Genomic DNA, 125,362 nt, shown 5'->3' with positions numbered 1-125,362 from the left:
AAATTAATTTAATATTTGATATTAAATTAATTAGAATTATTTAAATTATTTAAATAATTATTTATTAATTTTATTAGAAAAATTAATTTTTGAAATTAATTTTTGAAATTAATTTTGTAAAATTAATAATATTTTCAATTTTAGAAAATAAATTGATTTATGAAATCAATTTGAAAAAGTTGAAAAGTTAGATAAACACACAATGGATATTTGGTTTAACCCATTATCACCTTCAAGTTGCTCACACAAAACCCATTTCTTTGGCTTCAATAACTGATGCGTTATGAATATGATGAAATAATGGTGTATATTGCGATGGTGGTGTATGCGTTGCACATGCAAGTTTTCCTAGTAAAATCCAAGGCTAAATCCTACTAGGTTACCTAGTAAGCCCAGGGTCGAACACAGGGTCTACTTGAGACGATATGCGACGGCAGGTTTGATTCCTTTGTGGTGACAAACAAAACTATAAGTTGGTTGGAATGTTTGTTTAAAGTATAAATCCTATGCAGCGGAATTGAGAAAAGAGTTAATAACAGCGAAAGTTACAATGAGTATGCGGAGAACGGATTGAGAAGGGATTTACCTAACACTTCCTAAGATTGCATTCAAGTTATGCGATCATACTACACACATTCAACAGCTTATCATCTCTCAATGCAAATGCTATAGTTCCTAATTTTAGGACTCATGCGATGTATATGATAGCAACTAGAACTTATCTCTAAGTTTCTATCTTTTGCTTATGCGGTTCTAATCTGACTTTCTCAAGCCTAGATTCTAACCTAACTCTCTCAAGTCTAGGTTCTTTCTTTAGACTACTCTATCAAAGTATCTCTAAAGGGTGATGGACGCATACATAAGACAAGATGATCGCATAAAATGAAGATCTTAGGTCATGCTAGTTAAGTGCCTCTAAACCCATTCGAAAGTTTAGTTACTCATGCGCATTGTGAAGAGATTAAACAAATGTAGAGGTGCAAATTCTATTTTATAATTAAAATCAGAATACATAACAAAAATGAAAAGTAGGGATAGTGAGCCTGGTAGCAATGTCTTGCTTCCCGAGGCTATTACACTGTGTTTTACTCTACTCTGCCCAAAATAATGTTCTTGCTTTTGCAAGAGTCGGCCCTCTCTTTGTTCCCAATGCTTCCCGACAGTCTCTCGAGCTGACCAGGAACGATTTTTCAGCATCTTCTCTCTTCGCTCACCTCCGCCTCCTAAGTATAAGAATTATAGACTAATAGCTATCTATGAACTATCTCTATGTATATGGCAGATGGGAACTTCAAAATTCTGAACTCTTTTAACGAAGGTGGCCTTTGGTATTTATAGAGCTTCAGGGTGAAGAGCTTTTCTCTCAAATGATTGCAATGATGGAAAGTCATTAAATCTCTGTCTGATACATCGATTAATGGTCACCGAAAAGTTGAGTGTACTTGCTATAATGTGTCGTTAATGGCTTGTCAACTAAATTCGGATTCGACCGTCATCAACTTTCTGTTCCATCATGATTTATTAAGCTTTCACCTTAATGCGCCGTCTTTATGCAGCCGCTTTCTTGAGCAGATCTTTGCTTGCATACGATCGTATAACTTTGCGGTCGCAATCTTCTAATACACTCAGGCACTTCATTCCTTGGATCGAATTTTGCTTTGCGCCAACGCATTTTCCTGCACAAAAATACGTAAATTAGCTGCTTTAATGCGATGGGCGCATGCGATCGCAACGTTCTCAACTTAATGCTTTTGGACACGATTTTACATATTTTTACCGTCGCAATCCTACATTGTTTTATATCTTTGCATTGTAATAACGTGCATTTCTGCCTGTTATCAATAACTCCAAGCATGAGCTGCATCTCATGCATCCATCTTCATTGCATGATAGTTTGCAATATATTGAGAAGATTGGAGTGAAATTAAGGTAATTCAATCGATAGAATTTTTGCTGAAAAATTCGTGTGAAGAAGATGTTCTTCAAGTGGGTTGCTGCTGTGAGCTCTTCTCCAAATTCCCTTTTTTCAAGCTTATTTTGAGTCTCATAACTCAATCTAGAGTACCAAGAGAATAGTGGAGAAGATCTTGAGGTGGTTTACAACAAGATTTGGAGAAGTTTGCAGCTGAAAATCTTAATTTCAACTCTAATGACTCCAAATAAATTATAGACTCTTGAGAACACATAAAAGCTCATCAAACAAGAGCCAATTACAAATTTAATTGAGAAATCAAAGAGAAATAAAATGCCAAAACACAGAAAACCATATCACTACACCCGTTTCATATATATCATGAAAAACACCCACTAGCACCAAAATTAAACCGAATTGAATGCTTAAATGATGCTCTGATTCCAATTGTTGGATTGTATCAGCAAGCAGCGGATGTAACAAGCATTAATAAACACTCTAATTCATTAATTTTGGCAGAAACTAAAGCATGCTATTGCAGAAATAAATGGGTTTCAAGTCACCTTTATAGAACTCTTGAAATCTCTGAAAATGTCTCATTTCAGTGAAAGGGTACTTGACCACCCTACGGTGACATTTGTCCTGCCTCACTTAAACATCATTGCAAAATAGATGTCACTAAGGGTACATTAGACTATTTTGCTAAAAATTGATTGGTTGTCTTAGTGGTTTAGTGCAAATAGACTAATATAAATAATTTGTATGTTTTCAAAAAATTTATTTCAATGGCTACCGCTACTTTGAATCTGCTCGCTGCTGATAAATTAACGGGCGAAAATTATGCTTCTTGAAAAAACATGATCAACAATTCTAATCATTGATGACCTTCGTTTTGTCCTTATGGAGGATTATCCTCCCATTCCAACTCCAAATGCTGCTCGAAATGTTCGAGAAGCATACGAGCATTAGACATAGGCAAACAAAAAGGCCCGAGCGTATATCTTGGCTAGTCTTATTGAAGTCTTGACCAAGAAGCATGAGTCCATGCTCACGCACTACAAGAATTCTGGGCTTTAATGTCGGTTAACTGACATTAAAAGGCTTTAATGTCGGTTGACAACCAACATTGAAGATCGTGTTATAAAAGGTCTTCAATGTTGATTGTATTTAATGTCGGTTTAAAGCTGACATTATAGATGACCAAGATTTTAATGCCAATTATCTTCAATGTCAGTTGCAATTGTCTGATATTAAATGTCTGTCATCTTTTTGTTATATATATATATATATATATATTCTACTTACTTGCAAATCAATATACCTTTACATGCACAAAATAAAATCGTAATCGCTTCAATCATTCACTATTACATTATCTATTCACCTTGTTTGATGATACAATACAACAATACAAGAAGAAATGAATTTTTTCCCTACTTATTTCCGCTTAAGCCTCCACTTGTCAAACTCACTACTCTCTACTTAATCAGACTCATCCAAAGCTTGCACTCTTTGAAATTCTGTCTTAGCCTTAGCTGACAGGAACTATTGAGCCCTCTTCATTTTACCATTTTTTATGATGCATAAGCTTGTGATTGTTTATTAGCTTATGATGTTGATTCAGCCTGCTCACACAAGTCTAGAAGATCCAATGTCTGCACCACCAACAAAAAAAAAAAAAAAAAACTTATAAAGAATATTTTAAACTTACCAAGCATGTTTGTAATTAGCAAGGGAGGAGTAACAAAAATCTAAAAGTGAGTCAGTAAAAATTGAACCAATATTAATCTAAATTACTTTCTTCAACCAATTTGTAGTCAAATGGATTTAACCATGAAAAAATTTCATAAATAGCTAGGGGAAAAAAAAATTCCCCTAGGACTATTTCTTGTAATCCAGTGCTAGCTACCAAAATAATTGTATTTAACTGGATTTAACCCTTAAGGGCATTTTTGCTATTTAAAATATAAAAGTATTTTCTATAATTAACCCGAAAGAAAAATATGTTTTAAGATAATAATATAGAAATCCTAAATTGGGCACCTCTATAAACTACAAAACAATATACAATATACTATTTATACTTTAAACAAAATGGGCTATAAGAGGGATGGTTTATGTCCTCATTTTATCCTTACAATTTTTCATAATTTCTATTTTATCATTCGTCACAACTATCTAGGCTGAGGTAGTTATACTTGAAGTGGTGTATTCTTTAATATATGGACGTGATCTAAACTATAAATGTGAAACTTCACGATCTAATAGTAGAGATTTGTTTGAAAAAACAATCACGTCTTACAACTATTCGAGTTAAAATAGTATATCTTTTCATGTAGGAGCATGATGTAGACCATAGATATGAAGAATCACGAGCTAATTATAAAGATATGTTTAAACAAATAGTCATGTCAAGTGTAACCTTCGGTTGAAGGAGTATAAGTGTGTAATATATATGAAACATCAGTATCTACTGTGGAGATATGCTTAAACAAATAATCACGTATTTTGTATTTAAAAATTTTATTTTATTTTTTATTTTCAAGTAGTTACCTAAAACCATATGAGTAAATAGTGTTAAAAAAAAAACTTGATAAATTAATTATAATTTTTGTTAAAAAAAAAAAAAAAAATTATGATCTTTTTAATCTTTTTTTTTTTTTTTTACTAAAATAAACTATACATTTCAGTTTATATATAAAGATGGAAATTCAAAGAGTAAAAATAATGGTTTCTCAGCTCTCGCAACCAACAAAAAAGTCACCTCCGTCCCTCATTTTCTTCGCTTCATCTTTCTTCTTCCCATCAGTCTCCCAGAAGCAGAAGACTCGACAGCAAGCATCGACCATGTTTCTCACTCGAGGAGGAGGGATGGCCTCTCGTTTGCGTTTCTCAATTTCCATTTTACTGTTACAGGCGAGCTTGTTTTTCCTTCTCTTGCGTCTTTGATGGTTTTTTTGGCTCTTGAATTTGACTTCATGTTCGGGGATTAGGTTTAAAGTGATTAAATCTTTCAAATTCCATCTCATCTTGATTCTAATGGTTTCAAATCAGTATCCGAGTGCTTATTTCCGAATTGTACTTTAGTGATCTCTTACTTCACTTGATGATCATTTCTCCTCAAGTATCAATGGATCAAGTAAACTTGACTTGGAAGTGAAAATGGATTATGGGAGTGTGTGTTTATGGGGGAATTAGAGGCCACGTGTGCTTTATGATCTTTGAAATAATTGATCGCATTCTTCTCTCGGTTATGGTGCATATTATTTGGTGATGCTTCACCTGGTTGGTGTGTGTATGTGCGTGCTTTCAAGTCGTTAAAGTGGATATAATTCTTTTGTTGGTGTAGATGATCTTCCTTGCATCTATGCTGATAGGAGGGGAGGCTGATTTATCTGTCCATGCGCGTTCCGGTTTTACTTCCGGGTAAGGTCATCATTATCAGGCCACCGACTATATTACAAGTCAATAGGGTACCCGTGTAGAATGTGGATTTCTGTTTTATTTTGTAAATTTCCCTTTATGCTCTTTTTAGTTTTTGAGATCCAAGGTTTAGTTGATGTCTACTGTTGATACTAATTTCCTAACAACAGAGTTGGTATGGGATGAATTTGACTTTATGTATTGGCAAATTGTTTCTGCCAGGGAGAGACATGCAGCAGAGTACTGTGCTATGTATGATATATGTGGAGCACGCAGTGATGGGAAGGTTCTGAACTGCCCTTATGGTTCGCCATCCGTGAAGGTCTTTATCTTTAAGCTTATTTAGGATATCCGTGCAGAACTGTTCTTAAATGACCCCTGTATTCTTTTCTCTGCAGCCTGATGAGCTGTTCTCAGCAAAAATTCAAAGCTTGTGTCCTACAATAAGTGGAAATGTTTGTTGTACTGAGGCTCAATTTGAGACATTACGGTCACAGGTTCAACAAGTAGGGCTCATCTCCCATATTTGAAATTTGATGATACATTGCTGCATTTAATGATCATTTCTTAATGAAATTGAGATACAGAATTGTATGGACGGATCAAAAAAGGTGTGGTGAAGGAATTGATTATTTTTTAGCATCAGAATTTTTTGGGCATGATTATCTCCTGTTCCTTGATAGTTTAGGAGCACGAGGCATATATATGAATATGATACTATCTTCAAGCTTTTCTTAATTAAGCGACTATCCATCTCTTTGAATGTACTGTTTCTTGTCATGTTGTACTCTTGTGTGCAAAATGCTAGCTGCTTTATAGCTTGTAGATGCTTGCCACCTGATATAGAATGGGTTTGCTAAGTGTGTGGCTTCTGTTTTTTCCCCCCTCTCTTTCATAAACACAATTGTTTCCATTAACTGCAGGCTATTCCACTTTTTGTGGGCTGTCCAGCATGCTTGAGGAATTTCCTAAATCTTTTTTGTGAGCTTTCCTGCTCTTCAAGGCAGAGTTTATTTATTAATGTGACGTCCATTGCTGAGGTAAAGCATGCTGGTTAGCTTTTACTGTAGTGCTAGCAATTGTTCAATAGTATCATTACTGATAGGACAATATAATTCTGAAATAAGAGCATTGATGAATGAATGTTTTCCATGGCTAGATGGGCAGTTTCACTTTTATACTAGTGTGTTATCATTATGAAAACTCAAAAGTCAGTCATGAACCATAAAACTTTCTTCAGGTTTATACATTATGAATTGAGATATTTCTAGCTGCCTTCCTTTGAATTATGATGCAATTAGTAACTAGGTAATGAGCTATCTTCACAAATGATGACTATGCATAGGTTGGTGGAAGTATGACTGTGGACGGCATTGACTACTATGTAACTGAGAAGTTTGGAAAAGGTCTTTACGATTCCTGCAAGGATGTTAAATTTGGTACAATGAATACGCGGGCCTTAGATTTTGTCGGTGGTGGTGCTAAAAGTTTTGAAGGTAATATTTCTTGTTTTGAGATCATCATCATAAAATGTGTTCTTTATATATTGATGCGTCTGTTATCTATTTAAAAAATTGCTCACCTATATTTGTTTTACATTGTTTGATATTATTTTTTCCTTTGTAAAGGGAAACAATTTCATGAATGAAATGGGGAGAATAAAAACTCCTAAAAGCACAAAGAGGTACATTAAAATAAAGCTTTCCAATTGGAAATTACAATAGTAAGACTAATCATCAAAAAGACAGAAACTTGTGCACCAGTAAAGAGCATGAAATACAAGTCCAACGAACCATCAAAATTTGATGAAGAGTCCTTGAAATCTCCCATTGCTTTCACATCAAAGTGTGCAAGAAAAAACCATGTTGAAAGCCAACCACAACATTTTCTTCACACCATGGAAAGGATGACCCACAAAGATGGAAGCAACAACATCTATTACTGGACAGTCATTGACCAAAAGCATCCAAAATTATAAACCAATAACGAGAAGCAAAAGAGCAGGGGGCAAAAAGATGGCATGGATATTCATCACTAGGAAGACACATCACATACCAAGAAGGAAAAAGGAAAATATAAGACATTCTCCTTTGTATGCGATTGGCGGTGTTGGTACTTCCATGACTAAGTTCTCATAAGAAAATTTTAATTTTCTTTGTATAAGGTTCCCTCCAAATCATCAAATAAAGGTTATAAAGAGATGTATCTTTAGCATGTTTTAAGTCCTCCATCAATGAAAAAACTGTTAAAGGTTTTATAGGATCTGGAGGACATATCTATGAATCATTAATATTCCTTAGATTAACTAAGGAGAGAAGATGAGGAGGGAGACTGGCCCATTCATCAACTACATTGTCATTTAGGTTTCGATGAAAACTCAAGTTCCAAAATGAGTCATTACTCCTACAACAATTTGATATTATTAATTTACTTTATCAATTCATTTTTCATAATAAACCAAGCTTTGTTGATTGTGTTATAATTCTATAGTTTGGGTTTTCCATTCTTGTAAATATTTTGTGATATTTTCCTTTTCTATGCTTTGTACACTTGTATATATTCATATCTTTGGTGAATGAATAATGCATTCTGATTCTTTCTCAAACCTAAGAGTTTTACATGGTATCAGAGCTTTCTAAATAAACTTAGGGTTTTGTGAACCTTAGGGTTTGAGAATTTAGAACCTGTTTGTGATACGTCTAGGGTTTTATGGAGAGGTGAGTTTACACTTTTGCTCACAGTTGTCGTCGTTAGTTGCCGCTGCCGAAAAAAAAGCTGTTTTTTTCGACACCGCCCAGTCCAACGAGGAGCCCAACCGCCGATCTACAAAACCCCAAAGTCCGGTTGCCATCTGACGCGCTGTTGTTCCATCTTGCCGTCCGTTCACGCGCCGGCGCGTGTAGGCGCGTGCGCCGTTGTTTTTCGTCTGTCTTTTGTGGGTTTCCTCAGTGTTGTTGGCTCTTCTTGGTGGTGTGTTTGTTTGGGATATATAAATATACTCACTATTTGTAAAGACATCTCTTCGGTAAATTAGGGTTTGATCCTCTGCTGTCCGGTGTCTATTTTTTGAGGTAATGGCTGATAAGAAACCAGTAATGTCTGAAATTGTTCCAATGGTGTCAAAAGTAACTGAACACAAGTTGAATGGATCCAACTACTATTCATGGAGATCAAATCCAGGAGGTGTTGTTTGCTATTATTGTCATAAACCTGGCCATACGAAATGTGAATGCAGAAGATTGTTGAATAAGGGTCAGAGGATGTCATCACCCTCTGCATATGTCGCCTCTACTCCTGATAATCTTGACAAGTCAATTACGATTTCTGCAGAGGAGTTTGCTAAATTTCAGCAATATCAAGAGTCATTGAGGGCATCATTTTTTACTCCCATTACGACCATCGCAGAGACAGGTAACATTTCTAAATGTCTTCTTTCCTCCACGTCAAAATGGGTCATTGATTCTGGCACTATAGACCATATGACAGGTAACCCCAGTTTATTTTCTAACCTTTGTACATCTACCTCTTCACCTAATGTCACTATAGTCGATGGAACTTCCACTCCTGTTTTAGGATCAGGAACCGTCCATCTCACTGAATCAATTTCTTTGTCATCAGTTTTAAATTTACCAAATTTCTCGTTTAATATGATTTCGGTTAGTAAACTCACTCGTGATCTTCATTGTTGTGTCTCATTTTTTCCTTGTTATTGCTTATTTCAGGATCTTACGACAAAACAGACTATTGGTAAAGGGCGGGAATTTGGAGGTCTTTACATCTTTGAACCACAAACACCTACGGCCATCACATGCTCTAGCGTGTCGTCTCCCTTTGAAGAGCATTGTCGTTTGGGTCATCCATCTATCTCTGTGTTGAAGAGTCTTCGTCCACAACTGCAACATTTGTCTTCTTATTGTGAGTCATGGTCAGTTGGCTAGATTCATCGTTTGAGTCGTTCCCGAGTCCCAATAAACGAGCTAGTGCTCCTTTTGAATTAGTCCATTATGATCTTTGGGGTCCATGTCCTGTTGAGTCCAAAGGGGGGTTTAGGTATTTTGTTACATTTGTCGATGACTATTCTCGTGTTACGTGGTTATATTTAATGAAAAGTCATTATGAGTTACTTTCTCATTTTCGTAACTCCCATGCGGAAATTCAAACTCAGTTTAGTGGTACTCTTAAAATCCTACGGAGTGATAATGCTAAGGAATATTTCTCTCATACACTCAAGTCTTATTAGATGCCCATGACATTCTTCATCACTCTTCTTGTGTTGATATTCCATCTCAAAATGGGGTTGCAGAACGAAAGAATCGTCATCTCCTTGAGACAGCCAGAGCTTTGATGTTTCAGATGCATGTTCCAAAATCCTTTTGGGCTGATGCTGTTTCCACAGCTTGTTTCTTAATAAATCACATGCCCTCTTCTATTCTTAAGGGTGAGATACCTTTTCGTACTTTATGCCCCAAGCAACATTTGTTTCCCATTCCACCCAAAATATTTGGTTGTACCTGCTTTGTTCGGGATGTTTGACCTTAGCATACCAAGTTGGATCCAAAGTCCTTAAAATGTATTTTCCTTGGTTATTCCCGTGTTCGAAAGGTGTATCGGTGTTATTGTCCTAGTCTAAATAAATATTTAGGCTCTCCTGATATCACGTTTTTTGAACATACCTCATTTTTTTCACCACCGTCTTTCTCTTCGAATAAGAGTCATGGGGAGCATAAGGAATTAGAGGATGATTTCCTTGTCTACACAGTTATTTCTCTTTCCGATCCTCTTTCTGATTCATTTCTACTTGTGGCTACCTCTACTCTTCCTCCCATTGTTAAGGTCTATACTCGACGACAACCTCCTCCAGTTCCATGCCTTGTACCAGAGTCTTCTTCGTCATTGGATCTAGAAACGGGTGATGATCTTCCTATTGCTCCTTGTAAAGGTAATCGTACATGTGCTCATCCTATTTCCTCTTTTGTTTCATATAACCATTTGTCGCCTTCCACATGTTCATTCATTACATCCTTAGAGTCTATATCCATCCCGAAAATTGTTCACGAGGCTTTGTCTCATCTTGGTTGGTGTGCCACAATGGTGGAGGAGATGACTGACTGCCTTAGATGATAATTGTACGTGGGATTTAGTTTCTCTCCTTGCAGGAAAGAAGGCTATCGGTTGCAAATGGGTGTTTGCAGTTAAAGTCAATATTGATGGTTCTGTTGCTCGGTTAAAAGCGCGCCTCGTAGCGAAAGGCTACGCACAACTTATGGTGTTGACTATGCTGATACTTTTTCTCCTGTAGCAAAAATGGCATCTGTGAAGTTGTTTATTTCATTAGCTTCAATCAATCATTAGCTAGCCTTTACACCAATTGATATTAAAAAGCATTTCTTCATGGTAATCTTCAAGAAGAGGTGTATATGGAGCAACCACCAGGGTTTGTTGCTCAGGGGGAGAATGGAACGGTGTGTCGCCTTCTGAAATCCTTGTATGGATTAAAGCAGAGCCCACGAGCTTGTTTGGTAAATTTAGTCAGGTGATTGAAAGCTTTGGAATGCGGAAAGAGCAGGTCAGATCATTTAGTCTTTTTTAAGAGATCTGAGGGTGGTGTCATCTTGTTAGTTCTATATGTTGGATGATATTTGTGATTACTGGTGATGAGCTTTAGGTACTCAGTCTCTAAAGAACCTTTCTTCATAGTCAATTCCATAAAAAAGATTTGGGCACTGTTGAAATACTTCTAGGAATTGAGGTAATAAAGAAGCAAGAAAGGACTTCTAATTATCACAGAGAAAATATGTACTTGACTTATTGATTGAAACAGAAAGCTAGGGGCTAAGCCATGTAGTAACCCTAATGATGCCCAACTTACAGCTCACAAAAGATGGAGAATTGCTTAAGATCCTGAATGAATATAGGAAGGTTAGTGGGAAAACTTAATTACCTTACAGTGACTCGACCCGACATAGCCTATTCAGTAAGTATTGTGAGTCAGTACAATGTCATGCCCTACAGTTGATCAATTGGGTTGCATTGGAACAGATTCTTTGTTTATTTGAAGGTTGCTCCAGGCGTGGTTATTTATATAAGGATTATGGGATCATACGAATATTGAATGTTCTCAGATACTGATTGGGCAGGATCTAAGAAGACAGAAAGATCAACCTTAGGGTATTGTGTTTTTGTTGGTGGTAATTTGATTTCTGGAAAGAGTAAGAAGCAAAATGTGGTGTCACGTTCAAGTGCAGAATCAGAATAGAGCAATGGCACAATCTGTGTGTGAATTGATTTGGATATATGAACTTCTTGTTGAGGTTTGGGATTTGAAATCACCACCAGACAAAGTTGTGGTGTGAATAATCAAGCACAACTTCATATCGCGTCTAATCCAGTATTTCATGAAAGGACTAAAGACATAATTGAAAGTTGAATTGCATTGTGTACGTGAGAAAATTCAGCAAGGGTTGGTATCTACAGGATATGTGAAGACTGGAGAACAATTAGGAGATATTTTCACGAAAGCATTGGATGGAAGACGTATAGATTATCTATGTAACAAGTTGGGCATGATTAACATATATGCTCCAACTTGAGAGGGAGTGTTATAATTCTATAGTTAGAGTTTTTCATTCTTGTAAATATTTTGTGATATTTTCCTTTTCTATGCTTTGTACACTTGTATATATTCATATCTTTGGTGAATGAATAATGCATTCTGATTCTTTCTCAAACCTAAGAGTTTTATAGATTGAATTGAGAAAAAACAGAAAGGAGAAAAACCACAACTTTAAGAGTTTACGAAAAACTGCTGCAGGAGGAATTAACTACAAAATGAGTAATTTCAGGAAGAGCTGGCTAGCGAACGGACCAGGGAGCTGATATGAATTAAGTTAGTGCATAAGTTTTCTCCCATTCTCTTGTTTGTCCTCAAACAGTTCTATTGTTCGTTCTAGCCATACTTTTCAGTTTTCACATCAAAGCTTTGGTTGCATTCATCCAAATATTGTGGGTTCTTCCTGTGATTGGGCCACCCAAAGACCCCTCTAAATTCTCCTTAATGTTGCTATGAACAACCCTGGTGAATCCAAATTCATGTAGCATACCCGTTCAGCATGTAAAATTTAGTCAACTGTGGAAGATGTCGTGCTGATGATCTCCCAAGCTGTCTAACATGTAGAGTTGACATATTGACATTGGCAATACTAAGATTTATGTATGAAGAATTCTTTTTTGGATAAGAATTTATATATGAAGAATCAAAGGCCAAGTTGAGTTTAACTAACGTCTCTAACCCCATCTTGAGGAGTGTTGATGATCGGCTTGTCTCATCTATATGAGCACAGGTGATGTCTTACGGATTTCTCACTGTTTTTCCTTCTTCATTGTTTAGTATACATTATATTTTCTCAGATTCTTTTAACCTTTTGTACCACTGTTCCAAAGACTGATTACTCATGTTATTGTTGAGTGTGATAGTGGATTATCTGCCAATGTTACTCTTGGTTAATTATTTCTATGTATAAAAAGTGATGTTACTGTTATTAGTGAGTGCTATGTTTCTAATGTAAGGCAATCAAGAAAGACAGTATTCCAAGTTTCCAACTGTTATTTGCTGGTTATCAAATTTAAATATTTGTATCATGCCACCAATAGGCCGTCCAAGTCACCCGTACATTTTATATACATGCTAGGAGGGGTAGGAGAAAGATCACTGATGGTTAGTTGAGGAAGGATGGGAATGTAATCCTAATTATGTTAGCGTAAGATTGAGTTGGGATCAGTTTCAATTGGTTTAGACGATTAGGACACAGAAGTGATGGGCAGAAAAGAGAAGGAACGAGAATTAGAAAGGTTTAAATTTGGTGTCTGAGAAGGCTCATAGACTTTTGGATATCCTGTAAGATAGTACCCAATAGCTGAATCAGTATCATGTTAAGTATCCATAGGCTCGTAATCAATTCGACTGAATAGATTTCTGCTGGTTATTTTTCTGATGCAGAATGTAGAATATTTTTCTTTGTTTCTGCTTGATAATGAAGTCTTAAACTCTTATTAACATTTTGTATGCATTTTTTGTCAGAATTTTTTGCATTTCTTGGTCAGAAAGTAGCCCCTGGTTTTCCTGGATCACCTTATGCCATAAATTTTAAAGTGAACCCTTCAAAGTCATCTCAAATGGAGCTTATGAACGTGTCTGTTTATTCATGTGGTGACACTTCACTGGGCTGCTCCTGTGGTGATTGCCCTTCGTCTCCTGTGTGCTCTGGCTTAGAACCTCCTCCACCAAAAAGCAATGCCTGCACCATCAATATTTGGTCTCTTAAGGTTGGATTCAAGTTTTGATATCCTAACTTTATGTTCACATATCCTAAATTCATTGGACAATAAACTCAGATACTTGGGCACTAAAATTATTGCAGCTTTTGGAACTTTGGAGTATGGACAGCAACTGTACCATATAAATTATTTCTGCTTAGTGTACTAACTTCTAGCATATTGTTATGAATTTAAGTATCACGTTGATTTGTGCAGATCAGCTGCATTGACTTCTCAATCACAATACTTTATGTTATATTTATTTCCTCATTCCTTGGATGGGCTTTGTTTCATCCTACAAGAGAGAGTAGGAGGTCTTCAGCTAGGGGAGAACCCTTATTAAACATTGGAGACGATGGTGAGATCCAGTCTGTTAACTTGGAAGAGAATGAGAATGGTGCAACAAAGGCAAGTTTCACTGTCATGTTTAATTTAATTTCTTTTATTTTCCATTTCACCTTGGGCATTAGATTTTATTTGTGGTTTCGGTTTGCACAATTACACCACGTTGTTTCATCTTTCTGAATCTTTTCCAAAATATCGTATGTGCGCTGTATGTTTGATAAAACTCCACCCTCCCAAACCCCCAAAAAATAAATTGCTTTAACAATTTTCTTTCGTGGAAAAAACTCCCCATACCTTGGGTGTTATGACACCAGTCAGAATTTTGTTCCAATATTTGAAGATCTTTTGTTCTTTAGGGTCACTATAACATTTGAATTATTTTTAGCATATATTCATTAAAACATTTAGTTGAACGCTTTTGGTTTCCTTAGCAGTGCTCTTATTGTGAATTTTCAGTATTTAATTATTCTAGGCAACAGAGAACCTAGCTTGTGATCTCCTTCTCACAGTTTCTTCACAAGATGGTTGTTCATAGTTTTCGGTGTGGTGTTTTTCATGAATGGAAAGGTCTGTTGCCAATGTTCTATGTTCTAATTTGCCCTTATTCATTTTTTACTTGTATCTTCAGGAGCATGGGGTGCATCTTACATTGAGGAATGGTGTTCAACTTTCCACTATTCAAGGATACATTTCTAACTTTTATAGGTGAATGTCTTGTCCTCAGCTAGATGGTGAAGCATAAAACTATTCTACTCTCTTATATCCAATCTTATATTTTTAGGGAATACGGAGCTTGGGTTGCTCGGAACCCTATCCTAGTGCTGTGTACCTCTTTATCAATTGTTCTTATTCTCTGCATGGGTCTGGTTTGTTTTAAAGTTGAAACCCGGCCAGAGAAGGTATCATATTTTTTTTTGGCACATTGTTAGGGGATGTTGAAGTATCTAGCTTTAGATATTTACTAAATTCATATAATTGTGGGATTTCTTCCAGTTTGCTGTATTTTATTATGGTCTTGTTATGGTAGCAAGTACACGTCCAATCTATATGTATTTGTTTGTTATACAACTATATTTTTTGTCTTGAACTTTACATAATTGTTCTATATGGTCTCTTAAACTCCAAAATTTGATAAATTATCATTGAACTTTTGATTTAAATTATCATTTAAATTTGTCAAAGATGTGAAAAACCTCACTACCGATTTCATCTATAAAGGAACTTGTCTTTGACTTTGGTAGCCATTTTGTCAACTGGAAGTGGACTTCGCTTCCCCTCCTCTTGATGGCCTCAGCATAGTTGCTTTCAAAAGAGGAACAATGGCCTCCTCCTAGAATGATTGCGGAGGCTTCTATTCTCAGATCAAGCTCAAACTCAGGCTTCCTTATGAAATGCCTAATCACAATAAAATTTGCTAGCTAGTGCCTTGTTTCCTCTCTTCCTTTATGTCTTTGCATGTGCGTGTATAATTTAGCATTCTAAATTTGATGTAGACATAACTGATTTGAGATTGCAGTTATGGGTAGGTCATGGGAGTAAAGCGGCAGCAGAGAAGCAATTTTTTGACAGCCATCTTGCACCTTTCTACAGAATTGAACAGGTAACGGGGTTGTTTATTCTATAGTTTTTCTAACTCTTAAATATTTAGCCATTTGATGTCCAGTGTCCACTGAGATATCTCAACCTAAGATAAAAGGAAACTAAAAAGTAAACTCGATCATGTTATAAAGAGACGTTGATTATAATTCTGTATATGACCCAACTTACTCAGAGGACGTCGTACAATTGACAAGTAAAAGGGACTAAAATTTCAATCTAAGTGAACAAAAGATTTCCTTTGATAACAATAATAGCACGAGTATAGTGACAACATTTGAAGTTAAACTTCTGTGAGTGTTTGGTTTTTCCATGGGTGAACTTGAAGGCAAGGATGCAGACATCTCGATTTGCAGTGCAATGCCTTGGGTGTGATATTGGGTAGAGTGAAACTGTTAATTTTTAAGGATCAAAAGGTTTTTGTGATATTCTTGAAAGTGTTGACATGAAAATCTTAGGCCTGTTTGGTAGAGTTCAGCAAATATGTGTTTGACAGACAACCAGATTTTGTTTCTGAAAAGTGTTTCAGATTTTGTGATCCAAACAGTGCAAATTCAGAAAACAACACTATATGTTCTCATTGTATTCAGATTTTGAATTCTAAAATTTAAAATGTAGAATTATATTAAATAAAGATTAAAATATTTAGAAATACAATATGTCATGTTATAAACTCAATTATTTTCTTAAAACTACAATATATATTATGTAATGTATTATAAATTTATAATATTACAAAATAAAAATTATATAAATTTTTTTAACATAAACCATATTCATAAATAAATTAATTAACAATAATTTATTGTAAACTCAATATTAGTGGGTAACTACAACTTGTTTTATGTAGGATCAAACAAATTATTTAAAATTTGTTAAAATTAGAATTCAATTTCTGAATCTGCTATTAAACACATATCTGCAAACATGAAATACAACTTTGTTTTCATTAAATCCCTTGTTTTCAATTTCTCATTTTCAAATTTTCTACCAAATAGGCCCTTATAAATTCGTTTCCAGAAGAAAAAGTTCTGAAATCGTCCTACTTTATTCATTTATTATCTTTAGTATGTAGTAGTTTTTTATGATTATGGCCACATTTTCTTCCCAGTCTCTTTCCCTCTCAAATAATAGTTAAAGTTCTGTGTTATCCACTATTGATAGTTAATGGCAACGTGTGTGGTGCTCGGATGTGTTTCAGTTGATAATAGCAACCAAGCCCGGAGGAAGGCATGGCAGGGCACCACGTATAGTTACGGAGGATAATATTCTATTACTCTTTGATATACAGAATAAGGTCTTTTGAGCACTTGGTGCTTCTTCCGTCTATTTGTTCCTGTTTTCTCACTTATTTAGTCTGAATTGACGTCTAAGTTCTTTTCAAATTTATTTCTTGCTACAATTTCAATAGGTCAATGAACTTGTTGCAAACTATTCTGGCTCAGTTGTATCCCTAAATGATATATGCTTGAAGCCACTCGGTGAGGATTGTGCCACACAAAGTATTCTACAGGTTTTATGCTATTTCAGTTCAAATTGGATAAAGTTTGTTTCACTTTTCTTCATGCTATGGTGCGATGAAATTGACTGTCCATTGACGTTTTACATTTCCAATTGGCATCTTGGTTAACATATGCTAGATGCCATTTTCAATTGGGCATTATTCTTGTAATTCATTTCCAATTGGAGTTTACTCTCTTTGGCACATGTCCAATTGGGCATCATTCTCGTAATTCGCCAATGAAGTGTTTGGAGTTTTACTCCTTGATTTCATTTATCAATGGAATTGTTTCATTAAACGAAAAGGAAAAAAACGACCGTCCATTGACGTTTGACATTTCCTTTTTTTCCATACCATCTTCATTTTGGAAGTGAATGTTTTATCATACTCAGTTTGTCAAATGAATTTAAATCTTCTTTGTTTGTTTATTCGTTTTCCACATGTTCTGTATTGAAGAATCTTTCTTATCTTATTTCATTTTATGCATTAAATTTGTTTTATGATTAGCTGCAATGGCATAATTTGAATAAAATATTAAAAATAATAGCTGAACAGAACGATTTTCAAATATAGCAAAAATCTGAATACATGTAACTTAGGCCCTATTTAATATTTTGTTTTCGGTTTTTGAAAACTATGCTTATAAATACGAGTTCCACGTATGAGCTTCTTTGTTTTTTTATCTACTTCTCCTCAGTGTTTTCAAAATCCAAGTGAAGTTTTGGAAACTAAAAATGAAATGGTTGTTAAACAAGGCCTTAATGATTATTATAAATAATATTAATTGCTGTAATTATAATTCATTAATATCTATGTTAATTATTGATTTATGCAAATTAATCACTACCATATAAAAGTAAAACTACATTGGTTGTCCTTATTAAAGTTGGTCAGTGATTAAAAGCTTAAATAATATGTTTGAAGTTATTATTTAAAAAAGAAATGCTAAAATTAAAATAATTTCTATAAAATACATGTTCATGAATATTTTAGAAAATAAATTTACGCATCCATTTCCCTTTGTCTTATAGTACTTTAAAATGAACCCTGAAAATTTTGATGACTATGGAGGAGTGGAACATGCTGAGTATTGCTTCCAGGTAAACTTTTATCGTCGTCATAATACTTATTTTTCTTATTCTAGTTTCACCGCCTACAAAGTGTCTAGTTGATATTTTAAAATTGGGTTTCTTTGTTTACACTTTTTAACTGTAAACATTTTAACCTTGAGCCTGTAAAATGTTGTTTTCAGCATTATACCTCCACAGAGACATGTTTCAGTGCTTTCAAGGCTCCGCTTGATCCCAGCACATCCTTGGGTGGATTTGTTGGGAACAATTATTCTGAGGTTGTATTTGCTCCCATACATTTAGATGTTTTTACTGCGTTTTCCTAATATTGTCTTGATTCTTTAATGTCAGGCCTCTGCATTTGTTGTTACATATCCTGTCAATAATGCAATGGATTCTGTTGGCAATGAGAATGGGAAAGCAATAGCGTGGGAAAAAGCTTTTGTCAAATTAGCTAAGGTTTGTAACTTTGAACAGTTTGCTTTCTTAGTTTCATAGTTGCTAGAAACGCTGGATCAGTATTCTAGATTGACGCATCACCTCACATTTTTTACTCCTGTAAAATATGTAGTTGTTGCACTCTAAGGCTGTTCTGTTATTAGGTTCCATGCTATTGCATTCTAACTTATGGTGCTTCCTTTTTCTTTTATATTTATGCAAAATGCACAACTGGAAAATAAATTTTTCTACATGAACAGATATATTATTTTTGTTATAATTCTATAGTTAGGGTTTTCCATTCTTGTGAATATTTTGTGATATTTTCCTTTTCTATGCTTTGTACACTTGTATATATTCATATCTTTGGTGAATGAATAGAGTATTCCGATTCTTTCTCAAACCTAAGAGTTTTACATGGTATCAGAGCTCTCTAAACAAACTTAGGGTTTTGTGAACATCAGGGTTTGAGAATTTAGAACCCGTTTGTGATATGTTTAGGGTTTTGTGGAGAGGTGAATTTACACTTTTGCTCACAGTCGCCGTCTTCGGTTTGTTCGCTGTCGTTAGCCGCCGCCGCCGCGGGAAAAAAAAAAAGAAGCTATTTTTTCGACACTGCCCAGTCCAACGAGGAGCCCAGCTGCCGATCTATAAAACCCCAAAGTCCGGTTGCCATCTAACCAGTGCGTGAGGTTCACGCGCTGCTTGTTCCAACCTGTTGTCCGTCCACGTGCCGGCACGTGTAGGCGCGTGCGCCATCATTTTTCGTCCGTCTTCTGTGGGTTTCCTCAGTGTTGTTAGCTCTTCTTGGTGGTGTGTTTGTTTGGGATATATAGATTTACTCACTGCTTGTAAAGACATCTCTTCGGTAAATTAGGGTTTGATTCTCTGCTGTCCGGTGTCTATTTTTTTGAGGTAATGGTTGATAAGAAACCAGTAATGTTTGAGATTATTCCTATGGTGTCAAAAGTAACTGAACACAAGTTAAATGGATCCAACTACTATTCATGGAGATCAAATCTAGGAGGTGTTATTTGCTATTATTGTCATAAACATGGCCATACGAAACGTGAATGCAGAAGATTGCTGAATAAGGGTCAGAGGATGCCATCACCCTCTGCACATGTCGCCTCTATTCCTGATAATCTTGACAAGTCAATTACGATTTCTGCAGAGGAGTTTGCTAAATTTCAGCAGTATCAAGAGTCATTGAGGGCATCATCTTCTACTCCCATTACAACCATCGTAGAGACAAGTAACATTTCTAAATGTCTTCTTTCTTCCACGTCAAAATAGGTTATTGACTCTAGCGCTACAGACCATATGACAGGTAACCCCAATTTATTCTCTAACCTTTGTGCATCTACCTACCTCTTCACCTAATGTCACTATAGCTAATGGAACCTCCACTCCTGTCTTAGGATCAGGAACCGTCCATCTCACTGAATCAATTTCTTTGTCGTCAATTTTAAATTTACCAAATTTCTCGTTTAATTTGATTTCGGTCAGTAAACTCACTCGTGATCTTCATTGTTGTGTCTCCTTTGTTCCTGGTTATTGCTTATTTCAGGATTTTACGACGAAACAGACTATTGGTAAAGGGCGGGAAGTTGGAGGTCTTTACATCTTTAAACCACAAACACCTACGGCCATCACATGCTCTAGCGTGTCCTCTCCCTTTGAAGAGCATTGTCGTTTGGGTCATCCGTCTATCTCTGTGTTGAAGATTCTTCGTCCACAACTTCAACATTTGTCTTCTTTCGATTGTGAGTCATGTCAGTTTGCTAAATTTCATCGTTTGAGTTCGTATCCTCGAGTCAATAAACGAGCTAGTGCTCCTTTTGAATTAGTCCATTATGATGTTTGGCGTCCCTGTCTTGTTGAGTCTAAAGGAGGGTTTAGGTATTTTGTTACATTTGTCGATGACTATTCTCATGTTACGTGGTTATATTTAATGAAAAGTTGTTCTGAGTTACTTTCTCATTTTTGTAACTTCCATGCTGAAATTCAAACTTAGTTTAGTGGTGCTCTTAAAATCTTATAGAGTGATAATGCTAAGGAATATTTCTCTCATACACTCAAGTCTTATTTAGATGCCCATGGCATTCTTCATCAATCTTCTTGTGTTGATACTCCATCTCAAAATGGGGTTGTAGAACGAAAGAATCGTCATCTCCTTGAGACAGCCAGAGCTTTGATGTTTCAGATGCATGTTCCAAAATCCTTTTGGGCTGATGTTGTTTCCATAGCTTGTTTCTTAATAAATCGCATGCCCTCTTCCATTCTTAAGGGTGAGATACCTTTTTGTACTTTATGCCCCAAGCAACATTTGTTTCCCATTCCACCCAAAATATTTGGTTGTACCTGCTTTGTTCGGGATGTTCGGCCTCAGCATACCAAGTTGGATCCAAAGTCCTTAAAATGTATTTTCCTTGGTTATTCTCGTGTCCAAAAGGGGTATCGGTGTTATTGTCCTAGTCTAAATAAATATTTCGTCTCTCCTGATATCACGTTTTTGGAACATACCCCATTTTTTCCATCACCGTCTTTCTCTTCGAATAAGAGTCAGGGGGGGCATAATGAATTAGAGGATGATTTCCTTGTCTACACAGTTATTTCTCCTTCCGATCCTCTTCCTGATTCATCTCTACCCGTGGCTGTCTATACTCTTCCACCCACCGTTAAGGTCTATACTCGATGACAACCTCCTCCAGTTCCATACCCTGTGCCAGAGTCTACTTTGTCATTGGATCTAGAAACGAGTGATGATCTTCCTATTGCTCTTCGTAAAGTTAAACGTACATGTGCTCATCCTATTTCTTCTTTTGTTTCATATAACCATTTGTCGCTTTCCACATGTTCATTCATTGCATCCTTAGAGTCTGTATCCATCCTGAAAACTGTTCATCTCATCCTGGTTGGTGTGCCACAATGGTGGAGGAGATGACTGACTGCCTTAGATGATAATTGTACTTGGGATTTAGTTTCTCTCCTTGCAGGAAAGAAAGCTATCAGTTGCAAATGGGTGTTTGCAGTTAAAGTCAATATTGATGGTTCTGTTGCTCGGTTAAAAGCGCGCCTCGTAGCGAAAGGCTACGCACAAACTTATGGTGTTGACTATGCTGATACTTTTTCTCCTGTAGCAAAAATGGCATCTGTGAAGTTGTTTATTTCATTAGCTTCAATCAATCATTAGCTAGCCTTTACACCAACTTGATATTAAAAATGCATTTCTTCATGGTAATCTTCAAGAAGAGGTGTATATGGAGCAACCACCAGGGTTTGTTGCTCAGGGGGAGAATGGAACGGTGTGTTGCCTTCGTAAATCCTTGTATGGATTAAAGCAGAGCCCACGAGCTTGGTTTGGTAAATTTAGTCAGGTGATTGAAAGCTTTGGAATGCGGAAGAGCAGGTCAGATCATTTAGTCTTTTTTAAGAGATCTGAGGGTGGTGTCATCTTGTTAGTTCTATATGTGGATGATATTGTGATTACTGGTGATGATGCTTTAGGTATCCAGTCTCTAAAGACCTTTCTTCATAGTCAATTCCATAAAAAAGATTTGGGCATGTTGAAATACTTCTTAGGAATTGAGGTAATAAGAAGCAAGAAAGGAATTCTATTATCACAGAGAAAATATGTACTTGACTTATTGATTGAAACAAGAAAGCTAGGGGCTAAGCCATGTAGTACCCCAATGATGTCCAACTTACAGCTCACAAAAGATGGATAATTGCTAAAAGATCTTGAAAGATATAGGAGGTTAGTGGGAAAATTTAATTACCTTACAGTGACTCAATCCGACATAGCCTATTCAGTAAGTATTGTGAGTCAGTACATGTCATGCCCTACAGTTGATCATTGGACTGCATTGGAACAGATTCTTTGTTATTTGAAAGCTGCTCCCGGGCGTGGTTTATTATATAAGGATTATGGTCATACTAATATTGAATGTTTCTCAGACGCCGATTGGGCAGAATCTAAAGAAGACAGAAGATCAACCTCAGAGTATTGTATTTTTGTTGATGGTAATTTGATTTCTTGGAAGAGTAGGAAGCAAAATGTGGTGTCACGTTCAAGTGCAAAATCAGAATATAGAGCACTGGCACAATCTGTGTGTGAATTGATTTGGATATATGAACTTCTTGTTGAGTTGGGATTTGAAATCACCACACCGACAAAGTTGTGGTGTGATAATCAAGCAACACTTCATATTGCGTCTAATCCAGTATTTCATGAAAGGACTAAACATATTGAAGTTGATTGCCATTTTGTACGTGAGAAAATTCAGCAAGGGTTGGTATCTCTAGGATATGTGAAGACTGGAGAACAATTAGGAGATATCTTCACGAAAGTATTGGATGGAAGATGTATAGATTATCTATCTAACAAGTTGGGCATGATTAACATATATGCTCTAACTTGAGGGGCAGTGTTATAATTCTATAGTTAGGGTTTTTCATTCTTGTAAATATTTTGTGATATTTTCCTTTTCTATGCTTTGTACACTTGTATATATTCATGTCTTTGGTGAATGAATAGAGTATTCTGATTCTTTCTCAAACCTAAGAGTTTTACAAATTTGAAATATTATAAGATAATGAACTAGAGCTTCATTAGGGGATTGTTAAGAGGAATGGGGAATTTTAGTATATCTATGCATAACACACTTTAAATACTGAGGCATGCTGGAGTGCGTCCCTTAGTGATGGTGCCTTGCTAAGCTTTTCTCTGAAGCAAGCTTACAGCGTTTTTGAGATCACTGGTCTGATGCATGTTTCAAGTCTTGATCATTTGCATGTTCACATGGTTTATTGTTTGTTAGAATATGTTTTAGGAATGATCTTATGGTGGTTAAGGATATTATTTGAGCATCAAGGGTAGTACATTAAGAACTAGTTAGGGAAGTTGCTATCAGTATTGAAGTTATAAGTAGAGTAAAGTGTGTGGGAAGTAGGGTAAAATGTGTGGGAAAGTGTGAAGATTAATGAGTTTAGTGCCATTTAGGCTTGAGTAAGAATACTCAAGAGGGGGAGGGTTCTAGTATCTAGAATTACTTGGAAGTTATTGTGTTCTTTCATCTTTATCTTTCAATATTGTTTGAGCTATTTGGATTATATCAACATGATATCATTTTCAGGTGTAATTAATTTTCTTAGAGCATTGTAGATTACCAACACAATAACTGCTACCAAATATACAATATAATATCTAAAAACTGTCTTTGGATGTGCTATTTCAGAAAAGTGAAGGGGATGTGGGATTCCCGGCAATATAAGAGGGATAGTTTTTCCTTTATGGTTAATATTTCTTTTTTAGATATTATTTTGTATATTTGGGAATCAGATGTATTACTTTTGTTCCAAGCTTATTCTTTCTTAAGGCTATGATATTCTCCTTTTATCTGGCAGTTGTAACGATATATATTACCCTTCCTTAATAATAATTTTACTCTAGCTCATCTTACGGCTTCAATTCAGTGAATGATAAAACATGTTTCTCCCATACTTAAACAGATGCAAAAATGAAGAAAGGATCATAAAAGAGCTTTAAATTTTTCCGTACTTTGTTCTGTGTTTTTATTTTATTTATTTATTTTTTTCACTAAAAAAGATAGAACCCTTATAAGTTCATAACTAAGGGAACATATCTACAATAACTGAAGAGGAGATTTACAAATGAAGAACAGATTTATATTATTTGGTTCTTTCGTTCGAGGAGGGTTTAGCATTATGTGGATTGTTATTTAGTCCCTTTGTATTCCTTCTTAGTTCTTTTATTTCCTGTTTGAACATTAGTCTCTCTTCATTATATCAATAAAATTTTCATGGTTCTTGTTTTTTTGTTTTTGTTTTTTTAAATGATAATGAATTTTATACTTGAATCATGTAAGAAGATGGGTTAAAACATCTGAAATTTTAATTTTGGTCATTGAACTATTATCCACTTTCTATGTTGGGTCTTGGGATAATTGAATGCACATTGCTCCAACTTACATTGACAGGAGGAACTGCTGCCACTAGTGCAGTCCAGGAATCTTACTCTTTCTTTTTCATCTGAGAGCTCAATTGAGGAGGAACTGAAAAGAGAAAGCACTGCAGATATCCTGACAATTGCTGTAAGTCAGTGAAGAGTGGTATCTTTTTGGTTTAATTTTAGGCAAGATATGATATTAAGTAATGCAGTTTTGTCTTATTTCTCAACCTGTTGTATTTTAAGCATTTATTTAATTGAATCACCATGTTTAATTTAAGCCTTTTTCTCTAAAATTTATCAGGTAAGCTATCTCGTTATGTTTGCCTATATATCAGTGGCTTTGGGAGATTCAAATATTTCGTCTTCTTTCTACCTCTCATCCAAGGTGGGTATCATATTAATGTTTGATTGTTTTGTCTCTTAAAAGTGTGGCTGACTTGTGGTTTACTTTCACTTGTGCAACTTGCTTCTGTTTATGGAACCTGGTAACTAACTGGTCATTATTCTATGTCTTTAATAATTACCAAGATCTTTGCCTCTAAGGGGGTAACAAAGGTAGCTTGAGACGTTAGAAGTCCTCCGAGAAGGAGAGAGATGTTATTTACTCAGTAATTAAAAAATTTATAAAAGAAGAAACATATGAAATTGAATGATAGTAAAATTATTAAAAAAAGAAAAAGGAACAAAGAGAATCCACCATCTCTTCAGGAGAGGGGTCAGTCCAACATAATATACAAATAAAAAAAGTGAAAAACCCTAAAGACATGGAAGAAACTAAAGAAGGGAGAATGAAGAATTTGAAGCACAAAGTTGTTTTTGATTGTCTTCATTCCACACTCCATTCTCTCATGCCTGCTGCTTAAAATGAAACTGGAGAATTTTTTTTTTTCTTTGAATTTATATTTTGAATGGGAGGGGGACTGAATTTCTCCTCATCACCTTGCCAAGCCCTTTGGTCGTTCCAATTCTAGCTGTGTCTATACTTGGCTTACGTTTGTGGAATTGATGCACACTTTCTAATTAATGATCCATTAGCTTTATAATTGCATGAGTCTGCTAGCTTTTAAATCTATATTTTCAGGTTTAAATCCTATGTTGGTCTTGGAACTTTGAATCTTGTTTTATTTTTGTCTCTAAACTTTTAAAAAAGTTTGCTTTAGTCCTTGAATTTTTAAAAAGTGAGTGTTTATTTTGGTTCCTACTATTAAGATTATGTTAACTCTTTAGAGGTAAAATCTATTTAAGGATGAAATTTCATCTAGCATGGGTTGAGCAAGATGAAGGTGAAGTAAAATGTCAACAACTAACATGACTGTTATTCTATAATTAGGATTTTCCATTCTTGTAAATATTTTGTGATATTTTCCTTTTGTGATATTTTCCTTTTCTATGTTTTGTACATTTGTATATATTCATATATTTGGTGAATGAATAAAGCATTCTGATTCTTACTCAAACCTAAGAGTTTTACATGGTATCAGAGCTCTCTAAATAAACTTAGGGTTTTTGTGAACCTTAGGGTTTGAGAATTTAGAACCTATTTGTGATACGTTTAGGGTTTTGTGGAGAGGTGAGTTTACTCACAGTCGCCGTCTTCGGTTCGTTCGCTGTCGTTAGTCGCTGCCGCCGCAGTCATCAGCCGTCGCTGCCGCCCGAAAAAAAAGGGGCTGTTTTTTCGACACCGCCCATTCCAAAGAGAAGCCCAGCTGCCGATCTACAAAACCCCCAAAGTCCGGTTGCCATTTGACCAGCGCGTGAGGCTCACGCATCGCCTGTTCCAGCTTGCTGTCCGTCCACGCGCCGGCGCGTGCGCTGCCGTTTTTCGTCCGTCTTCAGTGAGGTTTCCTCAGTATTGTTGGCTCTTCTTGGTGGTGTGTGTGTTTGGGGTATATAGATATACCCATTGCTTGTGTAGACATATTTTCGGTAAATTAGGGTTTGATTCTTTGCTGTCCGGTGTCTACTTTTTGAGGTAATGGTTGATAAGAAACTAGTAATGTCTGAGATTGTTCCTATGGTGTCAAAAGTAACTGAACACAAGTTGAATGGATCCAACTACTATTCATGGAGATCAAATCCAGGAGATGTTGTTTGCTATTATTGTCATAAACCTGGCCATACGAAACGTGAATGCAGAAGATTGAATAAGTGTCAGAGGATGCCATCACCTCTGCACATGTCGCCTCTACTCCTGATAATCTTGACAAGTCAATTATGATTTCTGCAGGGGAGTTTGCTAAATTTCAGTAGTATCAAGTGTCATTGAGGGCATCATCTTCTCCTCCCATTACGACCATCGCAGAGACAGGTAACATTTCTAAATGCCTTCTTTCCTCCACGTCAAAATGGGTAATTGACTCTAGCGCTACAAACCATATGTCAGGTAACCCCAGTTTATTCTCTACCCTTTGTACATCTACCTCGTCACCTAATGTCACTATAGCTGATAGAACCGCCACTCCTGTTTTAGGATCAGGAACCAGCCATCTCACTGAATCAATTTCTTTGTCATCAGTTTTAAATTTATCAAATTTCTCATTTAATTTGATTTCGATCAGTAAACTCACTCGTTATCTTCATTGTTGTGTCTCCTTTTTTCCTGGTTATTGCTTATTTCAGGATTTTACGACGAAACAGACTATTGGTAAAGGGCGTGAAGTTGGAGGTCTTTACATCTTTGAACCACAAACACCTACGGCCATCACATGCTCTAGCGTGTCCTTTCCCTTTGAAGAGCATTGTCGTTTGGGTCATCCGTCTATCTCTGTGTTGAAGATTCTTCGTCCACAACTTCAACATTTGTCTTCTTTCGATTGTGAGTCATGTCAGTTTGTTAAATTTCATCGTTTGAGTTCGTATCCTCGAGTCAATAAACGAGCTAGTGCTCCTTTTGAATTAGTCCATTATGATGTTTGGCGTCCTTGTCTTGTTGAGTCCAAAGGAGGGTTTAGGTATTTTGTTACATTTGTCGATGACTATTCTCATGTTATGTGGTTATATTTAATGAAAAGTCGTTCTGAGTTACTTTCTCATTTTCATAACTTCCATGCCAATATTCAAACTCAGTTTAGTGGTATTCTTAAAATCCTACGGAGTGATAATGCTAAGGAATATTTCTCTCATACACTCAAGTCTTATTTAGATGCCCATGGCATTCTTCATCAATCTTCTTGTGTTGATACTCCATCTCAAAATGGGGTTGTAGAACGAAAGAATCGTCATCTCCTTGAGACAGCCAGAGCTTTGATGTTTCAGATGCATGTTCCAAAATCCTTTTGGCTGATGCTGTTTCCACAGCTTGTTTCTTAATAAATCGCATGCCCTCTTCCATTCTTAAGGGTGAGATACCTTTTCGTACTTTATGCCCCAAGCAACATTTGTTTCCCATTCAACCCAGAATATTTGGTTGTACCTGTTTTGTTCGTGATGTTCGGCCTCAGCATACCAAGCTGGATCCAAAGTCCTTAAAATGTATTTTCCTTGGTTATTCCCGTGTCCAAAAGGGGTATCGATGTTATTGTCCTCGTTTTAATAAATATTTAGTCTCTCCTAATATCACGTTTTTTGAACATACACCATTTTTCTCATCACCGTCTTTCTCTTCGAATAAGAGTCAGGGGGAGCATAAGGAATTAGAGGATGATTTCGTTGTCTACACGGTTATTTCTCCTTCCGATCCTCTTCCTGTGGCTACCTCAGATCATTTAGTCTTTTTTAAGAGATCTGAGGGTGGTGTCATCTTGTTAGTCCTATATGTGGATGATATTGTGATTACTGGTGATGATGCTTTAGGTATCCAGTCTCTAAAGACCTTTCTTCATAGTCAATTCCATAAAAAAGATTTGGGCATGTTGAAATACTTCTTAGGAATTGAGGTAATAAGAAGCAAGAAAGGAATTCTATTATCACAGAGAAAATATGTACTTGACTTATTGATTGAAACAAGAAAGCTAGGGGCTAAGCCATGTAGTAACCCAATGATGCCCAACTTACAGCTCACAAAAGATGGATAATTGCTAAAAGATCCTGAAAGATATAGGAGGTTAGTGGGAAAATTTAATTACCTTACAGTGACTCCATCCGACATAGCCTATTCAGTAAGTATTGTGAGTCAGTACATGTCATGCCCTACAGTTGATCATTGGGTTGCATTTGAACAGATTCTTTGTTATTTGAAGGCTGCTCCCAGGCGTGGTTTATTATATAAGGATTATGGTCATACGAATATTGAATGTTTCTCATATACTGATTGGGCAGGATCTAAAGAAGACAGAAGATCAACCTTAGGGTATTGTGTTTTTGTTGGTGGTAATTTGATTTCTTGGAAGAGTAAGAAGCAAAATGTGGTGTCACGTTCAACTGCAGAATTAGAATATAGAGCAATGGCACAATCTTTGTGTGAATTGATTTGGATATATGAACTTCTTGTTGAGTTGGGATTTGAAATCACCACACTGACAAAGTTGTGATGTGATAATCAAGCAACACTTCAGATTGCGTCTAATCCAGTATTTCATGAAAGGACTAAACATATTGAAGTTGATTGCCATTTTGTACGTGAGAAAATTCAGCAAGGGTTGGTATCTACAGGATATGTGAAGACTGGAGAACAATTAGGAGATATCTTCACGAAAGTATTGNTGTCTGGCCTTCTACTGGAGGTCACAAGGTTATCCAAGTTTAAGGATTTTTTCGGTTGGGTTTTGAGATTTGTTGTCTGGCCTTCTACTGGAGGTTGCTTTTATATTCATGTTCCAGAAGGTCCTAAGCAGAAAGGATGGCCTTCATTCATTGAAATGCTTAAAAGTTTTTTTAAAAAAAGTGAGGAGGTACGTCAGTTATCAAAGGAGCCTTTAACAACCCTTGCTCATTCCACCAAAGTTATACTTGAGCCAAATTCCCAAAGAAAACAAGGAACAAGTTTTGCGGACGTGGTAAAAGGAAAAGGAGGTATCAAGTTCTTTGCCCCAAAGTCATCAATTAAGAGCAATAACAAGCAGATGCAGTCCCAGTTCCGCAGATGATAAAACAGAGCAAGAAAACCTTTTGGGTTCAGAAGAATTATGATGTTCTCAAGGAGGATTTCAATAACTTATGGATCATTTTGAGGCTTTTTGTGTTCAACGAATGGAAGGAGATAGCAAGGGTATTGAAAGAGGCCTTTCATTCTATTGTCATTATCAATCCCCTATTTGCAGATGAAGTCTTAATCAAAGTTGACCAAGGAAATTTGGAAGAGCTGATCGAAGATCTGGGTAAATGGCAGTTAATTGGTCCTTGCCACTTACTATTTGAAGAATAGAATAAGACAAGACACGGTAGACCTTCGATTATGAAAGGTTTTGGGGGCTGGGTATCAATAAAAAAATCTTCCATTGGATTATTGGTATAGAAGCACGTTTGAAGCAATTGGAGCTTACTTTGGAGGTCTCGAATCCATAGCAGCTGAAAGTCTTAATCTCACAAATTGTGCTGAAGCAAAAAACCTAGTTAGAAGAAACCTATGTGGTTTCATGCCGGTAACCATAGAAATAAAGGATGAAACTCGCGGCAATATGTTTTTGAATTTTGGTGATATAGAGTGTGTGGATATTCCAAAATAACTCATGCTGATTTAATTGTTAATAATGCTTCCAATCCAATTGATTTATTTCATCTGAATCAAGTTATGAAGGATGAAGGTACTGGAGTACTCAAGAAACCCTTATGCCTTCTTGAAGAAGGCTCTTCTACAGATGCTGCAGAAGACGAAGCATCCTTCATCAACGGTTGGCGCGAACTCATCAGAGGAAAGTGAAGAGTCACTTTTAATGATGAAGGAGATAAAAGCAGGCATTCCGGTTTTCAATAGTCTTCCTTCATTGGTACTCGAAAACTCTAAGAAGGTAGAAACTACTTCAGCACAAAACGTTTGGAATTCCCACTCTTCTCAAGACAATGTCGCATTAAATAACAATTTGGATGCTGGAAGTTGAAAAGTCTTTATCCTTTCAAAAGATTTTGCAAACCTGAAAACCTCCCTGTCAACTCAGAAGTCCTTGGAAAGTAGAGATTTTGAAGCTCCCTCAATTGCTAAGAGGTGTTTGCATCTTTTCAAGCCATTCCCCAAGAACTTTGCACGAAGGCGAAGATCTCATATCAAATCGTGGTCCTTTATCGCAAACTGGGATCTTCTCGAGGATTGTTGTGTTAGACTTCAACTCCCATTTAGCAATCCAGAAAGGTCAGTAAATCATAATTCTAAATGTTATTCTTATGTTCATTTAGTTAACATGAATTCGATGAAGAGTCAGTTGCAAGTGTGAGCAGTGAGGAATTTGAGAAAGATTAGGAAGATGAATACAAGGCAATTGAAGATCTAGTTGGGGATGAATACAAGACAATTGAAGATCTAGTTGGGGTTGATTTGGCATTGGATCTTCTATTTCAAGAAGAAGAACAGGGGTTAGAAAAGTTTAAAGATTCTACTCCTGCCCCTCTTAACAATACAGACATTCCTCAGAAACTGCACTCATTTTTGGTAGATTGTGACATTACCCAGATAAGCAGAGGTCTTACGTTGGTTGCTCCAGTAAAGTCCTTCGAAGTACGTGGATCACATGAAGATTATCTCGTGGAATATCAGGGGGCTTGGTGATAAAACAAAAAGATTAGCAATTAAAAGATTCTTGAAAAGAATTAATCCGGATCATGTACTAATTCAAGAAACAAAGAGAGATGGGTTTGATTTACCATTCATAAAAAGTATCTGGAGTTCAAAGGACGTGAGGTGGGCCTTTGTGGAGGCTTTGGGCGGGTCAGGAGGCATTCTGACAATGTGGGACGAAGGTAAAATCTCAGTCTCAAAGGTATTTAAAGCTGAATTCTCTTTAACAATAAAATGTCAAACAGTTTGTAAGAAAGTGTGTTGGATAACAAACGTGTACGATCCAAATAACTATAGAGAAAGAGAAAGACTTTGGACTGAATTGTCTTCCTTAGTTGAACGTTGTGAAGATCCATAGAGCCTTGGTGGGGATTTTAATTGCATCAGACGAAGGCATGAGAGATTTCCAATGGGAAGAGCAACAAGGGAAACCAGACAGTTTAACAACTTCATCAGTGAATCTAATTTGCTTGAACTTCCTTTGTCCAATGGTAGATATACATGGTCAAGAGAAGGTGAAGTGGTGTCAAGATCTCTCATTGATAGATTCTTTATTTCTAATAATTGGGATGAGATCTTTGAGGATTCAATCAAGGCAAATACGTATAATTTCAGATCACTTCCCCCTTTTGTTTGAAGCTGGGGCTTTTGAATGGGGGCCATCTCCATTTAGATTTTATAATAGCTGGCTGATTAATAAGGAGTGTTGTCGGGTGATTGAAAGATCTTTGGAAGTAGTGGGACAGCAAGGGTAGGTTGGGTTTATTTTCTCTGCCAGACTAAGAAGACTAAAACAATCCCTAAAAAGATGGATAGCAGATTAGGAGAAAAACCAGAAAATTAAGGAAGATTCTTTATTGAAAGAAATTAAAAGAAGAGACCTACAAGCTGAATGTTATGAGGATTTCTCAGTGGAAGATGTAAGAATTTCTCTGAAGGTAGATCTGATGACTCTATATCAATCAGAGGAAAGAAATCTCATGCAAAAGAGCAAGTTGAAGTGACTAAATTTGGGAGATGAGAATACAACATTTTTTCACCGTTTCCTTGCAGCCAAAAAGAGAAAAAGTTTAATTGCAGAACTAATTAATGAATAAGGAATTCCAACCAAGTCCTTCAGAGAAATAGAAGAAATTATTTTGGGGTATTAGTCCAATCTCTTCCCAAAATGTTTTGGTACTCGCTCTATACCCTTGAATTTGGACTGGCCAAGAGTTTCTATCGAGCAAAATAGTCAGTTGGTGACCAGATTTAGTCCACCAGAAATTAAAAGTGCAATCAATGCACTGGGAAAGAATAAAGCACTAGGTCCGGATGGCTTTACCATTGAATTCATCCTTAAATTCTGGAATTTGCTAAAGGACAGTCTTATGGACATATTTGAAGAGTTTTATCGCAATGAAAAGCTTAATTCATGTGTCAAAGAGAACTTCTTTGTAAAGGATTTCAGACTCATCAGCTTAACCACTTTTGTCTATAAGATAATAGCCAAAGTTCTTGCGGAAAGGCTTAAAAAGATCATGCCAAGTTTAATAGGCCCTACACAAAGTGCATTCATTGAAGGTAGACAAATTCTTGACCCGGTTCTTATAGCAAATGAGGCAATGGAGGAGTATAGAGCCAAGAAGAAGAAAGGTTGGATTTTAAAACTTGGCCTCGAAAAAGCCTTTGATAGAGTAGACTGGGAGTTTTTTGAAAAAGTTCTTCAGGGAAAAAGCTTCCACCCCGATGGATTACTTGGATTATGGGTTGTATTTCTAACCCAAGATTCTCCATATTCATTAATGGAAGACCAAAAGGGAGAATAATAAGGGGAATTAGGGAAGGGGACCCCTTTCTCCTTTTCTATTTCTTTTAGTTAGTGAAGTTTTAAGCACTTTGATTGCCCGAATCCACGAAAAAGGAAAGTATGAAGGTTTTGTGGTAGGAAAAGATAATATTCTTGTTTCCATTCTTCAATTTGTAGATGACACTTTGTTGTTTTGCAAATATAACGATGAAATGCTTGATAACCTTAGAAAAACTCTTGCACTTTTCGAGTGGTGCTCCGGTCAGAAAATTACTTGGGAAAAATCTGCCCTTTGTGGAATTAATATTGAAGAAGACAAGCTGTGGACAGAGCACCTCTCTTTTTCATACCTCGGCCTTCCTTTGGGCGGCTGCCCTTAAAAAATAGAGTTTTGGCAGCCGGTAATTGATAAATTGCAAAACAAATTGGACAAATGGAGAAGGTATAACCTGTCAAGAGGAGGAAGAGCAATACTTTGTAAATCAGTTCTCTCTAATTTTCCAACTTACTATATGTCTTCCTTTTTTATGCCAGAAAAGGTGGTCTCAACTCTAGAGAGAATCAAAGCCACCAAAAGTCATAATAAATTTGGCAGTTTATATTCATTTAGATATTTAATACTAGATGTATCAATTTATAACAATGTATTTATGATGAAAAGTAAAAAGAGAAGGAAGAAGAAAAGCATACACAGGTATACGTGGAAAACCTTAATACAGGGAGAAAAAACCACGATACAGAGTTTTTCTTATTATAATTTGATACACCAGATACACAGAGACTACATGCTTAAATAGAAAAAAGAGAAACCCTAGGGTATAGTGAAAAGACAAAATTGCCCCTAGAGCTAACACCCTAATTTCAACATTCCCCCTCAAGTTGGGGCATAGATATCAATGAGGCCCAACTTGCTAATACATGAGTCGAAATATTGTCTGGGAAGCCCTTTTGTAAGAACATTTGCAATCTACTGACTGGAAGGAATATAGGGTACACATATGTTGCCACTGTCAAGTCTTTCCTTGATGACCTATCAATCTCCACATGTTTTGTTATGTCATGTTGTACATGGTTATTTGCGATACTTATTGTGGCTTTGTTATCACGGTAGAGTTTCATCGATCCATCATGACCTTGATCGAGATCACTTAAGACCTTTTCCAGCCAAATTTTCTCAAATATCCCTAGACTCATGGCCCTATATTCAACTTCGGTCCTACTTCTGGCAATAACCCATTGTTTCTTACTCCTTCACGTCACAAGGTTACCCCACATGAAGGTATAGTATCCCGATGTCGACTTTCTATCTACTACAGAACTTGCCCAGTCGGCATCTGTGTATGCCTCGATGCATCGTGTGTTAGATTTTCTAAACATCAACCCTCTGCCCGAAGAGGTTTTCAAATACCTCAGAATGCGCTCTACTGCTCTCATATGTTTTTCATAAGGAGATTGCATGAACTGACTAACTACACTGACTTCATACGCAATATCTGGTCTGGTATGGGAGAGATAGATTAGTTTCCCAACAAGTCGCTGATATCTCTCCTTGTCAACCGGAGCACTGTTACTCAAGTTACTGAGTCTAGCATTAGCTTCCCTAAGAGTGTTTATTGGTTTACAGCCCGTCATACCTGTCTCCTTAAGTAAATCCAGAGTGTATTTTCGCTGAGACACCGAAATGCCTTCTTTCGATCTAGCCACTTCCATTTCGAGAAAGTATCTCAACTTCTCGAAATCTTTGATTTTAAATTCCTCAGCCATTTTCCTCTTCAATCTGTCAATTTTTGGAGCATCATTACTTGAAATAACAATGTCATCCACATACACAATCAAAATTGAGCAAGAACCTCTCTGAGAGTGGTTCTTGCTCAATTAGAGGTAGCCCTAAGAACCTCTCTGAGAGTGGCCATCTGTTGCTGAACGGACTCATTCTGCTGTTTGATCTATAGTTGAAGTTGAGCAAACTGTTCCTGAATATAATCAAATTTTTGTTTCGGATATGAGAATGATCCACCCATCTCCAATCTGCCACCAATGGGAGGTCTTTGGCTGAAATCACTTTTCGGCTGGAAAGAGGATATGGTTGGAATTGAAGTATTTGCAGGCGTGGCTGGGAAGACAAGTTGGCTCGGGTCTAAAGCAGTTTGGCTGGTTGGGATGGTAGAGCTGGAGCCGACTGCCTTGGTGGCTTGCGCGTGGATCTCTGCGCTGGAGCCGAGCGGCGGTTGGGGTTGAATGGGTTGCTGCACTCGGCTGGAATCAACCTAGAATACGCCGACTAGTTGGGTTTCGTTGATCGGGTGGCCGCCGCTCGTGGAGGGATCGACGCAAACGAACTGGTGGCTGTTGCTCGCAAAATGATCGACGCGAACCCATCTGATTTCCGGCTAGCTTCCGATCGGTGCTGTTTGGTGGTCGATCCAATTAGTCGGCTGGGTTGGTTGATTTTTACCCAGTCGGCTACTTGTCCTCCGGGTTGGGCTGCTCCAATCGACTGATGAAGGTGTGGTAACATGGTCTGAAAGTATCGTTCTATGGTTGTTTGTACGATAGTTACAATGTTCGTAGTGCCAGATGGCACTTGTGATTCTCCTGTTTGATTTTCCTTGATCGTGGTCAGGGTTTCATCTCCTTGCTTTGATACCATGATGAAAAGTAAAAAGAGGAGGAAGAAAAGCATAGTGGAAAACCCTAATACAGGGAGAAAAAACCACGATACAGAGTTTTTCTTATTATAATTTGATACACCAGATACACAGGGACTACATGCTTAAATAGAAAAAGGGAAACCTTAGGGCATAGTGAAAAGACAAAACTGCCCCTAAGGCTAACACCCTAATTTCAACAATTTACATTTATGGAGGTACATGTATGTAGTTGAAGGGTTTTTGTTGAACCTAGTCAATTAGGTGAAAGGTTGTGCCCTTTCAAGTTGTCTTTTCAATTAGTATAAATACCTATGTACTTTTGTCATTTGAGAACAACACTTTGAATTTGAATGAAATTTCCTTAGAGTTTATTCTCTCAAGTTTTATGCTTTTTCTTCGTATTCTTGTGTTTAAAATGCATGTTTTACGACTTTCAATCTAGTTTGATCAATTAGATTGTGGAAAGTTCGAAATCTCAAAGTTAGGAACAAGTTCTTCTTTCTTCTTGATCATCGATCAATTTTCCAAGTCAAATATGTTTAGCTTTCTTGGGGTTGCTTACTAAATAGTTAATCGGGGTTATTCTTATTACTGTTGTGGGGGTTCACTTTGTTTAGGGGGGAGTTCTCAAACGTGATTGAGGTGGTTCCCTTTATCAGTTTGACTTCTAGTTTACCTGTCTCAGACAATAAATCAAGTACGTATTTCCGTTGGGATAGTAAATACCTTTCTTGCTTCTCATTGCTTCAATACCTAAGAAATACTTCAATGACCCCAAATTTTTAGTATGAAATTGACCCTAGAGTTGTCTTGAGAGAGGATATATTTGATACATCATTTCTAGTGATAACGATATCGTCAACATATACAACAAGCAAAGTAATACCATTGTCAGATCGTCGATGGAATACAAAATGATCAGACATACTTTTCTTCATACCAAACATTCTAGTGCTGGACTAAACTTAGCAAACCATGCACGAGGACTTTGTTTCAGTGCATACAACGATTTTTGAAGTCGACATACCTTATCATTCTCCCCCTGAGCAACAAACCCAGGTGGTTGCTCCATATAGATCTCCTCTTGAAGACCACCATGAAGAAAAACATTCTTAATGTCAAGTTGATGCAAAGGCCAATTGTGAGTAGCAGCCATCGATATAAATAGTCGAATGGAAGTCAATTTAACAACAGGAGAAAATGTGTCAGAATAATCAGTCCTATAAATTTGGGCGTAACCTTTGGCAACAAGACGAGCTTTGAATCGAGCTACTGTTCCATCAGGATTAACCTTTATAGCGAACACCTATTTACACCCAATAGCCTTCTTTCCAGTTGGACGCGAAACGAGATCCCAAGTACCATTATCATCCAAAGCAGTCATCTCCTCAATCATTGTACTATGCCACCCGGAATGAGATAAAGCTTCACTGACAGAGTTAGGGATGGAGGTGGAATCAAGAGATGTAATAAAGGAATAAGTGGGAGAACACAACTGGTTATACAAAACAAACGAAGAAATATGGTAAGTACAAGACGTTTACCTTTTCGAAGGGCAATGGGAAGATCATCACTCGGTCTCGGATTAGATGTCGAAGAAGCCAGTGGTAGAGGACATAGGTTTGAAGGTGGCTATGGAGGACGCCTGGAGTAGACTCGAGTAATTGGAGGGTCATAAGTAAGAGACACAGAGGAAGGTGAAGGAGAGGATGATGTAGAAGATGTAATCTCACAGACAAAAAGATCTTCATCTGTCCTCTGACACGGACTCAATTGTGATGGACTAAAGGGTATATCTTCAAAGAATGTAACATCAGGAGATACGAGATACCTATTCAGAGTAGGACAATAACAACGATAACCCTTTTGAACATGCGAATAGCCTAAGAAAATGCATTTCAAAGATTTCGGATCTAATTTGGTACGATTTGGACGAATATCCTGAATAAAACAAACATAGCCAAAGATCTTAGGAGCAACAGGAAATAAAGATTTCGTAGGAAAAAGAGTACGATAAGGAATCTCTCCATTTAGGATAGAGGAAGATATAAAACCTCCTATAGTATACACCTATAAAAGGAGGGGTAAAAAGGGAAGTTCACAAATGAATTCGGTTAAGGGAATAGTTGAACGGGGTGAAATGGTTTCAACAGAAATAAGAAGAAAGGAATTCGTTGGAGTAGGGACCACGGGAGAGTGAACAAAAAGGGAAGGAGGACGTCGTTGAGAAGGGGAAGAAATATTCTGAATTAGGAAGAGGCCTTCTTCATGGAGGGATTTCCCCAGCATCTCTCGAAAACCAGCGGGGTTGTTTGATTTCTTTTTATTTCCGAAGTCTTACTCTGTTTTTCTTCTTTTCTTGCTGAAGGTGAACCAATGTATTGTAGTTATCTGAACGTTGGGAGATTAATAAGAAGTTTGGAATATATTTTGTCTATCGATTCTTCTTTTATCTTCGTTATTCTCTAGCCTATTGCCTGTGTGGATTGATCGAAAGGGAGGACCAGTTGCAGGAACCTAACACAGTGGTATCAGAGCTGCAATCCTGGAGAAAACTCGCGCGATGACACAGAAACAATTGAAGGAGAGGATGGACACCACAGAGAAGGAGATGGCGGGTTTGAGAAATTTGTTGAGTGGTTTATGCAAGAACCTCGAAAAACTTACTGCGGAAGTGCGGGAGAGCAATGCTATTCGAAGGAAGGAAGAGACGACGATCGCCGAGGGAAGTATGATCAAGGCGAAGGGGAGAGTCGATGAAGCTGAATCATCTCAATCCTTGGGAGCAGGAAGCACGGATAAAGGTAAGTACAAACGACTTGAAATACCTCTTTTTACAGGGGAAAATCCGGAATCGTGGGTCTACCGCGCGGAGCATTATTTTGAGATACACAAACTCTCTGATGCCGAGAAGGTTAAGGTGGTAGTGATCAGCTTCGCACCCGATGAAGTCGACTGGTTCTGCTGGAGCAATAACTGACGGGCTATCACCACCTGGGACGAACTTAAGAGGAGGCTGTTTGAACATTATCGGAATGTGGGAGAGGGAAGCCTCTGTGCACGATTACACAAAATCCGACAGGAGGGGACTTACCCGGAGTATGTGAAGAAGTTTGTCACTTATTCGGCACCTTTACCGAACCTATCTGAGGAGGTGTTGAAGGATGCTTTTATGAACGGGTTGGAACTAGTGCTGCAAGCTGAAGTTATTAGCCGAAATCTCAAATCCATAGACGAATGTATGAAGGAGGCTCAGCTTGTCAACGATAGAAACCTCGCTTTGAAGTTGGCGTTAAAGGAAATGGGCATTAGTGGGCTGAACCACAGAATGGGCCCGCACGAGAAGAAAGAATTGGGCGATAAATCCCAAAGTCAAATCCAAGAGAGCCCCCCATGAAGCAGGTCGCGATACCGGTAAAGTCGATTTCCCCATGAAAAAAGAAGCTCCCCTGAAATGATTGACTGATGCAGAGTTCAGAGACCGGTTGGATAAGGGACTATGTTTTCGTTGTAGTGAGAAGTATGCGCTCGGGCATCAATGTAAATTCAGCGAGAATAGGCAGCTGATGCTTTTCATTACCAATGAAGAGGATGATTCGGGGGTCGAGGAGATTGCAGAAGAAGAAGAAGCACTCGAAATGAAGAACACCAAGGTGAGGAAGAAGGCATAGCTAGCCTTGAATTCACTACTTGGATTCTCGGCGAAGGATACCATGAATCTAAAAGGAGAAATAAGAGGTAAAGAAGTGTTAGTGCTCTTAGATTCCGGTGCGACGCATGATTTTATACACCACGACACAGTGAGGGAACTAGAGATACCGGTAGAACATCATAAGAAATTTGGAGTGGTCATAGGAAATGGAAGTGAGATAGAAGGTAAGGGAATATGTAAGGGGGTAGAACTTAAGCTGCCGAATTTGACACTGAAGGTTGACTTTTTGGCAATGGAATTGGGGAGAATGAATGTGGTTCTGGGAATGCCATGGCCATGCACGACTGGGTTTACGGGTATTCATTGGCCATCTTTAACAATGGATTTCTGGTCAGGGGAGGCTTATGTCACGTTGAAGGGGGATCCGTCTCTCACTAAAGCTGAAGTGTCATTCAAGACCTTGAGTAAGCAATGGGAAGAAGAAGATTTGGGGTTCTTGGTGGATTTCTAGCATCTAGAGATAGAGTGTGAAGAAGGAACAGAAGGACGAAGAGAAGGCTAAGACCGAGACCGGTTGCCAATTATGATTCAGGCTCTTCTGGATCAAAACCAAGACATCTTTACCATGCCAGCAACCTTCCCACCTAGGAGAGCAGTAGATCATCGGATCACCATCAAGGAGGGCCAAAATCCAATCAACGTTAGGCCATATAAGTATGGCTATGCACAGAAAGAAGAGATAGAGAAGTTGGTCCAAGAAATGTTGCAAGCAGGGTTCATACGGCCAAGTCGAAGTCCTTATTCAAGTCCGGTACTAGTGAAAAAGAAAGACGGAGGTTGGCGTTTTTGTGTAGACTACCGAAAGCTAAACCAAGCTACAGTCGCTGACAAATTCCCAATTCTTGTAATCGAAGAATTACTTGATGAGTTGCACGAGACTGTGGTCTTTTCTAAGCTCGATTTGAAGTATGGTTACCACCAAATCAGAATGAGGGAGGAAGACATTGAAAAGACGACATTCAGGACCCATGAAGGACACTATGAGTTCTTGGTAATGCCTTTTGGGCTCACCAATGCACCCATGACATTCTAGTCCCTCATGAATTAGGTTTTCAGACCTTTCTTACGTCGTTTTATACTTGTGTTTTTTTTGATGATATTTTGGTTTACAGTCCAGATATCTCAACCCACGAAACTCACTTGGGAGCAGTATTAAATGTACTAAGGGACAACCAACTATTTGCCAATCAGAAGAAGTGTCTTTTGTCAAGAAAGGATCCAATACTTGGGCCACTGGATCTCACAGCAAGGGGTTGAGGCAGATGGAGAGAAGATTCAAGCGATGGTGAAGTGGCCTTGTCCCACAAATGTTATCGAATTGAGAGGGTTCTTGGGGCTGACAGGTTATTACCATCGATTTGTTAAAGGGTATAGCACTAGAGCAGCTCCTTTAACGAGACTACTCAAGAAGAATGGCTTCAGTTGAGATGAAGAAGCAACCTGAGCCTTTGAGGACTTGAAACAACAAATGATATCGTGTCCTGTACTAGCATTGCCGGACTTCAACCAACCTTTCATTATAGAAACTGATGTATCAGGTATAGGGGTGGGTGCTGTGCTAACTTAAGGGGACAAGCCAATCTCTTACTTCAGCCAAAAACTTTCACACCGGGCTCAAAACAAATCTATATATGAGAGGGAATTGATGGCAGTAGTATTGGTAGTCCAGAAGTGGAGACATTATCTTCTGGGAGGGAAATTCATGGTCATTTCAGACTAAAAGGCATTGAAGTTCCTAATAGAGCAGCGAGAAGTACAACCACAGTTCCAGCGTTGGCTCACCAAGCTCTTGGGACGACTTTGAAATCCTCTATCAGCTTGGGCTGTTGAATAAGGCCGCTGATGCCCTTTCACGTGTGCCTCTGTCAATCGAACTACTTAGCTTGTATTCCTCGGCGGTGGTAGATTTGGAGCTCATCCTTAGAGAGGTAGATCAGGATGAAGAGTTACAATAGATCATTTCCTTGTTAAAGGAAAATCCGGATGGCAAACCCAATTATCAGTTGTCGAAGGGCAGGCTGCTCTATAAAGGGAGGTTAGTGATTCCGAGGCACTCAACTTTAATACCAGCCCTTCTACATACATTCCATGATTCGATACTTGGGGGTCACTTGGGCTTCTTGAGAACATACAAACGGATGAGTGGGGAGTTATATTGGCCAGGGATGAAAACCAATATAAAGAAATATGTGGAAGGCTATGACACTTGCCAGAGGAACAAATCGGAAGCACTAACACCCGCAGGACTGCTACAGCCTTTCCCCATCCCCGAGCTAACCTTGGAAGAGTGGACGATGGACTTCATTGAAGGGCTACCGAGAGCGGGGGGTTCGATTCCATACTAGTGGTGGTTGACAGGTTAAGCAAGTATGGACATTTTATCCCATTGAAACACCCGTTTTCAGCTAAACAGGTAGCAGAAATCTTCATACAGAAAGTTATCAAGCTTCATGGCATGCCTAAGTCGATTACCACGGATAGGGACAAAATATTCTTGAGTAACTTTTGGAGGGAGATATTCACAGCATTGGGAATCAAGTTGAAGAGAAGCATGGCATTCCACCTTCAAACAGACGGCCAAACTGAGTGTGTAAATCACTGCCTTGAGACATATTTGAGGTGTTTCTGCAATGAACAACCAACCAACAAGGTGGAACAAGTGGTTGGCCTCGGCAGAGTATTGGTACAACACTACTTTCCATGTGTCCATAAGAACCACACCTTTCCAAGCAGTCTACGGACGCACCCCCCCACCTCTAATGCACTATGGAGAAGCAAAGTCCACTAATGATAGTGTTGATAGACTCTTGAAGGATCGGGACCTGGCTTTAAATGCGCTAAAGGAGAACTTGGTAATAGCGCAAAACAGGATGAAGAAACAAGCCGATCAGCATAGGAGGGAGTTGCAATTTGAGATAGGGGAAGAAGTATTCCTTAAGCTAAGACCTTATTGACAACGTTCGTTGGCAAAAAGGAGTGAGAAGCTGTCTCCTAGATTCTTTGGGCCTTATCAAGTATTCGAGAAGATTGGGGAAGTAGCATACCGTTTGAATTTGCCGCCCGAAGCAGCCATTCATGATGTGTTCCACATTTCTCAGCTCAAAAGAAAATTAGGCAAAACTCAACAAGTACAACACCTACCTCCGATGCTCACCGAAGAGTTTGAACTCCAAGTTGCCCCTGAAGTAGTGTTAGAAGTGAGGTGGAATGGAGAATCGAGCACACAAGAATGGTTGGTGAAGTGGAAGGGTTTACCTGAGAGTGAGGCCACTTGGGAATCAACACCGAACATGAGACAACAGTTTCCATCGTTTCACCTTGAGGACAAGGTGCACTTTGAGAGGAGCGGTAATGTAAAACCTCCTCTAGTATACACCTTATAAAAGGAGGGGTAAAAAGGGAAGTTCACAAATGAATTCGGTTAAGTGAATATTTGAAGGGGATGAAATGGTTTCAACAGAAATAAGAAGAAAGGAATTTGTTGGAGTAGGGACCACGGGAGAGTGAACAAAAAGGGAAGGAGGACGTCGTCGAGAAGGGGAAGAAATATTTTGAATTAGGAAGAGGCACTCTTCATGGAAGGATTTCCCCAGCATCTCTCGAAAACCAGCGGGGTTGTTTGATTTCTTTTTATTTCCGAAGTCTTACTTTGTTTTTCTTCTTTTCTTGCTGAAGGTGAACCAGTGTATTGTGGTTGTTTGAATGTTGGGAGATTAATAAGAAGTTTGGAATATATTTTGTCTATCGATTCTTCTTTTATCTTCGTTATTCTCTAGCCTATTGTCTGTGTGGATTGATCGAAAGGGAGGACCAGTTGCAGGAACCTAACAGAAGACATTCTATTAATAAAAAACAAGCAGTAGACACAACAACAACCCAAAAATGCTTTGGAACATGCATTTGAAAGGATAAGGCGCGGGCTGTTTCAAGGAGGTGTCTGTTCTTTCTTTCAGCAACTCCATTTTGAGATGAAGTGTCTGCACAAGAGGATTTATAAATAATGCCATGACCACATAAGTAAGATCCAAGTACATGAGAGAAATATTCACCAGCATTATCAGTTCGCAAGGTTTTGATAGAGACATTAAATTGATTTCGAATCTCGGCATGAAAAGCACAAAAATGGGACAATAACTCAGAATGATTTTTCATTAAGTATAATCAAGTTACACGAGAATAATCATCAACAAAAGTAACAAAGTAATGAAAACGTGTTTGGGATACGACTGGACAAGGACCCCAAATATCAAAATGGACTAACTCAAAAAGAGTACTAGCTCGTTTATGAACCCCCTAGGACTAGAACCTAAATGATGAAATTTAGAAAACTGACATGAATCACAATTGAAAAACGACAAGGAATGAAATTCTAGATAAAGTTGTTTCAACACAAACAACGATGGATGATCCAAACGACAATGAACTTCTAACGGGGATTAACTCCAAAACAAGCCACAACTTCCGGTATCTGATGGTAAAAAATGTAAAGACCCTCCCGACTCATGTCCTCCACCAATAATCTTCTTCGTCATACGATCCTGAAACAAGCAATAACTAGGAAAAAAAAACGAGACAAAACAATTAAGGTCACGAGTAAGTTGGCTAATAGAAATTAAATTAAAAGACAATTGAGACAAATGTAAGACAGAGGACAAAAAAAATGGAGTGAGAGAAATGATGCTGGATCCAAGAACAGAGGAGGTTGATCCATCTGTCAAAGTGACAGATGGAGATGAGACAGGAGATAGAGGCATAGAAAATAGGTTAGAATTACCTGTCATATGAGTGGTGGCACCAGAATCTATGACCCATTTGGTAAATGATGTAAGAAGACATAACATTTGAGAATAAGGAACATTGTTAGGTTGATTGATCTGGATTAGTATTAAGTGCTTCAGAGTGGTTTTCTTTATCTAAGAATTGTTAATTTCTCTATCCAAGATATTTGTTTAAGTTTGGATATATATATTCCCATTTAATTTACTCTGCTTTTTTCTTTCTTTTCCTTTTTCTACTCTCGTTCAGAGTTTTAATCTTTGAACGTTTGTTTCTTTTCGGTATTTGAATGGAAAAAAGATACTTTTCTGGTAAAAAAAAAAAAAGTTTATTTAAAAATTATAAATCAAATTTAAAACTTCTTTTATTTTAAGATATTTTATTAAAATTTGTAGATATAATTTTCATGAGGTCATTAATTATCATTTAAAAAATAAGGTTTATTTTAGCTTTAGAAATGTTATGACCGGTATAAATGAAAATTAAAAGTTTCTCTTTTTAAGCTTTTTAGTGTAAGGTATGCATGGCCATAATTTAAGTTGAACTTCAGACTAATTGGTGCAATTTAACTTCTCATCATATTTTTGTAGTTTTCTTTTAATTTTATAGTTTTTTTTTGGGACGATTTTATAGTTGTTACGTTAGGACGTATAATATGATCTCTCCTTGTTACAGATTTGATCTTAAACTACCAACTGCATGTTGCTGTTTTGTTTGATTGTGCTTCCTCCAGTCTCAGACCGAGTACTCTATTTTGAAATCTCAGGTGTTGCTTGGCCTCTCAGGAGTTATACTTGTTCTGCTGTCTGTTCTAGGATCTGTTGGATTCTTCAGTGCCATTGGAGTAAAATCAACATTAATAATTATGGAGGTTATTCCATTCCTGGTCTTAGCGGTAGGTAATTGCAATGCTTTGAAGTTTCTACTTTTCTGTTGATTTTCTTGAGGTCAGTCTTTTGTACATAAAATGGCATAAAAGTACTATTATAACCATTTTGTTTTTGTTTTGAGTTTTCCCATTGTCAGAAAGATGGGATGATGGCGTCCTGTATTTGAGATTAAGATCAATGGTTATAATCAATGTGGAGTATACAAAATTTGTGCCCCGAGATAATTCTCTTATGAAATACATATTTTGGATTAATAATGTGAAACACAAACATTTAAAGGGAAAAGGACTGATGCTTGCCAAAGGAGCTCTGGTGGTCTGAGTGGTCAAGTCAAAGGGATGGTTAAACTAAAGATAGTGGAAAATTTAGAAACGCTGCTAGGGAAATATATCTATAAAGAATATTACAGCATGTGTAGGGTTTCAGTTTTTCACTAAAGGGATTGCATGAATTTTTATTATGTAAACAATGTCCCCTTTAGTTTTAGAGAGTTACAGGAGTCCTTATGAGTTATGGCTGGTGACAATGCATTTCCATTGGGCCTTGTCTCCGGTTGATTATCAGACTGATTAACTAAATGATTATTTTTGTTGCAACTAGAGACACGCGAGTAGTTGCATGTGGGCCTCTGAGAACCATGTCGTGTCAAGTGTGGATCACATTGGATGAGTTAACCTTTGACCCTGATAGGTGTTTACATGGTGGGAATCGTGGGTATCTAGATTTTTATATTTTATTGTTATTATTTAAATTTTTGTGGGGAGTAGATGGGTAGGCATCCAAGAGGCTTTTTATCCCCTCTAGAATGGTGGGTTGTCTTGAATTCTTAGGGCATTGGCATCATACTTGACTTAGTTAACTCTTGTCTGTTAATTTATATACAGATCATTTAATGTAATAACTAATTAGTGTCACTTTGCAAGAAAAAAGTTCTTATTAATATCCTTGTACAAATGTACAACTCTAGGTTTGACGTGAAAGAATTGGCCAAATATGATAAGACAACAACGGTAACAAGAATAAGTGAGAGAGGTTATATGACGGGGAAAGAAACAAACAAAAATAATAGGGACACAGATTTACAAAGAGGGGATAAAGAGAAGCGAGGGGAACTTTTCCATTTTCAATAAGTAGCATAAAATATCAACTGAAAAAATTGACTTAGTATTTTTTTTAGGGAAAATCACGCTTCTGGTCCCCAAGGTTTGATTTAGGTTACATTTGGGTCCCTAGGTTTTCAAACTTAAAATTTTACTTTTGAGGTTTGCATTTGGTTGCGTTCTTTATCTCTATGTCTATTTTTCCGGTAATTACAAATGGAAAGCTGATGTGGCACTTATTTTTTATTAAAAAATATTTTTCTAATTTTTTAATTATTAAACCTTAAAGAACATTATTAATTAATTAATTAATTTTTATTTTTTCTCTCTCTTTATTTTTCTTCCCTCTTCTTTTTCCTTTCTCTATTTGAGCAGCTCGGCCATTATTGTGGATAACTGCAATTTTTTTCTTTTTCTCCTGCCTTTCCCCATTCCATTTTCAAAAACAAAAAAATCCAACCAAGGGAGGTTTCTCCCTCGTTCCACATCTGAAACGAAGGAGAAACCCCATTTCATTATCTTTTTGTCGAAAACGGCGAAGAAGAAGAAAGGAAGAGAAAGGAAAGAAAAAACTGCAAGGAAACAGTGATAGGTGGTGGTGGATGCTCTGATTGGAGAAGAAGTTTGATAGAGGAGAGGGAAGAGAGAGAGAGAAAGGAGAGAAAAAAAAGAAAGAAAAATAAATGTTATTTTAAGTTTAGTAACTAAAATATTTGAAAAATTATTTTTTAAAAATAAAAAGTAGGTGTCACGTCAATTTTCCATTAGTAATTAATGGAGGGATCCAAACCAAGGATGCTACCAAATGCAAATGATGTAGCCTAGGATAATAGGAGATAAATCTCCAAGAACAAAACCAAAATTTTTATTATGAATAAAAAGTTATCAACACTAGAAGAAAATTTTTCTATTTATAGTAAATAGAGAATCAGGAAGCAAACGAATTCTAATCCTAATAAACCAAGGAAACTAATCCTAACCTTAATCGATCAACGAAACTACCAAGATACCTTAATTTATTTTAATCTTAGTACATCAGTAAACCTCTCAGAAACCCAAATACAACTTAAACGAAACGTTGGAGACCAAAGGTGTAACATAGTCTTCTTGAATTTTTTGTTAGTACCAACAGAGGGGTGCACTATATCCAATGCATGTTCATTTCACGCTTTATAAACTAATGGAGTAATTTTGATTTCTTCTTTCCTTGTAATATTTGTTTACTAGGGGAAGTCATTACCTCAAATTCGCTCTTTGTTGCCTTAATCAGGTAGGAGTTGATAACATGTGTATATTAGTACATGCTGTGAAACGACAACCATATGAGTTGACTTTAGAAGAGCGCATAAGCAGTGCGCTGGTTGAAGTTGGTCCTTCCATAACGTTAGCTAGTTTGTCAGAGATCTTGGCTTTTGCTGTTGGAGCTTTCGTTCCCATGCCAGCATGTCGTGTTTTTTCCATGTTTGCTGGTGAGAAGATTTTTTCCCATCTTTGCCAAGAAATACTTGTTGTCTTCGTCATCCCAGCTAACTGCCTTCTTTCTTTCTCTCTCTCTTTCCTTTTTATTTAGCTTTGGCAGTGTTGCTCGACTTCATTCTTCAACTGTCAGCATTTGTAGCTCTTATTGTGTTTGATATTTTGAGAGCTGAGGATCACAGAGTCGACTGTTTTCCATGCATAAAAGTTCCTCCACATTCTGATGAACCTAACCAAGGTTCTCGTGAAAATTTTCTGAAACTGCTTCATTCTACAAGTTCTCAGTTATATTATAATCTATGGTTGCTTGTCTAAGTTAGATCTACTTTGGTTACCACCTGCGAGTCTTTTTTAGTACTGATTAAACAAATGGAATAAATTTTAGGCTTCAATCAGGGGAGACCTGGGCTTCTTTCTCGGTACATGAAGGTACATTTGTGGGGTGTATTTTTTTTTTCTAATTTAATTTTTAGGCAAAAGTACGTTTTTAGGTTGTATCAGAAATCATTTTACGGTAGAATATTCATTTTAAGATTTGAGCAAATAAATATTTGTTATTTATTCTGCCATAGATTTGGAACACTGATGCATTTTCACTTGTGACATTCCCTAACTAAACATTAAATTGTTATTCTGTTGTAGGACGTTCATGCACCCCTTCTTGGACTTTGGGGAGTTAAGATTGTTGTTGTTGTCATCTTTGTTGGCTTAACTTTAGGAAGCATTGTAAGTTTCTCGTTTCCCATTGGCTTTGCTTATGATTGGCCATATAGTGAACGTGACATTGGAATAGTTTTTGTTAATTCATGCGTGCTGATGCAAGAAGAGTTAATGCATGTTTGTGTATTAGTTCATCAATGTAAACTGTTTGTGATTAAATGCTATACCTGGCATGATTTAACTGCTTTTACTCAAGTATTTTGCGTACTTTGTTTAATCATTATAGGCATTATCTACAAAGATTGAGGTTGGATTGGAACAAAAGATTGTCCTCCCACGAGATTCTTACCTTCAGGTTTGAGCTTCATGTTTGGTTTTCAGAATCTTACGAGTAGTTTTCTTTCATTTCTTTCATGGTTGTTCCTTATCATCTTATTTTTCTTCTTTTGTTATATCAGGATTATTTTGATGAGCTTGCGGAATATCTAAGGATTGGGCCACCAGTATATTTTGTTGTGAAGGATTACAATTATAGGTATCTATCTAGGATTTTCCGTGTACCTGTTTCAATTTTATGTATCTGTGTTCTTGTGTGCATAGAAGTGAGAATATACAATTAAAGAAATTTATAGAACAAACGGGGAGAGCGCACAAATAGAGACGTAATAGTTGTCTTCAAACCATCCATAATTCACCACCTAAGAAACTGCGAGAGAGCATTTGGGGGAAGTGGAACAGAAAATAAAAACTGTTATCCAAGTGAAAAATACTCCTACAAAAAATTTGATGTTGCAGATATGTCAAGTATTTTGAAGAATCAATATAGTATTTGAAGAAACATTTCGTTGATAAATGAAAGTGGAAAATCCCAGAAGAAGATTACATTTGGAACGCCAATTACTGACTAAAAAAGATAAGCTGAAATGACTAAAAGGGTGGTTAGTTTTGCACTAAGAAAAAGTAGTAAACAAAACCGATTCCATAAAACGATTGAAAGGGGAAGATGTTCCTTTCGCCCCACAACCTCCAGAAAAAAGCATGCACAAGAGCCAACCAAACTGTCTTTTTAGTACTACCAAAAGGATGACCAACCAATAAGGAAGCCAAAGCATTAGAGATGGAATTAGGGCAAATGAAAGACCACCCAAATGAATATCCCAAAATTTTGCAGCAAACAGACATTGTAAAAACAAATGAACTAATGATTCAACATGTTGATGACACATGAGGCACCAAGAGGGAGAAATACACAAGGAAATTGGTGCTGCAAACAATCAGCAGTATTGATGGCACTCCAGCTAAGCTCCCAAAGAAAAATTTTAATCTTCTTAGGGTAACGGTCTTTCCAAATCATCGAATAAAGATCAAAAAGGTGGAATTCCTAACACCCACCAAATCAATCATAAGAGATTTAACAGTAAAGATCATAGATGAATTTGTAGGTCATATCCAAGAATCGAGGGAGGAGCACAATCTGACAGAAGCCAAGTGATGCGATAAAGTGGCCCATTTCGCAATTTCCAACTCAGTAAGTTTACGCCGAAGATTTAAGTCCCAAGCTCCCGAGGATGGAATCCACACGTTAGCCACAGTAGCCTCCGACTGCTGAGTAAGGTGATAAAGTTGGGGAAACGCTATTGAAAGGACAGCATAGCTAAGCCAAGAGTCATTCCAAAAAGAAGTATTAATGCCATAACTAAGTCGCCGACGGATATGAGCAGCAACCAGACCAATAAATTGGCAAATAAACCTCCAAGGTGCTTTATAAGAAGCACAAGAGATAGGAGTAGGCGAAATATGATCAATAGAATAGTACTTAGCCACAATAAAAGTTCTTCATAATACATCATGCTCAAATAGAAACTGGCAAGTCCATTTTACAAGAAGGGTGGAGTTTCGATGCTTAAAGTTTTCAATATCAAGACCCCGATAATGAAGGGCACTGAGATATCCCCCAATTCACATTATGCATGCCACCATCACCATGAGAACCCTTCCAAAAGAAATCACGAACCGTCTTGTCAAGGCAATTAATGACAGAGGAGGGAGCCCTGAACAAAGATAAGTAATACGTAGGGAGATTAGAAAAGGTAGCCTCAATGAGAGTGTGTTTGCCACCTTTCGAAATATAAGCATATTTCCAACTATGAAGCTTTATCACCTGAACATATGAGCATATTTGCCACCTGAACATGCTTTCACTAAATGTTTGTTCTTTCTTTGACAAGAAACGAACTTTTGCATTAAAATAATGAAAAGATATTTGTTGGAGTTTCTATGTGTACAAATATTATTTGTTAAATATTTTCCTTTATTGTCTTTATTATTTTCCATAATTGTAAGAGGTCTTTCTCCTATATAAGAAGACCTAAGATTGCACATATCTAAAGAGAGAATTTTATTCCCTAAAATTTGACTTGGTATCAAAGCCAAACCCTAAAATTCACCATAATTTGTAAAAGACCCTAAAATTAATTGTAACCTTAGATCTGTCTACGGCCACCGTTGCCTTCTCTGTCCTCTGCCATTGCGTCTGTATTGCAGCTGCCTGCTTGTCGCCAATGCCATCTTGTTTGTTGCCGTGGATCCTCTGTTCGTGAGTTCGTGCGCTGCCGGTTTCGTCTCTTTTGGGTTTGGGTTCTATTGCTTTCCGGAGTTTGATCGTTGCGGGTTTTGGAGGCTTTTTCCAGTGCCTTCCACCACTGTCCATCGCTGGTAGATCTTGCTCGACGTGTGTTACACCTAGAGTTACATCCGTGTTTGTCGCCGTCGTTGTACCACTGCCGGTCACTTCGCCCGTCGTTCCTGTCGCCGCAAACGGGTTTCACCATCACCAACCAGCTTTCTATTTGTGCTTTCTCATGATTGTGGTCAAGGGAGTTGGATTTTTTATGTTTTGGGTCTGGTTCACAATTAAATCCGGTTCGGTTTACTATCCGGTTCGATTTGGTCCAAATCAGAATCTTGCCCAAAATCTAGTATCGGAACAGGTTGCTTTAGGATGGCCTGGGATCAAGTCCTTGTAATGTTATTTCCTCCCCACTTAATATTCATTTTCATTTGCTTGGCTCTTCCTCATATTTCAAGCTCACAAGTGAGGGAGGGTGTTAGATATTATAATTAAATTTACCTTCATCCATCAGCTTAAACTTTTGGATCAATTGGTGATTTAAGAATATTAATGCTTAAAAGAAACAAACTTGAAACGAGCATTTTCATTGAAGTAATGCAAAGATATTAATGCTTAAAAGATACAAACTTTACGGAAGAGTCAGAAAAACTATAAAAAGACAGCAAAAACTAACCATTACAAAGGAAAAATAAATGGCTGTTCTTATAAAACTGATCTTGAAAGTTAAAGACAACTACCGAACAGCCCTTGAAAGCCGTAAAGCAAAATTTATTTCTGATTTCATATTACAGTAAATTTAGTTATATTGCTCTGCTTTCAACAAATTGAGTAGTTTCAATGATTTAAGTTGAATGCTCATCAATCTGATGTTCAATAATTCTATCAGCTCAAAATCTAGACATACAAACCAGCTGTGCTCCATCAGCCAGTGTGATTCAAACTCCCTGTTGAATGAGGTATACTAAATCTGTGGGGTAGTTTACAATTATGAATATTAATTGCATAAAATTATTTTTCCTTTATTTCACCTTTTAATTGGCCGAAAAGCACATTTCAAATGTTGACTTTTGTGTTTCTTATCTTGCTTAATGGTATGACATGCTTCTTTTTCTCTTTTTAAGTATTCATGTATTCACTCTATTACATTCTCCTTTTAGATATCAAGAGCGTCATTGACACCAGAGTTGAGCTACATTGCTAAACCTGCAGCATCATGGCTCGATGATTTTCTTGTATGGTTGTCGCCAGAGGCATTTGGTTGCTGCCGGAAATTTACAAATGGTTCCTATTGTCCACCAGATGACCAGGTGAGAGCTCCATAGTTCTATTTTCTTTCCTTGCCAATGCTTTATTTTACTACTTATGGTTGCACCTCGTCCAACAACTTGAGATTTTCTGCAAGCTCCAACTATATATATTTTCACCTAATACTGCATATAATTCTTCTTAAATGACTATAATTCTTCTGCATGATTCTATATGTCACCCTAACATTGGTTCTCTTTTTAATACAATTGTCCAACTTGACAACACTTCATGATTACTGAAGTATGACAATTTCTTTCTCCAGCCTCCTTGCTGTTTTCCGGATGAAGGTTCCTGTGACTCAAGTGAAGGAGTGTGCAAAGATTGTACAACTGTAAAGTCCTATTTTCTATTACATGGTTTTCAATACTAAGACGGCATTTGGTATTGTGGTATGGTGGGTAAGAAGCTTGAGATTGGATAGATAGCTGTGTTTGGTACCTTGGCTAAAATCTTTGAAGTGTTTAGATCTCTTTTTATGGTCTAAAGTAATCTACTTATTTTCTTTATAGAAAATAATTACTAAAAAATTTAGTTAAATTTATTGGTAATATATAGTTTAATAAGTTAATTCATACTAAATTTAAAATAACTATTTTAATTTAACTACAAGTAACTAAATTAAATAAAGTAACTGGTTTTTATGATATTTTTGGTGGATTTGGAATTGTGGATGCTGTTGAGTGATGCCAAATAATGTGGGTTTCTGAAACCCCATTACCAAATACCAATTACCAAATGCCCCTAAGATGGCTTGCCTATCGTTAAGTTGGATCAATGTTATTAGATAGCCCGTGCATTAATTGAGTGACATGAGGGTAGTTTGATGCCTAAAGAAACGGACATGGGCTAATCTCTGTTTGTTTTCAGTGCTTTCACCACTCAGATTTGATTGGTGACCGTCCAACTACAGTGCAATTCCAGGAGAAGCTTCCGTGGTTCCTCAATTCTCTACCATCTGCTGACTGTGCAAAGGGTGGTCATGGAGCTTATACCAATAGTGTGAATTTGAAGGGTATTGACTTAACATTTCCATTGTTTCTATAACTTCTTTTTTTCCTTTCATAGTCTTTTTGTGAGAAGTTTATTCTCGGCTACTGAATGCATTAAATCCCGGTAAACTCTGTTTATTTTTGTTCTTATCTCAGGTTATGAAAGTGGTATCATAAAAGCTTCTGAGTTTCGGAGCTATCACACACCACTTAACAAGCAAGTATGCCAGTAGAATAGTTTTATTCATGATTTTGAACTCAGTGTTTGCATTTTCTTAGTTATGATCTTCGTAAACCCTTGTTCTTTGCAGGGTGACTATGTAAATGCATTGCGAGCTGCAAAGGAGTTTAGCGCAAAGATTTCTGATTCTTTGAAGGTTTGAAGTGTTTTGGCACCAACCGATTTTCTGAATGCTTAGAGCTCACGGCTTCTGAATAAAATATGCAATAGTTTGAGTCTATACCAACCTACAAGAAATACTAGATGTTTAAAACTATACACTTTTTTTTTTTAACTTTTGTATAAGTTAAAGGTTTCTGTCAAAGAAAGCTGCATGTTATTGAAAGCGATAATACAGAAATACGGGATAATCAGAAGATGAAGAATATAAGAAGCTTGGATGCAAATTTATCGATTGGAAATGGGAAAAAAAAAAATCGAAGCGGTTAGGAGAAGTTTGAAGAGAAAATCAAGTTTATTTATATCAAAGTATAGTGCAAAATTAAATTTAGGCATTTTACCAGCACTATATTACTGCATATACATACATACACACACATATATATAACTGATGAAAAAAACAGAGTAGAGAAAGAAAAATAGCACACCAATATTTTACGTGGAAAATCCTAATCAGGGAGAAAAACCAAGGGATAAAGGGATTCTTATTAGAAAACTGATACACAGAAATACAACAGACCACCAGCTTAAATAGTGAAAAGGGAAACCCAAATGAAAAAGACAAAAATGCCCCTAGAGTACAAAACCCTAATTTCAACACTTCCCCTCAAGTTGGGACGTAGATGTCAATAAGACCCAACTTGCTCACACATGCGTCAAACAACTGTCTGGGTAGTTCCTTTGTTAGGACATCTGCAATCTGTTGATTGGAAGGAATATAAGGAACACAAATGTTGCTACTATCAAGTCTTTCCTTGATAAAATGTCGATCAATCTCCACATGCTTTGTTCTGTCATGTTGAACAGGGTTATTTGCTATGCTTATAGCTGCTTTATTATCACAGTAGAGTTTCATTGGACCGGTATGCTCTTGATCAAGGTCTTTCAAAACTTTTTCAAGCCAAATCTCTTCACAGATTCCCAGACTCATGACCCTGTATTCTGCCTCGGCACTACTTCTTGCAACAACACCTTGCTTTTTGCTTCTCCATGTAACAAGGTGCCCCACACAAAGGTACAATACCCTGATGTTGATTTTCTGTCTACTACAGATCTTACCCAATCAGCATCGGTGTAAGCTTCGATGCATCGTCTTTCAGTTTTCCTGAACATCAAGCCCTTCCTTGGAGAGGTTTTTAGATATCTCAAAATGCGCTCCACTGCCCTCATATGTTCTTCGTATGGAGACTGCATGAACTGACTTACCATACTTAAGAGATGTCGGGTCTAGTATGAGAGAGATATATTAATTTCCCAACAAGTCACTGATATCTTTCTTTGCTCACTGGAACACCTTTTGCTCATATTGCTTAACTTTGCATTTGCTTCTATAGGGGTATCAAATGGTTTACAACCCGTCATACCTGTTTGCTTAAGCAAGTCCAGAGTATACTTTCGTTGGGAAATTGGAATTTCTTCTTTCGATCGCGCTACTTCCATTCCAAGGAAGTATCTTAGTTTTCCAAGGTCCTTGATTTCGAATTCCTTAGCCATCTTTGCCTTTAATCGGTCAATCTCTGAAGTATCATCGCTTGAAATAACAATGTCATCCACATAAACAATCAAAACTGCAAATTTCCCAGATACTGACCTTTTAGTAAACAGAGTATGATCAGAATGACCCTGTTTATATCCTTGCGACTTTACAAACATAGTAAACCTACCAAACCAAGCCCTTGGTGACTGTTTTAGCCCATATAAGGACTTTCTTAATCTATAAACTCGGTGATTAAATTGTTTCTCGAATCCTGGGGGAGGACTCATATAGACGTCTTCCTCCAACTCTCCATTAAGAAAGGCATTCTTCACATCAAGTTGGTGAAGGGGCCAATCCTTATTAACTGCAACAGAAAGGAGGACCCGAACTGTATTTAGCTTTGTAACCGGCGAAAAAGTCTCGGAATAATCAACCTCGAAAGTTTGAGTAAAACCCCTGGCAACTAATCTGGCTTTGTATCTGTTAACGTTCCATCGGGCCTATACTTTATTGTGAACACCCATTTACATCCGACTGCTTTATGACCACTTGGAAGATTGACTTGATCCCATGTTGATTTTTCTCGAGAGCTCTCATTTCTTCCATAACTGCGGCCTTCCATTCAGGACTTTCTAAAGCTGTGTGTATACTGTTTGGTATCACCATTGTGTCTAGGTTTGTAGTGAGGGCCTTGAACTCAAGAGACAAATTACTATAGGATAAGTAACTCTGCAACGGATATTTAGACATGATCTAGTACCTTTCTTTAGGGCAATCGGAAGATCAAGGGATTCATCTCTGTCTTTACTTTCTTCTGACATATTGTACTCACCCTTCGGTTTTGTTATTTTCCCATTCTCAACATTTTTTCTAGCGGGAATAAGAGACGCTTTTTTTCCAAGTTCTACCATGTTCTCAAGAGTCACACAATCATCTGTCTCTGCACCATCATCGACCTCAATCACATCTTTGCTATCATCTTCCCTGCTTTTGCTCTCAACGTTTTCAACACAAGCATCAGTTTTATCACATTTATTATCATGATCAAGGATAGAACTACTAGTACCTGGAATTGATCTCTGTTCAAACTCATGGACTGGAGCCGGAGAGATAACAGGCGGCGCTATTTCCTTCCTGAGATTCTTCCTATAGTACAATCCAAGGGACTTGTTTGGTCGGGAGGATAGGTGCATTGGTACTGATACTGACATCAAGGATGGGTTCAGGTTCAGGTAAGGTAGAAAAACTGGGACCCCAATTAGTTTCTTCACTAGTATGCTCCCTTGAAGAGAACTATTGGAAAAGAATGGATGATCTTCAAAGAATGTCACATCCAGAGACAAAGTATTTTCGGGGAGAGAGATGATAACACTTGTACCCACGCTGATGTAGAGGGTACCCTACAAAGACACACTTTTGTGCCCGAGGGGTAAACTTGGTATGGTTAGGGCCGTGTGTATGGACGAACACCACACAGCCAAAGACACGAAGGGGTACATCAGAAAGAAGTCTAGTATTTGGGTAAGACTCTTTGAAGAAGTCTAAGAGGGTTTGGAATTTTAGGATCTGGGATGGCATGCGATTTATTAGATGGGCTGTTGTCAAGATAGCATCACCCCATAAATAAGAAGGAAGGGAAGTTGACAACATAAGAGATCGGGCAACTTCAACTAGGTGACGGTTTTTTCGTTCGGCCAATCCATTTTGTTGAGGGGTGTACGCATAGGAACTCTGATGGACAACCCCTTTTGAGACTAGGAATTCTCGTAAGGCGTTATTAAGGTACTCTCGACCATTATCACTCCGAAGAATAGCGATTTTGGCGTTGAACTGGGTTTCTATAGAATTGTAAAACTGTTGGAAAACCGAAGTAACTTCTGATTTGTCTGTCAGGAGGAAGACCTAGGTTAGTCTAGTATGATTATCAATAAAGGTTATAAACCAACGCTTTCCAGTTGTGGTAGTAACAGGTGACGGACCCCAAACATAGTATGCAATAGGGTGAATGGTTTAGATGACTTATAAGGATGAGAAGAGAAAGAAACACGAGGCTGTTTGGCTTGGACACACACATCGCATTTCAACTTAGAAATATTAATATTGTGAAAAAGATGAGGAAACAAATAATTCATATACTGGAAATTAGGATGGCCAAGGCGATAATGCCATAACATATAATTGGTTTCAGAAACAGAAAAATGGGAAGAAAAAAAACTAGTCCTATCACATATTCTTAAGGAGGCTTCTTCAGTAAGGAAATAGAGTCCCTTGTCATGCCGGGCAGTGCCAATCATCATCCCCGAGTTCAGATCGTGAAAAACATCAGGTGAGAAGATGACACGACACTTCAAATCCGTTGTAAGTTTACTAATAAATAACAGATTATAAAATACTTTTGGCACATGTAACACATCTTGGAGGATTAAGCCTGCAAAGGGCGACACTCGTCCTTTTCCAGCGACAGGGGCAAAGGACCCATCGACAATTTTGATCCTTTTATTTCCAGCACCGGGTTGATAAGACAAAAATTGATTAGAGGAACCAGTTAAGTGGTCTGTGGCTCCTGAATCTAATATCCATGGTTTATTACCAACTATACTCACAAGTCCAAAGGAGTGAAAAGTACCTGATTGAGCGATGACACTTACTCCAACTGTAGTAGTAGTGTTTTGAGTGGTGTCCTGATTCTGAGGCTGAGTATCTCCAGTAACAGATTCACCAATAAGAGCCTGACTTGGCTGTCGTTTCTTACCATTTGGCGGTTGGCCGTGAAGCTTCCAGCATTGATCTTTCGTGTGCCAGGGTTTCTTGCAATGTTCACACACTGGGGGCGGCTTACTGCTCTGTTTATCTTGTACAGGGCCAGATGTTTTGAAAGCAACGGAATCTGTTGGCATTACAGGTGTACTGTTCATGGCCTTCGACCTATCTTCCTCCAGGCGAACTTCAGAACAGACTTCCATTAGGGATGGTATAGGTCTGGTCCCCAATATACGACTTCGCACTGCATCAAATTTAGAGTTGAGTCCTGCTAGAAAGTCATACACACAATCTGTTTCTTTAGACTGATAATGTAACACTCCTCCACAAGGACAGTTCCAAATCATTTCACGGCACAAATCCATCTCTTGCCTTAGAGAGACAGCTTGTTAAAGTAAGCAGTAACGTCCGTTGTTCCCTGTTTGCATTCATGGATGTGCTTACGTAGGGTATATAAACGAGAGACATTCTGTCTCCTAGAGTAGAGTTTTTGGGCTGCTTCCCAAATATCACGGGCTGTAGCTGCATACAATAATGGTTTTCCAACCTGAGATTCCATACTTCCAATCAAAATCGATCTCAACAAAAATCCTCTCCTTTCCACATTCGCTCTTGGGGATCATCGATCCTTGGTTTTGGTATTTCACCTGTCAGGTATCCAAATTTGTGACGGCCCTCAAGGGCCATTTTAATAGATTGGGATCAAGAAAAGTAATTATCACCATTCAACTTTTCTCCTATAATAAAGCTAGAAGAATTGCCTATAGCTCCAGAACATAAATTTGAGGGGGTAAGTAGGGAACGAAGTTACCGAGTTTTCAGGATATGAGTTTAGATCTGGTTCGATCTTGGATGTCGATCCCAGGGCTTTCCCAATAGCAACTAGCTGTTGTTGAAACATCTCGTTCTGTCGTTTAATCTGCAATTGCAACTGGGTAACTTGATCTTGGATTATACTTCCTTGGTCCTGGTGCTATGATGAAGAATCTCCCCCTCCAAACTCACCCGTAAGAAAGGCGAAGGGTTTTGTTTTTTGGCAACAAGCAAACGACTTTCTATCATAGTTGCAAGGGTTCCAAACCTTAACTACAACATGTTGTACCAAAGGCTTCTTTCGGTTGGTTGAATAAGGGGGCCATTCAATCTAAGACAGCACTTCACTAATGTGAATAGGTTATACAGAAGGGTGGGTTGGTTATATACTCTTATGCGTTCCTTCTTTGAACCTTTTGGTTGGCGAAAACTGCCCCATTCGATTGCTCATATTCGGTTGTAAAACACCCACACTTCTTCCATCTGTCTTTTGGTGTGACAGTGGCTGAGATGAGACGCCAATCTGAGAGGAGAAGGCCGACTGCAACGGCAACAGGTGGGGACTACTGGGCACAGTCGATCTTGACTGTCCGGCGCCGATCTTGCATGGAGGAGCACTGCGCATCGCAGATCTGGATTGGTCGGCGTCGTTCAGCTGTGTCTGAGATCGACCGGACAGATCGCGGCGTCGTTCGGCTGGTCGCCGGTCGCGTTCGTTCGTTCGTCTTCATCTGAGCGCGACCAAACCAGATGGGTTGTTGCTGGGTCGCTGGTCGCCGGTCGCTGGGTCTGGCAGCTGGTCGTTCCGTCTTCGAAGGAGTCGGCCGGCGGGTGGTAGAGCGGCGGCGGCTGATCTTCACGAAAGTGGGGAAGAAGAGATTGGAAGTATCCATCAATGGCTTTTTGGATAATACTGGTTATATCTAGTTTATTGGTTTGGGATTCTCCTGTTGGATTTTCCTCAATGGTGGCCAGGGTTTTGTCTCCATGCTCTGATACCATGATGAAAAATAAAGTAGAGAAAGAAAAATAGCACACCAATAGTTTACGTGGAAAACCCTAATCAGGGAGAAAAACCACGGGATAAAGGGATTCTTATTAGAACACTGATACACAGAAATACAACAGACCACCAGCTTAAATAGTGAAAAGGGAAACCCTAGGGTACAATGAAAAAGACAAAAATGCCCCTAGAGTACAAAACCCTAATTTCAACAATAACAATATGATTTACCGAGGACAAAAGATGAAGAACAGCTTAGGTTAGGGGGAAAGAAAACCAGTACAATATACCTTCCAATCAAGATTGTTAAAGAAAACACAGTTATTACCTTTTTATTTATTTATTTATTTATTATTTTTTTTTATGATGGGTAATCAATCATGAAAACATAAACTGTACACTAACAGAAGTATCTAACGACTTTCTATCTTCTTCAAAAGAATTATTTATCTCTCAGTTCGTGGTGAACTATTTCCAATTGTTATATGCAGTTAACATTGATCATATCGCCAAGGAGAGAACTTCTCAATGAAAATATAAATTTACATGACTGGCCTTTTAGATGGTTAGTGCGATGTAGACCTATAAAGCACAGACACTCCGTTTTAGGCAGTGTCCATGTCGAACACGTGTCCTATTTTTATTTATTTATTTTTATTCAGACGTGGGACATTTTTAGGAAACTTCGTAGACACACCTAGAAAATATTTTAAAGAGAAAATGGTCCAACCTTTTATGTTGAACCCAAATTTAAAGCCTATAATTGATTATATGTTGAACTAAGATAGGGAAAAAAAACCAAAAAACAAAAGAAAAGGAAAACTATTTTTTTAACCAAGAATTAAAAATAAATAAATAAATAAATAACTGAAGTTAGAAACCTAAACATTTCATCTCCTATAATTGTTAATTAACTTGACATTTTATACTTTTTTTCGTGGAGTTCATTTAGTATTTTATGTTAAATTTATATATATCCTAAAAAATATAATAAAAAAGAGTGTATCCCCACCATGTCTGTGTTCTGGCTTTTCTTGTTTTTGTTTTGTTTTTTTTTTTTAAATTTTAAATTGGTGTGTTGTCATGTCATGTCCGGGTCCATTTTCGTGTATGTGTTCTTGCATCTTAGATGTAGACTAAATGAATATTGTGCCTTTAGTTTAGCCTCTCTTATGGAAGTGGTAAGCTGTTCTTATTGAAGGATTCTCTTGGACCCTTTATTAGGAAGCTCCATAATTTATTTATTTTTTAGATTGACATATTTTTGTAGTGGCCAGCATCAATAACTTTTAAAACTTACCTCGTCTGATAGTTTACCCTCAAGGAATTCATCGGGTCAAGGCACCTGCAGTCAAAATGGTTATAATTTGTTAGGTTCTACTTTATTTCGTTGGATAGCGATAGACTTGCATTTTTATGATTTTGGTCCCTATATTTTACTGACAGTTGCTCTATTGCAGATGGATATCTTCCCATACTCTGTCTTCTATATTTTCTTTGAGCAATACCTTGATATATGGGAGACAGCTTTGATGAACATTGCCATAGCACTTGGTTAGTACTTCGGGGAACATAGAAACCAAAACATAGTTTTTTGTTTTGTTTTTTTTTTGAAAAGCCTGCTAGAAGAATATGTTAACCACTGTGTTTGATAACTTTGATTACGTTTCAAGGGCATAGCACTTAGTTTAATATTTTCTACATCTTTCTTAAACAGCCTGCTAGAAGAATATGTTAACCACTGTGTTTGATAACTTTGATTACGTTTCAAGGGCATAGCACTTAGTTTAATATTTTCTACATCTTTCTTAAACAGCCTGCTAGAAGAATATGTTAACCACTGTGTTTGATAACTTTGATTACGTTTCAAGGGCATAGCACTTAGTTTAATATTTTCTACATCTTTCTTAAACAGCCTGCTAGAAGAATATGTTAACCACTGTGTTTGATAACTTTGATTACGTTTCAAGGGCATAGCACTTAGTTTAATATTTTCTACATCTTTCTTAAACTAACTATTGTTGTTATATCATTGATAATATAGTTCCCGTGTTATTGTATTGGTTTTATTAATGTCTTAACAAGATTTCTAAGAATCTCTCTGAGGATTTTCTGTGATGCAATTCCAGGTGCCATATTTATTGTCTCTCTAGTCATCACATCTAGGTATGAATATAATTTTTTGTTTTGACTGACATTTAAGTACAACGTTCTTTTTGTAGAGTGAAAATGCCGCTTCTTTATTTGATCATACTTTGATGTATTGGTTTTGAAATGCAGTTTGTGGAGTTCGGCAATTATTATACTTGTTTTGGCTATGATTATTATAGATCTCATGGTATCTCTCTTGCTACAGTGACTACTTTACTAATATTTCCTTTTTGAGGAGTCCATTACATTTTTATTTATTCTTTTATTTAATTTGTGACTATCTGTTCCTGTTTATATATGTTTTGACTTCGCGAAGTTTAAGTTCTTTTCAGAAGTGTTGATTTCTCTTTTTACGTCTTTTTTGGCAGGGAGTAATGGCAATTCTGAAAATTCAACTAAATGCAGTCTCTGTCGTTAACATATTAATGTCAATAGGAATTGCTGTTGAGTTTTGCGTACATTTAGTTCATGCATTTTTGGTTAGTACCAACCCTACTCACTTCATCAGGCTCTTTAAATTCATGGTTTCATTTACTAATTCGACTTACTGGAAGACTTGATGCAAAATTTTTGGGGCTCAAGTAATCATGAGCACATGGTGTGGTTTTTGTTGGTCATGGTGGTACCAGCACATGTCATTTTTATAATCAGACCATTGATTAGTGTAAAACTCTTAGGTTTGAGAAAGAATCAGAATCCTTTATTCATTCACCAAAGATATGAATCATACAAGAGTACAAAACATAGAAAAGGAAAATATCACAAAATATTTACAAGAATGGAAAACCCTAATTATAGAATTATAACACTCCCCCTCAAGTTGGAGCATATATGTTAGTCATGCCCAACTTGTTACATAGATAATCTATACGTCTTCCATCCAATGCTTTCGTGAAGATATCTCCTAATTGTTCTCCATTCTTCACATATCCTGTAGATACCAACCCTTGTTGAATTTTCTCACGTACAAAATAGCAATCAACTTCAATATGTTAGTCGTTTCATGAAAAACTGGATTAGAAGCAATATGAAGTGCTGCTTGATTATCACACAACTTTGTCGGTGTGGTGATTTCAAATCCCAACTCAACAAGAAGTTCATATATCTAAATCAATTCACACACAGATTGTGTCATTGCTCTATATTCTGATTCTGCACTTGAACGTGACACCACATTTTGCTTCTTACTCTTCCAAGAAATCAAATTACCACCAACAAAAACACAATACCCTGAGGTTGATCTTCTGTCTTCTTTAGATCCTGCCCAATTGGCGTCTGAGAAACATTCAATATTAATATGACCATAATCCTTATATAATAAACCACGCCCGGGAGCAGCCTTCAAATAACAAAGAATCTGTTGCAATGCAGCCTAATGATCAACTGTAGGGCATGACATGTACTAACTCACAATACTTACTGAATAGGCTATATCGGGTCGAGTCACTGTAAGGTAATTAAGTTTTCCCACTAACCTCCTATATCTTTCAGGATCTTTTAGCAATTCTCCATCTTTTGTGAGCTGTAGGTTGGGCATCATTAGGGTACTACATGACTTAGCCCATAGTTTTCCTGTTTCAGTCAACAAGTCAAGTACATATTTTCTCTGTGATAATAGAATTCCTTTCTTGCTTCTTATTACCTCAATTCCTAAGAAGTATTTCAACATGCCCAAATCTTTTGTATGGAATTGACTATGAAGAAAGGTCTTTAGAGATTGGATACCTAAAGCATCATCACCAGTAATCATAATATTATCCACATATACGACTAACAAGATGACACCACCCTTAGACCTCTTAAAAAAGACTGAATGATCTAGCCTACTCTTCCGCATTCCAAAGCTTTCAATCACCTGACTAAATTTACCAAACCAAGCTCATGGGCTCTGCTTTAATCCATATAAGGATTTACGAAGGCGACACACCGTTCCATTATCCCCCTGAGCAACAAACCCTGGTGGTTGCTCCATATACACCTCTTCTTGAAGATCACCATGAGGAAATGCATTTTTAATATCAAGTTGATGTAAAGGCCAATGATTGATTGAAGCTAATGAAATAAACAACCTCACAGATGTCATTTTGGCTACAGGAGAAAAAGTATCAGCATAGTCAACGCCATAAGTTTGTGCGTAGCCTTTTGCTACGGGACGCACTTTTAACCGAGCAACAGAACCATCAGGATTGACTTTAACTGGAAACACCCATTTGCAACCGATAGCCTTCTTTCCTGCAGGGAGAGAAACTAAATCCCAAGTACAATTATCATCTAAGGCAGTCATCTCCTCCACCATTGCGGCACACCAACCAGGATGAGACAAAGCCTCATGAACAATTTTCGGGATGGATACAGACTCTAAGGATGCAATGAATGAACATGTGGAAGGTGACAAATGGTTATATGAAACAAAAGAGGAAATAGGATGAGCACAATTACGTTTACCTTTACGAAGAGCAATAGAAAAATCATCACCTGTTTCTGGATCCAATGAAGAAGAAGACTCTGGTACAAGACATGGAACTGGAGGAGGTTGTCGTCGAGTATAGACCTTAACGATGGGAGGAAGAGTAGAGATAGCCACAGGAAGAGATGAATCAGGAAGAGGATCGGAAGGAGAAATAATTGTGTAGACAAGGAAATCATCCTCTAATTCCTTATGCTCCTCCTGACTCTTATTCGAAGAGAAAGACGGTGATGAGAAAAATGGTGTATGTTCAAAAAACGTGATATCAGGAGAGACTAAATATTTATTAAGACTAGGACAATAACATCGATACCCCTTTTGGACACGGGAATAATCAAGGAAAATACATTTTAAGGACTTTAGATCCAACTTAGTATGCTGAGGCCGAACATCCCGAACAAAGCAGGTACAACCAAATATTCTGGGTTGAATGGGAAACAAATGTTGCTTGGGGCATAAAGTACAAAAAGGTATCTCACCCTTAAGAATGGAAGAGGGCATGCGACTTTATTAAGAAACAAGGTGGAAACAGCATCAGCCCAAAAGGATTTTGGAACATGCATTTGAAACATCAAAGCTCTGGCTGTCTCAAGGAGATGACGATTCTTTCGTTCTACAACCCCATTTTGAGATGGAGTATCAACACAAGAAGATTGATGAAGAATGCCATGGCATCTAAATAAGACTTGAGTGTATGAGAGAAATATTCCTTAGCATTATCACTCCGTAGGATTTTAAGAATACCACTAAACTGAGTTTGAATTTCGACATGGAAGTTATGAAAATGAGAAAGTAACTCAGAATGACGTTTCATTAAATATAACCACGTAACACGAGAATAGTCATCGACAAATGTAACAAAATACCTAAACCCTCATTTGGACTCAACAGGATAGGGACCCCAAACATCTGAATGGACTAATTTAAAAAGAGCACTAGCTCGTTTATTGACTCGAGGATACGAACTCAAACGATGAAATTTAGTAAACTGACATGACTCACAATCGAAAGAAGACAAATGTTGAAGTTGTGGACGAAGACTTCTTCAACACAGAGATAAGACGATGACCCAAACGACAATGCTCTTTAAAGGAAGACGACACGCTAGAGCATGTGATGGCCGTAGGTGTTTGTGGTTCAAAGATGTAAAGACCTCCAACTTCCCGCCCTTTACCAATAGTCTGTTTCGTCATAAGATCCTGAAATAAGCAATAACCAGGAAGAAAGGAGACACAACAATGAAGATCACGAGTGAGTTTACTGACTGAAATCAAATTAAATGAGAAATTTGGTAAATTTAAAACTGATGACAAAGAAATTGATTTAGTGAGATGGACGGTTCCTGATCCTAAAACAGGAGTGGAGGTTCCGTCAGCTATAGTGACATTAGGTGAAGAGGTAGATGTACAAAGGGTAGAGAATAAACTGGGGTTACTTGATATATGGTCTATAGCGCCAGAGTCAATGACCCATTTTGACGTGGAGGAAAGAATGCATTTAGAAATGTTACCTGTCTCTGCGATGGTCGTAATGGGAGTAGAAGATGATGCCCTCAATGACTCTTGATATTGCTGAAAGTTAGCAAACTCCCCTGCAGAAATCGTAATTGACTTGTCAAGAATATCAAGAGTAAAGGCGACATGTGCAGAGGGTGATGGCATCCTCTGACCCTTATTCAGCAATCTTCTGCATTCACGTTTCGTATGGCCAGGTTTATGACAATAATAGCAAACAACACCTCCTGGATTTGATCTTCATGAATAGTAGTTGGACCCATTCAACTTGTGTTCAGTTACTTTTGACACCATAGGAACAATCTCAGACATTATTGGTTTCTTATCAGCCATTACCTTAAAAACTAGACACCGGACAACAAAGAATCAAACCCTAATTTACCGAAGAGATGTCTACACAAGCAATGAGTATATCTATATATCCCAAACAAACATACCACCAAGAAGAGCCAACAACACTGAGGAAACCCACTGAAGACGAATGAAAAACGACAGCGCACGCGCCTACATACGCCTACACGCGCCGGCGCGTGGATGGATAGCAGGCTGGAACAAGTGGCGCGTGAGCCTCACGTGCTGGTCAGATGGCAACCGGACTTTGGGGGTTTTGTAGATTGGCGGCTGGGCTTCTCGTTGGAATGGGCGGTGTTGAAAAAACAGCCTTTTTTTTTTCCGGCGGACGGCGGCGGCGGCGACTAACGACGGCGAACGAACCAAAGACGGCGACTGTGAGTAAACTCACCTCTCCACAAAACCCTAAACGTATCACAAATGGGTATTAAATTCTCAAACTCTAAGGTTCACAAAAATCCTAAGTTTATTTAGAGAGCTATGATACCATGTAAAACTCTTAGGTTTGAGAAAGAATCAGAATGATTTATTCATTCACCAAAGATAAGAATATATACAAGAGTACAAAGCATAGAAAAGGAAAATATCACAAAATATTTACAAGAATGGAAAAATTAGAATTATAACAATTAGCATGCTATTTTATGGGAAATGCTATGGAGTCGAATAGCTAGCTTTTACTGGATGATGCACCTTGTGTCTTACCCTTTATTACTATTATTATTATTGATTTTATGATTTAAACATATTTGGCCAAATGCCCTCTTGTAGGTTAGCTGTGGTGACAGAAGCCAGCGAGCACAGCAGGCTTTGAGTACAATGGGAGCCTCTGTATTCAGGTAGACATTGTGTTTTTTTTTCTTATTTTGTTGTTAGTTGTTACGACATATTCAGTGCTTGGCATAAGCATCTGGGGATCATATTCAATAAAATATGGATGACGTCCATTGTCGGAAGATTTGATGTAAGAAGAAACGATTTCCCCATGATGCTTTCTACGTTGTGGAAGTGTTACACTTGACTCGGTTTTTCCTTGTGCACGGTTACTCAACATTTTCTAAAAGAGGTGTATTTCTACTTCTCGCGACACTAGTTACTTAAAAAAGTGATTCTTTCCATTTTAATTTTAAGAAGTTAAGAGGATATTTCGTATAATCATTATGACCTATGACTTCTTTTTGAAAGTTTGTCGAGTTTCTATCTTGCTCTATTCCCCAGTATCCATATCATGGCATTTTGCAGAAATTAATATTTGCACTTGTTTGCAGTGGGATAACTCTCACTAAGCTGGTTGGGGTCATCGTTCTTTGCTTCGCGAAGTCGGAGATATTTGTGGTATCTGATTTCTAGTCCTTATTCCATTTTGCAAATCCATGCTGCTCTCTTTTGAGAACCTTAAAAAAAAAAAACAAATAACTATGTGGAATCTGCAGGTTTATTACTTCCAAATGTACCTTGCATTGGTGATCATCGGTTTCCTCCATGGCCTCGTGTTTCTACCTGTAAGTTCAAAAATTGGCCATTCTTATAATAAGTTAGTAACCGACATCGCTCCATCTTCTATGGAGGACTGATTGAGCCATTCATTACACATTTGTTCGTTCTTTGCAGGTAATATTGAGTATGATTGGACCACCATCAAGATATTTGGTTAAAGATGATGATCCTATGGAAACTGAGCTTCTTGTTTCATAAGACATATGGTGAAATATGAAATATGTCCTGTCCATCTCTCTTGGACAGTCTTTTACACCTTGTTATTTACACACACACAAGTACAGTTAGGCATATCATCTCTGATCCTTCTAACGAAATTCAGAAGTTAGTCTTTCTATAATATAGCTGAAGTTGACAGATGCGCAGGATAATGTATATATTTACATTAATGAACTAATATGTGTTTCACATTTCTTACAAGAATGTGATCAGAGTTCTTCATGTTCCATCATGTTTTTTCTGTTTTTGATAATTTTATGGATTTGGTTCTATCGACAGCATTCAATGCTGCAAAATTAAACATTCTTTTAAGCACTTCAGTTTTTCTTAATTTTTGATTGGCAATCTCTATTGTTGTCATCGTGCTTTGGGTTTTCCCATATTTCATTTCTTCAATGAAATATTTCTTGACTAAGAAAATCCATCATGTGGCCAAGTAGAATTGGGAATAGTATTAGAGTATTAAAGGTATATTAATAATTAATTAAGAAAATTGTTACCATGATTTGTTATGAATAGAGAGAGTATAAAAGGAAGGATGAAGGTAGATCGTGGTTTGGTTTGTTTAGGTTCGAGTGGCATATCAGGTTCCAAATACTTCGAAAAACAGTTGTATGGTAATTTTGACCCTTTTACATTTCATTTTATTTAAAGTTACATTTACCAAATCGTAATGAAAATTGGTATAATCATAATAAAATTTCATTGTTCGATTAACAGTAATGAGTTTTAATTGCAAATGTAATTGGATTGTTTTTTATCACGTTCATTTAGAATTACGAATCTCACATTTACTATTATCGTTTTGACCCTAAGCAGTGGTAGTGGTAAAAGTAACCGTAAAAATAAAGGTGATAGATTTATAATTCTCATGCAGTTACATTAACAATATCTATAACGTTAAAGATAATACGTAATTTTCAAGCACAGTCAGATTGAGTACCATTCGTTTCTCAATTAGATTGTGTGATTTGATTACAGATTTAGAGGTGGACTTCACAATTTATTGTGATAATGGAACACAAGTAAATAATAACAAAACAATTAATCGGGGTCTACTTTTTACATTACCATTGATTAAATTATTCATGACCCATGTTCTATCAACAGATAGGAAAATTTTGTAAATGGAAAGAGAAGATTATTGAGAAGTTTAGACAATAGTGTAATTGAGCATATTTAATTAGGTTATCTAGGTAAAAAAAAGCCCCAAAAATTGAAGTTATTCTTGGCATAAATGTCTTTATCGTAATAAAAGAAAAACACGTGTAAATGTTTTTTTTATTTGCTCTAGTGAGAAGTTCTTTATGGGGCTGTTTGGGGTGTTGAGATGATATAGGATGTGGGAAGTTCTAATGTCTAGAGAGTTCTGATGTCTGTGTTTGGATGTGCAGAGTTGTAATGTCTGAGTTGATATATGTTTGGGTGTGCAAAGTTATGTCTGAGTTGATATGTCTGTGTTTGGGTGTGTAGAGTTGTTATGTCTGAGTTGATATGTCTGTGTTTGGGTGTGTAGAGTTGTTATGTCTGAGTTTATATGCCTGTGTTTGGGTGCGTAGAGTTGTTATGTCAGTGCTATCTGGTTCAGTTTTTGTATTCTATAATAATTTGCTTGTATGAACACTTTTTTTTATATAATCTTATAATCCAATTATTGTATTTATCCTATTTGGAATAAGACATTGATTACATTTTTTTTATTCTTTCCAATCTCAAGATATGGTATACAATTCAATTTTATATTATTCATTCCAAACTTTTCATTAAAGAAAGTCAAATGGTTTTACAAAATAGTGTTAATTTAGACCGGATATGAAATTCATTAAATTCATTCAACTGGTAAAAAAATTAGACCGGGTATGAAATTCATTAAATTCATTCCACTCAAAAGATTTTACATAATTTGATGGTCTAATACATGACCATTTTACAACTTGGTTAGAAATGTTTTCATTCATATCTAAGGGCCACATACCACGGGCCATTTTTACATGTCACAAATATGAACTCACCAGCTGGTGAACAGATAGCAAGCACATTCGTGGCTATCTCACCTTTCTGGATACGATAGCGGGGACAATCGACTGCATTTACATTGACCTTTAGTATGTTCCATCCAATGCACCCAAACAGTTCTGTATGGGATCATACATTGACAAATGGATAAACATTTCCTAGTTTCCTAAAAATCTAGAACCTAATGTAACTAGGAGTGGAAATAAAATTGTTGTTGAAGGAAATCAGACATGAGGATTTTCATGAGCAGTGGAAGGATCGTTCTAAATACCATTCAAAATTGAACATAAATAATTATAGTACAAAAAGGGAAACTAATAGGTCATGTACAACAAGAAATTACAACACGCTTTAAGATGGTGTCAAAGGACAGAGTATGCGTACCTTTGAAGAACCATTTTTCAAACTCTCTCGATCAGCCTCCAAGTGTCCAAGAACAGCAATGCTCGAACACAACGACAGGTATAACAACACGATCAACAACAAACACCACACGAATAACACGAACAACCAAAAGCTCCTCGAACACAATCGAGTTGAGTGAGGACACCACCACAATAGTTACCTTGGTATTCTCGTTGTGAGAATCTAAGAGTTATGGGATCTGTATGGACTTGGTTAGAGGAAGAGGCAAGAGGACAACGATCGTGTAGACGATCGAGCAAGTGGGAGATAGGTCGCATCTATCATATAGACGATATGCCTGATTATGTAGTAAATGGCAGCCCATCGTACAGACAATGTGACGCGATCGTTTAGCTATGATCAGCTGATGAACTATCGTATAGTTAATGTGCACGATCGTTTAGTCTCTCTATACTATCACTTAGTGAAACATTTTCACTTGATAGTTTAATCTGTGAGTTACTTTCTGAAAGTGGCAACTTTCTAATTTTAGGAAAACATTTTTTCTTTTATTTCATGGTTACCATAAAACCACCTTACCTTTCACTCAATTGGTTATTAGAGAAAAAGAGGTAATTATCAAATAATTAATATTATTATAAATAAATATGATAACCAACTTACCATATTATATTTATAACCTATAGTTTTAATATTTCATCTCATGAAACATATAAACCATAGTTCTTTTTCTATTTTATGGTATTTAATGTAAATCATATTTATATGAATCCTCCACTTGATGTATCTCATGCATCACATCAATTATATCATATCTAATTGAATTTCTTCTTGTCAATTTGAACATTTCAAATCAACCCTAAGAATTGATTTTCAACTTAAATCCATTAAGCTACCAAGTGGACCTTATGGACTTGTAACTTGAAGCTTCAATGGTACATGAATAACTGACTAAACTCTTTAGTCATGGGATCCACCATCCGTTAACTACCGAGCACTCCACTAAAGACTGACAGTTGCACTCTCCTCACTATAGATATATTTTTGTGTCCATATCAACCAATCAACAGTGCGATAACACTTTACTGATTGCTCATAAGTACAGCTGGACCAATTTACCGTTTTGCCCATGTAGTTACATCTACTTCATAAGTACCATTGATTCCTCTAATGAAAATAAGCCATAGTCCTACCATGACTTGGTCCTCTCTTCCAAAGAAAGGATGTGACCACTATGTTCAATACCCGAAATCAACCCTTAAGAGAGCAATTTATCTACTTACCCCGTCTTCGGGGAAGGAGTGAATTTTGTCTTATGTAACTGAGTTCCCAGCTCCCTAATCAGACAAATCCCCAAAAAGGTAGGCTTGTTGAGTTGACAATCTGGCCAATTTCACCCATACTAATCAAAGAATCACCCTCAAAGGTAGGAGTTCCCAAAACACTCAGGATTAAGATCATGTTACCTATGGTCGTTTAGGTGAGATGTAAGTCTCAAATATCAATGACGTTATATAAAGAGACGAATCATTTTGTCTCAAATATCAATGACGTTATATAAAGAGACGAATCATCTTGTGGTACGATCTTATACAAACTCTTTGTATAGGATACCTCTGCTCGCATGTCTCACATGAATGGTCAGGATCAGACCATCTGTAGTAGTTTACAATACTTGCAAACCTCTACAAAATGGGTCGTATCTATAGTGTCACAAGGATAAGGTATCCCTCATTTATCCTTATACTACAGATCTTTTTAGGTTATTATTTAAGGCATGATCCACTTGTATATCTCATATACATGCTTAAGTTAACATACAATAACCACAAATCTTTGTTTATTGGATATGAGTAAATACAAAATAAACTAACACTTATTTTATTCATAACAATGTGTACAATGTTTACAAACTACGAGACTCTGGGAGAATTAGGACACCAATCCCAACAGTTGTAATACCTCAAACCATTTCCACCTACTGTCAATGCAGTCGCTCGTGATAGGCTTCGATTTTTTCAGCAGTAACTCATGAAGTTGTAGTACTGTGGTAAGAACGGACCTAAAATGCCTCGAAACAGTTTCATCAGACCGTGCGAACTGTCGTCCAACTACTTGGTTCTTAATGTCGTGTGCCAAAATGTGGAGAAAAATTGCCACAATCTCTTGGAGGTCAACGCATTGAGTAGGTGGCATACGACCGGTCGTCTTAAGCATGTCACAGAGGATGACGAAAATTTGTCTATCCAATCACATGCTCTCGTGACAGTAGACTTCATTCTCATAAATAAACCGAAAGAAGTTTAGCTGTCTAATTCGATGTCTAATGTAGGAGGATTGGTTCTCTATTCTACGATGGTCATTTAGTAAGAGGGCCAACGTTAGGAATAGTTGTTGTTGGGACGTGGTGATGATTAAAAGGAGAGTAAAGACTTCTTGATTTTCCATATTTTGGGATAGAAACCTAAATCCCTAGAATACAAAAGGAAAAATAATTTTATCAGGGATGAACCTGAATTGAAATACATCACTACAATTTCACGAGTTATTTGATAGTTTAACTAGTAGATTGATAAATTAATCATCTCATCCTTAAATCCATATATTAAAAAAAAAAAAAAAAAGGTAAGAATTTATATTTGAATTATATTAAAAATCTATAATTTACATTTTTATTAATCTTTTCATAAGTTGGTCAAAGGTATGTGAAAGTTGTTGCATTAGCAATAGTTGGTCAAAAGTCTGTATTAGTTTCAAATCTTTATTGGGAAGAAAACGTTTCAAAGACTGTTTTTAATTCAATAATTTACATGGTGCAACTAGAATAAATAGTTACTTAATTAAAGACATGATTATATTAATTAAAAATTTCAACATTATATTGATTACTACAAATGAATAAATTAATTAAAGACATCATTATATGAATTGTTAATTAATTGAAGATGTGATTATATTATAAAGGATAGTTTAAGAAATGTTTCAAATTTTTTTAATTAAACATGATTATATTGATTACTAAAATTGAATAAATTAATGAATAAATTGATTATAATAGTGATAATTGACCATAATTTGTATATTGATAATTTATATTATATTAATAAAAAAATGATTAGTTAATTTGTATATTGATAATTTATACTAAAATAATTAAAAATGATTAGATAATTTGTATATTGATAATTTATACTAAAATAATTAAAAATGATTAAATAATATAAAAACCATATTGAAGAGTATAAACAATTACTATGTCAAAGATATGATTCAATTTAGAATATAATAATAATAATTAATGTGATTTTAACGATTGGATAACTTCCATTAAAAAAAGCGATATCATTAATTTGAATTTATAAAATCAAATTATCGAAGGTCAATTTGGGTATTACAATTACAGATTGAATCAAAAGCATCTAAAATTAAAAAATTAATAAATAGTCTATTACACCAAAATTGATAACACAAAAAAATGTCAAACAATGAAAAATTAATAAACAGTCAATAACACCAAAAAATGTCAAACAGTCAGTGTACACAATGAGACACACCAACCTCGATGAGGCACACCAAAAAAATATAACTACAATCTCAATGAGGCACACATAAAAAATACAACTAAAATGAAATATAGGGGAATACAAAAAAAAAAAAAAAAAAAAAAAAAAAAAAAAAAAAAAAAAAATTAATAAATGATGGTGTGCAGTTTAATAAATGAGGTTGGTACGCAGTTTAATAAATGAAGTAATTAATAAGCATAATATTGAAAATGTTGGGTTTTATGTCCTAAAACTCGCAGTTTGTAAAATGATAAACATTTTCTATAATCAATAAACCTTTTATTGATTTCATAAATTGTATGAAAGTCTAACAATAAACTATGACCCATGGCTATTGCATGAGTACTTGAACTTTATGTGGAGACATAAGAGTGGATCAGGTTCGAGTAAATAGTCAAAATGATCTATGGTACATGAACAAGATTGGGTACCTTATTCTGGTAACACCATTGGATGTGGCCTACTCTGTAGTTGTTACAAAGAGTTGTAAAGTGTTACATACGATATGATCCTAATTCGTACATGTTATGACATGAGGAGTGGGGGTATCCTATGCAATGAGTTTGCATAAGATTGAACCAAGAAATAAGTCACTCTTACTTTATAACGTTGTATACTGTATAAGACTGACTAGGTAACTCGATTTTAATCCTGAGCTAACTATGAATTCCTATTTATTCGGGATTACCCTTAGATTTGCATAGGTGAGGGTTGGCTCAATAGCGCCAGCTCAATGAGACTCCCATTTTAGGGGTAAGACCTAATAGATAGCTAGGGACATAGGGTGCAAGATGGAATTCACGCCTACCCGATTTAGGGAAAAGAGAAAGGTTGTTCTCTTAAGTACTAAATCCAGGTCTTGAACAAGGGGCCCCACCCTCTCACTGGGATGAGAGAGTTTGGTTTAGTGATTGGATCACAAATCAGTTGTCATTAGAGGATCAGTAGGAACTTGAGGAATAAAATGTAATCTCGGGAGTAAAACGGATATTTGACCCAACTGTTATTACGAACAACCTGTGAAGGGTCGATTTGCTGATTATGGTTAAATCATGTGGACATAATATATCTACAGTGAGGGGAGTGCAACTATGGGCTTTAGCAGAGTGACCCATTAGTTAATGAATGGGGATTATTTTGGTCTAATGAGTTTAGCCAATTAATCACGGATCGTTGGAGCCCATGATCTGTATATCCACGAGGTCCCCTACTAGCTCTAGAATAGCGTGATAAGTTAATTTGAAACGTTCAAATTAGAATTAAGGGAATTAGTAATTATATGAGATATAATTACATGTTTAATTTGAGAATTAAACGGAATAGGAGATTTTATATTTAAATATGATTTAAATATATAAAGGTGGATGTGTGTAAAAATTAATTTAATATTTGATATTAAATTAATTAAGTTTTGTTTAAAAATTAATTTATGAAATTAATTTTATTTTTCAGTTTTTAAAATCAAGTTTTGATTGTATGATACAATTGGAAAATTGAAAAACAAAACATAAAAATGGAAAAAACCATGTTTTCCATTATCAATCTTTTACTTGCTCACACAAAAGCTATCAATATTGCCTTGTTTTACTTCAAGCATGAGCTACAACTCATGCAACTCTCTCCTTTGCATGTTGATATGCAATATATTGAAGAGTTTGGAGTGAATTTCGGGCATGCAATCAAGAGAGAATTTTAGAGAAAATTTGTGCTGAAGAAAGTGTTCTTCACCAAGATTGCTGTTGTGAGTTATTCTCCTTAATTCCTTGATTCAAGCTTGTTTTGAGTCCCACAACTCAATCTAGAGTATCAAGAGAATAGTGGGGAAGATCTTGAGGTGGTCTGCAACAAGATTTGGAGAATATTGCAGCTGGAGAACAAGCTTTGAAGAAGTTCTACAAGAGGTATGTCATGAAACTCACTTGTTTTTGCAAGAACATGCTTTATATTTTGCCAAAATTAATGAATTAGAGTACTTAAATGATCCTTGTTGCTTTCGCTGTTGCTGATACATTCTTACAAAAAAAATGCGCAAAAAAAATTAATAATTAGGACTAACACAATTCAAGGCATTAGGATTAAAACAACAAAATACAGAACAAAGAATTAATAGGTAAATTAAACATGGCTAGAAAATCAAATACGCAGAACAATAGAGAATGATGGCATGAAAATGAAAATTTAAAGGAAAAGACAAAGAAGAAGACACAATAAGGGCATTACGATTAGAACAACAAGATACAAAAGAGAGAATTAGTAGGTAAAGTAAACATGACTGGAAAATCAAATACACAGAACAATAAAGAATGAAAACATGAAAATGAAAATTTGAAGGGAAAGACAGAGAAGAAGACACAATTCAGGACATTATGATTAGAACAACAAGATATAGAATAGAGAATTAGTAGGTAAAGTAAACATGGTTGGAAAATCAAATACACAGAACAATAGAGAATGAAGGCATGAAAATAAAAATTTGAAGGGAAAGATAGAGAAGAAGACACAATTCAGGGAATTAGGATTAGAACAACAAGATACATAACAAAGAATTAGGAGGTAAATTAAACATGGATGAAAAATCAAATACACAAATGAAGGCATGAAAATGTAAATTTGAAAATAGAGAAGAAGACACAATAAAGGCATTAGGATTGGAAGAACAAGATACAGAACAGAAAATTAGTAGGTAAATTAAATATGGCTGGAAAATCAAATACACAGAACAACAGATAATGAAGGCATGAAAATGAAAATTTGAAGGGAAAATGAAATACACAGAACATGGCATGAAAAATGGAATACATAGAACATGTTTAGAGAAATTAATCATGACATGAAAATCAAATATAAAAAATAAAGGATCGAGGCATGAAATTGAAAATTTCAGGAGAAACAAAACAGAGACTCATCATTGGCCGATAGGGTTTAGAAAACGAACCTGAAGTGGACAATGTTTTCCTCCACCAAGCTGCAATTCCTTCAACCAGTCTCTACCATGCATTCAACGATCGACCGAAGCAGCACCGAGGACTAAAAACAAGTCGTACAACGGGTTATGGGTGAACAGAGGACCGTCAAAGTGATAAAGACATGGTTGAGGCCGAGATTGAAGTCGCAAGGGAAAAAAACAATAGATATGTGAGTAAACAACAGATCTATGAAGAAAACAACGAAAGAAGGTTGAGGACGAGATTGAGGAGAAGATTGAAGTGGCTAGGATTTCATGCGATAGTTGAGAGAGATGTGAGAGGGAAAAGGGAGAAGGAGATCTAAGGGAAATGGAGGAGGGAAAGGGAAGATTCGAGATCGGAAGGAAATTTCTGAGAGGGATTCACATGCGCCAAAGGGGAGACGAAAATATCTGTGACATATGAAAGCGGGAAGATAAAATGGTGACATACGAAAGCGGGTTGAGGACGAGATTGAGGAGAAGATCGAAGTGGCTAGGGTTTCAGACGATGGTTGAGAGAGATGTGAGAGGGAAAGGGGAGAAGGAGATATGAGAGAAACAGAGGAGGGATTCATCTGAGGAGGGAAACGTGAGAGGGAAAAAGGAGACGAATAGTGAGGGAGAGACACGTTGAGGGAAAGGGAAGAGGGAGAGGCAAACATTTGAGAAAGGGAAGAGGGAGAGACATCTAAGAAATGGGAGAGGGGGCATACGAAAACCCCTCCAATATTTCCATTACTGTTTGCAAACTAATTGGGCTGGATTTTTAAAGCTGGTGATATACAAAAACGAGCCCCCGAACATGGATATGATATAGGAATCACTGAGTTTAAAACTCATATTGGGCCCTAAACACACCCCATGTATTATATATATAAGTTGATCTGGTTCTCATAAACTACTTCTCTATCATGTGTCAACTTAGTTAAAATATCTTAGTGTACCTACTAATCACTTTTTCTTTGTATATTTATTAAAAAGAAATACATATATCATGTTTTTAAATTTTTGTCTGGATCTTGACATTTAATTGGCATCGTCCTCATCATAAGTTCAATATTAACACCACGATTAATTTATTGATGTTTTTTTTAAAAAAAAATTTATTATAGAAAAACTCACTAAATATAACAAAAATATCAACAAGATATGATGAGGACCTAAGACTAATAATAAGAAACTTAGTATTTTAAAATGATGAAATGTTTATTTCTTAATTTAAAGATTTTTTATAATTTTTTTTTTAATTTATATTGTTTTTAGACATATCAACATTTGAGATTTTATCAATAATTTCATTGAAACGAGACTTTGAAATTTTGACATTAATGTTTTTGTGAGCAAACGATAATATCATAAATAGTTCTTAGTACACATCATAGATTTGTTAACTATAATTTTTTTTTTTAAAAAAAAGGAAAAGTATCTATTTATATTCATAAAATTTGGGATTATATTAATTAAGTCCCTGACCAAAGTGAATCTAGTTCACTAGTATTGGCACGACTTTGTCTCAAGAGGTTTCCATCTTGTAGTTGTTATGCTAAACAAAGAATAAATAAATTAAAACCTTGAACTTATAAATATATCAATTTAAATTAATTTTTGTCAGTGTATCGATTTACACCATTTTTTTTTTCAAATTTCATTTGAAAAATATCATGTGAAACTTATAATTTATATTAATTAAACTCCTAAATTTTCATAAGCGAGCTAATTTAGATATATCATTAATCACTTTTGAAACTATCCATGCATCAGTTCAAAACTTTTTCAAATGTCGATTTTATAAAATGGACAATTAGAATTGATGTATAATCGATTGTTTAAGGAAATAGGTAAGAGTCTAAATTTGTACCCTTATCTTTAGGAGTTCAATTGGTATAATTATAAATTCCCTCAAAATGTTTTCCCATACGGAAAGCTCAAAATTTAAATTGGTACAATTATTAGTTTAGAGTTCTAATAGATATAACCCTAAAAGTTTAGGGCATAAATTAATTTTTTTTTCTAATTTTTTAATTGTTCAAGAAAAAAAATTGTGATATATCACCAAGATTAAATGAAAAATACACAAGTGGTACAGTACTCATGAAATTAAATTATTTTTGACATTCTAATAGTTTGGAGGGAAAAAAAAACCCTTTTTTTAGCATTGGCTTTTTTAGCTAGGCACATGTTGACTCTAATAATTACATTCACTTTTGAATATACATAGATACATATTTCTTTCCTCAGAATAACTCTTCTAAACCAAATACTCCTCTTGATGTGTGCTCAATTTAGATACTCATTCAATTGTGAGCACTCCTACATTCAATAAGTTAATAAGGATTAAAATCAACATAAATAATCCAAAATGTAATATCATGTACCCAAATCTTCTTTGAATTCATTGGATATTATTCAAAAATATCAAACACATAGCAAAATAGAAATAGACATAAGCAATGGAAATGTTTGATATGTATAAAATTTATTGAAGAATCAGAATGCATAATTGTATGAGTTTGATTGCTAATTGACTTCACACACATTTGTCCTTCCTAGTTTGTGTAAATACGTACTTAATTATACAAACAATTGTTTTGTTTTTCTTTTAATTCAGTTTTCCTAATGGGGCAAGGCAAATAAGAAAATGAAAATTGTTAAAATGATTGAATTAATTAAGCCCTAATCTGAGATCCAAAACAATCCCTGATGAATAGGAAGATGAAGATTCTTCTTCAATCACCTCCATTGGTGGACGAGGAGGAGGCGGCGGCAAATTCAAGTCCAAAATTCCAGAAAATGGGCTTCTTCGTTTGTAGTCCTCCGCCGTTCCCCGGCCGCTGCCGTCTGATGGGGCATTGGCGAGCATGATCAAACACGCAGCGATCTCGTGATCTTGTCGTAATTCAGCGGCGGTGGAAGGGCGGAGGAGATTAGGGGGCGGCTTGATTCCTCGCCATTGACGCTCGGGATGGCACCGCATGTGGCCGAACAGAGCCTTCCATGACCAGAATTTCTTGCCGCACTCAGAACAGGGGGGAGTTATGTTGTTGGCAGCGGTAGAGTCGGGTTTCTTTGGCTGCTTCGTCGGCTTGCCGGAAGTAGTTGTTTTCATGAATTTCGTCCGCTTCCGCCGGGGATTTGAGCTTGAATCGGAAGTACAAGTCGGAGGAAAAACGCTGAAAGAATCCATCATTTCGAAGAAGAAGAAGAAGTAAAAGAGTAGAAAGGAGGAGGAGGAGTGGTTTTTGCAACCCAAATTCAGTTACACACGTTTGAATTTAAGCGGTTTTTTTTTGGGAGTTGGTTATTATATTTTCATGGGAAGGGTAGTTAGTTATATGTTTCCCAACTTTATCCATTCCTTTTTGGAATAATATCGATTTATTTATGCCATTTTTCAAATTTTATTCGAAAAAAAGTTGAAATGAATTAAGCTAGAGCGTATTATCAACTTCCAGATTGATCAAAAACTCGATAGATTCTCCTATCTCACATGTTGTAAGAAGAAAGAAAAAAGTTTATTTGAAAAATATTATGTGAGACTTAAATAATTCTAAAATGAGATTAGTATAACTCATATAGTATTTGCACTATCCAAAAATGTTTGATTTTCTCACTCCACATATTGTCAAAAAAAAAAAAAAAATCAATTAAACTCATATCGTCATACGTAAATAAATTGGATCCATTATTATAATTACCTTTAAAAATTGTCAATGCATGAATTTTTCAACTTCCGTAAACTTTTTCAATTTTTAGTTCAATAAAGTGAAAGATTATAATTGATGTATATATTAGTTATAAAGGAAAGAACTTATAGTCCAAATTGATTTGCTTATAAAAATTTAGTAGTTTAATTGATTGATAGAAATATAAATGTCACCGATGTTTATTCAAATAAAATGTAGTACAACGTTTGCACTAATAAAAACTTAGTTTTATGATTTCAATTGATATAAACTTGAAAATTTAAAGTATAGATAAATGTTTTTCCAAATTTTAATTTTCTATGTTGCTTAAGTATCATGCGAATGAAATAATGAAGAATGTACTGGGGTTTTAGATGAAAGGGTTTATTAAGTTGGTTTGATATTAAATGCTTAGAATAATGACTAAATGGTTAACCAACCCTAATAAAAATTTTGAAAAAAATAAAAAATACAAATATTATAAAATTAATAATTTTATCAAGCAAATAGATTCAAAGAAAAAATAATAAAAATAGATTCAATAAATAATAATAAAAAAATCAATAGAAGTGTACTAATGAAAAACTCTAGTAGAAGAAACATATCTTTTTAATATTCAATTGACTAATGTAGTATTGTAATGGGTCAATCTAAACTCACCAAAACTTTGATGGTAAATCCATCTATTTGGCAGATTCTACCAACATCATCCCTAAAAGGCCCCCAAATTTTATACTTTAAATTCAACTTTTACCTTTTAAATTTTTTTTATTCTCTCCCTTAAATTCTAAATTGATTTCCATAAGTTTCCTTAAATCCCCTTTAAAGATTAATTTACGAGCCTGAGAAGTTCATCTAAAATAGTAAGAATAAAAAAAGTGCCGGAGATGAGTTTTGAATCAAGTAGATTGCCGACGATGTCAACGACATTCTCAAGAAATCAACCATCATCTAAGGAGTTGATTAGAGATAGAAAATGCAAGAAAGGCTTCTTTTGAACAAAGGATCGGTGATTTTGAAGGGATTTTGGACAACTTGTTTGGTTCAATTGTGGATATTGGTTCCAATTTTTCAATTGAAACATTGGTTTTGCTCTATACATATCATCACAGTTTTTTTAACATGATGACGACTGTGTAAAGTCAAAGATTGTTGAAGATGGGAGGACAGTTTTTTTGTGACACTATTAAACATTTTTGGTAATCATTTTATTTATTATTTTTTGTTTTTAAAAATTAAGTCTATTTTTTTAACATTTTTTACAATAATTTGCATCTTTCTTAAGTATAATGGTTAAATTCTTAGTTATATTTTAAAAACAGAAACAAGTTTTTAAAAACTATTTTTTTAGTTTTTCAAAATTTGGCTTGGTTTTTTAAACCATTAGTAAAAAGTAGATAATAAATGAAGAAATTTGGAGGTAGAAGTAGTATCTATGAGTTTAATTTTCAAAAACAAAAAACAAAAAACCAAATGGTTACCTAATGAGGCCTAGGGGTATTCGTGGGTTAGGTTGGGTTGGGTTGAAACACTTTTTAGATTTAACCCAATTATTTGAGTGGCAAATTTCTTCAATTAAAATAATCTTTATTAAATAATGAACCCAACTTAACCCAATTATGAAACACTCGGATTGGGTTAATTTTTATTTAAATTTTTTTTAAAAAAAAGTAAAATTTTATTAATTATTTTTATATTTTTAATTAAATTTAGCAACTTAATTTCAATTTATATTATAAAATTTTTCTTTCCAAAGCACTAAAAGATTATTTTAGGATTTGTTGGAGAATAAATTATCCAAAAAAATCATAAAATTAAATAAAATAAAAATAAATATATGTATATAGAATGTATCATAAGTAAAAAAATATATCTTTGAAAATCAATAATAAGTTTGGGTTGATTTGAAAATGTATTTGAACACTCCTAAGATTTTCATATATTTGAATCTAATCCAATCCAAATGAGTTGATAACCCAATCCAAACGATACAAGTTGGGCTAAGTTATCGTGTTTTTCTGGTCATCAATTTCTTTGAACACCCCTAATGGGGCCTTAATTGTTTGTTTTTAGTTTTTAAAACTAAATCTGTAAACACCTATTCCAACTCTAAATTTTTAGTTTGTTATCTAAATATTTTCAAAAACCAAATCAAAATTTGAAAACTAGGCTCTCTTTGGTAACCAATTTATTTTTGGTTTTTCATTTTTAAAAATAAGCCTATTTTTTCTCATTTTCTTATAATTGATTGCATCTTTCTTAAATAGAAAAGTTGAATCCTTAGCCCGATTCCGAAAGCAGGAATAAATTTTTCAAAATTATTTTTTTAGTTTTTCAAAATTTGATTTGGTTTTTAAAAATATTGCCAAAATGTAGACAACAAAACAATAAATATCTAGAATAAGTATTTCTAGGCTTAATTTAAAAAAAATAAAAAATAAAAAAATGGTTATCAAACAGAATCTAAATGGCTATCAAATCAGACCTTATATATTAGTTTTTTTAAAATCAAAGTTTGATTTGATAATATTTGGTTTAAATAGAACTTTTTTGAAATTTTAGATTTTGTGTTAAATTTAAATTAAGAAATTTTATTAGCTTAAAATTTATCTCTCTTGAAATTCAAAATTTTTGTCTTTTTTTTTTTTTTTTTTCTAAACTCGGTTGAAAATACCATAATTTTTTGCTTGATTTCAAATAAAAGAAAATGAGCGAACTTATTTATAAATATAGAAAAATTTCACTAACTATCAGTATCTATCAATATCAGTAATAGATAGTTATCGCAGTCTATCACTGATAAACAATTACATTTTGCTATACTTGAAAATATATTCAGCAATTCATTTGAAACAATTATTCTAAATCTTTTGAATTTTATTATGTTTTATCTTTATTTGACTGGGTACATATGATGAGAAAGGGCATGGAGCTCCTTTTGTGATAATGCCGGATAGCAGAGAGGTCAAGATCTGCAACCCCTTTTTTATATGCTCTTTTTAATTAACAAATAGAACTACGAGAAGGAAAAAGTACTAACTCTTCCCGTCTTCCGTCCAAGCTTGACATTAAGATTTTCCTGTTTATGGACAATAGCAATGGCTTGATACTGAATCTTAGATTTAAACTAGTTAGCACTTTTCACATGATCGACGTTGAGGCTTAATAATCTTTAGTTGGATGATTGACCTTTGTCTTATTAATCGATTTGAATTGACCTCTGACTTGTTGATTGGTTTGAATCGACGTTTGCCTTATTGATCGTTTTGGATTGGTTAACCTATTTTGCACATTTGGATTGGTTTGTACCTTTTTCTTCTTTCATCTGTACAGTGCATGTAAAATTGATTTGACTCTCGAAAATTAGCATCAAATTCAGTTTATAATATATAAGGGCGTTTTGCGGATAATCTTAAATCTACTCTAAAGTAGTGCTACTATTTTTTAGATGAATGTAGAAGATAGTTTCGGTTGGTTGTGTGTGATGGAGAAGAAGTTCAATTTTTTTTTTTTTAATCTAAGTATATTATTATGAAGTATATCAACTCAGTCAAATGCATTATTATCGATTTTATCGACTATATATCAATCAAGTGTATCTAGTATATCATTTAAGTATATAAACATTATAAAAGAGTGTATAATTATCAAATTTATCAGAAGTATATCAACCAAGTGTATCAAGTTTATCAATAGTATAAACGAGTGAATGATTGACTAATTTATCAGTAGTTGATCAGTCAAGAGCATCATTATCTTCGACATCTATCATTTGTATTTTTAATATATCAACGGTATATCAGATATCAATCAAGTTTCAAATATCATAGTAGTTATCAAACAACTTTCAAGTATTTTAACAGTTTAGTTCTAAACTTGGACAAATTTCAAGTATATCAATAATATATAAAAAATCTAACAACTTTCAAGTATATCTACATTACATCGAATATCAGTAAAAGTTGTTCAGAATGGTAAATATGTGCTTCAACTACGTAGAGGAATTTTTGGACTTTTCCGAATTGGTAATAGGATTGGGCTTGATCTTATTGCTATTATTACAAACTTAAAAAGTGGGAGACATGGGCTTAATTAAGGTATAATAAAGGATAGCTATTTTAAATGACAAAACTGCTATTTTCAAATATATCAAAATGTCGTTGTCTAACTGTTTATAAACATCTATCAATGTCAATGATAAACACAAATAGATCTATCAATATCTATCATTGTCTAACACGGATATATAATGATATTTTTCTATATTTACAAATAAGTTGGCTCATTTTATCATATTTGAAAACAACTTATAATATAAGATTAAGTACCAAATTGAGAAAAGTTGAAGAGATTATGAATCTATTTAATATATTTATGATGAATTTTAACTCACTTATCGTTACAATTGTTAACCAACATAAACTCAATTAGACCATCAATGAAGGTGTTATGGAACTGGATCTGCGAAGAGATAAAAAAGAGAAGAGGGTGTTTGAAATACATTTTCAAAATGATAAATTTAAAAAATAAGCTATTTTGAAAAAAATTCAAGTGTTCTATAACCACTCAAAATAGATTTTGGAAAGACGAGTTTATAAGGTAAGTTGATTTAGGATTTAAAACCAATTTTAGAAAACTGAATTTTCAGTACAAGGATGAAACCAGTGGGGATTTTGTTTCCATTCTTTTTCCTGTTAACAGTGAAGACGTTTGCAATCTTTTCTTACAACCTTTGCAAAACAAATGAGAAATATTGTTAGAGAAAATAAGTAGGCAGAATATTACAAGAAACCAGCAAGCATCCGGTTGGTGGCAGCTGAGAATTCCTAGTTTAGAACAAACTCGATGCAACCACAGCCCAGCACGGCATCTTCGTCCAACCGACGTGAAGAACAACAGGGTGAAAAGTAAAAATATGTTACGCATATACTCTTATGTCTCTGAACCGTCTTGATGAGTTAACGGCGCTTTGATATTCTTTACAGGATTTCCCAGCACATTCAAAACCCCAACTCGCTGCAGCTCTTTTGCTGTGATGAAGGAAAGAGGAATTTTAAGTAACTTTGATCATGTTCCAAAGAAAAAGGAAGATCTCTGATGTTTTATATCTGGTGATATCTTAATGTCTAACTAGGAACTAAAAAATAAGAGGTTGAGCAGAAATGTATGCTTGGTACAGAGTCATAATTGTAGAAGTAAATAAAACGAAGCGTCAAACGTACTTTGAAGAGATCGATCTACAGCGTTTTGTAGGGATATAGCTATATTAGTAAGTAAAAAGTTCAAAGAAAAGACTAGTTATAGACTTCCCAGCAAGATGACTATCTTGACGTTCATGATAAATTCTTTCCACGTTGCTTAAGGTAAGGAGAGATAAAGGTTCGACTAACATATTAACAATGAATACTTTCACGAAAGTTTGATCTTTAAGCTATTGATCACCAAATTATCCAACCTCTGAATATTTGATATGTGCAAATCCACGACTTGTTCAGCCCAAAGAAGAAAAATCACCATGGCAAGTCAAAAGTTAGAAGTAATATGGAATAGGAAAGGACACTGGGCAAAAATTGTGGAATCCAACGTATGAATTTGTCAATAACCCATTCGGCAAACGAGTAGTTTTCCACATACAGAAAAGGAAAGCGAAGTTATGTAAAACCAGAAATCAAAGTACCTTCCTCAAGCGAGAGCTGAATGGATCTCTTTTCCAATTCAACTGCATGTCTGCTAAGTTCAACTGATGACAGCGATCGGAGCACTGATAGAAGTGTAAAATTATTCATGGAGTAAATAATGATGATTTAAACTATTTCAGGAATAAGATAAAGCACTTTCTTAAATGCAAAGCATACCCTGAAGATAATCTTGTTGATCTGATTGGTCCAATTTATTCAATAACAACTGCAACTGATGATATCTGTCTTCCCACTGCAAATTTTTCCATCCTGTTGGGATGCCTACCGAAGGGGCAGTAGAAGGGGCAGAACGGAAGTTTGATTCTGCTGTGGCTAAATTAGTGCCACACTTTCCAACGTGATGAGGAACTGAAGGTTTTCCAGGTGCATTCATGGGAGACACCATTGGAAAAGGAGCAAATGCTTGAAAGCAATGATTCTGCAGCTCCTTAACCTGGGATTTGAGATGTGCAGTTTCAGCTAGTTGACCAAGTTTGTGTAGATTTGGATAATCAGCTTTTGTGCTTGTATTACCACAAGGACTATTCTTCCCTATATCCGCATCAGATTTTCTACGGACGTAAACAAGATGCCCATTTGCAGCATTAGAAGGTGAAGAATGGAGATGAGATGGACTTGCAGGGCAGACTGGTGAGGCTCTCTTGTTACCAGAAACTTTAATGATGTCACTACTGGTACCTCTTTCCTTCAAAAGAGGAGAGCTTCCAGGACAATTGGAAGCTGTGATCCTATTATCATTTTGCAAGTCCCTTAATGCCGTCTTCTTTGCAGAAATCTGCAGTTGCTTTTCCTGAGAAGACACGTCCTTCCCAGAATTTCCATGTCCATATTCACTGAATTTGGAGTCTATGGATTTCTGAACCATCTGAAAAGTTTAAATTTTTGAAGGGAAACATAATACATCTATCAGAGATGAACAATAAATGTCAGGGCATGGATATATAACCGTCTAGAAATCAGAATCATTTATCAGTATTATTGAAATTAACACTCAAAAGATATGCATGGATGAACAATAAATGTTAGCTTATGAACAATAAATGTCGGGACAAGGATATATCCATTTTGATGGAAGCTTTCAAAAGGAAAGACAATTATGGGAATGCTTTCTTTGAGAAAGAGAAGCTATTTCTTTTTTGTTAGACTGATTATTTTAAAAATCATCCAACAAAATGAGCTTCAAAAACTATTTTCCATGTCTTAGAACTAATAGCAAATTTCGTCTAGATTTCAAAACATGTAATAAAGTAAGAAGGCTATCAGTCTATTACCAAACCAAATGGTCAGACATCCCCGTTCCTCCAGCAACCATAGAATCTCACTCACGAACCATTTTTTCTTGTTCGGCAATACTTTCTTAAGAGGAAAATTTCTCATAATTCCAAAACCCCTTGCCATTCTTCATACTTCAGCTATTTACAGTCGTGACAACATGTTAAGAATTATAGAAGGTGCCTATAGCAATTAAGCTTTAAGGTTTACTAACTGTTAGACATCAGATGGTAAATTGTTTGATAATAAAGATGTATTAGACATCAACCACTATAACACAAATTGTCCCAAGAGAGTATTACAGCAGCTTCACATTTCCAACATTAGGACAAGACTACCTTTTATTTGTCGCACAATTTTCAAATAACAATATCAGCAATATATAATGTTGACCTTTGGCACTATATTAGTGATTCTAGACGATGACAATCGACAACTTATTATCCCTAGTTTTTGTTCTTTTGTGTGTATGCAGGTGGAATAGAACGATCGATGTATTTATCAGTGAGAATTAAGATTTTTCCTTCTGAATGCATTTGGATAGGAATTTGTTTGATTACAAACCTAAAATATACTTTGCCGGGTAAATTGACAAAGCTTATTCCTAATCCAAGCCTCTTCACACACAGTGGAGCTGAATCTCATAGCTAAAGGTGAAGTCATCCTAATGGCCGAAACCCAATGCATTCCGAAACCGGATGCATTAATAAACTCGCCTATTGACATTACACTAAAAGCATAAAAACTAGAGGAGCATAAACTACAATTATCTTGCTTTCTTCCATTAGTTTCCAGTTTCTCCCCACTTCTCTTGCGATTAAAATGCAAAAATTATGAGGCAGAGAAGAAAATACGAAATTATCTCAGAGAAAACCTAGATTAGAAGTCAAATCGAAGCAGAAGCAAATTCACAAGAATTCCTACGACAAAAGACGAGCTGATCATCTTCTCCCAAAATTAACACTCAGACCTATGCCTCTTCGTGAACAAAACAAATTCGTCGAACGAAATCCAAAGAAAACTGTATGAAAAGCATCTCTTCATTCTTACCTTAGCTCATTGGAAGCGCTCCGATGGAGAAAGGAGAGCCATGTGGAATCGAAACGTTCAGTTGGTCAAGGATCATACAGTTTCTTCACTGCTCGGTCCATCAAATTACCATGAAAATACATTTATATCTGCTCGTAAGAATCGAAATTGGACGCAAAATATTCAACGTGCTGCCAATTCTGAGCAGATTTAACAAGCAAGTTGAAGGATATAATGCTTAGAGCCTTGTAGATTGACACGTGGATCACAATTATGTTTCCTCAAGGCTTAAAATAAAAATGTTGTTTTTAAATATAGAAAAATGAATTAAAATATTTATCAAATATAACAACATTTTAGAACTGTTAATGATAGATGCTGATAGACATTGATAGACACTGATAGAAATTTATCATCAACGTCTATCATTGATAGTTCTAAAATTTTGCTACATCTTGTAAATATTTTCAACAATTTTACCATTTGAAATAATTTTTCTTATTTTAATTAATTTAATTTAATTTAATATCAAATATTAAATTAATTACACTAAATCCAAAACATGAATCCTTATGTAATTAATATTTAAATCTCATTTAAATATTTCCAACTCTAAAAAACCGTTTGATTCGTTAATTAAATGTTTAATTATATCGAAGATAATAATTCAAACCCTAAACCAAATTTCAAATTCTCTCAACACGCTATTCTAAAAACAATCCTTTTACGAGCTAGTAGAGGGACCTAATGGACCTACAGATCACAAGCTCCAACAATTTGAGATTAATTGGTAGAACTCTTTAAATCGAATTAATCAATATTCTTTAACTATCGAGACACTCCACTATAGCTCATTGTAGATATATTTCGTCCACTTGATTTAACCATAATCAATAAGTCGATCATTCACAGGTTGTTCGTATTTACAACTAGGTCAAAATTACCATTTCACCCCTATAATACATCTTTCTTCTTAAGTCTTCATTGATCCACTAATGAACAATTGGTTTATGGTACTACCAATAAACTAAGTCCCTTTTAGCCATAGAGAGGGTGGGGCCCCTTTGTTCAATACTAAGAGTAAGTACTTAAGAGAACAACCTATCTACTAACTCTAAAACATGTAGGAGTGAATTTCATCTTGTAGGACTATGTCTCCACACTACAAGAATTTTGGGCTTTAATGTCGGTTGAAAAAAAGTGAAATCGGATGTATAATGTCGGTTTTATTTTTTTTTATATAAAAGTGGATCTTTAATGTCGATTTTAAACCGACATCGTAAGGGTACTTTTAATGTCGGTTTTAAACCCGCTTAATTTTTCCCTTTTCACTCTCCCCCTATTTTCTATTTTCCCCCCATTTTTTTTTCATTTTTCCCTCTTCACTCTCCCCCTATTTTCTTTTTCCGCTTCATTCTTTACACTTCCTTCTTCATACCCTCTTCTTTCTCACTTCTCTCTTTCAAACCCTTGCCATTCGTCCATCGATCGTGTAGGTGAAGAGTCTGTCGTGGTGTAGATCTGGCTTCTGTGCAGGTCTGTTCGTCGTGTAACCCGCGCCGCTGCGACCAAACGCCCGGATCTGCTGCTCGTTCTATTGAAGCGCCACAGCCAACCCGGATCTGATCGTGGGTGAATCTCGTTCTGTCGAAGCGCTATAGCCCGGTCTGTTGCTCCTAGATTTAGGCCTTTTTATGTGTCATGGCCTTTGAAATTCGATTTGATTAATGGTTTTGTTGTATATGTATGATACATTTGTTGAAGTATTGGCAAGAGGCGTTGCCAAGAGTTGCTTTTGCGTTGGGTATGCGTGAGCAGCAGTGAAAGCGAAATGTTGAGCGCAAGGCGCTGGGTAGACGATCATGTAGCAAATGAGCAGAACTACATGATGAGGTAAACGATCGTCTAATAAGTGAGCAGCACTACACAATGAGGTAGGCGATTGTGTAGCAATGCAGGGAGCTAAATGATGAGGTAGACGATCGTATAGCAGATGTGCGGAGCTAAGCAATGCGCTAGATGATCATGTAGATATGCGCGTGGCGTTAAATGATGAGGAGTGACGCGCTGGATGATCAGGCTATACGATAGGCAAAGTACTGCACGATCTGTGTAAGCGCTAGACGATAAGCATAGAAGCTGGATGATAGCGCTAGACGATAGCACTAGATGATAACATTGAGCGTTAAAGCGATGTGCGGGCGCTAAGCGATAGACTACATGATGGCGCTATGCGATGGGCATGAGCGCTAGACGATAGCCATATTGTGCTAGACGATGAGTAGACGCGCTACATGATAGGCAGAATGCTAAGTGATAGGCGATGATGTTAAGCGATAGGCGGATGAGTTAGATGATAAGGTGTCAGCATTAAACGATTGAGGTAAATGATGGACGCGGTAGCTAAACGATAGCCTAAGCGCGAGATCGTTGAGAGAGAGATCGTTTACTAAATGATTGAGCTACACGATGGGCCACTGGAGCTAAGCGATAGATCCAAGAACTAAATGATTGATTGGCTTGAGAACATGTGCATTATGCTAATTAAATACTCTAAAAGAATGTTTGACTCATAGTTTTAATAAGTTTTAGTTTATGAGTCCAACTTCATCGTTATGCTGTCGAAAATTTTCCATCGTCTTCGTATCTCATATCTAGGTAACTAAGCTTTTCTTCTTCAAGATCTTGAAAAATAAGATTCTCTCATTTATTCAACTATTGAGTTTTCTTGTTTGCAGGTGCAACAAAGGAGTAAAGATTTGGTATCGCAACCTCTTTATACTTTTTCTTGGGGAACTCTAGCAAAGAATTTTTCCTTGAATGTACATAAACACGGTTAGTTGAATATGAATTCTGATCACATTTCACTTTGAATCCTTTGTCTTTAACCTTTTTTGTTTGTGATCATTTGAACAACAATATTTAGACAAAGATGCTTACAACCAGACACTGCTGAAGCTGGGGTGTGTTTGTTCAAGAAGAATTATGAAGGGATCCATACTTACCAAATGGAGAGGGACAGTAAACTCATAATATTTGTAAAATCATAATGTATTACTTGTAATTTGTGTTTTCAAGGGCTGAATTATTGTACGACCTTTTAAATCATAATTTTATAGCAGAATTTGTGGATTAAATGTAATAGATTTGAAATCCATACATAAATAATATGTCATAACCACAGTGTTTGATGATGATGTGTCATGTTATACTTTTTTTTACCGAAAAATGGATTTGGCAACGGAATTTAAAAAAAGGGACAATAATTGATAAAACGGATAGATTCTAGGCTTCAATGTCGGTTTAAAAGGGCTTAAAGGGCTTTAATGTCGATTGCAACCAACATTAAAGATAGTGTTATTAAAGCCCTTTAATGTCAGTTTAAAACCGACATTAAAGACAACCGATATTAAAGGGCTTTAATAACACTATCTTTAATGTCGGTTGTCAACCGACATTAAAGCTCGAAGTTCTTCTAGTGTCAGCTATCTACCCAGCCTTACCCTTAAAATAGGAGGTTTATTGAGCAGGGATGTTGAGCCAATCACACCCATGCAGATTAAAGAATAATCCTGAATAAACAGGAGTTCATAGTTTGCTTTAGATTGAGATCGAGTTATCTTAGATAATCAAATTGAAATAGTTAGTTTTAATAGTAAATAGTCATTATAAAGAAAATGGACTATTTTGTGGTCCGGATTTATGCAAACATCTTTTGCGTAGGATGTTCCCTACTCGCATGTCTCTATATTAACGACTTAGGGATCACATCATTTGTATCAATATACCAAATAGGTCGTATCCACAGTGTCTAGGATAAGGTACCCAACCTTATTCATATACTTATAGACTGTTTTAGCTATATACTTAAAATTGATCCTCTTTTATGTCTCCATATAAAGTTTAAGTATTCATGTTATAGTCATGTTATAGCCAGATTAGGCCACTAGGTCATGCATGCCTTAGTATAAATATGAGTTGAAGAAGGAAGAATTAGTTTTGCCAATTTTCCCCATGCCAAGTCTATGTATTTTCAACCAAAGTATGCTTCAATCAGTGATGAAGGAAACCCAAGGCTACCCAAGAGAAATTCCCACGAATTTATGTTGAAAATTTGAAGAATCTGAAGTGTGTTCCAAAATTCTAGTTCAACCAAGCAAGATGAAAAGATTGGAGGATTTTGAGCTCATCAAGAGAAACTGAGAGCTCAAATTTTAAGGTATTAAGTTAAGAAGATTAGAAAGAAGATCTTAGAAGGAAATTTTGTAAGATAATGTTTGGATTTCAAGTTATAAGAGTTGGAAGTTGAATATGGAAAATGTTGTGGATGAACAAGCAGATAGCTGCAACCGAAGAACAACAAGCAGCTGGGCTAGTCGGGAGGACGTGTGAGTGTGCACGGGCATTGGCAAGGGTGTGTCTGCGAGATGATGCACTGAGGTCATGCAATGGAAGAGTGCCATCACAAGAGCACGCGCGAAGTCTAGCACCCAACGCCTGGAAGGTACGTGTATCCTAAAGTCTACCCAAGTGTCTATGCGTGTGTGCCTTATGCCTAATCGGCCAAGTAGCATGCTAAGTGGTTAAGTGTTAGGGTGATTCGTTGGTAGAAGGTCAGACGTTGGTAAGCTTGTAAAGGAGATTCTAAGTGAATTGTTAAGGGAATAAGCTAAAAAAGAAGCCAAAGTTGTTAGTCAAAGGTATTTATTTATGTCAGAGGGCAAACACAAGTAGGAGAAGCCTATAACCCAGGGATAGTACAAGATAGTGAGTGACTAATTTTTAATTAGGATTTTCCTTAACATAATTTCCATGACTTTAATTATAAGTTTTCTATGATGGTTTTAATGCATGGTTACTTAAAGTATAATATGTTTACATGATTATAACATGATTTTTAATGAGTAATTCTCTAACGCATGCCCTAACATAAGGAAAAATAAGTTGTTGGACGCACGGTCGGTCCTCTTCTAGAGAGTAAGACCTTCAAAGCAAAGCATGCAATTTTAGTAAGCTTAAGCCAATGTTTCTAAGAGTGTTTATCTCGTTGAAAGCATGTTTTTAGTTCTAAAGTATGACAAATCTTGAGAAGAATTTTATGAAGCATGCTTAAGTTTTCATGATTAAAACCAAGTGTTGATAAAGCATTTCTTAAGGTGAACTACTTCTCATGACTATACTATTTTTATGATATGTTCTTAATGGAATGCCTAATATACCTGAGATGCTATGATTTTAGCCTAGTAGCATGTTTTACGTGTTTTACCAAATAAACCTGATACTTAAGGGGATGGAGGTATCTAAGTCCTTGATACCTAAGGAGATGATGTTATTTGGGTATACATATTAAGGTTATTGCTAGCCTTTGGGACATATCTACGTACATGTTTGATTAGTAACATCGATGCTGAATGTATTGAGATTGCTCTACATTAGGTAAGGTAATCGACGTTGAGTGATCGAGCAAAAGGGCTCTCCCTAAACTAAGGCAAAGAAGTATGATTGTTTTTCTAAACAATCCAACGATGATTGAGATTTTCGGGGTTTTATATACTCACAAAAATGTTATGTTCTTTTATGAAAATAGTATTATTTCTTAACCCTAGAAAATGAGATATATACATGTTTACTCCAGTAGATCATATTTACTATTAAGTTCTTTATGTACATATGTTCTTAAAAGAATGTCACTTAATAGGCATTTTAAGCTCACCCTTTCCAAAGTTTTCAGTTCCCCAGGTAGTAGTCAATTCCCCAAAGCCTAGTTGATATGCCAGTCTACCACAAAGTCAAGGACCTCAGAGAATCAAAAGTTTAGATGGTCTATCATGTTTTCTTTACGTATTAAGACTATTATGTACATATTAAAGGAAAAGGGTAGAACCCTAAGTGGTACTGTTGTATTATAAACCTATGCAAAGCTATTTTGGTTTTGTATATAAGTTTGTGAGTGTTTCTACTTGATGACAGAATTGTATACCTGTGAATCTGGTTGAGGATATGTGGAACAGAGGTCTATATATAACTATTTATCAGGTCTAATAGGTATGGAGGGAATAGGTCTTAGGAATGTAATAGGTGGTAGGTGTCGTAAGAGGGTTGACATTTGTTGCCTCACATCTCCTTCCAGGTTTAGAAGGCATTTTGAGTGGGGAGTGTGACAAGTTGGTATCAGAGCATAAGGTTTTGGGGAAAAATAGGATCGTGCATTAGATTAGGGGTATGTAAATATTGTAATGTATCTAATGATTGTGAACTATTATAGGAAAGATGCAGTGAAGACGTGACAGAGGGGATCGTGAGAGTATTATAAAAAAAGTTATAGAATTAGAGGAACTCTTTCTCTTGGACGAAATGCTAAAGGAATACCCAGAAACACATCTACAAAAGCTTCGTATCGGAATCTACAAAGAAACGATCCAATTGATCAAGATGCACAATGAGGATCGTATCCATACGTGAAGACGTGACAGAGGGGATCGTGACCTTACAAAAGAACCCATAGTTCATGAGGATCAAAACCCTATCAGAGAACTTAAAGTATGTGAGGATCATGACTCTATTAGGAAACCAATAGCATGGGAAACCATGTCTGAGGGAGAGGCTAGTACCCCTCAAGATAGAGTAACATGGAGAATATTTGACAGAATAGTGCAAAGATTAGCTGCCAGTGTGGGATAGTACTAGGGGATCCATAAAAGAAATATGGAATAGCAAGGATGAAGACACTAGATGCTACAACATTTGACGGTACGACAAACCCAAAAGATGCCGAGGTTTGGCTGAATTTGATCTACTAAGGATGCATTGCAGATTCCACTATAGAGGCATAATATATAGCTGCTTGTGAAGCAGCAAAGGAAGTAGTTCGGCTCAGAAGATTCCTAAGCGATTTGGTAGTGGTTCGAAATATGGACTTGCCCATCACCTTATACTATGACAACAGTGGGGCAGTACCAACTCTAAAGAATCTCGCAGTCACAAACGAGGAAAACATATTGAAAGGAAGTATCACCTGATACAGGAGATTGGACAATGAAGAGATGTGATTGTCACAAAGATCGCTTCGGAGCATAACATTGCTGATTCATTTACGAAGGCTCTCTCGGCTAAAGTGTTTGAGAGTCATCTAGAGAGTCTAGGTCTGCAAGACATGTACATTGTATAATCTAGGGCAAGTGGGAGATGTGTAATGGGTATAAGGATGCCCTAGTTTATTGTATTTATTTACCATTATTGTTGCTTTAGGCAGTGATAAGTACATTCCACTAATTAGAGTTTTAGTTCAAGTGAGAGCTTGTCGGTTTTATGCCATAAAACTCGTAGATTGTAAATGTAATTAATTGACCGTCATAAATAAAGAGTTATGGATGTTATTTCATCAATAAAGAGTCTTCGATGTTATTTCATTAATAAAAAGTTATTGATGTTATTTCAATAAATGTTATTGATTGTGTTGTATTCTATTTTGTCTTAATAACCCTAAATCCAATAAACTAACATAATAGGTTATCTATGAGTCTTGAACAGTATGTGGAGACATACAAGGATCAATGTTCAAGATAAGCCTAAAGGTTCTATAGTGTAGGGATAAGTCTAGGTACCTTATCCTGGTAACACTATGGATACGACCCACTTTATATTTGATACAAATGCAATGATCCAACGTGTTTGTATAGGTGATATGTGAGTGGGGGTATCCTATGCCAATTTGCATAAGACTGGACCGCGAAATAGTGACCATTAGATGTAATACTGTCGACTAGTTAGGTTTCTATTTCACTAGGATGACCTAGGCAACTTAGTCTTAATCCTGAGTGTATTATGAGCTCCTCTTTAAAGGAAATCGGACATGAGGATTTCTATGAGCAACGGAGTGATCGTTCCAAATTTAATTCGTATTTGAACATACACAATTACAATCAAGAAACGGAAGCTAACTGGTCATGCAACATACGAAATTACAACATACTTTTAATATGATCAAGGGAAAGAATAACATACCTTTGAAGACTCATCTTCAACACCCTTGATATTCTTAGTATGAGAATCCAAAAGTGTGGGCTCTGTGTGGACTTGGTTAGAGGAAGAGACTGGAGGAACACGATTGAGCAAGTGGGAGATGGCAGAAGTCTATCGTATAGACGATATCCAATCGTTTAACAAACGCTATGCGATCGTTTAGCTAAAGCTCTGCAATCGTTTAACTATCGGCTAGCTGAGTGACCTATCGTATGGAATCACTCCACGATCGTCTAGTCTCTCTTCAGCTGTCATGTAGTAAATCATATTTACTTGACAGCCATCGTGAGAACTTCTGAGAATAGAAACTCTCAATTCAACCACTACATTTAGGAAAACATTTTTCCTTTTATCTCACGGTTACCATGAAACCACCAATAACCTCTCAATCAATTGGTTGTTAGAGAAAAAGAGATAATTATCCAATAATTAATATTTTATAAATATATATGATAACTAACTTATCATAGTATATTTATAACCTATATTTTTAATATTTCATCTCATGAAACATATAAACCATAGCTCTTTTAATATTTCATGGTATTTAATGTAAATCTCATTTACATTAATCCTCCACTTAATATATCTCATACACCATACTGATCATATCATATATAATCGAATTATCTCTTGTCAATTTGAACATTTCAAATCAACACCAAGAACTGATCCTCAACTTAAATCTATTGAGCTTCCAAGGGGACCTTATGAACATGTAGCTCGAAGCTCCAATGGTACATGAATAACTGACTAAACTCTTTAGTCACGGGATCCACCATCTGTTAACTTGCAGACACTCCACTAAATACCGACAACTAAACTCTCCTTACTACAGATATATTATGTGTCCATATCAACCAATCAACAGTAAGATAACCCTTCATAGATCACTCATAAGTACAGTTGGGCCAATAACCGTTATGCCCCTGTAGTTACATCTAACTCCTTAAGTACCACTGATCCCTCTAATGAACATAAGTCATAGTCCTACTATGACTGATTCCTCTCCTCCAAAGAGAAGTTGTGGCCACTATGTTCAAGCTCCAGAATCAGGCTTTAAGGGAGCAATCTATCTACTTACCCCTGCTTCGGGAAAGGAGTGAATTCCATCTTGTATAACTGAGTTCCCAGCTCCCAAATCAGACAAGTCCCCAAAAAGGTAGGCATGTTGAGTTGGCAATCTGGCCACTCTCACCCATACTAATCAAAGGACCACCCTCAAAGGTAGGAGTTCCCAAAACACTCAGGATTGAGGTCATGTCACCTATGGTCGTTTAGGTGAGATGTAAGTCTCCAGTATCAACGACGTTATATACAGAGACGAATCATCTCGTGGTCCAGTCTTATACAAACTCTTTGTATAGGACACCCCCGCTCACATATCTCTACCTGAATGGTCAGGATCTACCATCTGTAGTAGTTCACAACACTTACAAACCTCTACAAAACGGGTCGTATCCGTAGTGTCACCAGGATCAGGAATCCCTCCTTAATCTTTATACTATAGACTTATTTAGGTTATCACTTAAGCCATGATTCACTTGTGTATCTCATATACATGTTTAAGTTTATATACGATAACCATGGAGCTTTGTTTATTGGATATGAGTAAATGCCAGATAAAATAACTCTTATTTTATTCATAACAATGTATATATATTACAAACTACGAGACTCCGAGAAAATTAGGACACCAATCCCAACACTCTTTACGAAGGATAGTCCTTTGATTTGTATGGGTGAGAGTGGCCAATTCGCCGACTCAATAAACCTACCATTTTTAGGACAAGATTGAGTGAGGAGCTGGGAACATAATATTACAAGATGGAACACACTTCCTCCTGACTTTAAGGTAAGTAGATGAGTGTTCCCTTAAGTGGTGTCTCTAGGACTTGAACAAAGGGCCCTACCCTCTCATTGGCCCGAGAGGGGTTTCTGTTTAATGGTTGGACCATAAAAAGGTTGTTCACTAGAGGAGAATTGGTACTTAAGGATACAGAGGTAACTCAAGGGTAATATGGTAATTTGACCCAGTTGGTGTTACGAACTATTAGGTTTTATGTCCTAAAACTCGCAATTTTTAAAAGATAAACATATTCTATAATCAATAAATTTATTATTGATTCTATAAATTGCATACGTAAAAGTCTAAATCCAATAAACTAAGATCCATGACTATTATATGAATACTTGAACTTTATGTAGAGACATAGAGATGGATCAAGTTCAAGTAAATAGCCAAAACGGTCGATAGTACATGATTAAGGTTGTGTACCTTATTTTGATAACACTATTAGATGTGGCCTACTCTATAGCTGTTACAAGTTGTTGTAAAGATACTACAAACGGAGTGATTCAGATTCATTCATGTATTTACATGAGAAGTGTAAACATCCTATGCAATAAGTTTGCATAAGATTATAACGTTGTTTACAATATATGACTGACTATTTCATTTAGATGACCTAGGTAATTCGATCTTAATCCTGAGCTAACTATGAACTCCTGTTTATTCGGGATTATCCTTAGATTTGCATAGGTGAGGGTTGGCTCAACAGCACCGGCACAATAATCCTCCCATTTCAGGGGTAAGACTGAGTAAATAGAACATAGGGTGCAAGACGATATTCACGCCTACCCGATTTAGGGATAGGAAAAAGGTTGTTCTCTTAAGTACTAAATCCAGGTCTTGAATAAGGGGCCCCACCCTCTCACTGGGCTGAGAGGAATTTGGTTTAGTGACTGAATCACAAACCAATTGTTCATTAGAGGATTAGTATGAACTTAAGGAACAAGACGTAATATCAGGGGTAAAACAACATATTGACCAAGCCATTATTACGAACAATCTGTGGAGAGTTGACTTACTAATTATGGTTAAATCATGTGAACATAATATATCTACAGTGAGGGGAGTGCAACTATGGGCCAATTAATCTCAGATCATTGGAGCCAATGATCTGTAGGTCCATAAGGTCCCCCTACTAGCTTATAAATGGGTTAGCCTTAGAGTAGCGTGATAAGTTAATTTGAAACATTCAAATTAGAATTAAAGGAATTAGTAATTATATGAGATATAATTACACGTTTAATTTTGGAATTAAATGGAATTGGAGAATTAATTAATATTTAAATATGATTTAAATATTAAATTTATAAAGGTATAATTTGTGTAAAATTAATTTAATATTTGATATTAAATTAATTAGAATTAATTTGTTTAATTAATTATTAATTATTTAATTTTATTAGAAAATTAATTTATGAAATTAATTTTGTACAATTAATAATAATTTCAATTTTTGAAATCAAAATTGATTTTGAAAATCAATTTAAAAATCGAAAAACACAAAAAAGAGAAAAGTTGGATTTCTCCACTACCTTCACCAAACAGCTCACTCAAAACCCACTTGCTCTTGCTTTAATTCACCAAGCATGAGCTGCATCTCATGCAACCTTCTACTTTGCATAAATGTCCTGCAATAAATAGAGAAGATAGAAGTAGAATTGTGGCATGCAATAGCTGATGAACTTGCTAAAGTTTTGTTGAAAACTTGTAAGGTTGAAGAAGTGTTCTTCAAGTTGCATCAATGAGTTTCTTTTCCAAATTTCCTTCATTCAAGCTTATTTTGAGTCCCACAACTCAATCTAAGGCTCCAAGAGAATAGTAGAGAAGACCTTGAGGTGGTTCACAAGAAGAATTGGAGAAGATTTACCGCTGAATTCGAGTTTCAAGAGGTTCTACAAAGGTATGACTTGAAACCCTCTTATTATTGTATGAGCATGCTTTATTTACAGCCAAAATTAATGAATTAGAATGCTTATTAATCCTTGTTGCTTCCACTGCATGTTGATATACTCCTTTACGAATACTCGTGAAGGACTAACTTGCTGTTATTGGATATCCGTGGACACAAAAATATATCTATAGTGAAAAGAGTGCAGCTGTGGGTCTTTAGTAGAGTGTACCCACAATTAACAAATATTGATTAATTTGGCTAATGAGTTTAGCCAGTTAATCTCATATCATTGGAGCTTTTGATCTATAGGTCCCTAAGGTCCCCTTTAGCTCGCTAAAGGATTTAATGAGGAATGATTTGAATAGTTCAATTCAATTGAGGAAATTACATATCAATGTGATTAATATATAATTAATTATAGATGTGATCTATAATTCACATTATGTGAGAAAGATATATTTGAATGAGATTCAAATATTAGATTTATGGGAATTAGATTCCTAAAGAGTTGTATACATATGAATAAGTGATATTTATATGTTAATTAATTATATATTAAATATGATTTAATATAGTTACTTAATTGATTAATAAATGATTAATTAATTGATTAAGAAATTTTATAGAGAGGTGAATGCATATAAACATGTGATGCTTACATTTAATAATTAACTATGTATATATATCAAATTGGATTTAATATATATGGTTATTTAATTGGTATGCTAATTAATTGAGGTTATTTAATTAATTTAGCACAAGTGTAGAAAAGGAAAGACTTGAAGAAGGGGTTAACCCTTCTCCATATATATTCTTCCTTATGGCCCTTTTTAGGGCAAGTCTTCATTTGGCGAGATTTTAACCTAGCCACCAAAAGGAAAAACTTCTCTTCACTCTCTCAAAGATCTTTCTCTACCTCTTCCTCTTTCAATTGTTTGATACCACTTATCCAATTATTGGAATTCCTAAGAGAACAACAAGGTTATTCTTATGATCATGTTCGAGATCGACTAAGAAGATGTTCATTTGAAAAGCTAGAGGAAGGTTCGAGAGGCAGTTTATGTCACACCCCCTCCTTAGCCTTAGCCCCCAAGACCTGGAAGGGAGCGTGACCCCAAGACCTGGAAGGGAGCGTGAGGGTACACCAGTAGTATTCTAAGACAATATTTAAATTTAACATTTCCTCCCTTATCTATTAAAGACTTCAACATATTTACGACACTCTATCTAACTTTCATACACATAGTTCAATTTCCTATATTCTTTATTACATGATCCGAGCCGTGCCTGAGAATTTACTAAGTTCTGGTGTGTTGGTGGTTAGTAGACTCCTTCCTGAATGCTTCACTTTGCTACCTGGGGAGGGGGGGGGGGATATAAGAAAACATTTTGAAGAGTTGTGAGCTACTAAGCCCAGTGAGTGGTTCTTTTAGAATAATAATCACTTTGCAAAAAATATTTTTGGGAAATCAATCACATAACCACAAATCCAGTATAATTTATGCATGATCATGTGTACATTTATTCAATTATCATCTACTAGTTCCATGCTATACGTGGCATGCTCATATCATGGACACATTATCAATCACAACATCTTTTTATGGAAACTTTCCTATAACCCACTTTTCCCGCCAATGTGCACATCGACAATTCTTTTCCTGCTAGTCATGCTTAGGTACTTGACTATATTTTCCGTCGGTCGTCACCAACTATTATTTCCCATCGACCGAGGATGACTATATTTTCCCGCCAAGCACCTTTTGTTAAGCATGCTAACTTATGTAATCGAGGTATAATCTCAGTTTCCATAGCAATTTCACAAATAATATAATGGCAACAACATAATCATTATAAGCATGCATTTGGCACTTACATATGCATTTATCCATATATTAATGCATAAAACTAAGTAAACACTCACTGTCTCCATATCAAGGGAAATTTCTCAATTAATACTTGTTATATCAATAAATAATATCAAACTAGCCAAAATACCATTATAGATTGAAAATACCAGCTTACCCTACTCAATTTTAGCCAAAATCCCAAAATTAGTCTCTTTAGAGGTTATTTGGACCATGGTAGGCAGCTGGGCATTGGGCAGTAGGCAGGGTGGGCGTGTTGTGCTGCATAGAGGACTGACGCGTTTGGATGTGCATTGCGTTGGGCGTGCATTGAGCTGGGCGTGATGCCTTCTATGTGGGAAGGTAGCTGCGCTGGGCTAGCGCGCGGGATGCATTGAGCGAGGCGCACGCAAACGGACGGACGCAGCGCTGCATGCGCGTAGAGTGTGGGCTGGCTGTGCGTCCGACTAACTTAATGCCTCACCAACGCAACCTTGTTGCTTTTGATCTTCAATCAACTTGGCAACCTAATAACTCAAACATCACTCTCTAAATATGCTCTCAACACACAATTTAAGTGATGGTATGAATAAATTCCTTCTGCCCAACCCCTCTATTTATAGTCATTTCAAACTCACCCCATGGTGACAACTTACCCTACTCAATTTTAGCCAAAATCCCAAAATTAGCCTCTTTAGAGGTTATTTGGACCATGGTAGGTAGTTGGGCATTGGGCAGTAGGTAGGGTGGGCGTGCTGTGCAGCACAAGGGGCTGACGCGTTTGACAATGCGTTGCGTTGGGCGTGCGGCTGAGCGTGATGTGTCGTACGGTAGGCAGCTTCGCTGAGCTAGCGCGCGAGATGCGTCGAGCGAGGCACGCGCAGACGGACAGACCCAACGCTGCGTGCGCGCAAGAGTGTAGGCTGGCTGTGCGTCCGGTTGACTTATGCCTCACCAATGCAACCTTGTTACTTTTGATCTCCAATCAACTTGACAGCCTAATAACTCAATTGTAACTCTCTAAAATATGCTCTCAACACAAAATTTAAGTGATGGTATGAATAAATTCCTCCTGCCCAACCCCTCTATTTATAGTCATTCAAACTCACCCTATGGTCAACTCAACTCCCATTTATCTCACTTTGGAGCTGCAAACACTCAGCCTACCCAGCTTAGCCTTGAGTTGTTCTCATTTCAGCTTGCCAGCAAAATCTCCTTTTTTGCATGAAATCTTCTTCACCCACCTCCTGCTGAGGTGATAAGACTTCAATTGCATGAAATCTCCTTTGTCCACTCCTATTAGAATTTGTGTGATCCTCCTTTGCCACCTAAAATCACTTAAATACTTCACATTATTCTCCTACTGAAATTGTTTAAGACTTATGTTTGTATACCATTGACATCCTCCCTTGAAGTTTTCCATCAATTAGCCTTACCCTTTATCCTTAATGCAATAGAACTCACCTTTCCTTCATCAAAGTCCCACTTAGCCAACGCATGAGTTGGCCATCACCAATGCATAGGGTGGCCACTCACCTTCGACGCATGGCTTGATAGGTGTCTTGCTCGGCCTACTAAAGCATGGACGCATGGTGTGCTGCCTAGGCACCTTGCGTGCTTGGGCGCGTGGGGCGTGTCTCGCCGTATGGGTGTGCGCTTGGCATAGTGCATTGATGCATGGCTGATCGAATAAGACTTGGCAGCGCTTCAACGTATAGGATGGCTTGCCCATTTGCCCGTTCGACGCATAGGTAGGGCGCTCGGCATACACCATCGATGCATGGGCTGTGCGCTTGATGCATGACCTGTGTGCTTGTCCTCGACGCATGGCTGCGTGCTTGGTGCATGGCCTGTGCACTTGGCTCTAACGCATGGCCTGCGTGCTTAGCATGCTCACTCGCCGCATGCTTCCTACCTGTGTCCGCATGGCTCATGTATGCCTTTGTGTTGATTGTATGCAACTCTTAGCCTTTTTTCAAGTTTTCTTGCTTCCATCCTCCATGCCTCTTACGTCCAACATGTTTTAAGCCCTTCATAGGCGTTTAGATTTTTAGTCACCCTTTTTGGATAATTTTTGATGTTTTTCTCCCTTTGCCCCACTATCTATTTATCCTCCCACTTTATATTTAGTGTTAGGGTCTTACATTTACCACCCCCTTAAAATAATTTCGTCCTCGAAATTAAACGAAACTTAATTTACAATAGAACTTTTATTTAATAATTTGCCTCATACAGTTTTATTACACCACAACTTTCTATTCTAGTCTTCTAAAACTTTCTCTTTCCCTTTTCCCACGACCGACATATTGTCTCCTCTATCTTGAGTTAGTCGATATAGTTTTTCCAACGTCATTTTTCCTGTTTCCTCTTTTCTCCCTCCTACAGTTCGTCCTCCTTCAACCGTCATTGATCTTCCTCCCGGGTTGTTTGGTGGTTGTACATTTCCAGTATCCATCAACTGAGGACATTCTCGTTTAAAGTATCCCGGTCTGCCACACTTAAAACACGTGTACGACCGTTCTTGGGTTTGTTCCCAACATCTTCCCCAGTGATATTTATTATAGATCGGGCATCTTGGTCTTTGGTTAATGCTCATCATTGATTCCTTTATTTGGCTCTCCCGTTCAGGGTCTACTTTAATGTTGGTAATTCCTCTTCTTTTCCATTTACTTCTGCTTTCTACCTAGGGGTAAAATTTCTTGGTTCTTCCCTCCGCCACCGACTCATTGATGAGTCTCTTTCCGGTCTTACTTCTTCCGCCGTTAAACTTCTTTCTACTCTCATCGCAGCTTTTATTAGCTTTGTAAATTCCCCCCATTCTGCGGTTGCTGTAACAGAAGTTCGAATCTCTTGTTTTAATCCTGTTTCAAACCTCCGACAGCGTTCCTTTTCATCCACCACTATGTTTAAAGCATACCTGGATAATTTCGTATACTTTAATTCATATTCTGCTACAGTCATGTTTCCTTGCATGAGTTGTAGGAACTCATCTTGTTTCATATCCTGAATGATCGGGGATAGAATCTTTCGAAAAATGCTTTCGAAATTCCTCCCAACATATTTCTTCTTGATCGCCTAAGAATGTGGTAAGACTTACCTTATGGTTTTCAGGACATCTCATCACTTCGAAACATTTTCCTATTTGATTCATCCATGCTTCTGCATCTGCAGGATCCTTTGTTCCTTTAAAGTTTGCGGCTCCTAATGCCTTTAATCATTCTATCCTATATTTCTTCTCGGGATCAGGTTGTATATTTTCTAAGCTTGCTTGGAGTTTTTGGGTGAATTTATCCATTTGTTCTTCCTCCCTGGATTTTTCTCTTGGATGGCTTGAGGCACTTTCGCTTTCATTCCAGAGGGTTGCCTCATTCTACATTTTCCACTTCTCAGCATTTTGTTTACAATCATTCATATATAAATAAGACATATGTTATCAACATACTATTTTTATTTGCTATTTACATTAGTATTTTCTTCCAGTCTACATAGTTATTTGTTTACTCATTCCTCGATAGTCGTAAGTTTTCAAAGTTAAGACGCATCCTCTCGTTTCTCCATACACATCTCTCTTGAACATGTCCTATTTCCTTACAGAAAATACAAAATTTATAGGATTCCGCGTTGTTAGAGTCATAGGTGAGCTATTCCTCGAATTCAATCATGATACGTCGACGAATATCCTTCTTTCCTGCACGCGCCCATTCTTGGTCCACCATCAGTTCAGGCAGTATGTTGTTACTTCTTGAACTTGAACCTCCAGCCAATTCTCGTTAATATTTTTCCTTAATCTCCCTTGTTTTTCTCTGAAAGGTTAACAATTTTTGCGGATATGGCCAATCGTGCCACACCCATAGAAAATTCCGGTCCTTTTCAGACACAGACCGCTATGATTTTTACCACACTATGGACATCCCATGTTAGTTCGGGATTCCACCAAGTTTGCATTGTTCAAGGTAATAGGATATTCAGTATTATTGTTTACACTATTCTCAGATCTTTCAGGGTTTTCCCCTGGGTTAGCACCGCGGTCTCCAGTTCGCATTCCGGAGTCATTCCACCACCAGTCTTGTCTGCTTGGATTCATTCCTACAGTGGACATTATTCAGGTTATTACTTACTAATTTCTTTATTTTCACTTTTCCTATGTCCACTTATTATTCCTCATTTCTTTCTCCTAACCTTTCCTGATTCTACTTTTGGTTTTTCCTAATATATTTCATTATATTTATTCATTTTTAGGTTTTGACCTGGCCTAGTTTCTAATATTATCTGGCTTCTCTACCTTAGGTAAGCCTTTTCTTGATGCCACTTTGGCTTTAACCTATCCTTTTTTCCTTTATTTTTCCTAGATTCTATTTATATTTATGCTAGACTCAACGTTTTCCCAGGTTTAACGTAAACCTTTGCTCTGATACTAAGCTGTCAGAACCCTTCCCTGGCCTTAGCCCCCAAGACCTGGAAGGGAGCATAAGGGTACACCAGTAGTATTTTAAGACAATATTTAAATTTAACATTTCCCCTCTTATCTATTAAAGACTTCAACATCTTTACAACACTCTATCTAACTTTCATACTCATAGTTCAATTTCCTATATTCTTATTACATGATCCGAGCAGTGCCCTGAGAATTTACCAAGTCCTGGTGTGTTGGTGGTTAGTAGACTCCTTCCTGAATGCTCCGCTTTGCTACTTGAAGGGGGGAGGGGGGGATATAAGAAAACATTTTGAAGAGTGTAAGCTACTAAGCCTAGTGAGTGGTTCTTTTAAAATAATAATCACTTTGCAAAACATATTTTTGGGAAATCAATCATATAATCACAAATCCAGTATAATTTATGCATAATCATGTGTACATTTATTCAATTATCATCCTCCAGTTCCATGCTATACGTGACATGCTCATATCATGGACACATTATCAATCACAACAACTTTTTATGGAAACTTTCCTATAACCCACTTTTCCCACCAATGTGCACATCGATAGTTCATTTCCCACTAGTCATGCTTAGGTACTTGACTATATTTCCCGTCGGTCGTCACCGACTATGATTTTCCGCCGACCGAGGCTGACTATATTTTCTCGCCAAGCACCTTTTGTTAAGCATGCTAACTGATGTAATCTGGGTATAATCTCAGTTTCCATAGCAATTTCACAAACAATATCATGGCAATAGCATAATCATCATAAGCATGCATTTGGCACTTATATATGCATTTATCCATATATTAACGTATAAAACTAAGTAAACACTCACTGTACGTAAGTTTTTCTACTAAAATCACCTTGAGAATATCTCCCTGAGAATTCCTCCATATCAAGGGAAATTCCTCAATTAATACTTGTTATATCCATAAATAATGTCAAACTAGCCAAAATACCAGCTTACCCTACTCAATTTTAGCCAAAATCCCAAAATTAGCCTCTTTAGAGGTTATTTGGACCATGGTAGGCAGTTGGGCATTGGGCAGTCGGTAGGGTGGGCGTGCTATGCTGCACAAGGGACTGACGCGTTTGGACATGCGTTGCGTTGGGCGTGCGCTGAGCGTGATGCGTCGTACGGGGGAAGGCAGCTTTCCTGGGCTAGCGCACGAGATGCGTCGAGCGAGGCGTGCGCAAACAGACAGACACAACGCTGCGTGCGCGCAGAGTGTGGGCTGGCTATGCATCTGGCTGACTTAATGCCTCACCAATGCAACCTTGTTACTTTTGATCTCCAATCAACTTGACAGCCTAATAACTCAAACGTAACTCTTTAAATATGCTCTCAACACAAAATTTAAGTGATGGTATGAATAAATTCCTCCTGCCCAACCCCTCTATTTATAGTCATTTCAAACTCACCCTATGGTCAACTCAACTCCCATTTATCTCACTTTGGAGCTGCCAACACTCAGCCTACCCAGCTTAGCCTTGAGTTGTTCTCATTTCAGCTTGCCAGCCAAAATCTTCTTTTTTGCATGAAATCTCCTTCACCCACCTCCTGCTTGAGGTGATAAGACTTCAATTGCATGAAATCTCCTTTGTCCACCTCTTATTAGAATTTTGTGTGATCCTCCTTTTGCCACCTAAATCACTTAAATACTTCACATATTTCTCTACTTAAATTGTTTAAGACTTATGCTCGTATACCATTGGCATCCTCCCTTGAAGTTTTCCATCAATTAGCCTTACCCTTTATCCTTAACGCATAGCAACTCACCTTTCCTTCATTAAAGTCCCACTTAGCCAATGCATGAGTTGGCCATCACCAACGCATAGGGTGGTCGCTCACCTTCGACGCATGGCTTACTAAGTGTCTTTCTCTGCCTACTAAGCATGGATGCATGGTGCTGACCATCGACGCATGGTGTGCTGCCTAGGCACTTGCGTGCTTGGCCACATAGCCATGCTCAGCCGCATAGGCACTCTCGGCCGCGTGGGCGTGTCTCGCCGCATGGGCGTGCACTTAGCATAGCACATCGACGCATGGCTGCTGGGTAGACTTGGCAGCGCTTCAACACATAGGATTATCTCTTTTTCTCTAATAACCAATTGAGTGGGAGGTTATTTGTTGTTTCATGGTAACCGTGAGATAAAAGGAAAATTGTTTTCCTAATTTTAGTGATGTTGGTAAAATTGATGATTTGAAATTTCCAATCTCGAAAAATTCTCATGAAGAGTTGTCAAGTAAATTAGATTTACTAAGCGACAACTTGGAGTTAGCTAAACGATCGTGGAGTGTTCTTAGGTGATAAACACTCAGCTACGCGATAAGCTAAATGATCGCATAACTTTTTCTAGATGATCGTCGAGCTTTTCCTAAACGATTGGGCATCGACCTATACGATAGGTTCTTCCATCTCTCACTTGCTCAATCATTTACACGATTGTGGTTCCTCTGTTGTTCTGCCTCAAACCAAGTCCACACAGAGCTCACCTTCTGGATTCTCACACTGAATATACCAAGGTAGCCTTCTTGGTGGTGTCATACTCAACTCGACACTGTTGAGGTTCTGTGGAGGCCGTTCGTGTTGTTCGGGATGTTTGTAACCTAGGCTATCGCTGAGTTCGAGTGCGTGGTGTGCTATGTAGCAGTCATGTTGGACAAGCATTCGTGTGTTGCTATGTAACTGTGGTCGAGTGTTCGTGACCAAGGAGCTTTGTGATGAGTCTACAAAAGTATGTTACTCTTGTCCTTGATCTTTTGTAGAACATGCTATAATTTCTGTATTTTTGCATGACCGTATATTTCTATTTTCGATTGTAATTGTAAAGTTCATATACGATTGTAATTTGGAATGATCTTTCCGCTGCTAATGGAAATTCTCATGTTCGATTTCCTTCAGTATCAATGTCTTAAGCCAAAATGTAATACAACAGCGGAGATAAGATAGAAAGATGGATGGCTAGTTTTCAGCAATCTCTTGTTTCCAACAGATGTGTGTTAAGGTTGCTGGTGATGGAATGCTAGCGTGAAGTGGAGAAGACCCTCTCAGACTCTTGCTTCGACGTAGTTTCGATCGTGAATCAGAGGTGATCTATGGAAGTGAATAACTCTCAGAGAAACTCTTGAATGTTCTCTCGCCTGTGATCACAAGATTCTACCTAAGGCAGAGTTCCTAGATGCTTTTCCGTTGATGTTAAATCTCTATTTATAGAGCCACTCTCTGATGACGTTGAGGATCCCACAATGGATAGTCACCATCCCTGACAAGGTAGGTGAGGATGTCAGTGCCGCTATCATGGTCATCACTCTGAAGTTGTAGTAGAAGACCCGCTGAAATAGGATCAGAGATTTTGAGGCATGTGCTTAATGTTTCTTCATCAGGATCAGTGCATGCGATCAACGTTTCTTCATCAAAACCAGTGCATTCGATTAACTCCTGTGGTAACTTCAAAATACACACATTTCAACGCACGTTAACTCATGATATGCGGTCATCAGGGTTTTTGTGTGCACTTTGGCACAAGCATCATTTTTAGCATGAATTCCTAGCATTATTGACACATGATTTGCCTATCTACCCTCATTATTCTAAGTAAAAGCCTACAATAACTTGTATTTTTACAAGTTATCAGTTGCCCACTCCAAGAAGTTCTACAAGGGTTCATCATCTAGAACTAAGTCTATTCCATTATCCTCTGGTTCTAAGAAGATCTAGAAAAAGAAAGGAGGGAAGGGGAAGGCTCCTGCAACTAGAAAAGGCAAGGGCAAGGGCAAGGCGGTTGATAAAGGCAAATGCTTCCATTGCAAAGAAACACAATTTCCCTAAATATCTCGCTGAAAAGAAGAAAAAGAATGAAGGTAAATATGATTTACTAGTTCTAGAAACTTGTTTAGTAGAAAATGACCATAATGCCTGGATATTCGATTCAGGAACTACTAATCGCGTTTGTTCTTCTTTACAGGGAATTAGTTCCTTTAAGCAGCTCGAGGAGGGTGAAATGATGCTCAAGTTTGGAATGGGAGATGCCATTTCAATTCTTGCCGTGGGAGTTGCTAAGTTGTTTTTTAGAAATAAATTTTTGTTTTAAGAAAACTTATATACAACTCCCAAAATGATGATGAACCTTGTATCTATTTCCTGTTTAATTTAACAATCTTATGCTGTTTTTTTTCCCCATTCAATGAAGCGTTCATTATGAAAAATGATGTCTCAATTTGTTCAACTAAACTAGAAGATAATTTATATGTGTTAAGACCAACTAAATCAAAAGAACTTTCAAATCATGAGATGTTTAAAAGTGCGAATACTCAAACTAAAAGGCATAAAATTTCTCCAAGTAACAATAATATCTATCTTTGGCATTCGAGATTAGGTCACCTAAATCTCGATAGGATCGGGAGACTGGTAAAGAGTGGACTTCTAAGCGAGTTAGAAGATGATTCATTACCTCCATGTGAATCCCGTCTTGAAGGAAAAATGACTAAAAGACCTTTTAGTGGAAAATGTTATAGAGCCAAAGAGACCTTTGAGCTCATAAATTCAAATCTTTGTGGTTCAATGAATGTAAAAGCTCGAGGAGGGTATGAATACTTGATATCTTTCATAGATGGTTATTCGAGGTATGGTTACTTATACCTAATGGGACATAAGTTTGAAGCCATTGAAAATTTCAAAGAGTACACCGCTGAAGTTGAAAACTTGTTAGGTATAATGATTGAAACAATTCGATCTGATCAGGGTGGAAAGTACATGGATTTAGAATTCCAAAACTATATGATAGAACATGGAATTCAATTTCCAACTCTTAACACCTGTACACTTTAGCATAACGGTGTATCAAAAAGAAGAAATAAAACATTGTTAAACATCGTTCGTTCCATGATGAGCTATGCTCAATTGCCTAGCTCATTTTGGGGACATAAAGTAGAGACTGCAATTCTCATTTTGAATAATGTTCACTCGAAAAGTGTTTATGAAACACCTTTTGAGTTATGGAGAGCGTAAACCCATTTTATGTTACTTCAAAATCTAGGGTTGTCCTACACAGATGCTACTGACAAATACTAAGAAGTTAGAACCTCGTTCAAGGTTATGCCAATTTGTTGGTTACCTTAAAGGAACAAGAGGTGGTCTATTCTACGATCCTCAAGAAAACGAGGTGTTTGTATTGACAAACGCTACATTCTTAGAGGAAGACCACATGAGAAATCATAAACCATGGAGCAAATTAGTATTAAATGGAGCTACTGAAGAATCAACAAGGGCTGTTGATGTAGTTAATCCTTCATCAAGAGTTAATGAAAAAGCCAGCACTTCAAGTCAATCTCGTCCTTCTCAATCTTGAGAGTGCCTCGATGCAGTTGGAGGGTTGTATCATAACCTGACCGTTACTTGGGTATCCAACCTAAACCGCAAGGGTTGGGTTGGGTTAGATTTTATTTTGGGTTGAGTTGGGTTAAAAATGTTAAAAAATATTAAATTCGGGCTGGGTCTGGGGTTACCTTATTTCAGGGTCGAGTCAACCCGACCCAACCCGAATATATATATATATATACAAGTTAAAAAAATAGTCAAATTTTTAAAAAAAAAATAGAACCGGTGACCCAACCCGGCCCAACCCGAAAATTTTGGGTTGGGTTGGGTTGGGTTGACTTGACCCTCCAAAAAAGAACTAATAGGGTTTATTATTAGCCAACCTAAATTTTTGGGTTGGTCCATAAAAATCTTCCAACCCGGCCCAACCTGGACTATGTATCAAAGGGTTATATCTAAAAGGAAGCAGTTGACGATGAGGAAACTTTTTTCCCTATTGCTATGCTTAAGTCTATAAAAATCTTCTTATCTATAACCATATATTATGATTATAATATATGTACAATGGATGTCAAGATTGCTTTTTTGGATGGTAGTCTTGAAAAGAATATCTTTATGTCTCAGTCTGAGGGGTTCGTAGCCCAAGGTCAAAAAGCAAAGAGTTTGCAAACTGAATCGATCCATTTATGGGTTGAAACAGGCATCTAGATCCTGGAAGATTATATTTGATACTACAATCAAATCTTTTGGTTTTGATCAAAACGTTGATGAATCTTTGTGTCTATAAGAAAATCATCAAAGGTAAAGTAACTTTCTTAATACTTTATGTGGACGATATCGTACTTATTGGAAATAAGTAGGATACCTCAATGATATTAAAGTAACTTTCTTAATAGTTTATGTGGATGATATCCTACTCACTGGGAATGAGTAGGATACCTTAATGATATTAAAAATTATTTGGAAGCCCAATTCCAAATGAAAGATTTGGAAGAGGCGCAATATGTAATTGAGATCCAAATTATAAGGGATCGCAAGAATGGAATGCTGGCTTTGTCTCAAGAAACTTATATCGACAAGATATTAACTCGATATTCAATATAGAACTCGAAGAAGGGTTTATTACCTTTCAGGCATGGGGTTCACTTGTCTAAGGAACAATGTCCTTGAAGGAAAATTCAACATGAGGAGATCCTTGAGCAGAAGTGAATCGTCCAAATTCCATTTCGATTGATGTATAAATTTACAGTACAACAAACAGATTATGCAATCAAAGTAAATTACAACATGCTTTTCAAATAAAAGATATAGTTCAAAGGATATTACCTTTGAAGAATACTTCTTCTTGTATCCCTCAAACGGTCACGAACTCTTTGATCAGACAGCAACAAGAACTAAAAAAAGTCCTTCAAGTGAATCACGAACCAAATGAGAAGAGAGCATTATAACTCGGAATCCTTGGTATGCTCAGGGTGAGAACCATGGAGTGGTGGGCTCTGACTATTTTGGTTAAGAGGATATTTGTGAGTTTGGAGGAGGAAGACGATCAAAGAAGAAGCACTATCGCATAGCAAACTTCTTGATCATTTAGGCTATCGCATAGCAAAAACTACCTATTACTTAGACTATCGCATAGACAAAGAGAGCCTATCGTATATGCTCTGTGTTTGTCATGTAGACTATCGCATAGTCTATTCTTTGCGATCTTTTGTAATTTGTTTCTTTCTCTTAGTCTTAGCCTTAGAAGTAAAATGAAAAACTCTTTTTCATTTTTTTCCAATTGCCATAAAATTTCCATAACCACCCACTAAGGTAGTTTTTGAGAAAAAGGATTATTATTCAAAATAATAAATAATATAAATAAATATGATAAACAACTTATCATATTATATTTATAACCTATAGTTTTAATATTGCATCACATACAATATAAACTATAGTTATTTTTCTCTATTTTATGGCATTTAATATAAATCATATTTATATTAAGTTAACAATTATTTGAATCTTTTCAAATATTTGTTCCTTCAAATAATGTATCGAATATATTATATCAATTATATCATATATAATTAAAGTCCCTCTTATTAATTTGAATGATTCAAATTAACCAAAAAACTGATTCTCAACATAATCCTTTTGAGCTACCAAAGGGACCTTTGGACTTGTAGCTTGAAGCTCCAACAATACGTGAATAATTAATTAAATTCTTTAATACATTATCCACCATCCGTTAACCATTGGGCACTCCACTAAAGACCGACAGCTTCACTCTTCGTACTACATATATATTTCTGTGTCCATTAAATATAACCAATCAACAGTGCGATGACCCTTCACAAATTGCTCGTAAGTACAGCAGGGCCAAATTATCGGTTTGCCCCTATAGTTACATCTAACTCCTTAAGTATCACTGATTCCTTTAATGAACAATAAGTCATAGTCCCACTATGACTAAGTCCTCTCGAGCTAGGAGAGGGTGTGACCACTATGTTCAAGACCCAAAATTAGCCCTTAAGGGAGCAATTTATCTACTTACCCCTACATCAGGGAAGGAGTGAATTTCATCTTGTGTAGCTAAGTTAGCAGCTCCGCAATCAGACGAATCCAAAAAATGGTAGGCTTGGTGAGTTGACAATCTAGCCATTCTTACCCATACAAATCAAAGGACTGCCTTCATGAGCAGGAGTTCACAACTCATTCAGGATTCAGGTCATGTCACCTATGGTCATCCTAGTGAAATGTAAGTCTCTATTATCAACGGTGTTATATAAAGAGATTAATAATTTCGTGGTCCAATCTTATACAAACTCTTTGTATAGGAGACCTCCTCTCGCATGTCTCCACATGAATGATCAAGATCAGAATTTATAGCACTTTAAAAAATTTGTAACACTTACAAAGTGAGTCGCATCCATAGTGTCACCAGGATAAGGTACCCAACCTTATCCATCTACTACAAACCATTTAGGTTATTATTTAAACAAGATCCATGTATGTCTCTACATACTTGTTTAAATTTATATAAAATAAGTTTGGATCTTAGTTTATTAGATTGAGTATATACTTATAAAATAACACGTATTTTTGTTAATAACAATATGTTAATACAGAGTTTACAAACTACAAGATTACAAGGAGATTTAGGACACCATTCCCAACAGTCCTAAGACACCTTAAGAAGTTGAGGATATGAGATATATTCCCTATATCTCTCTACTTTGGGCAGCTTAATGTATGCTATGCTCTGTACTAGGCTAGACATTTATTAAGCAATGGGAATAGTTAGTAGATACCAGTCCAATCCAAGGTTAGAGCAGTGTTTATCTTGAACGAGGGAATACAAGCTGGTATATGGGTTTAAGGATTTGATCCTTACGGGATACACAGACTCTGATTTCCAAACTGACAAAGATTCTAGGTATCCCACGTTAGAAGCAGTGTTTATCTTGAACGAGGGAGTAGTAGTATGGCATAGCATCAAGCAAGGATGCATTGCAGATTCCACTATGGAGGTGGAATATGTAGCTGCTTGTTAAGCAGCAAAGCAAGCAGTTTGGCTCAGAAAGTTCCTAAGCGATTTTGAAATGATTCCAAATATGGACTTGCCCATCACCTTATACTGTGACAATAGTGGGGCAGTAGGAAACTCTAAAGAACCTCGTAGTCACAAACAAGGAAAACATATTGAAAGGAAGTATCACCTGATATGGGAGACTGTGCAACGAGGGGATGTGATCATCATAAAAATCGTTTCGGAGCACAACATTACTGATCCATTTACGAAGATTCTTTTGGCTAAAGTGTCTGAGAGTCATCTAGAGAGTCTCTAGGGCAAATGGGATATGTGTAATGGGTATAAGGTTGCCCTAGTTTATTATATTTAATTATCATTCCCATTGCTTTGGACAATGATATTATGTATATCACACTAACTAGAGTTTTAGTTCAAGTGGGAGTTTGTTGGGTTTTATGCCCTAATACTCATAGATAGTAAATGTAATTAATTGACTGTCATCAATAAAGAGTTATCGATGTTATTTCCATAAATGTTATTAATTGTGTTGTATTCTATTTTTTCTTAACAATCCTAAATTCAATAAACTAACATCCTAGACTGTCTTATGAGTCTTGAATAATATGTAGAGACATACAAGGATCAATGTTCAAGATAAGCCTAAAGGGTCTATAGTATAGGGATAAGGTTGGGTACCTTATCCTGGTAACACTATGGTTACAACCCATTTTGTATTTGATACAAAAAAAATGATCCAATGCGTTCGTGTAGGTGACATGCGAGTGGGGGTATCTTATGCAATGAGTTTGCATAAAACTGAATCGCAAAATAGTAACCACTAGATGTAACACCTAAACAACAGCAACATTTCATTCAGATCTAAATCGATGTCGTTAATTCAACTCTAAACTTAAACAAAAATATTTATAAAATCATCGAAACCTACATCTTATACTAACAAGTAGCATAAGTGGCAAGTATGGGGTCAATCCATAGGGAGGCTTATGTCTAATATTTTCTTAAGCTAGATTTAAATATAAAAGTGATAAAAATGGGGGTTTTGATAAAACAAGAAAAATACTTTTGTTGGCCTTGTTAGAGTAGTTAAATCAAATTGATTTAGTTGTTGTACATGCATAGAATGGAATATTTGTTTAATAAATGAACTCCATGATAGAAATTGCATAGAATTCTACCTCTTACTCTATAAATTATATAGACTCTAATCCTAGATTACATTTACTCTTTGCATTTTAATTTCTTGCATGTTTTCATTTTATCCAAAACCAAAATCATTTTTACTACTTTCCGCAGTCAAATTTAGCTTAGGAAAGATTTAATTCTTGGCCTCTTTGTGGTTCGACCTCGTACTTTCCAGTTGTGCTACCTAGTAATATAAGTAGTAGTTCGGTGAATTTATAAATAATTATCGTTGAGGCTAGGGGTTTAAGAAACGACATTAAATTCCTGCTTCGAATATGCATCTCAGGATTTTGGGTTACCCAACGCATGTGCTTGTAGCAAATCTGAAGAAATTGGAATCAGGTTCAAAATTTTGCCTCTTTGTAGGCTACTCCAAAGAAAAGAGAGGTGGTAACTTTTATGATCCAAAAGAGAATAAAGTGTTTGTATCGACAAATGTAACTTTCTTAGAGGAAGACCACATTAGAGAACATAGACCAAGAAGTAAAATAATTTTAAATGAACTTATCAAAGAAACTACTAAAACTTCAAAAAGAGTTGTTAAAGAAGGAAGCACTTCAACAAGAGTTGTTGATATTTCTTCATCCATTCAAGCCTATCCTACTGAAGAGTTGAGGGAGCCTTGATGTAGTGGGAGGATTGTAGCCCAACCTATTCACTATTTGGGTTTAACAGAAACTCGAGATGTCATATAAGATGATGACGTTGAGGATTCATTGACCTATAAGCCGACAATGTGTGATGTGGACAAGGATGTGTGGGTTAAAGCCATGAATCTAGAAATGGAGTCTATGTACTTCAATTCTGTCTGGTAGCTTCTAGATAAACCTAATGGAGTTAAATCTGTAGGTTGCAAGTGGTTCTACAAGAGAAAAAAAGGTGTAGATGGAAATGTGCAAACCTTTAAGGCGAGATTAGTAGCAAAAGGTTATACCCAAGTTGAGGGAGTGGACTATGAGGAAACTTTCTCCCTTGTTGCTATGCTAAAATCTATCCAGATTCTCTTGTCCATTGCCACATATTATGACTATGAAATATGGCAAATGAATGTCAAGACTGCCTTTTTGAATGGTAATTTTGATGAGATAATCTACGTGTCTCAGCCAGAAGGATTCTTTGAACAAGGAAAAAAGAAAAAGGTTTGCAAGCGAAATCGGTCCATTAGTGAATTGAAACAAGCATCTTGATCTTGGAATATGAGGTTTGACACTGTGGTCAAATCTTATGGCTTTGATCAAAATGTTGATGAACCTTGTGTTTACAATAAGCATTCAACAGTTCAGTCTTAGTGTTATATGTGGATGATATCCTACTCATTGGGAAGTCTGCCCTTCACTTTATTTTATTCTACTTTCTACTTCAAGACCAAGGAGAGGAACCTACACAAGATAAATAAAAAACTAAGCTAGGAAAGCAATAAAAGAAAGCAAGTAAACTTGTTCACCTGGCTCTCTTCAGGAAGGGAAAATTTTTAACGTTGGTTGCTAGACGTTGCTTTCTTGTCAATGTACAAAAAATTTCTCATATTTCTCGGGCCCTTTCTTACTTAAATCCACGAAGCTGCTCAATGGGAGTGAGCTTTAAGCATTCAAAGGCTCCAAAGATATAAATATTTTTTATTATTTTTTTTTTTTGGAAAAGTAAATGCGGACTCAACTGATTCAACTGAAAATAAAGACTCGGACTCATGAGGTAAAGATGAGCAATGTTTAGATTTAAAAGAGAAGCTAAAGGAAAGAACAGGATGAGGTTTGATAGCCTCTAACTCGTTTATTTGAGGATCCTTGAAACGAAGTTTAGACTCATATTTAACCTCACAGACTTGTTCTAGACATGGCGGTGGATAAACATCTTCATCATCATTGGTCCAGGGGAATTCTTCAATAAGATCGGCCTCAGTGCCAAAGATGATAGAAAGCTTTGAATGTCTCTCCAGTGGAAGCATGGAATGTGCAAGTCAAGGAATATGATCTATCTTAGCTAGCATGAGGGCTTGAGTCTCCAAGTGAAACTCAATTGGCTCCTGCTCACACTGAGAAGAATTGTTAGCAAGTTCTCAAATTATAGAATCCACCATCTTACCTTAGCCTGAAGTGTGAGGAATCAACTGCTCAATGGGATGGTCGACGTCGATCAACTCTCTGCTCATCCCGATACTCTCAAAAGATGGATGCACCAAGGATTCTTCAAGTCTCCCAATTGATTTAGTGATCTGAGCAACAAGGTCATTCAGACTCTTAACATCGATTCTAGCTTCGAATCTAGAATAATAGAAGCTATCATGCTGGTAACTTGAGAATTTCTGATGACTATAGGGGTGTTCCTGAAGGAATGGCATATCACGCAGTGAAAGACTAGAGAATCAATAAGCACTTAAACTACATTTAATTTGAGTTCTAAGAATGATGTACATATGATATTGAAAAGAGGGTTTGAAACACATATTACCTTTAAAGATTCCTCCACAAAACAACTGAAAAACAACAAGATAAAGCTTGAATCACTAAGAAGACTACCATCGAGATCTTCTCTATTATGCTCAAGCTGGAATGTGTGGTGGAAACACTTGAACAAGCTGAATTGATGAGGAACGAGAGCAGAGTTCTCAATTAAGAAATTTTCTTTCTATATCTCACTGATCTTCATGCATGGACCTCCAATATGTAGGTAAAAACCATGCAAATGTATCAGGTTGCATGTTGGGCAGCTCCAGCTTGAAGATTAGCAGTGGAATTTGGTGATTCTCCAATAAATATGGTTAGTGGATTTTTCCCAGAAAATGAAAAAATCCACTAACTAAGAATGTTTTTTTTTTTTTAATATTTTTTATTTTAAATTAGTTTTATAAAATTAATTCAAAATAATTCATTAAATAAAACTTAATTTTTAATTTAAATATTAATTTAATATCTAAATATTAAATTAATACAATATCACCAATAAAACAATTTTTATATTTAAATCATAATTTAAATATTAATTGATTTTTCAATTTCATTTAATTTCAATTAAAATAAACATTTATACTTGTATCATATACAATCAATCGAAAACCCTTAATTCATACATCAATACTCAATTTGTTGTTCCAATTTAATGAGCTAGTAGAGGGACCTATTGGACCTACAGATCATGAGCTCCAACGATCTGTATATAATTCGTTAAAATTCTTTAATCGAATTAATTACTATTCGTTAACTATCAAGACACACCACTATAGCTCGATAGTTGCACTCTCCTCACTGTAGATATATTTATGTCCATATAAACCATAATAAGTAAGTCGATCCTTCACAAGTTGTTCGTATTTACAACTGGGTTAAAATACCATTTTACCCCTATAAATACATCTTATTCCTTAAGTTCCCATTGACCCTCTAATGAACAATTTGATTCATAATACTATTTATGAATCAAGTCCTTTCTCTATCATGAGTAGGCAGGCCCCGATTGTTCAAGACTTGAAATCAATACTTAAGAGAACAACCTATCTGCTAACCCTCAAATAGGTAGGAGTCAATTCCATCTTGCAGGGCTATGTCCCCAGCTATTCATCCGGTCTTATCCCCAAAATGGAAGGCTTATTAAGCAGTGTTGTTGGACTACTCTCATCCATGCAGATCAAAGGATAATCCCGAATAAATAGAAGTTCATAGCTAGCTCAGGATTAAGATCAAGTTATCCTAGGTTACTAAAGTATGAAATAGTCAGTTTTAATAGTAAACGGTCGTTATAAAGAAAAATGACTATTTTGTGGTCCAGTCTATATGCAAACTCATTGCATAGGATGCCTCCACTTACATGTCTCTACATGAATGATCTGTGGATCACACCATTTGTATTACCTATACAAAATGGGCCGCATCTAATAGTGTTACTAGGATGAGATACCTAATTTCATCCATATACTTATAGACCATTTAGGCTATATACTATTAACTTGATCCTATTTGTATCACTACATAAAGTTAAAGTATTCATATTATAGCCATGGATATGTTAATTGGATTTTCATAATAGAGTGCAAAATCAACAACTTTATTGAATAAAATACCCAATAATATTTTATTAATAAATAGAATGTTTAACACGAACTGCGAGTTCTAGGACATTCCCAACAATCTCCCACTTGGACTAAAACTCCAATGAGAACAAATATATACAACCCAATGTTGAGAAACATAAAAGGGAAAATACAATAACTAGGGCATATCTAATACCATAGATATTCTCCCACTTGCCCTAGATTACGTTGCTCGGAGTCCTAGTCCAACCAGGTGGCCTTTAATCACTTTAGTCGAGAGGGCCTTCGTAAATGGATTAGCAAGGTTGTCTTCAGAGGCTATCTTCATGACGATCAGTCTCCTCGGTGTACTATCTCTCTGATGAGATGGTACTTTCTCTCAATATGTTTTCCACGTTTATGACTCCTTAGTTCTTTCGAGTTGGCAACAACACCACTATTGTCACAATACAGTGTGATAGGTAGGTGCATATTTGGAACTACTTCCAAGTCAACCAAGAATTTGGTAGCCATACTGCTTCTTTAGCGGCTTCACATGCGGCTACGTAATCTGCTTCCATTGTGGAGTCAACGATACAACTTTGCTTAATGCTTCTCCAAACTATAGCTCCTCCATTGAGTGTGAAAACTGATCCTGAAGTAGATTCCTAGCATCTACATCAATCTGGAAATTAGAATCAGTGTATCCGATAAGGATCAAATCCTTAGGTCCATACATAAGCCCATAGTCCCTCGTTCTCCTTAGATACTTGAGAATGTTTTTTACAGCAATCCAATGACTGTGTCCTGGATTGGATTGGAACCTACTAACGATTCCAACTGCAAAGCATATGTCAGGGTGTGTACATAACATTGCGTACATCAAACTCCCAACTACAGATGTGTATGGAATTCTTGTCATTTCCTCAACATCTTGAGGTGTTTTAGGACACTTTTCTTTTGAAAAATGAATTCCATGTCTAAAAGGTAGCATACCTCTTTTGGAATTTTGCATATTATATTTTGACAACATCTTGTCAATATAAGATGCCTGAGATAGTGCTAGGGTTCTATTCTTTCAATTCTGAAAGATCTGTATTCCTAGAACATATTGAGCATCACCCAAATCTTTCATTTGGAATTGGGTTGCTAACCATCTCTTTACGTTAGCAAGGAAGCTTATTTCATTCCCAATGAGCAAGATATTATCGACATAAAGAACTAAGAATCCTACAGTCTTATTGACTATCTTCTTGTATACACAAGGTTCGTCAACATTCTATTCAAAACCATAAGATTTGATCGCAGTATCAAATCTTATATTCCAGGATCTTGATGCTTGTTTTAATCCATAAATGGATCGTTTAAGCTTACAGACTTTCTGCTCCTGTCCTTATTCGATAAACCCTTCTGGTTGAAACATAAAACTACTTTCATCAAGATGGTCATTCAGAAAAGTTTTCTTGACATCCGTTTGCCGTATTTCATAGTCATAATATGTGGCAATGCATAGAAGTATTCTAATTGATTTTATCATGGCAACAAGAGAAAAAGTTTCTTCATAATCAACCTCTTCAGGTGTAAAACCTTTTGCCACGAGTCTGGCTTTATAGGTTTGCATCTTGCCAGTTTGGTCTCATTTTCTCTTGTAGATCCATTTGCAACCTATAGGTTTAACCCTAAGTGGTTTATCTACAAGTTCCCAGACAGAGTTGAAGTACGTAGACTCCATTGCAATGTCCATGGTTTTTATCCATTGTTCCTAGTCAACATCTTCCATTGCCTTTTTAAAGTTTAATGGATCCTCTAATCCATCATCATGTTTTGAAAATTCTGAAACAACCATCTAGATCTTAGAACATCAGATTTGACACTGCTGTCAAGTCGTTTGGCTTTGATCAGAACGTTGATGAGCCTTGTAAATACAAGAAGATCATCAATAGCTCGGTAGTTTTCCTGGTATTGTATGTGGATAATATCCTACTAATTGGGAATGATGTAGGGTATCATACTGACATTAAGAAATGGCTAGCTGCCCAGTTCCAAATGAAAGATTTAGGTAAGGGATAGTATGTTCTAGGAATCAAGATTATTGGGGATCGTAAGAACAAACGGTTAGCCCTATCTCAGGCATCATACATTGATCAATTGTTGATCAGGTACCGAATGCAGGATTCTGTAACGTTGAAGTTATACTATACGATGCACGCACGGTTCAAGTCGATTGATATACAATAATGCCCTGACTTGACTCAATTCATGCAATACTACTTCTAGATATGCGTTATTCATGGATGTTCTAGTAGTATTCTGTGTGTTGTCACAAGTTTTCTTATGTTGGAACCAAGTATAATTCCATTGCAAGTTTCTCGGTGTGATCCGAGGTCGAACACAGGGAATGTTTGAGGTTATTGTGTTATGTTTATGATACATGCGACCAGGTTTTTCAATCTTTAAAAGTATAGTTTGTGCAAGTATATAAAAATTTTGATAAAGAAAAGGAAAGCAGTAAAAATGCGATAATAAAATAAAGTGCAGTAAACCTAAGCTAAGATGGTACATAGGCTTCATGATACAAGATACTGAGGTCAAGGCTGGCTATGAAGATTCTACAAAGATCATGTAATGCTGCAGCAAGTCTTATGTATGAAACAGAACAAAAAGATAGCTAGTATAACCATCGCAAGTTCTTAATTGCATTGAAGTGATAAGTACAGTTCCATTTTTCTCTTAGCGTACTGCTACAACATGAAATTAAGATATACTGTGATTGATGTTCTATGCTTGAAACGATGCGATACTACCACTAGATATGCGTTCATGATGGGTGTTCATGTAGTATGCCATGTGTTGTCACAAGTTTCCTTACGATAGAACCAAGTGTAATTCCATCGCAAGTTTCTTGGTGTGATCCGAGGTCGAACACGAGGACTGGTTTAGGTTATTGTGGTATGTTCATGATATATGCGACCAGGTTTTCAATCTTTAAAAATGTGTTTGTATAGGTATATAAATTGCGATAAAATAAAGTAAAGCGGTAAAGATGTGATAATAAAATGAAATAGAATAAACCTAAGCTAGATGATACAAGATACAAGCTTCATGTACAAGATGCTGGGGTTAAGGCTGGCTGTGAAGGTGTTCAAAGACGTGGAATATGGCGGCAAGTCTTATGAACATGATAGAAAGAGAAATACACATAATATAAACAATGCTAGTTCTCAATTGCGTTGAAGCTACAAATGCTGTTCCACTCTTCTCTTGGCATACACCTTTCAGTGATCGGCCGCGCTCCCACATGTCTGTGGTGAAACATAGACTAACGTAATGAATGCAAGGTTGCTTCCATGTCTGGAAGTACTACTCGCTTTAGTTAACGCATTCTTCTAACCTTCTCTCGATAGAACAGAATGGCATCTTCACTTATGCTCTCACAGGTGAAGATGTCGTCTAGCATGCCTTAGCTAAACGCATCTTATATCTTTAACACAGATTAAGTACTTAGTTAATTCATATTGCTTATCAGGGAATTAAGAAGACATCATGAAAAAAGTGATTGATGGGTGAACGGAAATAGACAGAAGATGGTAAATGAAAGCTATCGAAACATTTAATATGTCTATTAAGTGTTTGATACATGGTGTGTGAATGAAAAGATTAAGGAAACATGAAATACAACGATGAAAGAGGTAGAACAGATACAAACAAGTGCCAATGTCTTGGCACTGATTCGATGGAGATCTGCTTGCCGGATAGGATGGATTTGATGGTAGGAAGAGCTTCCCTCTCAGGCTTGCTCTACCGGTAGCAAAGATCTTTCATAGAGCTTTCAATCGGGTGTTTGGCAGGTTAGATCTGAGATTCACCTCTCGGCCTTATCTCGTCTTCTTCCTGGATTTCTTCACTCAAGCACTCAGCTCAGCCTTTCTCTCAATATACTAGCTGTCTCTTATACACATCTAGATGTGTATAAGAGACAGCTTCTAACCTTCTCTCGATAGATCAGAACGACATCTTCACTTCTGCTCTCACAGGTGAAGATGTCGTCTAGCATACCTTAGCTAAACACAATTTATCTCTTTAACACAGATTAAGTACTTAGTTAATTCATATTGCTTATCAGGGAATTAAGAAGACATCATGAAAAAAGTGATTGATGGGTGAACGGAAATAGACAGAAGATGGTCTGTCTCTTATACACATCTAGATGTGTATAAGAGACAGGGCATAAATAACTTGTATTTCTACAAGTTATCACGTACACCTTTCAGTGATCGGCCGCATTCCCACATGTCTGTGGTGAAACAGAGACGAACGTAATGAACGCAAGGTTGCTTCCTTGTCTGGAAGTACCACTTGCTCTAGTTAACACATTCTTCTGACCTTCTCTCGATAGATCAGAACGACATCTTCACTTCTGCTCTCACAGGTGAAGATGTCGTCTAGCATACCTTAGCTAAACACAATTTATCTCTTTAACACAGATTAAGTACTCGTTTAATTCATATTAACTAACAGGGGATTAAGAACACATCATGAAGAAAGCGATAAACGGAGGAACGGAAATAGACAGAAAAGTGGTGATGAAAGCGATCAAGACATTCAATATATCTATTTAGTGTCTGATACATGGTGTGTGAATGTAGAGATAAAGAAGATGAACTACAATGATGAAAAGATAGAACAGATACAAATAGTGCCAACGTCTCGGCACATATTTGGATGGAGATCTGCTTGCAGGATTGGATGGATTGGACGGATGGATGAGCTTCCCTCTTAGGCTTGCTCAACCGGTAGCAGGGATCTGAGTAAAAGAGCTTCGCGACAGGGATCTGGCAGATGAATACTGAGACTC

At 36.4% G+C, this 125,362-nt stretch overlaps 3 protein-coding genes across 3 annotated transcripts; 1 reads left to right on the top strand and 2 right to left on the bottom strand.

Moving 5' to 3' along the window:
- Window positions 1–4,640: 4,640 nt before the first annotated feature.
- LOC120070828 (NPC intracellular cholesterol transporter 1-like) lies at window positions 4,641–68,085 on the top strand. The gene is made up of 39 exons (XM_039022713.1): window positions 4,641–4,828; window positions 5,262–5,338; window positions 5,558–5,657; window positions 5,734–5,841; window positions 6,259–6,375; window positions 6,681–6,831; window positions 13,413–13,657; window positions 13,865–14,056; window positions 14,622–14,698; window positions 14,775–14,892; window positions 15,510–15,593; window positions 16,791–16,886; window positions 17,001–17,102; window positions 18,122–18,190; window positions 18,343–18,438; window positions 18,512–18,619; window positions 24,601–24,714; window positions 24,874–24,957; window positions 44,913–45,041; window positions 47,407–47,605; window positions 47,707–47,850; window positions 47,998–48,041; window positions 48,255–48,338; window positions 48,559–48,627; window positions 48,731–48,807; window positions 51,791–51,860; window positions 52,062–52,211; window positions 52,475–52,543; window positions 53,080–53,224; window positions 53,358–53,422; window positions 53,513–53,578; window positions 61,115–61,208; window positions 61,784–61,820; window positions 61,935–61,992; window positions 62,174–62,284; window positions 66,909–66,976; window positions 67,406–67,472; window positions 67,571–67,639; window positions 67,749–68,085. The coding sequence occupies exons 1-39, from the start codon at window positions 4,760–4,762 to the stop codon at window positions 67,830–67,832; spliced, it is 3,906 nt and encodes a 1,301-aa protein (XP_038878641.1). The 5' UTR covers window positions 4,641–4,759; the 3' UTR covers window positions 67,833–68,085.
- An 11,285-nt stretch (window positions 68,086–79,370) lies between these two features.
- On the bottom strand, window positions 79,371–80,118 carry LOC120072235 (zinc finger protein ZAT3-like). Its single transcript, XM_039024651.1, has one exon. The coding sequence runs from the start codon at window positions 79,930–79,932 to the stop codon at window positions 79,408–79,410; it is 525 nt and encodes a 174-aa protein (XP_038880579.1). The 5' UTR covers window positions 79,933–80,118; the 3' UTR covers window positions 79,371–79,407.
- Window positions 80,119–85,069: 4,951 nt separating this feature from the next.
- Window positions 85,070–88,638, bottom strand: LOC120070536. The gene is made up of 4 exons (XM_039022322.1): window positions 88,450–88,638; window positions 86,284–86,992; window positions 86,106–86,189; window positions 85,070–85,458 (listed from the first exon to the last, which is right to left on the bottom strand). The coding sequence occupies exons 2-4, from the start codon at window positions 86,990–86,992 to the stop codon at window positions 85,361–85,363; spliced, it is 891 nt and encodes a 296-aa protein (XP_038878250.1). The 5' UTR covers window positions 88,450–88,638; the 3' UTR covers window positions 85,070–85,360.
- Between the last annotated feature and the right edge of the window lie 36,724 nt (window positions 88,639–125,362).

Source organism: Benincasa hispida, chromosome 2, assembly GCF_009727055.1.
Source record: "Benincasa hispida cultivar B227 chromosome 2, ASM972705v1, whole genome shotgun sequence".
Taxonomy (NCBI): domain Eukaryota; kingdom Viridiplantae; phylum Streptophyta; class Magnoliopsida; order Cucurbitales; family Cucurbitaceae; genus Benincasa; species Benincasa hispida.
The sequence above is the reverse complement of the archived record's forward strand: the minus strand, read 5'-3'. Positions and strand labels throughout refer to the sequence as shown.

Bases quoted from the DNA above. Each gene is read 5' to 3' on its own strand.
- LOC120072235 (XM_039024651.1), bottom strand. From the start codon at position 79,932: ATGATGGATTCTTTCAGCGTTTTTCCTCCGACTTGTACTTCCGATTCA.
- LOC120070828 (XM_039022713.1), top strand. From the start codon at position 4,760: ATGTTTCTCACTCGAGGAGGAGGGATGGCCTCTCGTTTGCGTTTCTCA. The intron at 47,851-47,997 runs GTTCTCGTGAAA...AATAAATTTTAG, and splicing joins TTCTGATGAACCTAACCAAG to GCTTCAATCAGGGGAGACCT. The intron at 61,821-61,934 runs GTATGAATATAA...TTTGAAATGCAG, and splicing joins TCTCTAGTCATCACATCTAG to TTTGTGGAGTTCGGCAATTA.
- LOC120070536 (XM_039022322.1), bottom strand. From the start codon at position 86,992: ATGGTTCAGAAATCCATAGACTCCAAATTCAGTGAATATGGACATGGA. The intron at 86,190-86,283 runs GTATGCTTTGCA...CACTTCTATCAG, and splicing joins TCAACAAGATTATCTTCAGG to TGCTCCGATCGCTGTCATCA. The intron at 85,459-86,105 runs GTACTTTGATTT...CCTTCATCACAG, and splicing joins TCAGCTCTCGCTTGAGGAAG to CAAAAGAGCTGCAGCGAGTT.